Source organism: Spea bombifrons, chromosome 13 (genome assembly GCF_027358695.1).
Source record: "Spea bombifrons isolate aSpeBom1 chromosome 13, aSpeBom1.2.pri, whole genome shotgun sequence".
NCBI lineage: Eukaryota > Metazoa > Chordata > Amphibia > Anura > Pelobatidae > Spea > Spea bombifrons.
The window spans coordinates 3,741,578-3,885,756 of record NC_071099.1 but is presented as its reverse complement, the minus strand read 5'-3'; the positions used below and the strand labels follow the sequence as shown (position 1 = coordinate 3,885,756).

The window sequence follows — 144,179 nt, the reverse complement described above, 5'->3', positions numbered from 1 at the left end:
TATTATTGTATACCTGCAAATACAGGATTTGTATGTCTGATTCTGTTTATTTGATTTATACCTTCAGTGCTGAGATCACAAGTGAATTTCAATTGATCTATACATGCAAAGCTGGGTTTGTGTGTTAATGTGTTGATCTATACCTGCTATCGGCAGCACGGTCTAATATTTCTATATATATATATATATATATCGGCAGCAGGGACTAATATTAATATATATATCGGCAACTGGGGCTAATATTAATATATATGGGCAGCAGGGGCTAATATATATATATCAGCAGCAGGGTCTAATATTAGGCCCTGAAATCATTTAGTGCAAAAGTTAAGGTATTGTGTTGTTTAAAGGATTTCAAGGATTAGTTTTACTAAATTGTGGCTTCAGGCTTCCCATGTTGAATGTACAAGTATTGTATTGGCCAATAACAAAAGTATCATTCCATAGCACATTACTTTTGGCAATATGTATATATATATATATATATATATATATATATATATGTGTGTGTGTGTGTGTTTTTTCAGTGGTATGATTTAATGGTGGAAATTATTAATGCCCCCCCAGTTTGACTGTGGTATCTTGTGTGCCCCCCCTATATATTGTTTCTAGAGTCGCCACTGCTAAAGTACAATGTGTCTGGAAAAAAACACACATAAACTTAGTGCCACAAACTATGACGAAGGTATAATTAATGCATGGACCATTCAAAATTGAATCAAGGGTAAATTGAATCTACTGGCTTCAAAGATGTTCCAAATAGGACATTGGGACAGGATTGCCAGATTTGAAAAAAATGGTTTTAAAATAGCAAAACACTACTTTTACTTATTGCCATATAACTTGAAAAAAAAAAAAAAAAACCTTAAAAACATTGGGTCTTTCTAAACTCAGGACAAATTGTAGAATTTGTAGTAGACAGAGAAATAGGAAATATTTAGCAAGTTTTTTTAATTAGCTTTTGTAGACGAGTAAAAGATTTTTAAATTTGTCACCGTTTTTAGTGATATGATAAAAAAATGGTATCTGAAGAAAGCCCTCCTTGTTCTGAAAAAAAACAATATATAACTAGTGTGGGTACAATAAACGATAGAAAAGAAAATTACAGCGAACACAAGCACTGCAAAAATGTTTAACCCCGTTGGCCTATAGACGTACCGGGACGTCCAAAAAACGCCCACAAAGAAACCCCTATGGACGTCCCGGTATGTCCAGCCCTTCGTGCAGCGTCAGGGACACATCCCCGCCGCTGCACGGGAGACCAGGCTGTCGGCTTTGCCGGCTTTCTGCTGTCCGATCGCCCGTAACAGCTTCCGGCATGAAAGCCGGTAAGCTGTTACCGGTAAACTGCCTGATCGCGCAGTTTCAAACGCGCGATCGGGCATTCCCTTCCGGGTTGCATCACTGCTGAGGCACAGAGACGCTACGATCTCTATGCAGGTCTGTGAGGACCTGCATAGAGATCACAGTGTGATCGGTGCAGGGGGGTCGCAGGGAGGGGAGTGAGAGACCATCTCTCTCACTCCCCCTCCCGTCCTGAAACGGAAAAGCTGAAAAAAAAAGTTAATTCATTTAAAAAATAATATTAAATAAATCATTAAAATAATAATATAAATAATACTGAAAAAAAATATAATGTGAGCTGTGATGTCACTGTGACATCACTGGCATGTTCAGGAGGTCCCTAGAAGGACCTCTTACCATTACTGAAAAAAAAAAATATATAAAAAATACAAAAAAATTAAAATAAAAAAAATAAATAAAATAAAAATAATAAAAAAAATTCTTAAAAAAACCTTACATCCCATTGCCCTAGCATAACATCTAGCCAGTATAACCCTCCTGCCCCCGTTCACAACCCCCAAACCCGTTAAGCCATAGGCATAAAAATCATACAAAATTGTACACCTAATAGTATGCTCCCTGGTGCTGGGAAAGTCTGGAAAATCTATATAAATTAGGTATTTCTGAAATCAGGACACCTGAATTGATAAACTTGGAGGGGATTTTCCATCACTTTACCTAATTTTGTGAGGATTCAGAGGGAAAATGTAAAAAAAAATTAGTTTATTTTTCTAATCTTCGCTAGTTTTTACTAAATTTCTCATTCTAAATTTTCAGCTAATCATCCAACTATGGTATCAAACGAAAGCTCTATCTCTCCTTGAAAAAACAATATATAGTTTACATGGGTACACTATTCACAGGAAAAGAGAATCATCGCTAAACCGACATACCCCAAAAATGGCAAAATTGCTCTGGGCTTTGAGGTACCAAAAACCCCTGGGATTGAAGGGGTTAAACAGCCTCGGACACAAAGGTACAAAAAAAAGCAGCTCAGCCATTAAGGATTTAAACACATATCATAAAAAGTATAACATAACATATACATTGAGTACATAGTTTCCAATATAAACACAATGTATACAAGACATCACCAAAAACAAGGTGTCTCCATAATCAGCCTTGGCCAGCATAATGCCCCTGATTAAGAGTTTCAAAATTGTGTCACAACAGATAAAACTTTAATCCCAAAGTAACAAATCGTATTACAGAAATAAATAAAACAGATTTGGAAACATAATATTTTACGTCATGCTACCTTCTCTGTAACCTACCAGTTGAAGCAACATTTGTACATATTGCTGGCATAACTGGATGACGTTTATGTGTGTTTGCGGATGATAGAAACTTTTCCCTTGACAAAAACAATAAAGTGCGTCATTGTAGATGCCTTAGTATCCAATGGGAAAAGATGCCACTTCACTACAATAGCAATGATTTTGACAGAACTAGATTAATGTTGTGGGTCTCATTATCCCACAGATAAAAGAACTCCTTATATCCAAGCCAGAAATAGATCAATTGTTTCATCTCTAACATTTTGACACCAGGCACATACACATACAAAACTACTTTGTAGTTGCTAAATTATGCTCACATGCACATTCTTTAAAGCAGATTTCAATTTGTTTAGAATAATCCTAGGTAAAGTTGACACACTGTTACCATAGTAACTGAAGCCAGGGTTTCCATGGATTCATTTTTTTTTAAGGATTTATCCTCATTGCTCCCCAAACAAGCTCTTCTAAAACATTAATCTCCAAGAAATATTAGTGAGTTGGCAAATTAAAATCTTTTATCTCGGCTCAATTCAATAACATTGTTTATTAAAAAAAACCCTTCTGATGGACGAGAAGGGTTGTACCCCATTCAGAGAGCAAATGTTTGAATATGACATCAATTTTATTTTCTTTTTGCACCACAAGTTGTCACTCCAATTCTTTTGTTCTTACAACCTTTGCTTTCATAGTAATAAACACAAAAAAAGTGGCAACACATGCCCTATCTCACAGAAATATTGGTTACCTTATACTAATGCTTTTTACCTAGACTGACCATCAAAAGATGTTTTTTTCACATTCAAAGAGAAACTATTTTTTTTTTATAATTGTTTAAAAATATGTGATATATTTGCTGGAGATGCAAAAAAAAGAAAGGCACATCATGCTAAGACACCTGTGTTGTCTGTAAATAGTGTTATTTTGTAAGCAGACCACAGCATGAGCGTGCATTTCTATTTATATTTCAACATAGATTGCATATGACAATTACCATTTGATTATTGTTTTCGTATTCTGAAAAGCAAAAATAATCTATAAAATGTAAAGACTCATTCTCAGCCTTACGAAAAAAAACACGCAACACAGTGCAGCTCACGATCAGGATAACGAGGTTAACTGAAACACCACCTATACCTCAAGTGGAATCAACATATGGAAAAATACTAAAACAATTGTATCAGTCCTCAGTAAACCACAATGACATTTGAAAATAGCAGTTTAGGGAAATAAGAAAAATCTAGAAATATATGTAACAGTATAAAAAGCAATTTTAATAAAATCACAACTGTCAGTCAAAGAAACCACAGGGCCCTTGTGACTAGACTCAGTTGCTTGATTAACACAAAAATAATAGACAGAAAAAAATACCAAAAAATATATAATAAAACATATAATAATTTAACACTCCTGATCAATATTGGTACACGGTTCAGGCTTAATGAGTATAAAGTCCCATATAAGAAAAACCTATACAAAGTTGTATCCAACTAAAAAAGACTTTGTAGCAATTGTCCTGCAACATGAATTTGTATCAACAGTGTTTCAGCACTGAATACTTCAAAACATCATGCTGATAAAATATCTGTAGAAAGATGTCCTCAAACATTCAGTATGGTATGGATGCCTTGGGGTAGGCAGTAAGCACTATGTCTTTATAGAATCACTGGCCGGTGCCTTATTTGGTAAAACAGATGCTCTTTTTCTTAATGGATCATAAAAAGATGGTACACTGTACCGCTCACCATCTGATGTTAGACCGGATTTTTGTCGCTAGCAGATCTTTTCCAGGGCAACGCTCCAACTGGGAGATGTGGCTCTGGATGGAAGGTAGCCTCTCACAAAGGCGAGCACACTGGCAATCACCGGCATCTGATGTAAAACAGTCAGAGGATATCAGTCAGTTGTTAACTGTGTGTAGGACGTTCCGGCCAAAATCGCAAACACAGACCAACTCAGTGATGGTATTCGCTGGGTGTTCGCATGGATTCCACGGTCAATCAGCATACAGGCAAAAAGTGCAAAAAGTGCCTCCCTAACTTCCACAATTGCCGCCGGCTTAGCGGCCAGTATCTGAACAGTGTCCAATATAGTAGTGTGTTTAAACACAAACCAAACGCATTTTGGGGTATAGTAGCTATTAGAGCAGTCCCCTTCCTCAGTAGCTGCAGTATAACATATTTGCACCATGCTGTTGGGAATATTAAGTAATAAGTAATGCATTAAATGTCTCATGGTTTCCTATGTATCTACCTACACTAATATACAGGAAGCTGTCCTTTAACTAGTTGTGCCAGGCTTAGGAGAGCAATTGTGAATAGACGGAAAACTTAGTTATAAACTGTACTTATTCTGGTGGATACTATATGTTCAAAGCAGCTACTTGAGTTTTTTATGTCACCAAATGCAAGCCATGATTTTTACAGATCTGATGATGTAGTTATAATAAAATTTAAGGGGGGGGGGGAGTGGGCAGTGAGTATGGAGTGTCAGGACCCCGCTCCTGGGACCTAAAGGATTTGAGTGTTGACCTGGAGGACCAGAGAAGCAGCACTTCTCCAGGGGTCCCATTGATTTCTGACATTCATTTGCTACTGCAAGCAGCTAATCAGTGGTAAGAATTGTTGGACCACGGAGGAGGGCAACTGCGGTATCATTTTCAAAGAATGCATTTTTAAGTAACCACAGATTACGTTAATACCCATTCGTGTTAATATTATCCCAAGAAATTTCCTTTACATGTTGGTTCTTGGCTATTCCAGGAGATGGCACTGTAATGGTGATACTTTAACAATTGAAACTCATATAATATTACTTCCTGAACGTCTGGATAGATTTAAAAAATATTGTTGCATGATACGTGAGAGTTCCAGAATTTTTCATGTAGTTAGTAATTTTATTATTAAAGTGCTTCTTTATGACAACAAGGGAACATTTTAAAGGGAATACAAAATTCACATATACAATGCTCTAAATATCTAGGTACATTTCCGCTTTAAAGGTTGTCCCATTGCTGTGTATAAAAAAAAAACCCTTGAGGTAAAATTACATAGACATAGGTGACATAGAACATCACTTAAAAATGAAATATAGCACATGTTCACTGACATAGTCCTAAGAACACATAAAAGATGTTTGCTTTTGTAACTAAAAGTTACATACTAATTAGGTTTATCTTCAAACTGACACAAATCCCTGTCTAGGGATGGGATGGGCAAAAGGAAATTGCTCCCTGATCTTATTTAAATATTTTGTTTTAGACCATGCTGAAAGTTTTTCTTCTTCTCTGTGAGTGTTTTATAAATTATTCCACATATAGGTATCTGGGTAGCTTCAACGCGAAGGAATTGTGTCTTAATAAGCAAAAGCACAGATACCCATACCTAGGAACTTTCTTAATAAGCTAACCCTGAGACTCTTTAAATATTAACCGTTTAACCCCTTCAATCTCCCCTGCATTGATCACACTACGATTAGAAAGCAGGGCTCAATCAAAGATCCCAGACATTGACACCTGCCGAAAGGAAATGCCCAATCACGCAATCTGGAATTCCTGTTATAACGTTGTACCAGCAATTGTGCCATTACACAAAGTAAAACCAGCATCACTGCCAATAGGGGAGAATCCAGGCTGTCATTAGGGGGGAAAAAGTCTGGACTTAGTGGTAAGACCTAAGGCACACTTTCTATGGAAGTACCTGTGTTAAGGGTATAGTAACCCAGCCTGCAGATTTTAGTGCCATTGTTAGGGATGGACCAGCCACACTAGTATAAGTATTGCAGGAAAAGTACTAGGAAAGGCGAGCTAAAAGAATATGGGAGGAAGGGTGTTAAGGGTGTAAGTTCATAGATGTCCTTTAAAATGTGGGTCTTTAGGGATTTTACCGAAGGAAGTACCGAAGGAAGGAGGAAAGACAGATAGGCTGGTTAAGGGCAATCCTGAGGACGACAGGGGAAGCCCTTGAGAAGTCTTGCAAGCATAATATGTGCGCTACAAATCAGAGGAGGTGACAGATCATTGGATGAGTGGAGAGACTGGTAAGGAGCGTATTTATAAATCAGTGAGGAGATGTAAGTAGGGGAAACGCTATGAAGAGCTCTGAAAGCAAGAGTCAAGATTTTGAAATGATGATCATGATGAAGAGACAGAGAGGAGAGGTGTTAGTAAGGCGATGGGAGAGGAAGATAAGTCTGGCAGCAGCATTCGTGATGGATTGTAGATGGACGAGACGGGTGTAGCGTTTTGTGTTTTTTCCCCCGAAATCTTTGGGGTTGTGGAGGATGGGCTGCAGCATACATGAAAGGATGTAAGTGGTGCTGCTACGGAAGCCTGGATAAAGCTGCAATGATGTCATCTTTCTGGCTGATAACTGTAGTTGTTTTGCCAACTGTCACACACACACAATAAACCTGTTGGATCTTAAATAAAGTATCATTATTGTGTGGTATAACGGAATCTCAACAACATGTATGAGGAAGACTAGCTAAGACAGAGTTACAATAACCATGGCAGAAGATAACGAGGGCAGGGACAAGAGCCTTACTGGCAGCTTGTGTTAGGACTGATGCCGGCACTCCATCATGGAGAGATGATTGCATCATTGACACTGAGGGAAACTAATGAGGGAATGTTAGCATTAGAGAGAGGTGATTTGAGGAGTTCCGTTTTCGAGAGATTAAGTTTTAGGAAAAGACAGAGGCAAGGCAGTTGTTACACGGTCTAAGGATAGAGTTTAGGAGAGGAAAGGTGTCATCAGCATACAGGTGGTATTGAAAGTCAAAGGATGAGATTAGTTTGCCAAGTGAGGTAGTGTAAAGTGAGAACAAAAGGGGTCCTAGAACTAAACCTTAGGGCAGGGGTGTCCAAGTTTTTTCTGCAGTGGGCCACTTCAGCAGAATTGTATATGTGCAAGGGCCGCACTAATTTTTCACTGTGAGAAAATATAGCCTTTAATAAGGTATGCAGATTAAAATAAAGTAAATTACACAAAACCTTTACTTTTCTTCTCACTGATTTCTGGGCCTAGAAAGTTTTTTTGACTACAAATTGAGGATTCTGGATAAGTAAAAATGTAATAGTTCTATTTATTCTAGGGATGCACCAAAATGAAAATAAGTTACACACCGAAATTATACAAAACATTTTAATAATGTTAATATATATATATATATATATATATATATATATATATATATATATATATATATATATATATAATGATTGTTAACAGCAATCTCAGGCATATCCAGATTCCAGAATGTATTGGTTGGCTGGGCATGATAGGAGTGTGATTGCTGTCAACAATCATTTATAAATTACCGTATTTGCTCGATTATAAGACAAGGTTTTTTCCAGAGCAAATGCTCTGAAAAATAACCCTCGTCTTATAATCAGGGTCGTCTTATAATCAGACCTCAAATAGGTCTGATTATGAGACTAAGATCCAGATCCCCCGCAGCGATGCAGGGGACCTGGATCCTCCTGTGTTAACCCCCCCCAACTTACCGGTGCTTCTGAGTCCCCGGTGCTTAGTCCGGGCTGTGTGTAGAGCTCTACACGATACAATCGCGTAGAGCTCTACACGATACAATCGCGTAGAACTCTACACGCTGCCCGGACTAAGCACCGGGGACTCAGATGCACCGGTAAGTTGGAGGGGGGGCATAACACAGGAGGATGCAGGGGACCTGCATCCTCCTGTGTTATGCCCCCTCCAACTTAACGGTGCTTCTGGGTCCCCAGTGCTTAGTCCGGGCAGCGTGTAGAGCTCTACGCGATTCGCGTGGAGCTCTACATGCTGCCCGGACTAAGCACCTGGGGCTCAGATGCAGGGGACCTGGACCCTCCTGTGTTATGCACCCCCCCCAACTCAGAAGCACCGGTAAGTTTGGAGGAGGGAGGGGGAGTGTTAAATGGGGGGTGTAAGGCATTTCTGGAGGCAGAGTGCTCTGTGAAATGCCTTTTAACCCCTTTAATGCCACTCTGCCTCCTGAAATGCCTTAAACTTCCCTATATGCCACTCTTCCCCATAATATGCCTTTTAACCCTCTAAGTGCCAGAGTGGCATATAGGGTTAAAAGGCATATCATGGGGCACAGTGGCATATAGGGTTAAAAGGCATATCATGGGGCACAGTGGCATTTAGAGGGTTAAAAGGCATATCATGGGGCACAGTGGCATATAGGGGGTATAAGTCACTTCTGGGGGAGATCTGCATAACTGGGGGGCAAGTTGGAAAATAGAAGGAAATAAAACCAAAATATTTTTCTCAAGCATACCTTTTATTAAAAAAATTGTTTAAATGAATTAACATTTACTGGTAAAACTTTTTTCCTATAGGGTCGTCTTATATTCAGGCTTTTTCTTTTTTTCCTAAATTAATATTAAGATTTGGGGGTCGTCTTATAATCAGGGTCGTCTTATAATCGAGCAAACGATTGCTCGATTATAAGGGTACAGGGTACCAATGATTCGATATAAACAAATCAAAGGACACACAAATAAACGATAATGCCAAAAAGTTAAATACCTAAATAAATAATTAATTTCCCAGGGCAGCCAGCAATTATGCATATCACACACAGGGTAAAGGCATAAAAGTGGATTCTCTAAATAATGAATTAAGCAGGGCATGCTAATTTGCTTCGTATGTAGGTAGTAAATCCCATATTGGCTTGGATTTAACCTCTCTAATGTTCATGAATGTATCTCAAGACAATGCAAGCTGTCTCAGGAGAGGAATACCATTTGGAATACTTGAGACAGATAATTTATAGACAGTAGAACAGTTTACATTTAAAGACCAAGCCCTAATTGAAATCTTTCAATAAAAAGGTTATCCCATCCAATGGCTTAAACATGCCTATAAAAATATTACAACAACCCTGCAATGTAAGAGACGTCCTTGTTTTTTTAGTTCTTACAGTAATGTGTGTTTCAATTTTACACACATTTTTTTGGTTGAATTTTATATCCAATATAAATACCATGATGGGGTGAATGTTACTATAGTTAAATATCTTTTCTGTGAATAAGCTTGAAGTAGTGGTTTTATGTTCCCCTTAACCACCTAATAGATTGTAAGCTCGCTGGAACAGGGTCCTCTTCTCCTTCTGTAGCAGTATGTTTTAATGTGTATTATCGTTGTTGTCATTTTAAGTTCTCTTTGTAAAATATTTTCCGTGTCTCATATGATAAAAGCGCTACAAAATCTGCTAGCACTATTTATAGAATGCCAGCTGATCTGTAGTGGTATTACATGTAGGGTGAATATAAAATTAACAATAGCTTTGAACTTGACATACATAAGACATACTGGTGCTGGAGCGGCAGATCGGGTGAATTTGGGTCAATGCTGGCCAGCAGTCCACCAGTCATTTGCCCAGTGTGCCAGATGACTAGCACACACTTACACATGAAAATCCCCTCTAACACCCACTTACACAGCTGTACACATACACAATCCTACTAACGCACACACACACACACACACACACACTACCTCTCATACACACAGTGAGCCATGTGACCCCCACTGCATTCACTCCTCTGCAAGCGGGCTGGTCCAAGTCCCTCTTTGAAGAGATTGGCACAGGTGGGCCTAAATAATTATAGAAGGGAAATTATATATATTTATTCTCAAAGGGGCCCCACCTGGCCTCACCTATAGCTGCCACTGTGGATTGTCACTACTGTTAATTGCACATAAGAACCACCTTCTTACTGTAATAAGGTTTCTGTTCTCAGCTCTATGATCATAAAATCCTTTACTGTAACCAACTTCCCAAATGATTTAAACTTTAAACCACCATTTATGGTATCAGAGCACTGTGTACATAACAACCTCTAATACCATATTACATTAACCAAACTCCTGAGCGGATTACAGCCAAGCCATTTCGTTGTTACCGAATGCCTGAATACATGATCACTTGTAATTCCCCTTTGCTATGACCAAACTTTAGTGGTTTGCAACACGTTACATATTATTGATGTAGCCGCACATCTAAGTGCTTTATAACTTGCCGTGGTTCGTTGCTTTAACTAGAGGGCTATGTAGTTTACTAATTCCTGTAACCAGACCCTATTGCTACGATACCCCTGAATGCACCTGTAGGTTCCTAGCACTACAATTATATGTACTATGTGATGTCATATTTCTATAACCAGATCTGTGATTTGCCATGAAATGTCTTATTATTGAAAACAATTCATGCAATCATGCCATATGAATGTATTTCCCAGGAACACTGCATAACAATTTTTGAAAAGACTAAAATTATATATATGTTTTCATTTAGCTGCATCCATATATCCCAAGATCTGGCCACAGATGCTGCAGTATGATGTGATGGTCATGTCCCTTCTCTCTGTTTCCATGACAACCATTGGGCTTATTTTATGTCGGCACAAATATAAAACCAAGCTGAATCGTTTTACGTAACCGTTTCCATCCTCCCTGCATACCTATTACACTCACTCCAACCCTTTTTTCTCTGCCTCATCCCGTCCGTACCTCTTTTCTGCTTTCAATCATCCTTCTTATTCCTTTATAAAAGCGGATTAAACCCAACAGCATTGAGGTAGGTGGCTGCCAGGCTCATTCTTCTGAAGTTCCCCAGTGTGAGGCATCTAACAGGGGTTGAAGATAAATCTGCATGGGGTAATATATAGGGGCAAGAACGTAATATATGAGTAACATAATATAGTAGATGTAAGAGGGCTACAGCTGAACATGCATTTGGTATAAAGTAGATGTAAGAGGGCTACAGGTGAACATGCATTTGCTATATAGTGTACAGAGGACAGATAAAGGTGAATGTATTTTACATACTACGTGTATAGGAGACATAAACATGCGTAAGTTAGTATAGTATACAGAGGAAGCTAGACATGAGTATGTATGGGATAAAGCACAGCATTTCAAACCTTATTTTGTACAGGATGAATATGGTGATTTGTAAAATGCAGTGTATATGTTAGTGATTTTGGAACGTATATATCCTGTTTATAGGGGATTTATAAAATGTTTTAGAGATGGATTAAAAATTTAAAATACATTTTCTACTGTATTGAATGCAGTGTAATGGGCTGGTAGGGTATAAACATGCAAGGCGTGTAAATCTTTGGTGTAGATAGGGAATATTTTTATTTTCAGAATATGAGTCTTGCCCTGATATACAATCAGCCCTTCATGTATATTTTACTAACTCATATTAATTTTCCTTGTCCTATTTTCCTGTCACACCAGGGCCTGACTTTGCCCTATCAACGGCATCAGCTTTCTTACTCAGTATGTCTAGTTGTGATGGGGACGCCTTGGAGCCACTACTGGGTGCCTTGGAGCTGGAGTGCAAAATTTGTTACAATGGTTTTGACACAAAACAACATCGCCCTAAAGTGCTAGGGTGTGACCATCGCGTGTGTGCCCGTTGCCTCAGGAAGATGGTATCTACCTGGGGCTCAGGTCCCCCAACCACCCTCAGCTGCCCTTTCTGCAGACAGGAGACTTCATTACCTGAAGACCTACAGCTGTTGCCCGATGACAGCTGTCTGCTATCCAAACTCAGCTGTCAAGAGTGGACACGGAGGCGTGGTTGCTCTGTGGCACCCGAAGTGCTCTTAAGTCCTGGAGATCTCTGTCGAGGGGCTAACTCCTCGGAATGCTTGGTTATCACTATCATGGAGGTGTCGGAGGAGCCACCAGGGCCTGGTGAGGACATAACAATACTAGACATTTTGAGTGTGAAGTTCTCATCAAGTCTGGCATGGCTACCAAGTTCCTGTGTCCCTCACCCTTGCTGCCCTTGCAGGCCTGTGCCACGTGTCCTACTGGGATTCCTGTGCCTTGTGTATTTTAGCTCACTGCCCCTTGGTGTCTATCTTCTTATGATCCAGCAACTGCCTCTTGGCATTGTGTTGGTCAGCTTAGTGCCATGTACCCTTGTACTCTGTCTGTTGTGCCAGTGTTTGTGCCATGAGCTAGCAGCAAGTCTATCCGACTAACCAGAACCCTGAATTAATTATGGCTACCAAAATCATGAACAATTTGGGCAAACATTGCACCAAGAACAGGCCTACTAGTTGCACCATAACTTGTGTAATCAAGCATATAAGGTCTCCAGAATATTATTTCAATCCTGTGTTATATACATTATGACGTGGCTTGTGCTCACAGATTTAGGATCTCTTCCCAACAGCCAAATTTAACTAAATCTCAAAAATATAGATTAATGCAAGTGTGTTACTTTTGCTCTAAAATATATATTTTTTCTGTCTGTTAAGATCACACATTCCTATATATGTATAAATATTATATTGCATACAGTTATCTATATATCAATTTTAAATGGTTATGTAAAATGTATACTCAATTATGGCTGCCCTGCATGGCATTTGTCTGAGCATCCCTGAAGAATACACCAACAAAATACAATATATAAGTACGCACGCACACACACACTAACTCATGCAGCCTCCAGGAACCCTAACACAGTTCCCCTAGAGCAGTGGTGTCCAACCTGCAGCCCTCCAGCTGCTGCAGGACTACATCTCCCACAATGCTCTTTCAGCTAAGGGGCAGATTGGACACACCAGCGCTAGAGGGAAAATGCTAAATGTAATAAAAATACTGCATGAAAACTGGGGCTGCCACCGCTTATTTCTTTGGATGGATACAATGACTTTGCTGCCCTTGTACTGACGAAGTGTGGCACCACCTTGTCCTCTAGGGTGTAATATGGAGATTCTGACCTCTCCCTGATCACGTAGGCAGCATACGTGTGGCAAGAACCTTGCAGCCCTTATATCTGGTGGCAATCGTGAATCTACTTTAATAAAACTGATATCAACTGTCCTCGCCAAATTCCCTTGATTCTCTGCTCCCCCTGGTTAAAAAAGTGCCACCCTGTTTCCTAATCTCCACCAAATCTAAATTAAATAAAGGCAGTCTACCTCACATACCCCCAGTAGCTCAGTGAAGAGGTATGACCCGTTTTTTTCTGCTCCAAAGAAACTTTCGAAAACACAGTCTATCCCCCGACAACTATATAGCCTGGAAAATGAAATCACTTACCTTTATTTGTAGGTGACTGATCCTGGAGCTAGGTTTTGTTGTATGGGAGGGTGAAGGATTGGAGATGGAAAAGGTATGGGAGTATGTTCTTGTCACTGAGTCACTGCTTAAGTAGCCAGTCAGGGGCAGCAAAGCGCTCCCATTGAAATAAACGAAAAGAATTAGACCTCACATGCAAGGAAGTCTCTCTACCTCACATACCCTCAAGTAAAGAGGTTTCACAAATATTCGTTCTACTCCAAAGAAAACACTGTCTATCCCCTGACAACCATATAACCTGAATAATTAAAGCACTTACCCTTTTGTAGGTGACTGATTCTAGAGTTAGGTTTTGTTCTATCAGAGGGTGAAGGATTGGAGATGGGTAAATACATTTGGGCCAAGGGAGCTTAAGCATTTCTTGGTCCATGCAGAACAGTGAAGACAAGATGCATCCCTATGGTGCTACCTTTGATGGAGCCAGGACTCTTTATAAAAGTCCTCTGTCCTGAGTATTTTAAAAGGCTAGGAGATCAACCATCATCTAGCACCTATGTGTTTGCCACAGCACAGCAAATAGTGGAACAAGAATGTGGGGTGTACTGGAGATGGTGACCATCACTGTATGAAATTATCCGTGCATCCCAATACATGGGGTGGCGGGCTCACAGGTCTCCAACTCTGTACACTGCATTGATCACATTATGCTGAGGGTAGAAAGATAGAATGTGTCAGCAGATAAGAACCATTCGGAGCATCTAGTGTGCCCAGTATCTGAATACTTTCATTGATCCCTGGCCTTATTCCTATCCCATTCATGCTTAAACCCATTCACTGTATTAACCTCTACCACGTCTGCTTGAACGCCATTCTATAAATCCACTAAGCTCTGAGTAAAGCAATACTTCCTGACATTACTTTTAAACCTTTGCTCCTCTAATTTAAGACTATGTCTTCTTGTTGTGGTAGTATTTCTTCTTTGAACTATACAAGCATTGGTATTATGCAGGGTTTTTTTTAGACCTCCAAGCCTTTTTTAAAAGATTTACCATACAGGCAAAATGTGTCTGCCATAGGCACATGCTTATGGCAGCTGTTCAACAACCACCGCAGTACGGAGGTGGAAGTCTGTGTGACCATCGGTACAAACCTCCTCACAAATGCTACTCTTTTTTGGTTGCTCCAGCTGCTGATGTAGAAGGCTGTACAACACAGGACTCCCACAGACATGGGAGGCTCATTGGAAAGGGATATTTGCCCTGGGCCCCATTAGATATAGAGACAGCCCTGTCTACATTTATATTTGTGTGTGTAGAGCTTCATGAGTGGAACAGCAACAAGGCTGCTGACATGAAATACTTTAAGCAGGCATTGTGAAACTGGTACAATAAGCTGAGGTACAGAAAAAAAGCCATGTGTTACCCTTTCAAGCATTTGGCAGGAAATGTATCAATTTTGTTGACAATAGAAACTGCATACCTTACCAAAAAAAGGTACTTTTTGGCCGCTCAACTTATCAGTGCATGTACAATGTCTAGCTTAGAATAAACTGAAATAGGTTTAGCCGTAAAATGCTTTTGGCAATAATATCTTAACCATGTTGGTGTCTTTGTCCGTAAGGTTTTAAAGCGTAACCTTCTCCCTGTGTCCTCCTATAATAATAGGCAGTATTAAGCAGGAAAATGCCCAAGTGGGACCAAAAGGAGGAGGTCCTTTGCTACCCCTCGAGCCATTTTCCCCATTTTAACTGCACTTTATTCATAACCCACCATCAAGTGGGAGACAAAGTGTCCACGCCAAAACATATGGAAGCTCATGGCGCATGTGATTTTACTTGATGGATGCAATCTAACATCATGCCCAAAAGCAGTTTCCTCCTCCTCTCAAGTATCTCTTTTCATTTTCAGTTTGTTTCCTCTCCCCTCTGCTGTAAATTCCAAATGCTACAGAAAGCATTTCCTCCTACACTTTCCTCCTCTAGTAAGGTTCCTGTCCTTGAGCACTAAGCAATGACGGCCCTTATCTCAGCGTAACTCAGTTATAGCCATTTGAAAGGCATGCATGCATGGCTGTCCACTGAAGAAAGCATTCAAGAATGTATGTGCAATCAGAATTGATGATTGTGCGAAACAGATATAAATATAGGGAAGCACTTTATGTATTCTAATATTATCAACATGTGACTTTCTTTGAATAAAACATGGAGCGTTGCAAATGTTTATATCCACTACTTAAGTCTCAAGCTTCTTCGGTGTAAGCCCACTGTGATCGCCTGTGCATCTCTACAATCTCTACCTTGTAGGTTTAATCCATTTGTAGGAATACCAATTGGGGGAGGTATAATGAATAATCATGTAAAGAAGCTCCTACCACATATCAGAATGGGCATACAGATGAACAATTAGTTTCCAACCCAGTGAAGAATGGGTGATAAACAGATTTTAGGATTATTTATGTACTCCAGAGTTTAATCTTAATGGGATAAAAGGAAGAGCGTTTTAGAAAAGCCACTGCTCTAGTATTGAATATTATTTGACCGACCACTAACCTTAAATGCTGCCTATCACTATTTTTGTTCTTTTGGGTTTAAAGCGACAGTCCGGGCTCTAAGTGTTGTAAATTGAACTGTGATGGTAATTGATGCATGCATTTAATGAGGCAGGAAAATTTGTCTCACCCCCCTCCCCCTCAGCCAGCTTTTGCTGAAGCAGGCAGTCTCTTTAAGCAGAAGTTCAGGGAAAGAAGATGACAAAAAACTGTTGATCCCCATAAAATCAACTCCACCACCACAACTCTGTGTGAAATAAGTTATATAATTTATAGAGTACCAAAATGTATCCAGTCTGCTTGCATTATCTTTAGCATAATGTGTTCTGTCACAGTCTGTCTTCATGTCAACGTTTCTTGCAAAAAGCACTGTAAGGCAGGAAAGGGTGATGACATCATAGGCAAATGAGAACATCGATGGCGAAAGACTCTGTATTGGAAGATCACCTCAGTCGGTCAAAGTGATCACATCATACTCTATCTCCTGCTGTAGAGTGTCCTCTCTCTCTGCTGTGTACACTGTCTGCGTCGCTGCTGCATCTGCCACAGCTGGGGAGGGGACACGTGTTATACACGTTACATGACAAACCAGTTTTATTTTTATTTTTTTTTTACAAATGCATAATTATACATTGTCCTGACCTGTGACAGCGGAGTGTGCAGCAGCTTGAAGCTGTTCCTGTGTGAGGAGCTGCTGAGTAGGTGACATGGGGACAAAGTGAATCTGCAGAAAAAATAAACCAACGCTTAGAACCCTTACCACATCCAATTGTGGCGTTTACCCATAAAGAGTTTTAGTTTAATGGTGCACTGCCAGGAATGCTAGAGAATATAGGATACCTGTGGATCTTGAAGGAATTGGGCTCCTGGCTCATACTGAATGTGGGTAATTTGCCCATCCTGAACCTGTAATACATATAAATTTAATTGAACTAATAAAGAAGAAAAACAAAGTTATTTTACTAACACTAATAAATGCAAAAAGGCTGCACTCAAAGCTAAAAAAACCCAGTACAACGAATTGAGATTTATTCTGTAATAATCGCACTTGTAGAGTATAGAGTGAGTATATATTGTGCTGGTATATGTACTTACGTGATACCTTAGGCAGTTGCACCAATGCCTTTGAGTGCCCTTTTCAACATTGACTTAAATAAAATAATCTTGCTTGGGTTTTCCTAATGGCTGTAAACCTGAATAGTGGATGTACTGTACTGGACATGTTTAAGTTATGTTTTGTTCCTTAAGATGCCATTTAACAAGCAATTGAACGTATATATATACACATACATATAATGTATATATAGTGTTAGAGTCAGTGGGTGTGGGTTAGTGAATGTTGTTGGATAGTGTGTGCATGTATATAATAGTGTGGTGTTAGCATGTGTGTGCATGTTACTGTATGGCATTATCATGAGTGTATATCCGCATGTACTGTTAGAGTGTATGTGTATTTGTGTACGATATTAAACATGCCTGTGCATGAGTGTATGATGTTAGTGTGTAAGCTGTTAACGTTTGTGAGCATATAATAGCATGTGTGTGTATGGTGTTAAGTGCATGGTGTTAGCATGATTAGTTTTGTTAGTAACAGGTGTTAGTATGTGTGTGTACATAAGGTTGAAAAAAAGGCCTAAGTCATCAAGTTCAACCCTTCCACCTACCCTTCCAAAAGAAAGCAAAAAAAACCCCTAATTAAGCTACTTTAACGTTCATTTGACAAGTATGTTTGCTTTCGCACATAGCCACTTTCTAAGTACGTTTGTTATGCCAATATCCCCTTTCTTCTCTGTGGTCTTCTAAAAAGCAAACACTCAACATCAGATAAATTAGATCAATCACAACTTTTTTAGCCATCCTGTTAAGACTAATTACTGTAGGAAACAAACATTTCTACATGTTGGAGTTTGTGGAGGAATCAGAAAAAAGGGAATGCCAAAGCTACCTGAATATGGTGTCCCTCTGGCAGGACGACATACTCCTGTGGAATAAGGTGAGGCACACCTTCTTGGGAGATGATGTATTGCACCTAGAAAAATAAATGGTGATAAATATATGTAGAATAATATGATAATAGTAATGTAAATTGCTGAAAAAAAACATTAAATAAAGAGATTTTTTAAATCTTTTTACCTGGTTATCTGCTGTAACAAGCTGCTGGAGGGTCTGCCCATCGGCTGTTGTGATCTCCTGAATGTATGCAGTATTCTCCTATAAAAGTTACATACAAAACGCAATGGTGTTTTTATGCATCAAAATCACGCATAAGGTAATTAAAGCACATTAGAAAGTCTGAACAATCCTGACCACTATCAGCATTAAAATAAAAATGTTTGTGTTTCTAACCTGGTTGGTTACAGTTTCTTCCTGAGTAAGAAATATGTGCTCCTCTTCCAAAGACGGGGCAGTTGTAAGTTCTGAAAATAGAGAATGACTTGTTGATCCCATGAGGCAAATATGCTTGCCACAATATATGTACATTTTAAAATAATATTTTATTCTCTCATACACATAATACCTTCATTTTCAGGCTGCTGTGCGCTCACTCCGCCATGCAGACGCTGAATGTGGAACTTCAGGTGACCTTTCCTATTAAACCTAAAGTGTTACAAAATAACACATAAAAAGGTGGAAAGAAACATAAAATGTTAAGTGTAATAAAAGAAAAAAGAGAAAAAAAAAACTTCTGGCAGATCTATATACAATAAATTGGGGCAGAAACAAAGAAGGTTAACTGAATGTGAATCTATAACAGCCAGGTTAAAGGGATAGGAAGGTGAAAGAATGAAAATTGGAGTAATAAAGCAAGCTTGTTTACCTTTGTCCACACAAGTGGCAGGAGTGAGGTCTATGGTTGGTGTGTGTCATGGCGTGTCTGCTAAGATCCTTTTTATTCCTAGATGCAAAGCTGCACTGATTGCAGCGGTGAGGACGGAGGTCAGAGTGCAGAGACATGTGATCCTAGAACATGGCATGTTAGACAATAATGAGACCTCACAGTTAGGAATTGATATTAGAGTACAGAATGACAGAAATAAAAATAACTTATTTAGTGTTTGTGGAATTCACAAATGTATACACTTCCCATGGGGTAAATTTAGTTTTTTGGCTAATGAGAAATTAATTGAGCAGTTCCACATGTAGGATCAGGAAACTCCTGTTAATGTCATTCACGTTAGGTTCGTGAATGACAAATAACCCCACTGTACAGCCTAAGCTATACCATGGTGATCTGAGTAAAAGGTATGTATCACAGATTAAATCAACATTTAGGTGCTATACATACACGCTTTCGATACTGGAATTGCATATGACACATTCGTATTTTCCAGTGTACAGGAATATACAGAAATAGTAGGACGTCAATCCTCTACGTTCTAAAGCTTTAAAAATATAATTAACTATTTATCATATGTAAGCCAGCAATGTAAGGAGACCCAAGCTAGTTATATATATTTTTTTTGAGTTTCCCATGACTTCTACTTCAAGCACCCAAAGATTCCAATAAATCTATTCCAAACAAGAACACCACCTGTTCTATATGTACGTACTGCTGTGAATATATATGTATATACAACCTCCATTATGAGGCTGATGGTGTTACTGGTACTAAGTTTGTGCCTCTTGACATCATGTAACTTCTCGAGCCTGGTTAAACTAAAGCGGAGCTAAAATGTAAAACGTGATCTATGACGCAAAACAACAAACTCAAAACATATTTCGGGAATATTTAGAATGCAGAAACGAACAGACGTGACAGGAAACAAGAAAAGATGTGTCACAAATAAAAAGTGATGACAGGGGTGAGGTTATTGCCATACCCGAATTTCAGGCCAAGATGCTGCAACAAAGGTACAGTCGTGGCACTTGAATCCACTCCCTCCCTCCACGTGTGCTCTCTTGTGACTCTCCATTTCTGCCCGACCCCAGAAGGAAGAACCACAAATCTTACAAGAAAACTTCTTAGCCACAGGAGGTGGCGGAGAATGATCTGCTGCAACCTATGTTTAGAAAAAGAATAGAGTGAAAAAGAAAGTATTGAGGGACAGGTAACAATTTAAAGCATACTGCATAACACTGGAAAGCCTTAAAGGCAAGTATGGGGTCTGACCTGGGATTGCTGCGGTTTATGAAGAACCTGAAGTGTATTTTTGTCCTTCACTCGATCGTCCAGTATATGTTGAGGTGACTCTGGAGGGATTTCAGCATCACTGCAGCCAACAACAGAAATGTTTCAGGTTTCCTTGTCAACTTTCCCCTTAAGTTTTCTGACTGCCATCAACTCTCCACCCTTAAGCAATAACGGTTTCATTATCCTATCACTAAACAGCCTCGGCAATGCCATTGACTTCTCCATCCCTATCCAATTAACCAAAAATGTTTTCAACTCCAAATGATACCTGCAAAGTGATGTCTGGATGTTGTCTGTGTTTATTAGACTGTACTCAGCTGTTGTGAATGCGGTGTTAATAGTGATCTGCTGCACATCGGTTTCCTCGTATCCGGTCTCTTGGACCTCTGTCACTTCTCTTTCATCCATATGCAAGGTCAGGACTTGAGCCATATGTGGTTCCTGAGCACTGACCTCTGACCCTTGACCCTCACCACAGGAGCCTGATTTTACCACAGCCACCTGTTTTCAAAATAATCGTAAAAGATGCTCATGTGCAGATTGACCACAAGAAGAAAAATGTGTCAACAGAAGAAAAATCTAAATTAAATCAATATTTGGTGAGATCAACATTACATGGTGTTCTTTGCTTCTGGACACATACCTGTAGGGGGCCGCCCTGTCCATCCCTCTGTGCGCTCATATTTAAAAGCAGGTCAAGAGCTGCGCGGGTTGTGAGGTCTTCTTCTTCACCTAAAATCAGAGTCAACAATAAAATCCTAGATCTGAAACTTTTATCTGGTTCTATGAATTGGAAAACAGAAACCTTCCCAGAACCTTGCCCACTTTACACATCTCTCTCACCTTGCTCATATATAATTGCAGCAGTTTCCAGTGTGTTCTGTGGCTGCGCGTTCCCTGGTTGAGGTCCCTGTTGCAGCATGTGATAGGTAAGCTCCGTATGGGGATTCGGAGCCATTACACCACTCAGTGTCATCGTGGTGGGCTGGGTGAGCGTAGTAGACATAAAATAAAACATGACATTGTCTTGAACACCTTGAGTGTGGGTTTTTCTGTAAAGCCATAGCCCTCCTTAGTAAATGTCTCCAATACATCTGGTTATACATATATTATTTACCTCTGTGTACATACACATTCTCATCTATACCCTTCTTACCTTTTTTTCCTTAATCTTTCTAATTCTTCCATTCCAAGAACGAGTAGTCACTCATCTCAGACTCACAGAAACCATCACCTTCACTGTCGAATTAGTCTTTAGTCTTGAACAGTTACCTGGACTTCCTGGATTGCAGGTGCTGAAGCATCAGGGTTCTCAGGCTGAACGTGCTGCTGCTTTAGCTCCTCAATTTGCTGCAGGGAGAAGAATGGCCGGCGCCGGCAGGGGGTTTCCTCAGGGTTGCGTTGGACCCATTCTTGCAATAGATGTGCATGTCGACACTGCACATGGAGGCGCAGGTTCTTCTTGTGCTTGGTAGTGAAGTGACAATAGTCGCAGGCAAATGGCTTTCCACCTAAAAATATACAAGCCACATGGTTAAATTATTACGGTACAAAAATACAGCTAGTCTCTTCCAGGTAGCATCCAAAGGACACCCATGCTATTTTAATAAACGCAAACCTGAGTGCTTGGTGGCTTCATGGGACAACAAAAAGTCCTGTCGGTAGGTGTGATATTTGCATTGACTGCATTTGAACGGCTTATCATTCATGTGGGTAAGTTGGTGATTCAGAAGCCGTTTCCGATCTTCACAGATATACTCGCAAAACTCACACTTATACCTGTAGGGGCACAGATTACGGGAATCAGTCGATGTCATCAGTCAATACCTGCTCTAGTAGATTTCAACTCCCTAAATTTACCATGCATTTTAAAGGGTCATCCCTAGCAAAATTCTCGTGGGGGGTATTGCTGGCCCTGTATAATGTACAGTTCAATCAGTCAGGTGACTGAATAAATAAAACCAATTTTAACATGCTTTAAAACAGGGCCATGGAACTATTTTTGGAGAAAAGGTCCCAGAGATTGGCTCTTCAGAACGTAAAGGGAAATCCGTGAGATAAGACTCTTTGGTGAATAAATGCAAAAAGGATTGGATGTCTCGTTATATATTGGTACACCATTTTGCCTGCGTATACATGAGTTAGTTAAAGTTGTTTGCTTGGATTTCTGAAGCTGCACAAACATACAGATTGCCGTACCAAATATTACCGGTATTAATAAAAGGTGCACTGATGTGCGAAGATGCATTTTAGCCATTATGTTTAATCACATACTTAATTTTTTTTTATCTACATATGGACTTTATCATTATGGTGCCATGACAAAACTGATAATGGGATACAGTCAAAAAAAAAAAAAAATACAATATTATAGAAGAAAGCTTGCATTAAAATTGCTAATTACATGTGTTAATTTTTATGGGTTTGTTTGAAATGGTAAGTATGATTTTAATTAGCATATATAACAACAGCTATAGTAATTTATGAAGAGGGTACTGATGGAAAGGAATCTCATTCGAAAAGGATCAAGCGCTCCGAGAATAAGCATAATGATTTAATCTGCAAACCAATTATATACGCTGCATGGTATACAAAGTTAATTGTGCAGAAGACATCCTAGAGACACTGGCGAGGGATTTCCTAATCAGCTCTATATTTAGCACGATCACATACAGAAGAGATTGAATTGTCACATATACATTTATGGTAATGACCGTCAGTTTTAGCAATTATATATGCCAGGTTTATTTATCAGGATTTCCTGATTGTAGGGATTCATTCTATTTCATTGCTAGGTGAAATGTTAACCTGAAATTTAGGGAACTCTCATTTTAAATAGTAACCATGCATCCATTACATATTTAAGTTGTCTAAAAACACATACAATAGATTTGGTTAAAACTGGTAGTTATTTACAAAAAAAAGTATATATATATATATATATTATATTTTATGGAATCCCGGATTCTTACTGAGACGCTTATGCTTCCTCCCAGCAGGAGACGTACTCTGAACAACCTGTGTTGTCACATGAAAAGATATAATAGAATATTTACAAAAACGTGAGGGGTGTATTGTGAGATACTGTATATACACATATCCGCATGTAGACATGTTGTTGCGCAGTGTGTGTATTTGAGGTGGTATTAGTTGTACAGAGTGGTTTGTAAGTCTAATATTATTAGGGTTGGTGGTTGTTACCTGCTGTTGTCCACACTTTGTAGGTGAGTAAGGAGGTGCATCTTGAATGTATACCGCTTTTTGAAAGCTTTTCCACACTATCAGGAACAAAAGAAAGCACATTGTAAGTACACATACAATACAATCTTTACAATGCGCATTGAGCTGTGAATGTGTATGTTCATTACCTTGTCACACATGTGGGGTTTCTCAGCACTGTGCGTCTTCAAATGCTGAGTCAATCTCTTCTGCATGTTATAAACACGGTTACACACAGGACAGGGGTAGGAGGTAGGTTTCGTTACCTTGAGGAAGAAAAGAAGATGTTTTGGAAGTGTTTTGGAATTATCAGGTCCTTCTCAGTGCAGTTATTACGTGGGACGGTTGACAACAGAAAAGACAGTATAATATACATTGTGAGTTCAGATGAAAAGGGGTCCTGGGTACACAGAGTGAGCAATGTTAGCAAAAGTTAAGGGAAAGTGTATATAAACAAGGAGTATATGTTTGGTCAGTAAAATAAAAAATGCACTCACCAGGTCGTTGGTTGTCTTTCTAAAAGAAAACAGACAGTAGAAATGATGTCACTACTTAATTAACTGCAGCAATTACAATAGAAACCAACTAAACAAGCTGGAAATCTAATTAAATTCAACTTGATCAGGAATTTCGATGAAGCACAAACACAGCAAAACGCTTCATACATTATAAAATTCAGATACAGAGCTGCACTTAAAAAACAAAAAAAAAGTGTCCCAAAATGTATAAAAAAGGTCAAAATCTACATGCTGAGGCATCAGCTTGCTCAAAGACCAAACGGCTCTTTGCAGAGGTTATGGTAAGGGATGCAAAATCTGGAAATTAAACGCATACTGCATGATGCAATTAGTTGAATACAGAGGTATTTTACTTTTATTGAGTATTTTTACTCTTTATAGGTTATCTTTCATGCAAGCTTTTAAGAACTTTGTTTTTTTCTACGCCACCTCTAAGTAATCCACTCACCGTTCCTGCTTGTGCACAGCTGAATGTCTTATCACATCCTTCTTGTACACACTTGTATAATCACACTGATCACACTTGTGTGGCTTGTTTCCTTTGTGGTTATACATATGTTCCTGGTGGAAATCATTAAAGATAAACAAATAAAAAATGGAGTCTGGCCTAAACCGGATGCACTTTTACTCTGCTCCCTTCGGGTTTCATTTCCTTCTTCATCCCCCACAATTGTCAAGGTGATTCTCTGTTTTAATCCCATTAAAGGCCATTAAATAGTTTTGCTTGATTCACAAAGTTATTTATCCAAGATTTCTATTTTTGTTTACTCGAAAATCTTCATCCCATGCAAGATCATAAATATTAATTTATTAAAACATACAATCGATACAAAGGTATCAAAGACTCACAATACATATTACACGCTTAAAAGGGAAACAAGAGAGTCAAGGTTAGAACTTTAATAGTCGAGTAGAATTAAAAAGCAAACTTTCAAGATAATATTTATATGTTTATATGCCTAAAAAGGCAAATAACAGTTATAGCATATTAACCACTTTTATTACATTTATTACATAGTTAACACATATTTCTTTTCAATAGTGTATGAGAATCTTGTGAATGTACGTGAAAATATATCTGCAACAGTGTTACTTCTGACTGAAGGTATACTTGCACAAAATGTACATAAAAAAAATATCCCCAAAATGTCTGTAAACGACCTGTTTTCCCTGAGCACTTGTCACGTGTAAAATGTGTTCCTCAGATATGTACAAATAGGACCCCTAATAAAACGCTTTAATTATCCCATTCCTCCCATCCGCTCACCTTGAGTGAGGACCATCTCCGACACCGGTAATTACACTGCTGGCATCGGAAGGTCTGAGGATCGTTGCCATCGTGAGAGCCGACGTGGAAGGTAAAATCTTCGTGTGTAAGAAACCGGGAGCCACACACGCGACAGAGGAAGGGCCGGAGCAACTGCTTATTCGGTGATTTATAATACCTATGCATCAAAGACCTGATCAAATGCTATTCTTTTCCAGGGTCAAATGTAACGAACAAAAAAGGCTGACATATTTTTCATTCATTCTGGAAGCAAAAGTACAAGCAAAAACAGAAGGGTTCGGTTTAACCCCTTCAGTCCCAGGGGTATTTGGTACTTCAAAGCCCGCAGCAATTTTGCCATTTTTGCGGTATGTCGATTCAGCAATTATTCTCCTTTCCTATGAATATTGTACCCATGGAAACTATATATTTTTTCAAGGGGAGATAGCGCTTTCTTTTGATACCATAGTTAGATAATTAGCTGAAAATTTAGGATGAGAAATTTAGTAAAAACTAGAGAAAATTAGAAACGAAAACGAAAAAATATATTTTCCCCTCTGAATCCTCACAAAATTAGGTAAAGTGACTGAAAATCCCCTCCAAGTTTATCAATTCAGGTGTCCTGATTTCAGAAATACCTAATTTATATGGAGTTTTTATGATTACGGGGGTAGGAGGGTTATACTGGGTAGATGTTGTGTTAGGGCAATGAGATGAAATAATGAAATAATTTTTTTTATTATTTATCTTTTTTTTTAAATTTTTTTGTATTTTGTTTTTTTAAATTGCACTGTTATCAGCGCAATGGTATGGTTTTCAGGCATTCGCGCAGGAAGCTGTTACAGGAGATCGGGCAGCAGAAAGGGGTGAGTCCAGGCAGCCTGATCTCCCGTGTAGCGGCAGGGATGTGTCCCTGCCGCTACAAGAAGGGCAGGACGTACCGGTACATCCATAGGGGTTTCTTATAATGTGTTTTTTGGATGTACCGGTACGTCCATAGGGGACTGAAGGGGTTAAATAAGGCATGTTTAGGTCCTTATCATGGCACCTGAAATTGGAAATCGTCAAGTCCCCAGTTAATGTGTTAAACTTAACAGAATAATGCAAAACAATGAAAAGCTTATAAGAATCTGTGCTTCTCCGACAAATGCACTACAGTCGTTCTAAGCCGAAATTCCACAGACAAGGAAAAAAGTCCTACCTGCGGCTTTTGTATCTGCGGTATTTCTTCCCACGGAAATGTTTAGGAGGTCGCCCACGGGTTTTATTTAGAGGTTTCTGCTCCTCATGGCTATTACAAGAGGAATCCTTGCTCTCAGTGACAGATGGACTAATGAGATCCTCAACTTTACTGTCACTGACAGGCAGTAAATCAGCGCCTATTTCTGGGCCTGCAAGAAGAACATATTGTTGAAGATGAGTTGAAGATTTCCTTGTCTAAGAAATTCAAACACAAAGTAATTATTCTCACCTTGGATACGCTGAATCTTGCGTGGGCGACCAGGTCGCCTGCGAGGTCTTTCTTTAGCGAGGGTCCCATCAGCAAGTTCCAAGTTATGATCATGATTTGCTTCTTCACCTGGACTATAGTCACTGTCATCTGAAATACATAATTATACCAGGGATCATTTACTAAATTGCTAGTGAACTGACCATTGTGTTTTTACTGTGCTTTCACCCCTTAGGCATCGATGATGTAATATTACAACCCCACAGAACCATCACTTAATGGCAGAGGAAGTAATATTATGTTATTTTACATCAGCAAGTGTAACCTAGGTCATACTTGGTCAGCAATAGCCATCATTGCTGGCTCTGCTCAAACACAGTACTGACAACTTTCTATCAATGCCAGAAAGGATGTTTGGGCACTTTCTTCCTGTGGTGTCCGCACTGATCACTGACACAGAAGAGCGCTCAAAAAAATCTCTGAGAAAAATATAAAAGTATTATATTAACACAAAATTTGTTTTAAATAAAAAGTATACATTTGTATTGTATGCACATGTAATCTCATATCTGGCCCTGGGAATCTTAGGACCAACCCTGTAAACTACAGTATAATCTGCCATTTATCACACAGTGAATTTCACTAAACCAAGCTGTGTTCTTGTGAAGCAAAGCATATCAAATTGACCTCCCTTTGTATTTGTTAACGCGTCACAGAAATGTGTATATTTTTACCATCTGGGTCATCTATTGCACCGGCATCTACAATATCATCTTCCTCCTCCTCGTCCTCTTCCCGTGATCGTGTCACCTTGCACACATTACCCTTTTGCTCATCCTTTGAGTCTGAGAAGCAAACATGAAAGGTTGTGGGACATGGTTTCATTTGTCAGAAATATGCATTCCCCTGTTGTTGAAGACAAACTTATTATCACACTCTATTAGTCAACTTGAACACTCCATTTGATCAAAATATTAGGCTATTTCAACACTGAACGTCTACAGTAATTACAGTTTCACAGGAAACCACAGGAGGTAAGTGTAAGTGTATGTTGCATATTGGCAGTGGCCATCATACCTGGAAACTTGACAGGGCAAGCTAAACAGAGCTCTTCATCATTTGGGAGAGTGGACATAGCTAGCTGGTCACGTAGCTTGGGCAACCCCTAGATAGTTTTCAGTAGCCGGACAAGGGCTTCTCCCCTACCAGGAGAAAAGTGACCATACAAGCAGCCCTTCCCTCTGAGATTTAGGGTCAAACCAAGACCCAGAGACTTTGGTGTATCGGGGGGGGGGGGGGGGTGTCTGCCTGGGCATATGAGAACATGTGTTTTTGGAAATGTTACAATGAGTGTCTGGGTATGTTAGCAAAAGTACGTGTGTATGTTAGTGTGTAAACATGTGTCTTTGGATATGTAAGTGAAAGTGTGTATGTAGATATTTTAGTGTGTGAACATAAGTCTGGTGGTCAACATGTTGGTATGTGAGTTTGTGAACATGTGGCTTTTTTGGGTATGTTAGTATGTGTGTGTGTGGTTGTGTTAGTTTAAGTATTTGGGTGTGTGTATATTAGTGCGTGTGTATGTGTGTTAGTGCCAAGCGTCTAGTTGTGTTGACATGAGTGTCTGGACAAGACAGTTCCAAGATACGGCAGTCAGACATGGATTTTTCCCATGTTCCACCAACATCATGTCTATGCACCAACTACATTTTCTTTACATTTTGTATATTTCTTTGGGAGGGTGGAGAACAATGTTGTGTCTATTCTTAATCAGGACAGGGAGGGGGGAAGTGAGCCATGGGAATTAATTTTGTAACCTTCTGAAAAAAATACACATATCATTGTTTGCATATGGCCTATACAATGGTTGACTTCAGAACATGGTCTTGGTACCTGTCTGGACGTGGCGCTCTCTGACATGGCGTAGTAGTGTCGTTTTGGAGGCACTTTTGTACTGGCACATCTTGCACTTGTATTGCTGCACCACAACGACCTCCATCATTCCTTCCAAAGCATCCATGTCAGACACTGCTTCGGGGCCACAGGAAGAGTCATGTGACAGAGACATCTCCCCTACAGCTACTGGACTCAGAGCAAGTGGGTAGCTTGGGCCAGCTGAAATACAGTGTAATTTTATTTCCACATAGTACCACTAACTTATACATATAAACAAATAATATACAAAACATACATATAAGGGCACACAAGAAATCATTAATTTACTATGTTGAATAACATAGCTGGTAAATCAAGATTCTAGGCAATTAACGGGACAATTACCAAGACAATGGGGCTTTTTCACATTATGAAGGACAAAGACATTTTTTTTTTATTTTATCCACAAAAAACTTCACAAATTAACAATACGAGAAATAACATTACAATGACCTTAAAAACAAACAAACATGACATACAAGGATTCCGTTGGTATCGACTATTCTGTCTATATTTGGTATCGAGTTTCTCTGGACAGGGTTCCATTGAGTAGTAAATTGTCACTAAACATCGAGTTCTCCGTCAGAAAGAAGTTTTAGCCACTTTTCCCAGATTACATACTTTGTACTACTCCATGTTGTTTGAGACAAAATCCCCTTTTCCATTTGACATTGATAAATTAATTGAAATTTTATCTTTGTCCATATAATTAAATCAGAGGATCTCCAATTTCTGGCTATTACGATTTTTATTGCAGTCAATAAATGCAGAAGGAATTGAGTATCTTTAACTGCGAGATTGGGTAAGTTTAAGTGGAGTAATGCTCTTTCTGGGGTCAACTTCCATTGCGGACCGAATTTATTGACTAATCTATTTGAGACTTTTAACCATAGTCTTTTTATTGGCATACAATTCCACCAAATATGCATCATGTCTCCTTTTTCCGCTCCGCATCTCCAACAGTTTGGCAAATTATTGGGAAACATTTTTGTTAATAATGTGGGGACCAAATACCATCTGTTCATAAGCTTATATTGAAGCTCATTTAAGTTTAGGCAGTGTATATACTTGTAAGTTAAGTTTAAAGCTCTATTCCAGTCTTCATAATTTACTTTAATATTTAAGTCTTTCTCCCACTTGGCTATTGCTGAAGAAATATGTTCGTTTTTACAAGCCCTAATCAGTTTTAGCGCTTTTGCTAATAATTTTCTACGGTCGGAGCTTTCCACCAGTTGTTTAAAAAGAATTTGAGCTGCCGGACCCTGGTTCCAATTTAGGGCTTTTGTCAGGAAACTCTTAACTCTTAAGTATCTAAAGCATTCCCCAGTAGATAAGTTAAATTCAGATTGGAGTTCGTTGAAGGACTTTAGAGTATCTCCATCTATCAAGTCCTCAATTAAAGTAATACCACTCTGTATCCAATTAGATAGATTTAAATTTTCATTCATGTTTACTATAATAAGGACTGGAAGGCTAGTTATCAACTTATCTTCAAGTCGAAGTTTGTTTTTCACACAGTGCCAATTTCTTAGTAGATGTCTCAAAACCACGCTAGTCCCCATATCGGCTACTTCTATAGATTGCTTGGAGGAGGTCCAGAACAGAGTCCGCAAATCTCTATATCGAGATCTTCTTGGTAGCTCCCCTCTGTACCATATCTCTTGTACAGCATTAATGAAATCATCAATTTACTATGTTGAATAACATAGCTGGTAAATCAAGATTCTAGGCAATTAACGGGACAATTACCAAGACAATGGGGCTTTTTCACATTATGAAGGGCAAAGACATTTTGAAGGGCAAACACTTTACTTTACTGTCAGCTAAAAGGGCTGAGCTGGCCCTGCATAATGCTTAATTCAATGGGTGAGGATACATGATGTATAGTAAAGGAGCTGAGGATGTATAGACAGCAACAACTTCTGCAGGAAACATGTTAACTGGCAGCTGACGGGTTTATGGATAAAGTGATACCAGGTACAAACGGATTGTGTTGGAAATAAATACAGAAAGAAATCAATGCTACAGTGCAATATTCTACACAATTTCATACTGAGTTCCAGCTTACCATCCTCTGGCTCCTGTAGGATCAGGTACTGAGTAATTCCAGGGTTCCTGCCCTCAGCACTTGTCAATATGCAGCCTGAGGACAAAGGACATCTATCACACAAACATACACAAAATCAAGAAGTAACAATATGCAACAGGTGGTAAGCTATCATAGTTTATATGGAAGGAATTAAACATCATGAAGAGAGGATAAATGCCCATATTTGCTGTATATATAATAGAGCCAGGCACTGGGTTGGGACAGATGCTGGTTTTTCCAGAGATAAAATAATGTGTATCTGCCAAGATTCACCTTGTTTTTGCCTTACCCTGGATCAGTTGAGGGTTGATAGAGCTGTGTATAATCCTGTCTACAGATGAACTGGTGGTATAGGCTGGTCCTGTGGCATCCGAGTGAAGCAGGACAGGTTGTGAAGTCTGAGTGAAAAGTGAATGACACATGGAACACACTCCTGGCACAGAACATGAGACAGATGTACATGAATCTACCTGTGTGTGTGTCATTTGCTCCTGAAAAATGAAAACATAGGATAATAAGCGCCATGAAGAGTAGAAGGTGAAGGTAGAAATTGGTTGGGGTGGCTCTTGGGTATATTCACAAACCATGGAGTTTGTAGAACTGACCATTCCAGTTCCCTAACTTCCCTATGCATTAAAACAACTCGCACCAGTGAGCATCTCCTGCAAGTGAAGAAGAGTTGGCTCTGTATAAAGCAAAGTTAAACCAGTGAGGTGACTTTCCAGAAACTGGCTCAGCCCATCTTACACGCACACACAAAAAAAATCACTGGTATTGGCCCATTACAATGTTTAGTGAAGTCAGGAATTTCATATTTTCAGCTCTTTTACAAACCCCCGGAATAACGAATAGACCCCAAGGGATTGTGAAAGTAAGGTACGTAGGGGTTGAAGAAGTAAGAGCCATAAAATACATACTGTGTTTTCGTTGGGCACTGAAACATCAGTCACCTCAGTGATCTTGTTATCTTGGTTCTCAATGGAGCTATTAGGATCGAGGCTCTGCATTGTGCACACCACTTGTGCTCTGCTCAGATTCTGCTCTATGTCCTGTGTTTCCATGTTCTCTAGGCTTTCTGGAATCCCAGAATCCTGTGGGTCCAAGTTATCCAGACTTTTTGTGGAGGAAGTAGCTTTGGTTTCCATGTAAGAGCTCTGTTCTATGCTGTCTGCACTTTGGCTCGGAGCCACATTGTGGTTATTGGTATCTGGTCTTTGACACAAAGCCTGATGCTGTGTACTTTGGCTAACATGGCCTTGTATGATCACCACCTCATGTGGGTCTATGCTAGCTGCATTTAGTATTGTATATTGTTCCTGGTTACCCTTGTTCTCTGACCTGTGATTTTGTGTGGTATTTTCTGGGATCAATTCAATGCCAGAATCTTGTGTGCCTACGCTATTAGAACTTTGCTCGGTGCTGTACTCTTGGGAATCTAATGTCTCTTGTCTCTGGTCCACAGTGGGCTGCTGGGTGTCCATAACGATTGGATACTGAATTATATTAAGAGCCTGCACACCTATGTTGTCTTGGTGTTGTGTTACGACAACATGTTGTGTGTTTTGGTCATCTGGGCTCAGATTTATGAGTAGATGCTCTGTATTAGTATTTTGTCTCATATCAGTCTCTTCGGCATCCATGTCATTAGTGCCCGGCTTAATGCAAGGTTCACAAATTTTATCCAGGTTCTGGTCCATGCTCAGATCCTGGGTCCCCAACGTTCTCACAGCATCCTCTGGTGTGTTAACGTGTGCATTATGTGGAACATCAACATATATTGATTCAATTGTCTCTTCTTCAACTTTCTCAAAGACAGTCTCTTCCACAACCTGTCCCTGAACATTCATTTTCACAGGACTCGAATTCTACAAGAAAGAAACAAATTAGTGGGACAAAAACGGTGGTGACTTTCTAGTACTGTGCAATAATCATCAGCTCCCGAGAGGCAGGCAAAACATTTCACAAACTTTAAGTCTCAAAGAATTAATTGTCTCTGTATGTTACTACAGGGGCAAAATGATGCCTTAAAAAGCAAAAATGATAAAAGAGGAATGGAAAACCCCTGCGAAGTTCCCAGGAAATAAGGCAGGTGTTGTGTCTGGTTTTCTCTGACACTTATACCATGTGTGCATGAATCACTGCAGAGGAAGTGAGCAGGTCCCAAGAGTGAGTCACAAAAACTGCATACTTCCGTAAAAATACATGTACATACAAGCATTATTTGGTGTGACCAAACATGGAAAACGATAACTAATAAATACTACGCTACGTGTGCATCCTTTTGTGTCTTAGTACAATTATATATATAGATTAAAGAATCTTCCAATCAAGAGCCGCACAGAACATACAGTTTATTATTATTTGGATTTTGTTTCTATTTATTGACCAATCCAGGTTATTTTCTATTGATAATTTAATTGATTCAGTGGTGCTTCCAGGATACCAGGAAATTTCCTGATAAGCCATCGGACCTTGGGCTGTGCCGAGTTGCGGGGTGCAGCACAACCAGGCTCCACGAGGGCTGGTCTGGGTACCCGGCACGTAGACGGCACATGATGCCAGATGAGCAGAACTGGTTGAGGAGATCATGGATTTGAATTATGCACTTTATTAATATGATTTAATACAGTATATATTTGTAATGAATTATTTGTAATATTATATTTGTAATATTATTTTGTTTCATAATTAATTTTGTATTGTGTACCATTTTTGTACAATCACTGCTTAGTCAATGGTTAGTTATTCTCTAATCAGCAGTCTTAAAAGAACAACAAACAGGATGGCTGATGTAATACTTAACTGTACAAATTAAGGTTGTAAGTGATGGTTGATGTTATTTATACCCACCTTCACATCGGTACCAAGCTTATGCGAAAGCACCAGTTGGGCGCAAAATGTGGCAAGCTTCCTAGTCTACGTGTATACTAGCACTGGTTAATCAATAAAATACACTTAACCACATCAGACCGTGCGAGGTTACATAGGCTGAAAAAAGACATGCGTCCATCAAGTTCAGCCTTTCCCATATCGGTTAATTGCTGTTGAGGTCTTTTGCTTTCTGCTGGCACGCTTGGACCCATTTGGAGGGTACCAGGTCCAATCTTCTACGGTTAATCCGAATAGAAGAACAGCTGTGAGATCAATACTTGGCATGCAGCCTGCTGCACTTAATTGCTGATAGCCTGTCACTTCAGACCTCAGCTTCCTCACCACCTAGCACAACACACCAGCGTTTTATGCCAGACGATGGGATTAGAAGTCATATCCTGGCAACTCAACATGCGTACTGCCAGGGAGCACCAATGCAGAGGTCTGAAGTAACAGACCTCATACTCCCAATATAGTATGGAATGAGAGAGGGACAAGAAGAGGAGAAAAGTTAAGAGATGGGAAAAACAGGCAGTAAATGAGGGGTAAAAAGGGGTACAGTAAGGGCATGTGTGTGCCAGGATGTTTGCGTGTATGAGCAAGTGTCAATGTATATGTATGTATGCATGTATGAATATATGAGGCAGCTCTATACTTACACATACAGACACATAAAAATACACACAATCTAACACGTGATACATACATACCTACACACGGCCACTCCAACACCATACACTTGCACATACATACATACACAGCCATTCCAACTCCATAAACATGTCTTCATACATACATTTTAGGATATTTATCCTAAAAAATGTTATAGGCATTTCTGTAAATCCTTAAGTTTCTCATTTGATCCATACACACAATGCGTGATTTGCATGTGTTACTCAGTTGATTTCTGTGTTTTCTTGTGGTTCTTATTTGATCCATACCCGCAATGCAAGGTGTTACTCAGCTTATCTGTTGGTTTACGATTCATAACTACTGAACAGTTTAAACTGAAAGGTTACCTACAGACTACTGTGCGCACGTGAAGCATTAACAAAATTCTGTTTTGAATGATGGAGTCAGTTGCCAATTGGATTTATAGATATGTCAACATGGACATCAGTTGTTGTTACTTATCCTGCCCGGTCCATACGACACGAAGTTCACAAAACTCTGACCCTGTTGAGTAAGAGCTGTTAAATTGTTTTAGTGAATATATCCTTATAAAAAATCCCCAGGATTGAAGATCATTTTGAATCAAGTGAATAAAAAGATACTTTCTTATTTTTGAGTAATGTTAGCTTTGGTAAAGCACTAGTCCTTTTTTATAGTTATTTAAGAGAGTAACCGTTACAATGCAAATGTCATCTTCCAAAATGTTTATATTGGTCACAAACTCAGCAATACATTATTGGTAATATTATTGCAATGTCCGCAATGTATAGGTAAAAAAAGTACATCTAAAATTCTCCCACCCTTTATCATCGGGTATGCCAATATTAAGCTGGCATAGGGATAAAAAAAAATATATATACTCTGCCCAGCCCAGGGCCCAATGGAGTGGGTTCAAAATACAAGGTTTTAGAAGAAAGATTCCACTATTAACAAAGGTCTTGAATTCTATCTCAGAGGGATCCCAATTCCAATCACATTCCCTTTCGGCCAACATTACTTTGCTCCCAAAAGAAGTAAAGGAGCTGACACTGCCTTCAAACTACTGCACAACCTCACTGCTAAATGCAGACAAGGATATTTGTGAAGGTCCCGGGTTTAAAACGGGTGCGGCCTCAACTGAACAGGGTTTTTTCGCAGGTAGGGAGGTCAGAGACAACACAATGAGAGTTCCCAACCTCGTGCACTTGTCCAGTCCATCAGACCATAACCACCTTTTGAAATTTCTATCGGTACTAGGCAGGATTGCCTGCTCTCCCGTTTACTACTTATCTTCACCCTGGAGTCACTTCACAGAGGCGATCAGGGGTAACCCGGCTATATCAGGCTTTCAAAGTCCACAGGGATATAAAATCCTCACATATGTTGACAACTTGCCATTTACTGTTTTATGACCCCTGAGCCCTATGCCAAAAATTCTTGACGAACTACGGGTCCCTCTCAAACTATGATATTATTTGGGACAAAATATGAAGTGTTGAACCTCTCACGCTATCCCCTGGCTTCCACGTTTGGCCAGGATATGAAGGCCAAGGTCTACTGCATTTCTTCTGTTATGTGCGCATCAATGCCATTAAAATTAATCTGTTGCCTAGAACCCTCTTTTTTTAAAAAATTCCTATACATATTAAACATATTTAATACTCTCCCAGATTGTTTTAAAGTTCTTACCTTCCCTAAGCAGAATGGGGACTAACCCTCCTAGACTTACAAAAATACTATTGTGCGTCTCATTTGCCTTAAAGTGGTCTGTCAGTTCGTAGAATATGCTCTTGGTGGAACTGGAACAAGCCCAGCTGTGATCCATTTGGGAAACTGCCTATGGATCCCCCTGGAATCACTGAAGTCGGTGGTTCCCTCGCACCACTCCATTTGGCAGCTGGGGGGGGTCGGGGGACACTTTTCGTCCTACCCCTCCCTAACGTCGCCTTTCACCCAAACCTTCCAGTGGGGATGGAAAGGGGGTCCTACAAATGACCATTTCGGTAAGGTTTTCTCAGGTCTTCACAGGATGGAGAAATTCCCTTATAACAATTGGTTGTCCCAACAATTGGTTCCTGACATTCGGCCAACGGGTTTGGAGAGGTTTGTTAAGGCTCTCCCATGCAGGCACAAGGATGCCTCACCCAGGAACAGAGCCCTTAAAAGGGGTCTGATTCCCATTACTAGGGTACAAGAGATGTGGTACACCACCACCCTCAGGATATACAGGATAGGACCCGCTATGTTGGTGTTGCCATGAATCAGAGGGTTGTTTTATCCCCCTCTGGTAGAAATTGTAAACTTGTGGGGCCATTTTGGGTAGAGGTTCGCAATGTGATCGCATAGGCGGTAAATGTCCTGCCTTCCTTGACTTCCAGTGAGATGCTTCCCCACCGTTCCTGCCTGAAGATGTCCACATACAAACATGCTCTTACAATTCACTTACTTCATGCTGCAAAGTGCGTTGGGTCCACTACTGTCCCCTCCATTAGGCAATGGGTCGATAAGGTTGAGGAGACCAGGGCAATGGAGTAGTTGGTGAAACAGTTAAATACGAGATTTATGAGGCGACCTGACTGCTATAGATCCAGTTCACCATTTCCAGAATATTCAGTGCACTGGTGGGGTCAGGCGCTGCTTAGGATATTACCTTTGGTTCCTTTCCCCTAAAAATCGCACATCGTGTTTTAGTATAACCTCATCTGATATTTTCTGATCACAGTGATCAGTGTATTTTTTTTTCAATGAAGGGAATTGGAGGTGGATTAGAGTGGGGTTAGTCAGGGACTGGATAATACTATCCACCACTTCTTATACATCTGTCAAACATTCTTGCAGAGGCTCATACCCCTGAGAGGAACATATGCATTGATGGATCTCTTGTGGTGATAGAGGTTTTTTTTTTTTTTTTTTTTTTTAAAGTGACAGTCTAGTACCCCATACACCAAAACCAATGATTAACGCATACTAAAGCACAAGTACTTAAACATACATTACGTATCCTCAGTAAGAGTACTTTCTGCAAATGAACGCTCGCCCTTTCTCTGTGACTTATGTTTGTCACCCCATTCCCTCAAGATTGTAAGCTTGCGAGCAGGGTTCTCTCCCCCTAATGTATCGGTTTGTCTTAGTCTGTCAATTCTAGTCTTGTCATACCCCTTGAATATGTGTATTGTATTAACTGCTGCATAAATTGTTGGCTCTATATAAGTAAAAGATCATCATAATGAATGTTGGTGGGGTCTCCCAGTACTCTCGGGTGAGCTAGCTCTGGGGCCGACTGATGGTGGGTATAACACACATGAGCTTTGGCAAGAGGGAAAATCCTTCTGGCTTTTGAAAAGGGGGCACAAGTTCGTTTAAATTGCATTTGATGGCTGGAGTGAACCTAAAAGCACTATATACTCTCCATTTATGCCACTCCATTTTACAAGTTGCACGAAAGTGCCATGGAGTATCTATCAGGGGGAAAAAAACATAATTAAGATCCTTCTGGCTGCTCAAACTTTTTCCTCAAGCAGTAGGACATTTGTCCCAAATAAAAGGTCTCAACCTTTACATTGATGCTTAACAAAACGAATTGAAATGTTTATAGTATATTGACACAAATAAACCAAACATATATACATTCAACCAAAAAAAAAATACATAATATAGGGTCAGGGTTAATATAGGTCAGACGGTAAGCGTAGACTAATGAGACTCTACTTCAGCCATATAAACGTAACGCGGTTTTTTTTATATGCCACTTATTTTCATATCCACGAATATGTATTAAAATATCCTATACCACGACAAAGGGGTAAAGAGACACTTATTCAAAGCCATCCTATTAATACACACACATGTTTCCAAATCCCGGGGTCCTGCACCCGGGCTGCCCTTGAGCCGCCTGCGCTCAGTCGCCATCTTGGTGTTTACTGCAGAAAGCTACGCTAGCTAATTACAGAGGCTTCTCGAAGGCTTGGGAGCATTTGACTATGACTTTCACTTATTCTTACCTCTCTTGCCTTCGTTTCTGTACTGTCAGCGGCGTTATCTTGTAAACTGGAACCGTATAATACTCCGTTCCGGCACTTCCGCGGGCACCAATAGATCACGGTGGCGACTAATTCTATCCGGCTGATGGACAAGTGACGTTTACACCATGTGACTCGAATGGTCATGTGGTGTATAGGGATTACAGGAAGGGTCTGGGCGGGATGATTAAATGGAGAGAACGGGTTATGCGTGTCGGAGTTTCAAACGCTTCACAGAAAGTAGCAATACATGCGTATTTCTTAAAATGTATTGTGCGTTCATGGCGGCTTCCTTTCAAGATGATAATTATATTATGTTTTTAATTATATTTATTTAAGATTTCATTTTGATGCATATTTCTAAGGCCAGGTCAGCATCAAGATATAAATAAAATAAGGGGTACCACTAAGCGCTTAACCATGCAGGTTAATACCATGAACCAACAATCACGCCTTTGTCCAGTAATTGGGCAGAGCTCCTGGAACTGTGGCAAGGCCATTGCAATAAAGAGGTTATCAAGATTTAAGATCACCAAAAGCAGCGTACGTGATGATACTTAAGTGAGAAGACAAGTATGAAATGGTAGCAGGGAAATCTTAATTTAGCCATTCATCCAAATACTAAGTAAGCCAAATCCAGCAATATAAAATAACGCAAAGAGTGTGAGAAACAGTCTGATGTGTTTTGTCACTTAGCAAGTAGTTGTGTTCATGGAAACACTGGGAACGCCAATGTTCCGCCACATAGAAAGTGTTCCTGCCTAGTAATAGTTCTGAAATATGTATTTTTTAGTCAAGAAGGAATATTTCCCATTTTTGAGGCAAAGTTGTTTTTTTCTGGCTCAACAGCGAGTTTGAACTTGGTCATTTCTCAACCTAAATTCTGTTTGAGTTCCAGGTTGGGGAAAGAAATTGTAAATAAAAAGTTGGACACGATAGAGAGTTGAAAAGCTAGAAACAATTGTAGAAACAATCCTTGGTACTTATATGTGGGTTAGGTCCCAAAAATACTGAATTCATGCAGCAGAAAGGAATAAAAACTACCATTGGCAGTCATAACAGACTAAGCCAAGATTCTCTTAGACCAGAGTAGCATAACACATGCCAAGCACAATGTACATTGTGGATGGTGCCAGTCAGTGACGTATACATGCCTAGGCCGATTAGGCTGGTTCAGAGGAGCAGCAGACACAACCCCATCTGGCTTCTAATGGTGTTATGCTGTTAAAAGGGCCAGTTATAAGGGTGACCTCTCCCCATCAGCATAGTTCCACCGTGGAGGTTGTGCTTAGCGTCATTAAGTTTCACAGTGCCGGGATATGACGAAATTAGGTGGTGCTATGATAAACTTTATTTATTACATTGCTTTGCACGGTGCTTTACACTGAATTCTGGAGAAATAGAAACAAGCCAAAAAGAGCCCTAAAATGAATTCAACAAAAATACTTAGAGTTACATTACTGACTACACAACAAACTAGCAGAATATACAGTATACAAAGTTTTCTAATCATTCTAGCCAAGTCTGTTAAGTTTAACTTATACAAACTTTGCTTTGTAAGAAATTCTGTTTTTTTTAATGCAGCTACCTACTATTTTTGGGATTATTAGGATATGGACCTTGCGCACATAAGTAACTGCATCAATTACTTTGTAATAGCCTGCAGGCAAAATTCCAGGGTACCGGTATCTACTGCCTCATCACCCTTAAATTGAGTCAGAGCAAGGCATTGCGTGATCCAGGGTACATCCTTAGAAAATGTGAAAAAAATTATTTAAAAGTCATAGTATGGTTTGTTTGTAGTGGCAGAGCTGAAGACACTACATTGGAAAAATGGAATCACCATTCTGAAATCTTCTTGCATCAGTGGATTGTTTTGTTACACATTTGCTTCACATGCTTCAACTTTAATAACACAATAGACAGATGTTCTCTGCTTCCCTTAAAGTTGCTTGGTCTGGTTGTTTCTTATTATCATATTTGCTCTCTGACAGCCGGTGGAGGTCTGTGCAATGCATGCAGACAACCTCTACTGCTGCCGGGACTTCCTCTGGGGCTTCTATGACTGAGCACCGGCGTGACATGACCTTTCAGTGCTACATCATAGAAGCCCCGCAGCGCTGCAGGGGACCTGGATCCTCCTCTCTGGCAGCTGGGGAACGTCTGGGGATGCATGCAGACAACCTCCGCTTCTGCCCGGCACTTCCGCTGGGGCTTCTATGACGGAGCAACAACGTGACAGGACCTTCCGGTTCTCAGTCATAGAAGTGCCGGGCAGAAGCAGGGTTGTCTACGTGCAGCACGCAGATGGCCACCGGCTGCCCCCGCTAGACACCAGGGAGTCTGGAGCATGGGGGACAAGTCTAGGGATGCATTGGTAAGTCTGGGGGAGGGCAGAGTGGCATATAGGGGGTAAAAGGCATATCTGGGGGGTAGAGTGGCATATAAGGGGGTATTAGGCTTATCTGGGGGACAGAATGGCATATAGGGGGTGTAAGGTATATCTGGGAGGCAGATGTGCATTGCTTGGAGGGCAGTTTGGTAGATAAAATGTCCAATGACAGGCAAGTCATTAAACAATTTTAGAAAGTGATGTAGGATCACTTTCTTCGCTTAAACGGTGTTGCTGTAATGCCTCAAGACAATGACGAGGCGTTCAGCAACACCGAGATCGGCATCAGGGGCCATATCTAGGAGGCGATCAGCGAGGCATTCAGCAACGTCGAACACCCACCTCAGGATGCAAGTCACATCGCAAGATGGTGGCGCGTCCTTGAAAAAAATAACCAAGTTGGGAAAGTTCGCTACAGGGTCTCTCCAGACCCTATTAAGAACTCTGGCTCCCCTTGCATGTTGAATACAGGTACTGCATTCAACCATGCAAGTCGATGGAGCCCAGCTTTCTAATCACAATGTGATTAGTAAAATATTTAAAAAATAATATCTAAAATGATGTCATCAGAGGACCCATGCAGTCCCAGCAAAATGTAAAAAAAAGTCCAATAAGAATAAAATAATTAAAATAAAAAAAGTTTATTATTATGAGCAAGTGCCAAAAATCATGACATGGAAAAAGTTTAAATAAAATTTCAAATACCCAAGGGGTGTCTAATTTAAAAAAAAAATGGTTTGATGGGTAAATTGGAGTGGCTGGGTTCAAAGATAGGGCATGGGCACAGAATGACCAAAATGGAAAAAAAGCGCACTTCCCAAATGTGGCCTTTTAGCCCCCAAACACCAGACAAACCCATGCCTGGGTGGTATCACTGTAATCAAAAATGTTGCTGAACATATATTGGGATGTTGTGTGACAGTGACGTGTACCAAGAGCTGTAAATTCACACCTGAAGTACATTTTATGTGAAAAAAAATAAATACTACCACAAAAGGGATAAAATACCACCATTTAAAATGCCTTGGGGTGTCTAGTTTTCAAAAATATATGGCTTGATGGGGTAAATTGAATTAGCCGGCTTCAAAGATGGTCCACTTAGGACACGGGGGCAGTAGGACCAGATGTTAAAGTTAGAAGTTGAAAAATGTTACCTCCCAAACAACCCGACAAACCCATACATGGGTATTACTGTACTCGGGAGCTAAACGTGAGCACTGCAAAACGTGTTAAAACAGCCTTAATCCCAAAGGGTACAGTAAATAAAATCGAGCAAATACAATAATTTATTGATTTATAATGTACCATGTACAATGGGTAAACAGGACAACAGGTGCATCACATAACAATTAGGATTTACAGAAACAAAGGGTGATGAGGGCCATGCCCTAAGGAGCTTACAATCAAGATATTGCCTACTTTAGAGTAAGGAGTCTGGAATGCAGAATTTCTCCTTGTTTTGGACATGTTCCCCTCAAATGGGAACTACCATGTTTTTACTAGTATCACATTAAACATTCTACATGATACAATACTTTCAGAGAGCTGTGTATTTGTCATATGTACATGTTCTAGCTCTGCTACCTAGCCAATCTACTAGCCAAAACATCTACTCCTTTTCAAACTGTTTTAAAAATCCTAATCACCCAAACACTGATGCTCTGAGTAATGGAAATCCATAGAGGATTTCTATAGAGGAAATCCATAGATAGCCTTTCTTCGTATTACACAAAATTCCTCCGTCTTTGTAGTTGACGAAATTTGTCCAACGTTTTCAAAAATCGCTTTGGTTTGTCCGGTTGCAAAGGAAACGAGAAAATAACACGTGGAAGTGGAATTTGAGACCGATGGATGGAAGAAAGTGGGTCAAAATTAGCTTAGAGTTATAGGGTTAAGGTTAAGGATAGTAATGGACTGGTTAAATGATCTTAATTAAATCAAAACTTTAGAGAGGCTTTTAGAGGCTCACCAAGTCCCACACAGAAGAATCTCACTCTCTAAAATGGTCAGATGCAACACAGCAGTGTTACATAAAGCAGTCACAGTAAAAAGAACGGATCCCCTGCCTGCTCTGCTCTTATATAGGCTTGTTTCATTACTAGTCTGCTTTTTTTTCTTCGAAAGATGCAGCAGCCCTCAGGATGATGTGACAGGAGTGAGATGATAGGACAAAGAAAATCAGCTCACTCAATGTCCTTCCTCTTAGATGGTGAAATTTCCCTCCTCCTAGTGTAGTTAAAATGGACAACGAACTTGTACGACATAAATAAAAAACGAACAATGGATGAAATGGCAATATTTGGCATGTAAGCGCATTCGTCTGAAAATGTACTTTTTTTGTACAAGCAGGACATCATTAGCATTGCCATAAAGAATTGGCATGCTGTGGTGTTTCAGCTGGGAAAGTCATCCACAATATCACAACTACTAACAATGGCAGCCTCCCAGTCCGCAGATAAAAAAGTGCATCCTTTATTTAAGGTTCAAAGAAAAATATTTTTCCATGAGACTCCCCTTCAAATGGGAATCTGTCACATCATCAAACCATACATTTCACAGTTCAGTATAAAAACTAGCATTTGTAATAGAGTTGGCAAGGTAAATTAAACAAGATATAACAATTAGCAATAGTGGTGTCTTTAAACAGAAACTCGCTCCATTTCTATGTATTATCTCAATACGGTGTGGTCCCCTTCAGACACTTTATTACTCACTTTTGACAAAATAGATTTTTCTTGGTGGACCTATCTCAGTTGTTTCATTTAGAGACCTATATTTCATTAACATTCCCAGACAAGAAGTCTTCGGGCTTCCTCCGGTGAAAATTATAGGTATCAGCATCAGCACTTTACCATGGCATGCAGACAAAAACAAGTTCCTAGTCCAAGGGGTTTTTACATCACTGCAGATTCCCATCCTACAAAGACAATTGTCTCTTTACCAGGCTTAGCTTCTTAGGATGATTGATATGGAAAGGTATCCTCAGGTACAGAGTTAATCATCAACAACTATAAGGTGTTTCATAATTCATGCATGAAGGACATTAACCACCTGTCTATTTCATAAACATAAAATTTACATGACCACTGAAATGGAAAAAACCCCAATAGAGACGCTAGAGGAGCTTTGGATAAACTCCAAAAACGTTTAACAATTTGCCATTGTTTAGCCTTGGTGCTTACGTATAGGAATCTGCTTACTTGCTGGTAGCTGACCAATCTGCTTACTTGCTGGTAGCTGACCACTCTTAGGCTATGTCCTTTTTATACAGGAGCTGACCACTAGGGGTCGAAAAGGTCCATTTGCAGTTTATAAAAGAAAACACTACAAACTATTTATTTTTACTCGTAACGCACATGGTCCATCCCTACATAACTTTGTCAAATAGAATGGATATTTTTCTATATTTAGGTGTCCTTCAACAACAGGCTGTTGAATCCATGTTTCTAAGGCATCACCTCAGTGATTGTCATAAGAGATTTGTTTCTTATTGCTTCAGGTGGATCGGCCTATTATATGGTTATTTGCTAACACTATGTAAGTGTATTGGTCTTGTGTCTCTGTGTGCAATATTGTACAACTTTACCTCTTGTGTAATACACCCTCTAGATTGTAAGCTAGTTTGAGCTGTTGTTTCTGTAAGTCAAATTGTTATGTTATATACTACTTGTTGAATCCTGTCTGCCCATTGTACAGCGCTAAGGAATATGATTACACTATATTAAACAATAAATGATAATGTAGCATGCTATAGGCCTTGCGCACCAGATGATGGCAAGACTGTAGCTTGTGAAATGGATGTAGGCTGTAGGGGGTCAGTTAATTAGTAAAGAAAGCACTCACATGCACAGAAGGAGGGATGTTTTAACTTGTAGTTTATTAAAAAGAAACAAAAAAACAGTGGGTGGCTATGTATTGAATTTGATGTTCTTTATATCTTCATTGATAATGGATTTGATTCCTTGCAATATGCCATCCGCCTCCCCTCTTAACAAATTCTGCAGTTTGCAAAAATAGATTTTATTCCTTTCCTATCTATCTATTTATCTATTTATTAAAGAAGAGTCTGGATAGTTTGCATTTGTTGTGGTTTTTTAAATGCTGATATCTTAATTCTTTCCATGCACCAATTCTTCTATGAGCCTTTGCCAAAGTTTGGGGTAGTATTTTTATTTTTTTCACACACATAGTACTTCAGGTATGAATTTACAGCTCCTGGTATATGTCACTACCAAACAGCACCCCAATATGTGTTCAGCAACATCTCCTGAGTACCATGATACCACCCATGCATTGGTTTGTCGGGATTTTAAGACTTCAGATATTTTACTAATCACGTTGTGATTGGTAAGCTGGGCTCCATTGACTTGCATTGTTGAATGCAGAACCTCTCTGGAACTTGTTTATTTTTTAGTAGGCGCTGCCATCTTGCGAGAGGCAACATGTCTCTCACTATGGCACTAGTCGCTTTTTGGTGTCACTGAAAGCCTCGATATCGAGTCATTTCAGTAACACCTTTTAGCTAAGGAAGAGATTGTTGATAGCCTCCTAAGCTCTTTTAAAGCAGGCGGCTGTGGTCATATTGTATATTGTGCACGTTGTTGCTCCAGGGAGCAATCACAAAGGGTCCCTGCAGCAGGTTTTGGTCTTGCTGAATACCTCAATATCGATGCATAACAACAACACCATTTGGGAGAAGAAAGCGATCTTTAATCACTTTGTAAGCTTGTTTAACCCCATGAAGTGCCACATCGATTGCGTAAGAGGATGTATTTCTGTGATGTGCCTGGCACATCAATTGGGTGAAAACATTTTTTTTTTTTTTACATAATGTTTTTTTGACAGTTGTGTATTAGTTATGCATGTGTATTAACTCTCTTATGTTTGGAAAAATAGTAGACAACCACACTGACTCTTTATGAGTCTTGCTTCTGGTTAACTAACTGATAGCTCAATTTTATCATAAACTCCGACTCTTCGGAAATCTATGGAGAAAATGCCTTATTGGATAAGCAGGACTTCATTAGCATTGCCATCAAGAATCAGCTCAATGTGGTGTTTCAGCACAGAAAAACACACAAAATATCTCATGCCTCCAGGTCTGCAGATAAAGGAAGTTTATTGAAATCTAATGAAATAAAACCAGGTTTTCTTCAGTGCTAAACTACATTACCACATGCAACACTGTAGTTAATGCTCAAATGAAAAATATTTTAACAACTGTCCGTATACTAATTAGACTGCCGTGGTTATGAATAAAGAGCAATTCTGATGTGAAGTGCTAAAACCGACTTCCGAATAATCTGACACACTAAGCACACTGCTACCAGCCCCATAGCAATAGTCTCACTGTGCAGGGTGCTATAGCTGGGAAATGGGCACTTAAGGGGGAGAGTATCACGCCGACAAGTAAGATTTGTTTCGCAAGTGTGTATGACTGTGCCTAGGGGCTCCAGAGTTCTGGCAAAAGCAGTGGTAACATTGCATAGTTGGTTATCTTGGTTATGTCTTCTATTGTACTATTTGCCACCATAATTGCTCTTTATGGATAGCCTCCAATGTTTCTTTTCTTAAAATCCATTCTATCCCTATCGTGCCACTGTAATATAAATCAGCTTCCTACTTATTAGTTGGGAAGTAGGCCCAGCCTTATGCAAAGCAACATGGATGCAGAGGTATGCAGTTCCACTTCACCAAATTTCTAAAGGCTTAGAATAAATAAAATAATAATTACTAAATGGAATGCAGTTTAATGCATCTATCCTGCCGCAGGAAAATGGCAAACCGTTGTCAAGAGTCTACTGAGACATGGAAACAGACTGGGCCGAGTAGATGGGCCAAATGGTTCTTTCTTGACGACAAATTCAATGTTTTTATGTATGTGAAATATAAAGTTGTCACTTCCCTTTTTATCCGTCTTCTGTTCAAAGTACTATAAAATAGGATTATGTTTTGCTTCCTTTTATATGCAACCAATAAACAAAAACATATTTCAAAAACTGTAAGAAGCCTATGTTCTTTTTAGAATGTAGGATTTTTTTGAAAAATATTTTTTTTGCATTATTTCTGTCTGCAGCCTCAGTGATGCTGTCACTGCATGCCTCAGTCTTCAACAGTGAAGGGAAAAAAATATATTTTATCCCCTGCTGATTTTGTACTTTTGCTCACTGACAAAGACATGATCAGTCTATAGCTTTAATGGTAGGTTTATTTGAACAGTGAGAGACAGAATAACAACAACAAAATCCAGAATAATGCATTTCAAATAAGTTATACATTGATTTGCATTTAACAGTGAAATAAGTATTTGACCCCTTATCAATCAGCAAGATGTCTGGTTCCCAGGTGTCTTTTATACAGGTAACGAGCTGAGATTATGGGCGCTCTCTTACAGGGAGTGCTCCTAATCTCAGTTTGTTACCTGTATAAAAGACACCTGTCCGCAGAAGCAAGCAAGCATTAAGATTCCAAGCTCTCCACCATGGCCAAGACCAAAGAGCTGTCCGAGGATGTCAGCGACAAGATTTATCTACACAACACTGGAATGGGCTACAAGACCATCACCAAGCAGCTTGTTGAGAAGGTGACAACAGTTGGTGCGATTATTCGCAAATGGAATAAACACAAAATAACTGTCACTCTCCCTCGGTCTGGGACTCCATGCAAGATCTCACCTCGTGGAGCTTCAAAGATCATGAGAACAATGAGGAATCAGCCTAGAACTACACAGGAGGATCTTGTCAATGATCTCAAGGCAGCTGGGACCATAGTCACCAAGAAAACAATTGGTAACACGCTATGCCGTGAAGGACTGAAATCCTGCAACGCCCGCAAGGTCCCACTGCTCAAGAAAGCACATGTACAGGCGCGTCTGAAGTTTGCCAACGAACATCTGAATGATTCAGAGAAGAAAACACATGGCCAACACAACAAAGGAGTGGCTCAAGAAGAAGCACATTAAGGTCCTGGAGTGGACCTTAATCCCATAGAAAATCTGTGAAGGGAACTGAAGGTTCGAGTTGCCAAACGTCAGCCTCGAAACCTTAATGACTTGGAGAGGATCTGCAAAGAGGAGTGGCCACCAAGTACTAAGTCATATTTTGCAAAGGGGTCAAATACTTATTTCAGTAAAACGCAAATCAATTTATAACATATTTCAAATGCGTTATTCTGGATTGTTTTCTTGTTATTGTGTCTATCACCGTTCAAATAAACCTACCATTAACATTATAGACGGATCATGTCTTTGTCAGTGGGCAAACGTACAAAATCAGCAGGAGAACAAATCATTTTTTCCTCCACTGTAGCTGTAAGCAGCTTTGGCTCAAGGATTTTTTTTCACCCCAGATTGTTTGAGGTGATCTATATAAAAGAAAGGAGCTTTCTTTCAGCTTGAAAAGGCAAGCTGCTTTTTCCTAATTTCTTGAAATAGCTTAAAATGAATTCAAACATAAAACACCTACATATAACATATCCATAGAACAACATATATAACCTTATATCTTACAAAACATGTTAATAACATGGAGTAGTTCACTTGTTTGACTGGAGGCAGAGCATATCTTCAAGGAAAATAATAAGGATGCCGTTACTTTTTAGTGCTCACTAAATACAGCATGAAGAAGACCGCATGATGCCAACCAGCCTGTAACATTGTAACTGGACATCAAAGTTAGAATGTAACCTGATAAAGTGGGGTTTAAATAACAGGTCTTAATTTTATCACAGCATATATTAAACGTACCTTGTTTAGGGAATAAACTTAAGCAATGCAACATGCATATGTCAAAGGTGCCCCACTGCAAGTTAAAGGTACTGTCTCCTATTCCGCAAAATGTAACACCATAGGAACTAAAAAGGGCCCCTTACACATCTCTTAGCGGCGTTTATGTGATAAATGCTAAAGATGAAAGAAGAAAATGGCAGATCTGCTACAAAGCACAATTCATATTTGTGTAACAGCATCTTTAACAACATTAGTTCTGCACTGCATCACATAAACTTAAATGTTTAATGGACTACCTAATAGGGGAAGTCACTCTCCTTTATTCATGCAACTTTCTATTGCCAGTAACAAAACCAACCGATAATTACATCATTGTATTGGACAATAGAGAGTTGCATAACATCTCTGAGAATTTTTAGAAAAGCAACACAAAATTGCCTCTCTGTTGCTAACCCCTCATCCCTCAAAGGCAAATAGATAAGCGTGCCATGTGAGTGCTTTGGTTCAGCATTTAACTGTCTTTAATGGGACAGAATGAATACTGCAAGGTCCTGTTTAATGGTGAGCATTGGCCATGAGCTCACATTGCTTTTAGACTATTTTACATAGAACACAGTAGATGCAACTATTCATTAGTTTCTTAAAAAAATGGTTGCCACCTAAACTCGATAAACGTGGTCTTAAAGCGAGGCGACTGGTTTCATAGGAAGGAATTTTAAAGTTGGTATTGTTTTATAACAATGGTTATAACATGGTTTTATAGATTTAAACAAATATTTCAGTTGGTGAACCTATATTTATATTACATATGTATATGTTTAGGTTCTCCTTGACAAAAAGGACACTGAGATCCAATTTAAATCCAGAAGGCTATTGACATTTTGGAGAGAGTTTAGAAGAGGGCTACTAAACTCTTTTGCAGGATAAAGCTTATCAAGAAAAACTAAGGAATCTTAATATATATATAGCTTAGAGGAAAGATGAGCAAGAGAAGATGTGATAGATACGTGTAAATACTTGAGGATATTTCACAAAGTACATGGTACCTGTATTTCAAAGAATGACAAATGTCAGAACAAGAAGTCATAGTCTAAAACTAGATGGTCAGAGGTTTAGATGTAAAATAAGGATGATTTCCATCAGGAGTTGTAGAGGCTAATACAATAACGAAATTTAAACATGCATGTGATAAGCATAAAGCTATGGTCAATCCAAGACAAGATCAAATACCGATAAAGAATTGATTCTTCACAGAAACAATTGACAGCCTAGATGAGCCAAATGGTTGTTATCTGCTGTTAAACTCTATGCTTCTTTAAATAAATAGTGGAAGAAAATCTACAGATCATCAAACTCCTCTCACAGCCCCTAGGTTTGCATGGCTTGATAATTCCCCTAAATACAGGACATGAGTGCCTACTGTCTAATGCTCATGGTTATATTCCTTGGAGGGAAGCTACGTTAAAGCAGTGTATTGCTGTGAGTGATTTCAGTGGTCAAAAACAGTGGCCTGAAGTGCACAAGAACAGGTAGTGAACAAAGACTGCTTACAGGTTGTCTGTCGTAGCCATCAAGATTGTCAGGCAATCCAAGGTTGGGATACCTGTAGTCAAAGAGTCAAAAACAAGTAAGGTACAACAGGGAGTCACACTAATCAGGATACCAGATATTGTGTAGGACACATTGGCTGTCGGGTGTATAAGGGCAATATAGAGCCTGAGGCCTAATATTCAAAATCACAGTCTTCTTAATATTCCTGCCTCAATTGAGTCTGACACAATTTACTGTAATGTCTACTTAAAAACTGGACATTAGTCTCTGGTGCCTCTATAATTTCTGCTATTGTGTCAACTGCCGCCACCAATTGGCACACCAAAGGACTATAAAATGATCCAAAACTTTGTTACCGAAGCAGAGCAGGAAAGTCCAGTCAAATCTACTGCCTCGCTTATCAGCATATATCTGCATATTTTCCCTCACATTCATATATACAGGTACAGTATATATGCACACTCATAATTTATATATATACAGACAACACAAAACAGTGGTACATATACTTGACATTACATGTGACTGGCTCTCTGATTGGGATGGAAATAAATAAGCTTAAGCTTCTCTAAACGGATATAGAATTGTTAATACCAATTGCACACTCACTGGAATTGTTGTCTGGGCCTGTGCAGTCCTCTTATTGTCTCCAGGTTGTGACTGAGCAGAAATGGGGTATTGACTGCAGGGGAGTGGGAGGATTTTGCATGCCCAACGCACATGGAGGAAAGGATCAGGAAGAGTAGAGAAGGAAGCTGAACTGAAAAAAGACCACACTCTGTGCCCTAAAGCTTGTCCACCTCTTCTGCCTGTACATGTGGGTACACACCAGGGCCACCCTTAGGTGTTCATGTGCCCTTTGTGGGCCACTCCCATGGCGCTGACCCATTCTTACCTCCAGAGTCCCTTTGTCCCCTCCTTCGCTGTACCACACGTTTTCCTCCCCATGTAGTTTAGGTATAGCTCACATAAACAACTCAGGGAAACACAGCTGTGCAGTTATAGTTTGACTGAATAAGACATACAAACCTTGTATTTGTGGGCATAGAATAAATAAATAACACATGGAAACATTGCATTGCAGGTATGAAGCAACTGAAATAAATACAAATCCAGCCTTGCAGGAATAAATCAACTGAAAAATCACATGCAAACACAGCAATTTAGATATAGATCAAATAAATAATACATGGAAGCCCTAATTACATGCATAGATCTCAGATCGCACACTCTAAATGCCAGCCATTTGCAACCATATTGCACACATAGGACTTACACACACAGATTGCTTCCACACACTTGCATGTCCTTAGACATACTTGCCCCAACATACCAAAACATCTCCCTTTTCTCATAATTTCACCCCTATCTCATTATCCCTCCCTTTTCTCATTACCCATTTATTGCTTAAGTTACCCCCTATCTCTCCAATTTCTATTTATTTCCTTTTATCTGTATTCTGTTTCTTTATTTCTCCCTTTCTTTCTATCACTTCCCGTTCTCTTTTTCACCCCTCTTATCTATAATCCCCCTTTATCAACATCCCTCAACCCCATCGACCTCAACCCCATCAAACGTTTGGCATGAACTGGAACAGAGATTGCAAGCCAGACCTTCTCGTCCAACAATGGACTAGATTGTAAGCTCGCAAGAGCAGGGCCCTCGTCTCCTTTGCACCAGTTTGTTATTGTATGTGTTTCTAAATTGTTTTACTGACTGTAACTTCTCAGAAGTTCTCTTATTGAGTGGCATCCATACTATCCAGAGACAAGGCAGAACAACAACAAGAACATCAAGAGAAATGTTTAGCACGCGCATTTTTGTCATTCCTTGCTTTTTATTACCTCGCAAATTTATGAAAAGCTTATTTGCCTTGTTTTTAGACGGTAAACATATTTTATCCAGAGCTGAAGGATATAAAATTGTGACAATATAAAGGCTGCTGGTAATATTTTGTAAATGAGTACTGTAGCAGAGATGAAGATGTATTTTACACCAGTAGCAGTTTGGAGCGCTCGGTATTCCTGGTATCATAGGGTTAACAAACCAAATACAGCTTCTTTCGGATGGTTATAATTAAAGCACACTGCAAGAGTTTAAGAGATAGGCTCTGAAGGCATTTGGGGTCTGCTATAGGGGAGAGAGGAGGCAATCAAACTTAAACCATAAGACCGTGAAAAAGGTAGTGTGTGTAAAGTATTTAGCGGAACTTGTTAAAATATTCAAAACTGGGAACTGGATTAGCTGGCCAGTTGATAGATGGAAGTTTTGTCAAGTCGGTCTCCAAACCAGAGTAGGATTTATGTTTTTTGTTTATGTTGTTTTAGATTTTTGAATAAATCTCAATAAAATCCCATCCTAACGGCTATTGTTGTGTTTTAAAGTGAAAACCCTGGCTATTGTGCCATTGTACTTAAAATGTGCATTACTGTGTGGTCACATTTACACAAATAAAAAGTTTTTTGGAAGTCACTACACAACTTTAATAGTTACTGCTTCAAATCTATATTCATTCAAGTCCGGTTTGTATAAGTGGGTATATACGGTACGGTGCCATGACCTGAAGTCGGCTTCCCAGCTCTTCCGCACACTATAATAAAACAAAACTAACCTTGTCTCCATTGGATCATAAAAAGAAATGTAATAAAATATTGATTTAGAACTACATTTTTTTAGGAATCCTTACACAGAGGTCATTATTTTTTAGTTTGGGGTATAACGTGCAACCTCCCCCTAAAAAGGGGAAAAGTGTGTATTATACATGAAATTTTACAGTAACCTTTTAAATTCTGCACCAGTCATGGCATGTTTCCCCATATGTCGGCCCTTTCCTACTGCTTGTTGGTTTAAAGAATATGTTTACATAAGCACAAATGTGTTAATCAAGTGGGTCAATCATGTCCACATACGCTGGTGTTAACCACAGTCATTTCTGAATCACCTTACAAGAGTTAAGAGGATGTGTCTTGCTTTTAGTCAGTAAGCATTTCATCCAGGGCTGAGCGGTTTCAAATTGTGACATTTTGGAGGTTTTTTACCAATCTGTAGGTAAATACCTAAAATGTTTATTATACTTTGGAAAATGATACTGTAGAGTGATGTTTTTATTTCAGTTCCTTTAAGTTTGGGAATTTTAGCTCCGGGGGAAAAAAAATCAAAATTTTTTTGGGAAGTCCTGTCCATGTTTGATGTTTTCTTTTCAGCGTCTTGGCGTATAATAACACGAAATAAAATCCATGCTTAACACGAATAAAAAATCTTTAAGTTGCAAAACCTCTGCATTCGTGGCACAGAATTCACACACACTTGACTTTGCATGCAATGCCCCTCTATAGCTATAAGCTCCTTGACCTCCCCAACTCTGGCCAAATAAAACACCGTTTGCTTTTCACTAAGTTGTGGTGTCTGCCAGGAATCAGCAGAAATTTCTCAACAAAATACGCTTATTTTTTGTAAGATTCCAAGAACAGGAAGGGCTGCTCAGCAAACCAGATTGAGGGTAGGGTGAGAGCATTACAAAGGGGTGGAGGGAGAGAGAGAAAGACAAGTAAAGTGTAGAAATCTATGCTTACGTATGTTTTGACCCTCCTGGTACATGTATAGAAACACTTTGTGTATTTCTGCTGAGACGTCTCTAAGCTTGAACTAGGATGATCTTAAATTAGAGTTACACTGTAACAGTGATTCATTTTTATCGCTTAATATAAACTTCGAAAAGAACAGATTTTCTTTGTTACTGATGTTGTGTCAAATGAGAAATCAGTATAACATTTTCTAAGGCAATTTCGTTCCCATGTATTATTCATAAAGCATGTCACATGTTGGCAAAAGTGGGGTGCAATAAATGAATACACTCCAAAGAGACAAGCAGCACTAAAAATCCGCATCAGCACCAGTGAAGAAGGTATAAATCTCTTTCATTATCAGTGGAAAATACAAAAGGACACAGAGCCCGGAGATGCTTAACGTGTTTTGCACATGAGTGCTTAATCATAAGCTCTCTTTCTGGCGGGAGCGTGTGGATCCGACTCTGTGGTTTTACCATCGGCTTTCTTGGTTGAGTTGGATTTCCCACCTGGTCTGGATAAGCCTGACATGTCCTTGGCACAAAGGATACTGAGATCCATGCATACCCCAATCTAAATCTTGGGAAATAAAAATCCCAAGGTAGAATGTAGTATTGGGGGCACTGAGGATTTAAAGAAAAGCAGGCAATCCAATAAAGTATTTGAAAAAGCAAGCAGGGTGCTGGGTTGTATATCTGGACGTAGTACTAGCAGTAAGAAAGAGGTGTTTATGCCATAGATCTCTGATCACAGACCCCACCTAGAGTATTATGTGCAGTTCCGGAGACCCCATCTCCAGAAGGATATTGACATTTTGGAGAGAGTTCAGAGGAGGGTTACTAAAATGATGAATGGTTTGCAAGAGAAAAAAAATATCACAAAAGAACAAGGGATCTCAATATGTATAGCTTGGAGGAAAGAAAAGAGAGGGGAGATGTGATAGAAACATTTAAGTACTTAATCCCTTCAGTCCCAGGGGGTTTTGGTACCCTATGTCCCAGAGCAATTTTGCCATTTTTATATATATATATTGTCCAGTGGCATCTCCTGATTCTGGAATTACCCCACATGCATACTGTATGTTTTTTTTTATGTTGGTTGGAATGTGCAAGGAAAACATGTATGGAATTGTGCCAATTGAAAACACCTCCCTTTCCCCTTTTGGCTTACCCTAACTGAATGTAAAAAAAAGAAACATATATAAAAGAAATCAAATATTCTACCCTGGTATGTAGACTATGAAGCAATAATCGATGCAGAGCCCTGGCAGAGAGGGGCAGTGGTACCCGGAGTCCTTCCTAATGCCCGTTTTGACTTCAGCTTTTTTGAGGTTTCTGTTTGGCACCAGTGGGGGATTGTGCAAGGAAAATGCACCTCGTTAAGAAGCAGGAGATTTTAGTCTTCTACAATTGGGATGGAATTTGGAATTCTAGGAGGGTGTAGATCATCCCAGTTCCACATTTCTTGTACAGCACATAAATGTTGTACATGGCAACCTGGGTGAGGTTGATGGCCACCCATTTGTACCATGCCTTGGTCTTCCTCAACACCAAGTACAGCTGTAGGAAGTGGTCTAAAAGATCTACCCCCCCATGTTCCTATTGTATTTGATGATGCACCTGTGCATCACATTCTCCCCTCACACTGAGTGGTACCACTCGTTCATTATGAATAGTGGAGATCACAAACATGTCGTTTTTTTTGTCAGTGTACCTGGGGCCAAGATTTCATTATTGCGTAAAGCACTATTAGTGCCGCGCTTCTGCTTTGGGTGAGCCAACTGCTTGGGAAACCCTTTACAGTTTTTTTCTCACAGTGCTACATGCTAGGGTATTGTACAAAAATTTTAAAAATAAGTTAAATAAATCTGGGCTGCTATCAAAATTGTCCACCCAGAAGGAAGGAGACAATATATTCCCTACTGCACTCCCAAAGTTTGTGCAACTTTACACTATACCGTGAGCGCTTGGATGGGATATACTCTACCCTTGTAAAGGACCAGGGACTCATCAATGGCAACGTTTTGTTCTGGGGTCTAAACATCAGAAAATGTAGAGCAAAAATAAATAAAATGAGCTTTAACTTGAACACACTGGGGGTGATCTCTTCCTCAAAGTAAAGGAATCTAAGTAATTTAAAATATCTTGTCCTGGTCATAATATGGGAAAATAGGTGTGGACAAGATGGGGTCTGTGCACCAATAGGAGCATATGGTAGGCTTTTTCATGATGCCCATCATAAAGGTGAATGCCAAAAATGTTTTAATCTCATGGGGGTGAGTGGGGTGTCAGGTCTGCCATAAAGGTTGGTTTTAGAGCTCAAAAAATAATTGGGGAAAAATTATTGAAAAAAGTGTATTGGCTCACTGGCATCAATGTCACATCTGACGCCTGGAGTCACAATAAAGGGGGGATTTCTTGGTCTGACATATTTGGGGGGGGTCCCAGCATTATTGGTAAGGCACAGGTTCTGTATATTAGATACGTGGTTGTCAGAGTGGCTTTGTCAGTCATCTGGCATATTCTAGCCACCCACCAAACTAACCTAACATTAATATACTAATATATATATATTTTAATATTTAACGATCAGGGGCGAGGGAAGCGTTAAAATGTTAGGGTATAGTATATATACCATAAAATAAAAAATGAAAATACAAGCTTTAGTTGAATCTCCCTTCAAGTTTAAAATTGTACTACAATTACAAGTTCATTAAATGTGGGATGTAATTCTTTGAAAATACTTCTGCAAGGTTGTGAGTGGCCTTGGCAAGCTTTTGCTGGTGATTATGAAGGGAAAAATAGAGTTGGGTGCTTAAGCCGGGAAAATTAGGTTTTGCAGTTCTAGGCAAAAATCATTATTTTAAGGAAAATCCCTGATGGTGTAGCGTGGGAAGATGGATTATGTACCTCTGCAAGCACAGATTTCACCAGTCCTTCTACTTGAAAGCATTGGAAATCTACGCCATACTCCTTCGTTCACCATTTGTAGGATCCACATACCTTGGAGCGGGAGATGAAGACACTTCTTTTTGTGGAGCCCCCTACAGCTTGTACCCTAACCAACAGTCAACGATTAAAGATGGACCCAAGTCAAGCCAAGTAGAGACCTTGTTTATACAACATACGTGGTTGAATAGAGGAGTCTGCAGTACTGCCCAAGATGAGCTTGACACTGCTTTGAGTGAAGTGAACTAAGTATACATCTGCTTTGTTGCCAAGAGTTCTTTCTAGAATACAGGGGGCAGCCAGATAACTAAATGAAATGAGTGACAATATGGCCACAGCCCAGTGCAAAATTAAAAATATAATAAAGCTTGATCACCAAAACAATACCCTATTGTCTGAAACACGTGCAGTAAATATTGTGTATCGATTATATTTTTACTAAAACTGAGCTATACATGAACAAAATCTGCATGTGGATGTGACTGTGCAACTATATGTCAAGTTCTGAAATGCCTTAGGCTTTTGTCACATCCTGTGAGGCAATGACCATTCCTGGCATTTTCAGCTGTCACTTGGATCCAGCCTAAATTATATGCAGTTCAGTTGTGCTATGTTGAAGAATTGAGCCTTTTGAGATAGCCTGGGATAGCACAAACCTACAAATACATGCTTTAGTAATGAGGCTTTAGTACTGGATTTTAGCGATATCACATAAGATCACCTAACACATCAAGGCACCCTATGAGAAGTGAGTCCTACCTGAAATACACTGTTACTCATGTGTTTGAGAGACGTAGATAGTTCAAAAGCTTGCAATTTTTAACAATTCAATAAGCCAATAAAGGTATCCTATTTACAAAATTTTCTACTAAGCCATGACAAAATGTCTGGGCTTCCTTACCAAGTATCTGTAATAAGAAAAAAGTAGGCTTTATATACCTCATCCATTTAATTCTAAATATCAAGCTCAAACAAAAAAACCTTTCAACCTAAGTGTCAGTGTACCTTTTTCTAAAAGCTTTAAAATTGGTTGGTGGCTGCTAGGACTGTGCCACATTACCAGCCAGTGCTGATCACATCGCCAACCCTGCTGATCTAGGAAGAGCTGTAAATGATACATTGATACTTTAAAGCTGTTAACCCTCTTGTTGACTTGTTGACATCCAAAGTGTCGCTGATTCACTGGTCACTCCAAATCTTCGGCACTGTCCCATGTAGCTTCTCCACTATCCCGCTTTTTTGGGCAGTGAGGATCATGGGCCGGTTGAGGAGAACCTCTGATCCTGCAGTACAGACCTCCGCTGCAGCTCCTACATAACCACCTTAAATCATTGCAACTGAGCATGGTGCAATAACTCATGGTGCCAAGACAGGAGGTATCTACTATTCTGGACCTCATCTTAACTACCAATACATCTCTCTTTAGGAGAATGCAAGAAACAATGGCACTGGGTGTGCTTGTTAGCCTGCTACCCTAATAAAATGGCTAGGCCTAGAAACCCAGGTTCATACTACTCATAGGAACAACAAGGGGCCAAATGAAACCTAATTCGTGTTCCTTTAGAAAACCATGGCCTCAGTATATTTCTTGGTACTGAAAACTTAAATCTCTGCATGTATTCTATGTTTGTGCAATAAAAGGGATCAATTTAAACAAGACTATGAGGACATATAGCGTAGACAAACCATATGAAACTATCCGTCATACCAATATGATTATCTAGGTAAAGTAGTATAGTGCGGATGTTTTTTACAACTCAAGGGGTGAAATTGACAACAGAACATCATCTGAACCAGACCATGGACAGACACATCATGAAAGTATCAATTACAGAATAAAGTATGATTCCTTAAATTTCCTCACACAATAACACCATCTCTAAATTCCCTGGTATGCAAACAAGAGTCTTGCATGAATAGACAGGAAGTGGTGTAGGTGGCTTTGATATTTTTGCCAAAAAAATCTAGGGCCCTTACAGATGAGGTGCAGTGAACCAGAATGACCCTTTTATCAGCCTGTTTATTCCCAGAACTGCTTTGAGACAATTGTCTGATTACTGGGCCAACAAGGCCGTAGGATATCACCTCCAACAAGGTTTCCGCAGACTTGTATTTATAAGGCAGAAAAGTGTAAATATACTTCTGTAATCTAAATTATTATTAAAAATCTAACACACACGTGTCAATATCATGAGAGATATTTCATGTATATTTTTTTATATATATATGTTTATCCTTTAAAACGCAGACACAAATATTCTGAGTCATGTAGATACTGACATGCTGTAGGCTATACTTAAAATGGTGCTGACTCACGCATGATGGTACATACATAACATGTTGATACATGCCTACACATATATATTGCTATGCCTACACCGAATCTGATGAATCTATACTAATATAGACAAAAACTTTTTCAAGTTTTTTTTCTCTCTTTGTGTAGATTTGCTATAGTTACGTTTAGGTGGAACCTTATAAAAAACTTACGCCTTACTAAGGGAAATATGATCCCCCCCCCCGAAGAAGTTATACTCAGTTTAAGACAAAAATACCAAAAAAAATTAGAAATATGTTTTTAAAAGCCCCGTCTCAATAGTAATCCAAAATATATGGTTGTACATACATATAAATTAGACAATCATCCTATGTAGGTGAAAATGCAGAATAAAATGCAGGGTAGACATACACCAGAAGGTATTACGTTCCATAATACAAACATAGAATCCAACCAAACCATTCGGCCCATCTAGTCCGTCCGAACCATTCGGCCCATCTAGTCTGTCTTATTTTTACTGCTGTAAAAACTCAAAACTCAAATTTGTTATTATTTATTGATTTATATAGCGTCATCAGATTTCACACAAAGGGTAGACAGGACATAACAATTAATATATATATATATATATATATAACATAACAAGATGACATACAGAAACAGGTGAAAATACTTTTCAGCAAGAACATTCTTTTTTACCCTTGGTTCACTAGCGTTTGAGGGCTAGAGCACCTTATCATTCTAGCTGAGGGTATGAGATTATAGGAATAAAGAAAATACTATAGTAATAATGATTTATTTATTTTCATACATACTCCTCGATACCTTCACATTCTGCACACTTCATAGATCCCTGACAGTTTTGCTTGCCCAGTTGTGACAGTCACAGACCAATCTCCGCATTGTGGGATAGTGGGACAAAGCCCCTTAATCGGGACAGTTGTTAGATATGTATTTTAACGTATAAACTCATGGCTTGCTATTTATCAACACATCACTGGAAATTTAGGGTTCTGGATCGCTGAATACATTTTTTCTTTTCCTAGAAAAGAGGACACTTGCAAGGTACGACAGAAAGACTCAAACATTTAGTATGACGCACATAGACAGACAGAAATAGTTCTGTATTCTTGAAAAAACCTGCATTGTTTTGATTCTTCCTCTTGTGGTTTAATCCATTTTTAGAATGTTCAGAGTCATTAATAGGGCCATATGGAAGAAATTTAAGGACAAGGCCATGGTGCTGATGTGTGGAGTCTTCCTTTATGTTGGTGAGACAAAGTGTGTGGTTGTGTGTTGCTGAGTAAGTCTGAATGTGGTTGTGCATTGCTGAATAAGGCTGTGGGGGTTGTGTGTTGTGTGTGCTGAATAAGGGTACAAATAGATGTGTGTTGCTGAATAAGGGTACAAACAGATGAGTGTTGCAGAGTCTAGCAATGCTACTGATGTTTGACATTCATTAAGATCTTTTGACAAAAAGAAAGTTTGCTTCACTGATGTCCTTTTTTCATGTAAATAAGTGTTATATATCAGATACATAGCTTGTTCACGCTCAGAGGTCTCCGCTATCCCCAGGCCTACTAAGCATGCCCAGGCAATCGCCCAGGCTTCATCATGCAACCCAAATGAAACGTCCTAGCACAAAGGGACACTAGTTTGCTAAACAGGCAATCGAGCTGGGGCAGAGCCAAGTATATAATATATATAAATATATATTCCCCTAGGAAAATATTTTTTTAATGCTGTTATCATTGTTTCATCATTGAGCTGGATGAGGACATTGTGGTCCAGCACCCACAAGGGGACTGGGACAGGAGTGCTCAATGATAATGAAGATATCTCCGCTCCTCCTAGAATTCCAAGTAAGGTGGTGACGTGAGGACTGGTTAAAAGGTGTACATTGATGGCACTTGTTTGAAGTTCTGATGACTATGTACTTGAGTTGCAAGCTATTCTTTTCTAGCCTGCGAGCTTTGAAAGCACAGAATGGCACAGAAAACAAGGTGAAGAGCCACATGACTCCTTGAATTGTTGTGAATATTTTTGTTTCTCATCAACATATATTGTACAAGCTAAAATGATCTAATTTAATAATGCTATGATATACTTACAACCAAAGAGCCCCCCTCCACACATAGACCTCTTGGGCATTGTGGATGTTTCATCGCACCTTGTTAGGTTTCATGCTGACTTTTACACATTGGGAAATTTTCTGGGATAGGCACCCAAATCAGCTGCTTGAATCGTCTGGTACTAAGCCTGGCCCTGATTGTACCTTAACCATAATAACCATATGTCCCACAGTTATTATGAAGGTTTTATATTTATATATATATATATATATATATATATATATATATATATATATATATATATATACATAAATGTATATATATCCAACAATTTCTAGGCATGACTGAGATAACAGATTTATAAGATATGGGGCAAGCCAACAACTCCCATCATACCCAGTCAGTATCCTAGAAGATACCATTGTCTTATCTGAGCATTTTGAGATTTCCACATCGGGATTACGCCTTAAAAAATAAAATGAAAAATAGTTTGTTCTTATGGCCATCAACATGCACAATATCAGTTGCCAGTATGAATCAGCATTGTGCATGCGCAGTAGCCTTATGAAAATGCATAAAACCCAAGTTTGGGTAAACAATGGTAAAGTTTAAGTTTAGTATTGGTGAGTTTGCAAACGGCATATTTATTTTGTATGTATATTTTCTGGCAGGATGTGACTTCACACTGTTTACACAACAGTGATGCAATGTCTGTAGTTTTTATTTTTATTCTTCCCCTCTTCCACCTCCCCTCATATTGTGTGACACATTACCGCCCCCCTCCAACATGTGTTTCAATCCTGTGGTCTGAGGCTTGTGTGAATCAGCTACCAAGGTGTATATATAGTAGAGATAAACCCAGAGGATGTAGATAGGAAGTATAGAGGGACATAGGAAGACGTTTTGGTCTTGTCATGAGAATGTTGTTCGTGTTAGTCCTAGTGGGCACCCTGTGTCTTAGGGGTCACTCTGCTCCCACACCCCACAAGACTCCACTCTCCATTATATTTCCAGGTGAAATCCGCAGCAACATGAGTGACCTCCAGCTGGCTGAGGTGAGCTATTCATAGACTCCTTCTGACCTCAACTGCCCTCAACATTCATTTTTTTATGTTTGCCGTTAGCTGTAAAATATTCTCCCTCTGTGACTTTCTGCTCTGCTTCCCATCGTGCCCCAAGTGCTTGCCTTCTACTTACGTCTCGTATTTAACCTTAACTGTATCCATCCCGGAGCAGAGCGCTTCGCAACAGGGAAAAGCTTCGGGGTTGTTAATTTCTGGACAACGCTGTTTTTCCAAGGAATTCTTTCATTTATTTTTCTATATTAATGTCTTCTGCCTCTCCTACCTAGATCTGTTAAAAAATGCTTAACTGTTGTACATTGCAAAATGCTTTCATTTGTTTGAATGTTTCTACTGTGTCATTTTTCTCTCTTACCATAATTGTGTGACCTGCCTCAGCCTGTTCCCAGGTATACATTCCTCTGAGTAACCTAACTCAATCTAATGTTCATCTGTGACCCATGTAATCGAGCGTGGACTTACCCAACACTCTGTAACGTGTGTCTCCGATTCTCCCAGCTGCAGTATAAGCCCCTGGCAAATCTCTTTATTAATGACTTCTGCAAGCCTAATATGCTCAGAGCTTTCCAATGCCCTCACGCTATCTTTTCATGCGTGATTTTTACGTGTTAAATGTGCCTGCCCATCCCTTGAACTGCCAGAGACCCTGAAGGCTGCTTGCTCCCTCTCTCTAACCCATCTTCCATGACCCATTGTGACACATCATCACTTCACTTACAGAAGTACCTCCAGAGGTATGGATACCTGGCCCTGGAGCAAGGTGGTGATAGCCAAGTCTCCTTGCGCAAAGCTCTCAGCCACATGCAGCACAAGCTGGGACTGAAGGAGACAGGAGATCTGGACCAAGAGACCATGGATGCCATCCGGGCTCCTCGCTGCGGTGTGCCTGACATAGGCAAATACAACACATTTGAGGGAGAGCTAAAGTGGGATCACAATGACATAACATACCGGTGAGGATACTTGATTTATGTGTCAATGCACAATATGTTGGTGTCAGTCCTAAAGTTCTGCGACATAAAAGCAAACCCTAACGATACACTTCAGTTACAAATTGCATCTTGTGTCCATTTGGGTGTCAAATCAGGCCTTATAGTCAGGCCCAAACGTTATTGTTAAAGTGTCAATTTGTATGGTAAGCAATTTACTGATACATCATACTAGCCAGGCAAGGGTTCCAAGGTATCCTCATTACATGCAATGCGGCATAAGATAACTCATTTAGCTTTACAGTATCTATTCTTTTATAACTTAGACAACGTCCCATGAACTTAAAAAAACCTCTGCTTAACTTGTATGTTAAATGCTTCCATTTCTCATTCAGCGTCTTGAACTACTCTCCTGATCTGGACCCTGAGGTCATAGACGATGCCTTTGCACGCGCCTTTAGCGTTTGGAGCGCAGTCACGCCGCTTACGTTCACTCGTATATACAACGAAGTGCCCGATATTGATATCCTGTTTGGATCTGACAGTGAGTAGATCAATACTTTTTGCTAAAAATACACAGGCATCACAGAAGGATGTCAGATTTGAACGGTTTCTGCATTTTTAATAATACAATAAATCAATTTGAATGCTAGGCAGTGCAGTGCCACAGCTGCCACAAATTAATTAAACAACAATTATTATTACCAGCATTAGGGTTGTGAGTAAATAGCAATTCTGCTGGTAAAAGTGGAGCAACTACCAGAAAAATTATATCGCTCGCTATGATGATTGCACTTTGCTAATGAATTTATCATTTTTTTTTTACTGAATAATTTACTTTAACTAAATATAATTAAGGTATTAATGTATATGATATATGTGTATGTATAATATATATATATATAATGTAAATGTAAAGCACATATACCTATTAATATATTACCTTGTCGTGCCTGTGTTGAGTCAGCTGGTATAAATACAGAATAATTAATGCAACACTTATTTATTCTGTACCTATAAATATTTATCGAGCACATTGCCAGGGTGCTGGTACCTAGGGGCAGATGGTATGTTTTCATTTTGTTCGTGAATTAGCAGGGTTTACATTAATCATTGAAACCGAATGAGATTGTAAATCTGTACCAGCTAATGTAGTCATTAAAACAAATAGTAAATTCAAATGCAACAGCATTAATAAAAATAATAAAACATACAACACATTTATATTTATTTTGTTGAATAATATATATATATATATATGTATATAATATATAATATATATATGAAATATATTTATGTCCTTAGCCGCAAACTTTATAGAGTAATAGGGATATGGGTATAGCGCATTGTTTTTGTGCACAGGCACACATCTACATAGTTGGAAAGATCAAAGATTTCCCAGTAACTGGTCCATTGAGACTAGGGAGAGCTCTGAAATCACTTGAAGGTTAATTCAGCTGCAGTTATGAGTTGCCAAACTCTGTGAATTTGCTAAACACTGCCACTTTTGACCCCTTTGTGGTTTCACAAGAGTGGCACATATCAGCATTTGCACTAGCAAAATGTGGGTTTTAATGGATTTACCTTATTTCACATGTCTTTATCCTTTTTTAAAACAGATCATGGGGATCCTTACCCTTTTGATGGCAAAGACGGGCTCTTGGCACATGCATATCCACCCGGCGATGGGGTGCAGGGAGATGCTCATTTTGATGATGATGAATTTTGGACACTTGGCACAGGCGTGGGTAAGAATAATGGTCATAATAATTAACAACAATTGTATTGCAGAATAAGAATAAAATCATCTGATTTGGAATTTACAAAGCATCCTCAGATTTTTACAAACATATGCTCCTTTTAAGTGCTATCATTAATGTATTTAGGGTGTTCTCAGTCCTCTCCATGTTTTTGTTGGCCAGCAGAGTTTACGTTCTAATTTTCCATCCCTGGGGCGCTGCAAAATTAAGACTTACAAAACATCAAAAAGGAGTTGGGAATCAACCAGGCTTCCCCTGCTCTAAATTCAGTGTGACCGTGTTAAGCAACAGAGATAATCCCTTTCTATACATAACTGTCATCTGCCTCTCTCACGAGGCACTAAGTAACAATAGTTCCCCAGCGCCATATTCTTTGTAGCCGCTCTTCAGTACGAAATTTCTTTTTAACAATGATTTTCTCAAATTCTGCTGTTCAAGGTCAGACAGTTGACATAATCATCAGCTGCAAAAAAAAAAAGTGGCAAAGCCCCTCTTATGTGTCTATATTGGAGCGCTATATTCACATGGAAGGAGGGTTTCACCTCTCCAATTTTGCTATTCATTGCGAATGTCCAACACCAACATGTTTGTCCAGCTGCAATGGCTCAGCTGACCCCGCATAATGCATAATTTAATGGGTGAGGAGAAATCTTACTGATTTTATCATCCATTATGCAGTGTCGGCAAAGCTGACACAACTCTCCTACTACTCTCCCTTTAGTGAATACAACCCCATATTCAAATGATGAGAAATGAGAGGTCTAATGGTCATAGTCTAAGATGTATTGTGTGAAAATATGTCTTCTCTCACAGCATGGTGGAAAAGTGAAACCCCCCTCTACCAGACATTTAACACATTAAGGGAATTCACATATGTGTGATTAGGCATAAGGTTGTCCTGAAGACATGATCAGGGGCCAAAATGGTTGAGGTGCTAGAGTTACAGAAAAATAGACATCTTAGATGGGCTATTATTATTTATCTGCCTTCATGTTTTTATTCCCTTATTATATGAGTGGGTCTTTACGTGTTTCTGTATATGAAAAGTCTTTGTGTCTTGGACTGTCTGTAAAGCAATAGTCTCTTATTCAATATTTATATGTCTGAGTCATCTCTCGGGTGGAGAGGGATCTGCAAGAGAGTGATTGCTTTTATTATCCTAAAATATCACCATTTCTTAGATCTAGCTATTTATACGGGCATGTAAAGGGACAGAACAGTGTATGTATACCTAGACAACAAATGTTGTACGTAATATTATTTTTAGAACATAAATTTGTAACAGATATGAATGGTTTGGTTTGCTTTTATATTTTGTTATAAAATAAAGTGGATATTCCTAAATTCTCCTTTATGAGGAGTTACTGTCAGAAGTGTTATGTAAAAACGTAAATCTCGATGGCAGATAAGAGCCATTTAGCCCATCTAATCCAAGATAAAAACCATATCCAGCCTTCTGTTTTCATTAATATTAAAATTGGCTCGCTGTATCAGTCTCTACCAATTTTGTTGGAAGGGTGTCCTTGTACCTTTGTATCTACCAGAGGTAAAACTTCTTCACATGATGCCTAGGACCTTCTGCATGTAAAGGAGACATAATAACCACTACACTGTGCAATTTATGTTACCTTGGTGCTTCTGCTATTGTAACTGACTAAAAAGCATGTCTATCCCAGCAACATATCTAGCAGGTGATCGACAAACGCTTGTATACATACGCCCAATCATATAATCATCATATTTTGTTCTAAAGGCACAATCTCTACGTCTCATCACGTTGTCCTCTTCCTTGTTCTTAGTTGTAAAGACAAGCTTTGGAAATGCTGAAGGAGCTCTCTGCCACTTTCCATTCATATTTGAAGGCCAGTCTTACTCCACTTGCACAACCACTGGACGCTCAGATGGGTTACCATGGTGCAGTACCACCGCCAACTATGATAATGACCGCAAATACGGCTTCTGCCCCAGCGAGTGTGAGTATCTGGGATTAGGGATACCTCCACAATAACACCACCTGCTTAGTGACAGCGAGATAACCTTAGCAATGTTAATAAAAACCTAATTATTGGATAACACATTAGCCAAGAATGCTACACAGCATGTACATAAGAATGTGTTGCCATCTGGATACTATTTTTACCTTAAAGAGGTTATAACCATATTCCTACATAAACATTTGGCAACTGCAATAAAGTTTAACCTTAAATAATAAATACAGCATAGAAGTAAAATATTCAAACGCAACCTCAATGAAAGGGCCCAAGTACATTTAGGAGTCCACATATGGCTAAATATTCCTGAAAATCAGTAAAGACAGAAAATAGTTCACCTGCCTTTTTATGACATCTAATCTGTCTGAAATCACCATTTAACCATGTTTTTTATTACTAGTATCAGATTAAAATATGTTTTTGAAAATATTGTGCTGTTTTTTTTTAACCAGTTATAGTTTTTGGATATAATTTATTTGCACTTGATGTAATCTACTAGACAAACATCCTGCCATCCTTTTTGTGATGCCTGTGACGTGCATTAGAGTGGCTCAATCTTAATCACCCATCTTGGAACTCTGACTTGAAAGTCTGTGGAGGAAAGGATTTAATTGTACAATGAAAATTACATTAACAGTGCCATAAAGGATAAGCTCAGTGTGGTGTCAAAGCAGACTGTCAATACTGGCAAACGTCAGGTCTACAGATAAAGAAAGCTTATTAAAGCGCAATGAAATGACAATGCTAACCTACATTACTGTATACAGCGCTTTATTTTATGCACAAAGAGAAAAAAAAACATATTTCCAAGGTACAAGTGAACGATTCTTGTCTAGAAAGAATGCAAAAAGAGATGGAAAGTAGGAGAATGAAACATTCATTCACACAATGAAAATGATCTCATAGATATACTTACAAGTACCCTTTTCTCTTCAGTGCTCTTTACATATGCAGGAAACAGCGATGGAGCACCTTGTGTCTTCCCTTTCGTCTTTGATGGGAAGACATTTAACAGTTGTACCAAGGAAGGGCGTTCAGACGGATATCGCTGGTGTGGTACCACTGCTAATTACGATACAGATGGCAAATATGGTTTCTGCCCCAACAGAGGTAAGTCTTCACACAGACTACCTTGTGACAGGTGTCTCTTGACGTTAAATTTTAAAAGTAATTTAAGTAGTAATTACTCTATTGATATCAAAATAATTAAGAAGTGTCTGTAGCACTAAAATGCTAGGGACTTATGAAAACGAGTACAGCCTGTCAGGACAGGTAGCATTTCATTAACATTTGTTCTTTGCAGATACTGCTGTGATTGGTGGAAACTCCCAGGGAGACCCTTGTGTGTTCCCATTCACATTCCTTGAGAGGACGTATCATGCATGCACAAGCGATGGACGAAATGACAGAAAGTTGTGGTGTGCAACTACCTCTAGCTATGACCAAGACAGGAAATGGGGCTTCTGTCCTGACCAAGGTTTGTATCATTTTGGCTAATCCTCACATTTCAAAATGTTTTTCTGTAAAATAGTAAAAATGAAACCTGTTGATGAATGAACGCACATACATGCATCTCAACCAGCCTTACTTTAAGGGTGTATTAAAGTCTGGCAAAAAAAAAATCTACAATGCCTTTTAGTTGATGTTGGCATATTGGTTCCAGAGAAGATACAGTCTTATGAATTTTGTAATACCCATTGTATAGTGGGTTTTCATGCATGCATATATATATATATATACTCTGTTAGCAGACACAGATACATAATTTTGATGTCACTGGCCTTAAAGTGTCAGGGCCACTTTTCATCCCCAGTCCTGCCCTGGTCACAAGTGCTTCAAGACCACAGAACATACATCTCTAGAAGGAGCCTTGACTGTTTACGTGACTCTTCATCTGTAGATGTTGGCCTACAGAAAGCACCACAAACTTTGTAACTTCTCGTAATATTTTATTAGAGTGTTCAGATTCTTAAAATGCAGCTGCATCTTTGTTGTTAATTATGTGCTGCAATACTCCATATGTCGAAATATCAGTCTGTGATATTGATTGCTCTTCACAGGTTACAGTCTTTTCCTTGTGGCAGCCCATGAGTTCGGTCATGCTCTGGGCTTGGAGCATAGTGATGTCCAAGATGCTTTAATGTATCCTATGTACCGCTATGTTAGCGACTTCCAGCTTCACCCAGATGACGTGGAGGGAATCCAATATTTATATGGTATGCAGGAAAATGCAGTTTGGAAGCTGCTTACTCTATGATCTTTACAGTTTATTTAATATATCTATATTTAATGGTTTTTTAGGTCTTTGTAGTAGAAGGACAGTCAATAGGTTTGTTGTTTATCTGAACAGAAACATGCAATACAAGTTATTTTTATCCTTTATTTTCACAGCCAGTTGGCAGAGGATCATGAGATTGGGGTTAAGATGACAATATGACCATTTTTGGGAAAGGGAAGCCATCACCTTATTTAACATTTAAATGGCCTTCTTTTGGGATACATGATCATTTTCTCAAAACTGTTTTGGCACTTTCATACGATTACAATATTAATTTACTCTACACAAAACGCAAAGAGGAGTATAAAGACTCCTGAGTGCTTCTCTCTGTCATTAAGAAAATGTACCAATCATATTGGGTGTGTGGCCAATGCAATTAATACCACTGGATTTCACAGAGCAAATGATATCATCTGTTTGCCCCTAAGCATAGCATTACAATTTATTTGTTCACTCAGTGAAGTGGGTGTAGGTAAAATAAACTATTTATCTTGATCAACAGGTCCTAATCCTGGCCCACATCCGACAGCTCCGGTGTCTACTAGAAAGCCATCTTCAACAACCCTACCCACCACTACCACTAAAACTACCACATCTAGTACTACTACTCCTACCACTACTACAACTCCTTTGGACCCAACACAAGATGCTTGTAAAGTTAAAGTGTTTGATGCCATTGCAGAACTTCAGGGTGAACTTCACTTCTTCAAGGATGGGTAAGATTAAAAACAATTATGTTCTATAGGGGAGAAGGAATAGAGGAGCAATAATCTATAACAAACAACTCTTTCTGTAAAAATTACACTTTCTTAGAAGTTTGTGTGGATTTCTTTCTCAGATTGTACTGGAAAATGTCTGCCAAGGACAAGAGACCTCCCAAGACTCCACTTCGTATCACTGATACATGGTCCGCTCTGCCCCCAAATATTGACAGTGCGTTTCAAGATCCCACAAGCAAGAAAATCTTCTTTTTTGCTGGTAGGTATATTGCCTTCTAAAATAAACAAATACCTGTTATTTCAATAAATGCATGTATTCATGTAACAGCAACAGAACACCTTGACTAAATCACAGCCTCTAAACAATTTGGGTCCAGACAGTGCAGTACAGAGCACATGGAAACACTTTTCAAGTTGATCTCAATAGATCTTGAAGTGGTAACATTAATTACTATCAACAGCAACAGAAGGAAATGCAAATTATGGCATCAATAAAAAAGAAAACAAACAAATGTTAGTGGTAATCTCGTATACCTATTGAACTGATGACACCTAATTTCATGAATGCCCCTACCAGAACCAATGTAGATTTTGCTTGTTTGATTTTGCTATATTTACAGTAAGTTTTTCTCTTCTTACAGGGCGCAAATTCTGGCAGTATACTGGTAGCAGTGTTTTGGGCCCACGCAGCATTGAGAAGCTGGGTGTGGGGAAAGATGTGGAGGGCATCATAGGCGCTATTCCAAGGAATAATGGGAAGGTGCTGCTGTTTAATGGAGAGAAATTCTGGAGGTAAGTAGCTGAGGGTAATCTGTGGTGGGGAAAAGTGGTGCCCATAGAAGGTTTAGGCATATATATTGATAGCTTGCATGGACTGCTGATAAGTATTTAACCTTTTTCTAGGACAGAAAAAAAGAATAGCTACCAAGGTTGTTTTTTTAGTTTATGCATTACGAGGGCACTAAATGATAAATACTAATAAAAATGGTATATATTTCTAAGGTATTTAATGTTGAATTTGAATATGGAATTTAGTGTCATGATTTTCTGAATGTTTACAGGCTAGATGTAAAAACACAAACTGTGGACAAGGGGTACCCAAGACACACTGATGAAGACTTTTCTGGAGTGCCAACTGACTCCCATGATGTTTTCTTATATCAAGGTACTCCTTTAAATAAGCGCAATCACTGATTAGTGCCTGCGATATAACCATTTGAGCCCTGTTTCAAGAAATGCATCCCTCTCTTCCTACCATTACTGAGTTGGCATTAACATTGTTATATATAACCAAAGGTTCCCCTGTGATTTAGTCCTCAAATTCAACCTTGCTTACATAGTATGTTACCTGAAAGAAATTGCACTGCATTTATTTCCATATTTCTCTTTGGACTGTACTGAGATTCAACCTGTTTTATACCAACAAGCAGTTTTCTAGGTATTGTGGGTCTAAAGGTTCCATGATATTTGACAGGGATTAGACATAAAGATTGGATATTCTGAACATACTTGTGTCTACCTATTTGGCAATTTAACCCTCGGTTTAAATAAAGACTCATGGTCAACACCTAAAAGTTGAATATTGCCAGCATGCAATTCTTGACCACAAAGGATTTTTTTATAGAATGGTTGCTTTATTCCAGATGGCAATCAAAGTGGCTGAATAACCTGTTTAGTAAGATAATTTAATGGAAAGTTAAAGGAAGCATTTGCTACAAAACAAGCAAAGAAGATAGCAGCCATAATTTTGCAGTTTTACACTAGCTATACTCATGTGGAATCTAAGAGTAAAAAATCATATGAGAATGTCCACTGTTTATGTGCTTTATATAATGACACATATTTTGCTTTTTTCAGGTAAATATTATTTCTGCCAAGATCGCTTCTTTTGGCGTATGACATGGCGCAAACAAGTGGAAAAAGTAGGATATGTGAAATATGACCTTCTGCACTGCCCAGAGCAATAGAGGAAGGTCAAGAAGAATGGATGGTGGTGAAGATGGCCATTGGGCGGTAGTGGTTGTAGGACAGTAATCCTAATGTTGTGAAGTAGTGGGGCTCTGTGAATCCCAAATTTTGTCACCCGCACCTAGTGTGTCTTTATTTTTTCTGAGTTTAGGTAAAAATATATATGGATGTGCACTGTAAACATACCATGCCCACACTTGGTACGGTACATATGTGTATGCAAGCAATAAGTCTGCCTGGTGCAGACTATAAGAGAGAATATGAGTGAGGGTGAGATGCTGTGATCATGAAAAATGACTACAGTGTGTGACATTTGCAGAGATTTCTATAATATATTGTTTTCTTTTCTAATAAATATTATTTCTTTTGACCAATACACTGACTCTGCACATTGTGTCTGATACATATAAGTAGCAAATACAAAACAAAAAAGTTTATTTGTCTAAAAAGGTCAAGGAACAGCATGAGGGATTATTGAGAGGGTGCTGGAAGTTGCAACTAAATAAGACGTTGGAGGGAGTTAAATAAGGAGCAGAAGGGATCAAAACTCCATAGTTTGCTAGTGGTTAGATGAACCAAGATGTGAGGGCAATACACTCAACACATCATAAGTAGAAATGGACCCAGTGTGTTTAATGGAACGGCCTCACCAATGATAAAAGTAATTAGTAAGTCTCTACTTTGCTAAACTGAGCTGCAGTGCACCATTCCCACCGCTTTCCATATTTTCCTCCAGTTTTGACTGCTCAAAGCAGCCAATCAGTGGCACGGAAGCTTACATTGGAATCAGTGGCAGATGTTTCCATATAGGCATGCAGGTGGTCTCATTGGAACCCCTAGGAATCTCACATAAGCCTTCACTGGAGGGGAGTACTGGCACATGCATATTACTGAGCGGGATGTGTGTACTGGAAACACAAGGCAAGGGCTTGGGGCAACACTACATACGCATTGTTCTGATGAACCCCCTATACACTTGGATGCAAAAGGTGCATATGGTGGCTGTAGTTCACCTTCATTAACTTTTCATTTCTGCCATCTCAGTAAATTATACTAAAATACAGAGGAATGAATTGAACTTTAGCATTAGACCAGGTGGGTGCCAGATATTAATGTATGTATTTTGATGGTGATGATTAAGACCACAAACGTCACCTTTTTGTTCTTACATATCTGTCAAATTCTGTAATGCAGGAATGCAAACACGGAATCCTCTTATATTATTTAAAAAAAAACATGCTAGTTGATTCCACGGAAAATAATTATATTTGAAAACACAGATGACCATTTGGAGCCTAACTCGTGTCTCGTCTCTATAAGGTTAGGCAGCTCAGATTGTCGATGCAATTACAAGAGCCAAACAGTTCTATGTCACACTAACAAGAAATGTATCGTGGCAGTGGCATGAAATATTTACTGCAGGTATGTTGAGTAAGAATTATAGGTGCTTCTTAATAGAAGATGCTATCTGAGATGTGGTCAGGAAGGGTTGAAGGGACAAGGGAGACTCCATTTCCATGTTGCCCTGCCGTTGCCTGCCCGTCCTTTCTATCTCATTCTGTCAGCTAATAAATAAAATGTAATGCAGCCTCTCTCCCGGTTTCCATGGTAACAGCAGGAGGGGGGAGTTCAGGTTTTATTTCTGCTCCTTTGACCAATTTACCTGAAGATAAAGGAGAACGACTTATGTGCATTTCAGACACCCATTTTGTATAAACGAATAAAGGTGACGTATGTTAAATGCTCACTCTATTGAAGGAATGAAGCAGAGAGGGAAACAGTAAGAAAATAATGACATATTATTGGTACAGTTTGGGGTGCATCCTGTACATTGCTGGGTATGGAACTTACTGTGCATGTATGATGCTGTAGTGAAGTATTGATCAGATAGCGGGATTGCAATATGTAATGTAATAGATTAAAATGCGAATGTCAGAACACGAAGTACGGAGTCTTACAGAGAGTGCACATGCTGCATTGTGCTGGTTACATGGAGAGGGGGATGAAGTGCTTTCTGATCACCTGATGAGGACACACAATGCAGCCTATAGCATACAGTCAGTATACATCTGACGCAAGGTGTATGCAGTATGCCACTCATGTATAAAAGGTGATTCTAATGCAAAGTTGAAAAATTGGTTTCATCTCCGTAGCATCATTCCATAACCAATTTTGAAACCATACACCAGAATTACTTTTAATTCATAACCCTCTTTGTATGCATAGTGATGGTGCAACATCAGCACTTTTTTTATCTTACTGTATTGCAATATTGCACTACACGCACTGACACTTATTATCTCCAATAGAATGGCACATGACATATTTTAACAGACGAATTTAAGTATGGTGATAGCTCTATAAAACACATATTGTTACGCAAGTGACTCTCCTTAATTTTAGTACGAATTTTTATTTCTCTTATATAGTTTCTGTACTACAGTCAGGGCCGGCCTTAGGGGTGTGCGGCCGCACAGGGCGCCATGGCAACAGGGGCGCCTGCCCGGGACTTAAATTAAAACATCGGGGTTTTTTTTTTTTTTTTACTTTATTTAACATCCTCCATCCTCCACACGAAGGATGTTAAATAAAGTTAAAACAAAAAAAAACGGTGATTTAATTTAAGTCCCGGGCAGGGGCGCCGAGCAGTCGCTCATGAAGTTTTCAGCAACTGATCGGCCCCCTCACTCTCCGTCGCGGTGCCGGCGTTTCATGCTGACGCCTCCTGCTCCCACTGCAGGACTCCGGCAACAAGGTAAGTAAGGATAGGGAGAGGGGGGTAGATCGTGAAAAGGGGCAGAGGGGGAAGGCAGTGAGAAGGGGCAGAGGTGGTAGATAGTAAGAAGGGGCAGAGGGGGGAGATTTTTTCCTTTCTTTTTTTTGGAGATGGGGGGCGCCAGAGGAGTAGTCCGCACAGGGCGCCAGAACACTTAAGGCCGGCTCTGACTACAATATTCAGTAGTGGCTTCAGAAGTTACTAATAAAACACCACACATGATTTACACAGGAATTAAAGATTACAGAATATAGATTATTAAATTGTGGAAACATGACTTTCAAAGGTTGGCGAAGGTTCTAAAACAACAGTAAAAAAACATTTTCACCAGTTGGCAAACATGGTCGTTATGGACACAGAGGCAATCAGAAGGTTACAGAGCACAGTACATTACTGATTGACCTCGTTAGCAGCTTATCAATTACCCGCTCAATCAAAGTCCTCTTACAATCTCATATTGTTATGTGAGGTTGAAGTTACCCTAGCAACTTCCAAAACTGATGTTTGAGTTATTGGCCTTTTGGGGTTATTCATGTTCCAGGTCCCCTGAGGTTGGAAAAGGCCATGTATGCAAGTAAACCAATGTAACAGTGGAAAATCTCAAAACATTTCCAAGTATTGACAAACTAGCATATGTGCCATTAAATGACATGCACTTTTTTCTCATGTTTATCTCTTTCTTTCATTCTATTTTGCTTCCCTGTGCTTTCCTCATACAAAACTATGAGGTGGTTCCTCACCCTATGCACCCAACAGGGTGTATGCTGGGCACAGCATACAACATAGTTCCAATCATGGTGCACTTTGCTTTAAGGTCCTCCCAAAATTACCAAAAACATTCACAGTAACAAGGATTTTATGTATAGAAGTTACTTAAAAAAGCAAATCAACGCAATTCATTAGGGAACGAATGCTTAGGTCCCTCACTAATGCTAACTGCAGAGTACATATACACTTACTGGCCAGTTTATTAGGTACACCTGTTCAATTTCTTGTTAACACAAACAGCTAATCAGCCAATCACATGGCAGCAACTCAATGCATTTAGGCATGTAGACGTGACCAAGGCAACTTGCTGAAGTTCAAACTGGGGAAGAAAGGGGGTTTAAGTGACTTTGAATGTGGCATGGTTGTTGGTGCCAGGCGGGCTGGTCTGAGTATTTCAGAAACACACAGAACCATCTCTAGGGTTTACAGAGAATTGTCCGAAAAAGCGGCAGATGTGTGGAGAAAAATGCCTTGTTGATGTCAGAGGAGAACTGGTTTGAGATGACAGAAAGGCAACAGTAACTCACATAACCATTCGTTACAATCAAGGTATGCAGAATACCATCTCTGAATGCACAACACGTCAAACCTTGAAGTAGATGAGCTACAGCAACAGAAGACCACACCAGGTGCCACTGCTGTCAGCTTAGAACAGGAAACTGAGGCTACAATTTGCACAGAAACACCAACATTGGACAATGGAAGACTGGAAGAACGTTGTCTGGTCTGATGAGTCTCGATTCCAACTGCGACATTCAGATTGCAGGGTCAGACTTTGGAGTAAACAACATGAAAGTATGGATCCATCCTGCCTTGTATCAACAGATCAGGATGGTGTTGGTGTTGTAATGGTGTAGGGGACATTTTCTTGGCACACTTTGGGCCCCTTAGTACCAATTGAGCATCGTTTAAACGCGACAGCCTACCTGAGTATTGCTGCTGACCATGTCCATCCCTTTATGACCACAGTGTACCCATCCTCAGATGGCTACTTCCAACAGGATAATGCACCACATCACAAAGCTCCAATCAACTGATTTCTTGAACATGACAATGAGTTCACTGTTACATGTTACGTTTGTGGCCCTTGAGATATTGAACTGGAACTGCCACAAAGATATGACATGCATCCTAAAATTGAAGCGGAAGGACTGACTCTCAAGAGAAAATCATGAGTTTCAAGGGGCAGTTTACCAAATGGTAAAAAAGGAAAGGTTTCACTTTGGTGACTCATTTACTTTTATCTTATTTACATACATGTATATTCTCAAGAACCAATCTCTTCTATAAGCATAACTACTCAGCTCCTGCGCAGACAATCCCAATCCTCATCCCATTCTCACCCCTTGCACCTCCATATGGTGATTTAATCCTTAAACGATCTGCTTTGATATGGAGAAGAAGGGCTCTGGACCTTTGACCTATCAAGGAATGCCTATTACTAGTGTTACAATTAGGTTGTAGGATGTTTAATTTAAATGTCTGAAACTTTTTATTTGAGTTTATTGATTCATCTCCATCAAGATTAATTCTTTATTGACTGTTCTCCACATGTCCAGATGATACTAAGAAAAGATTAAGGGTTGATTAAGATCTAAGACCTACATCAAGAAAAATAGGCAGACTGGATGGGCCAAATGGTTCTTATCTGTGACTATCGTGTACATTGTATGCCGAGCTGGTATTGTACAAAATGCAACTAAAGTAAGCTTATACGATTCATGTACGTGTTGTAATAGTTGTGCATAGTGTGCGTAGCACAAATGAGTGCTGTACAATGAGTGAATGTTACATAGAATAGAGATGAGCAATCTGTGGATGATTTTTCCTGCTCAGACCTTGCAGAGCACAGAGTAATCCTGTCAGATTTACGGATTATCGGGGGCTGGTTGCATTTCTGCCTTGAGATTTATCACAATCTGAAGTGTTTTGTGATCTCCAGCAATGTGAGAGCCATGTGCAAAGTTTCATTGTAAAACCTTTTATCAAGGGTGCTTGCTGCTTTGACACACCGTAGGATAACCATGCAAAATCATCTTATGTTTGGGTATAAGGATTTTTATTGTTTTGGGTTTTTTTTCCGTACTGAGGCTACCATTTGCACAGAAACACCAACATTGGACAATGGAAGACTGGAAGAACGTTGTCTGGTCTGATGAGTCTCGATTCCAACTGCGACATTCAGATTGCAGGGTCAGACTTTGGAGTAAACAACATGAAAGTATGGATCCATCCTGCCTTGTATCAACAGATCAGGATGGTGTTGGTGTTGTAATGGTGTAGGGGACATTTTCTTGGCACACTTTGGGCCCCTTAGTACCAATTGAGCATCGTTTAAACGCGACAGCCTACCTGAGTATTGCTGCTGACCATGTCCATCCCTTTATGACCACAGTGTACCCATCCTCAGATGGCTACTTCCAACAGGATAATGCACCACATCACAAAGCTCCAATCAACTGATTTCTTGAACATGACAATGAGTTCACTGTACTCCAATGACCTCCACAGTCACCAGATCTCAATCCAATAGAGCACCTTTGGGATGTGGTAGAATGAGAGATTTGCATCATGGATGTGCAGCCGACAAATCTGCAGCAACTGCGTGATGCCATCATGTCCATATGGAATGTTTTCAGCATCTTGTAGACAGTACGCCATAAAGAATGAAGGTAGTTCTGAAGGCAAAAGGGGGTACAACCCAGTACTAGCAAGGTGTTCCTAATAAAGTGGCCAGTGAGTATATATAGCTCTACATGTGTGGCAGAGAAAGAGTGATGTACTGCATGTAGCAAGGCCATTGGGGAGATTACCACTCCCTGCAGAAAACAAAGCGCTCTCATGCTGCATGCATCTGTTACTGACCTCCGTCCAGGATATGACATCATAACCTGACACTGCATGCAGTGGAAGAGCTGACGGGGAAGATGCAGACCCAAACTGGAGCAACTGTCAGTATAAGGAAGGGAAAAACTGGACAAAGGCATATTTACCTTCAGTGGCACTCTAAGGCTGATCCAGAACTGTGGCCCCAGAATGTGGAACTTCTGATGTGCGTGGAATCGTAACTTAAAGGAAACTTTTATTGTAGTATATGGAGGCTGTGCCGAATATCGCTGTGTATTGATCAACAGCATGTGAAATGAATATGTGCTCTAGGGGAAATGGCTGCTGTGGCTACCCTTCTCTGCATTCATCACAGATGTTTGCCGGTGTGTTTGTTCTGGCTACTATTCTTATAATTAAAATAGTCATTATGTGGATCCTTTCTTGTAGAAAATGTTTATTCTGGTTAGGCCAACAGCATACCGAGATTGTCTGAGCTAATTCTAATTTGTATAACACACAATTAAAGAACCACAAGTTTGCTTGATGGATCCCACAACAACAAATAAGATATTTAAATTAGATAGCATTATACCAGTACAATTTAGTCCTCTAGGGGCACAATTCTGCAAGAGTTTTAAACCATTTCTCTAATTAACATGTAAGCAAACGATCAATTGATATTTCTAACTAGGTTTTTGGGTATAATCTTGAGAACATGTTACGTTTGTGGCCCTTGAGATATTGAACTGGAACTGCCACAAAGATATGACATGCATCCTAAAATTGAAGCGGAAGGACTGACTCTCAAGAGAAAATCATGAGTTTCAAGGGGCAGTTTACCAAATGGTAAAAAAAGAAAGGTTTCACTTTGGTGACTCATATACTTTTATCTTATTTACATACATGTATATTCTCAAGAACCAATCTCTTCTATAAGCATAGCTACTCAGCTCCTGCGCAGACAATCCCAATCCTCATCCCATTCTCACCCCTTGCACCTCCATATGGTGATTTAATCCTTAAACGATCTGCTTTGATATGGAGAAGAAGGGCTCTGGACCTTTGACCTATCAAGGAATGCCTGTTACTAGTGTGACAATTAGGTTGTAGGATGTTTAATTTAAATGTCTGAAACTTTTTATTTGAGTTTATTGATTCATCTCCATCAAGATTAATTCTTTATTGACTGTTCTCCACATGTCCAGATGATACTAAGAAAAGATTAAGGGTTGATTAAGATCTAAGACCTACATCAAGAAAAATAGGCAGACTAGATGGGCCAAATGGTTCTTATCTGTGACTATCGTGTACATCGTATGCCGAGCTGGTATTGTACAAAATGCAACTAAAGTAAGCTTATACGATTCATGTACGTGTTGTAATAGTTGTGCATAGTGTGCATAGCACAAATGAGTGCTGTACAATGAGTGAATGTTACATAGAATAGAGATGAGCAATCTGTGGATGATTTTTCCTGCTCAGACCTTGCAGAGCACAGAGTAATCCTGTCAGATTTACGGATTATCGGGGGCTGGTTGCATTTCTGCCTTGAGATTTATCACAATCTGAAGTGTTTTGTGATCTCCAGCAATGTGAGAGCCATGTGCAAAGTTTCATTGTAAAACCTTTTATCAAGGGTGCTTGCTGCTTTGACACACCGTAGGATAACCATGCAAAATCATCTTATGTTTGGGTATAAGGATTTTTATTGTTTTGGGGTTTTTTTCCGTACTGACTGGTAATTGTTTTGTTAACTGCGTGACAGATTTCTAGCAATGGCTAGGTCTCTGGTATTCCAGGGGCAATAAGGGCTTTTGTGCTTACTTTGCTATTCCAGTTTTTAGCTTTTATAGATAGATAGATGTGGCAGCCAGGGGTAGGTTCAATGATAAGTTTAAATGGTCATAAGAACAGTGGGGTTGAGCATAGATCTAATGAAACCCTGTCCTTCAGGCTGTTTCAGGGGTAAAGGTAGCACAGGCAGGCTGCTTTAGGAGCAGAGGTGGCACAGGCAGGCTGCTTTAGGGACAGAGGCCGACCACGTAAATGTCTGGCTTAGTATATAGTAATGGGGGTTATGCTGCACTACCGTCAATGTCTGTAGGAAATCTGTAGGTTCGCCGTCAGGAGTTAAAGTGCCATGCGAACAACTTTTTTGGTCGTCAGCAGGGGCCTCCTCTAGCATCAACCAATTGGTTGATTTTATGGCCATATAGCTCGGGCGAACCTACGGATTTTCCTACGGATATTCACCCGAATCGAACACACGAAGACAAACACGAAGAGTTGGCCGGCACCCAAGTCTAATTATTAAGTTTAGTTTCAGAGTGATATGATGTGGGATTTTTCAGTATAGAAATCTCTGGTATTGCAATTGTTAAGTACAGCCTTTTTTTCTTTTTCTGTGTGTAATCTTTTGCCCCCCCTGTCCTAATTGTAAATACTTAAAAAGATGCACTGGTACAGTCAATGGACACTTTGCTGTACCCACTTTGAACCTTAACCATAGTTTCTTGGAATGCTGCCAAAAATACTCATATACAGTATATGCACATAAGGCATCTTCCCTCCTTTATACATGACGCAAACATACTCAAACATTGCGTGCAACATCTCTAATCGTATCTTGCTCCATGCATATACCAAGAAGGATTTCCTAATATGCTATACACACTAAACAAATGTCTTGAAACAATCCACACAGAATGCATCTACACACATTATGCACATGCTTACTCATACATTAATCACAGCATGCATTTCTACCCATCCATACCAAATAATAAAAAATATATTTAAAATAATTTTCCATCTCTCATCAAGAATCAGCAGAACTCTTTGCACACTAATGCCTTTTGGAGAGGGTAGGGTACAAGGGCAGGTAAAAGGGCAAAGGTTGGCCAAGAGGTTTGAAGGAATATTTTTTTGGCATGGAACTTTATTTTACCATTTTAAAGCACCAATTATAATGAAAGTATTCTGTATCACCTCTATCTCTTATTTCCTCTAGAGTATATTCAATATTTTCACATATATTTTTATTTAGACCAGGTACCACTTAAGAAAAAGTTCTTCAAATTCTATACATTATTAATGTGCTTCTGCAGACATGGTATCCAGACACGTGAGTGATGTGTCCTCGATGATCTATATAAACTGAAATTAGTACCGCTCTCTTTATCTACAATAATAACCAACAAGTTGAGGGTTTTGTGTCCTAAATGCATTATTGTGCACTTTAGCAGCATTAAACTTTAAATCCCACAGACTTGGTAATTATTTTAGTTAAAAGAAATCTCATAAAATACACATGCCATGCAGTGTTCTCATTCACTGCCCACATTATACAGTTACCCTGGCATACTATAAACATTGTTATGCTACACTTACATAGATGCCCAAGAGGGTTAAGGCAGTGCTGGAAAATAATGGTGGCCACACAAAATATTGAAACTTTGGGCCCAATTTGGACATTTCCACTTAGGGGTGTACTCACGTTTGTTGCCAAGGTTTAGACATTATTGGCTGTGTGTTGAGTTCTTTTTAAGGGATAGAAGATTTACACTGTTATACGGACTGTACACTACTTTACATTGTAGCAGAGTGTCATTTCTTCAGTGTAAGATATAATAAAATATTTACAAAAATGAGAGGGGTGTACTCACTTTTATGAGATACTGTAAATGCAAGAAGACCACCAGCTAACACTAAGGATTGAATTACGGGGATTAGGAATTATTAAAAATAGAATAATATATGTGGTTCAGCTGTAACAAACTCAATGATATTTGACATTAGCATTTATACATCAGAGCATACATGTGACTGGCTACTGCTACTCCTATAGAATTCAAAGGGAACTCAGCTTCAAATGACTAGGATATGAATTCTACCAAGTACATGCAAGAAACATACTGTGCTTTCAGTAGATGCAGCTAGGAGAGGCGTTAAATGAGACAAAATAACTCCAATAAGTAAAGAGTGCACCAATTTGCATGTGGTACAATGCACTGCAGACCATGAGAAATGGGACAAAATATATTCTACAGAGACTATGCATAATACTTTTACAATCTGTACGATGGGACATTGAACCCTTTTCATGCTCTTAACAAAGGTTCCAGAATTCCACTATGACCATATACCACCCACGGTCATCACAGTCATGCCTTGTCCTGTTTGTCTACTTAGTTCATGCTTCAAGACTTTGCGATACCGTCCAATAAGGACACTCTGGTTTTAAAGGCTGTGGTCAGAGAAGTTTATTGATATTTCGTATGTGTCTTTATGACCTATGGGTTACCTTTTATATAACTGAGTGAGCCATTACATAAACATCTTGTACCCATCAAACATTCCAAACTCCTAGTACTTTGGGGATGTAGTATGCACATGCAATGTTGCTCTTATGCACACAGCAAATGTCATAACCATAATCAAGACATTTGCAGATTGAATTGATGACTTGGACTCCAAATAATTCTATAAAATATTCCAAGCATGTGCTATATAATGTCTTGAGGAAAACAGGTGAATGTTTCTAGCCTACGTATAGCACCCCTGTTTTTGTTGAATCAATGAAATGGGGCAGCTACATAACTAGAAATCAGGAGCAAGCTAGCCTCAAATGCAAAAATTAAAAAAGCCACAGTCTCACTTGGACTGGCACACTGTGCAAAAAAGGAGCCTCTGAGGAGGTAAGGGGGTGAGAGGAGGAAGAAAGTGGGAGCATGAGGGAGTGAGACGGATAGAGAGAATGAGAGAGATGATGAGGTAGTTATAGAGGGAATGAGTATGTATGCATGCATGAAGGTCACAGGGAATGTGAATGTGTTAGCATAAGTGTGTGTGTTGTCTTGAGGTTGTAGGTGTGTCTTTGAGGGAATATGATAATGACTGTTTGAGTGTGTGCGTTATGAGTGTGTGTTAGCAGGAGAATGTATGTGTAAGTATGAGTGTATTGGCATGAGTGTTACAAGCGTGCATATTAGCATGTGTGTATTTGTGTATTTGTGTATTAGCATAAGTGTGTGTGTTAGCATGCGTGTGTATGTGTAAGTGCGTTTTAGCCTAAGTGTGTATATGTGTGTGTATAAGCATGAGTGTTATGTGCAAAGTGTACATGCCAGCATGTGTATGTGTGTATTAGCATGAGTGTGTGTGTGTGTAAATGTGTGTTAGCATTAGTGTGTATGTGTAGGTATGTGTGTATTAGCCTGAGTATGAATGTGCAAGTGTGTATTATCATAAGTGTTATATGTAAGTGTGCATATTAGCTTGTGTGTGTGCTGACATGAGCGTATGTATGTGTGTGTTAGAGGGAGTCTGAGCTTGACTTTTTTATTATTGAGAGTGTGTTAACATGAGTATGTATGTGTAAGCATGTGTGTTAGCATGAGTGTGTATGTGTAAGTGTGTATTAGCATGAGCGTGTATGTGTATTAGGATTAGTGTCTGTGTGTATTAGCATGAGTGTTATGTGTAAGTGTGCATACTGGCACCACTGGTGTGTGGGTTATTATGAGTGTGTGTTAGCATGAGTATGTATGTGGAAGTATGTGTATACATGTGTATTAGCATGGGTGTGTAATTGTGCATGCTGGCATGTGTGTGTATTACCATTAATGCGTGAGTATATGTTAGTGTGAGTGAGTTAGGGCCTGCCCCTGGGCCAAAAAGTGGAAGCCTTCCCCTGTTAGAAATGTAATCTTTACAATAGCATATTTAGAAACCAATCAGTGGAAGCAATAAAAAGCAGATATGAAAAGGATGGTGCAATACTGCAGAATATGATTGTATAAATTAAGAATAACAATAATAATATAAATAGAGGCGCATGACATTATTACTTAATTAAATTAAGTGCATGATGATATGTGTCATCTGAGGATACAAAACTTTGACAGATGAAATAGTCAAAGGGTCATACAGGCCCCTATACAAACTACACCCTATTAACCCCTATTTTGCAATATGCCGTTTTAGTCATTATTCCTTTGCCCTGTGAATAGTACACTTATGTAAACTATATATTGTTTTTTTCTAGGACAGATAGATCTTTCTTTTGATACCAGTTACATGATTATCTGGAAATAAGTAATTTAGTAAAAACTAGTGAAAATAGAAAACAAATCTAATATGTTTCCTTTAAGACAGAAAATACCCTCACAATGTATAAATTTAGGTATCCTAATTTCAGAAATACTTTATTTATATAGAACTTCCATACTTTCCCAACAGAGAACATATAAGGGGTATATGGATTCAAATCTGTCGAATGTTTACATTTGGTATTATAGGATTGCCAAAAAACACCCACAAAATTATATATTATATATAGTCTTAATCTGTCAAATTGGGGTGATCTCTAGAGGCTTTGGGAGTTGTAAAATGGGGAAAAACCAGAGGTGGACAGGGCTCTCAACTGGGTCTGTGCTACAATAGAAGTGTATGGTGGGCTCTCTTACTATGCCCATGATAAGGGTTAATGCCCAAATTTTACAGATCTCATGGGATGTCAGGCCTGGCTTCTGGTCCCTTGGTCAGCTGCCTGATACTGGCCCACATAAATGTTTGTTTGAGCTGCTAGGAGCTAAAAAAAATCAGGGGTGAAAACCAAACTAAAACATTTTTGGTTCACTGGCATCAATGGCACATCTGATGCCAGGAGTCACAATAAAGGAGAGTTTTTAAGTCTGCTATATTTGGGGGCACAGGTTCTGTACATCTGACTTTAGTGGTGGAACCTGACCATCAATATCATCTGATTCAGCCAGGAAGGAGTACGCCTCCTCAGAGCCGGCCTTAGGTGTTCTGGCGCCCTGTGCGGACTACTCCTCTGGCGCCCCCCAATCCCAAAAAAAAGAAAGGAATAAAAACTTGTAACAAAACCCCAATCACTATATACTACGCCAAACACTGATGTGGTGTAGGCCTACCACTTCATTGTCTGGCTTAGTAGTAGGGATGCACCGAAACGAATTCTGGACTGAAACCGAAAGTGCAGCATTTACCTGGCCAAAACCGAATATGACCCCCCCCACACACCATAAAAAAAATCTAACACTTTTATTTAAAGTAAGTAACACACCAAAATAGGACAAAACAATTAAATAACAAAATATATATATATATATATATGTATATATAATTAACAGCAATCACATTCCTATCATGCCCAGGCATACCCAGATTCTAGGATGTACTTGCAGACTTGGCATGATAGGAGTATGATTGCCCTATCTACCCCTTCTCACTCCCTTCTGCCCTATCTACCCCTTCTCACTATCTACCCCCTTTCCCCTGTCTCACTCCCTTCTCCCTATCTACCCCCATCTAACTATCTACCCTTTACCTCTTTGAAGTTCACTTACCTTTCAGGAGTCCTGCGGTGGGGGTGCAAGGCCTCTGCCTCCCAGCTCTGCCACTGTATAGAACAGTATAGAGTGATGGGAGTTATGATGTACTTTTAGAGCATAATTAGATCATGAAAAAGACATTGGAAATGGTATAGCATAACACCCATCACTCTCACACACTTACCAATCCACACATATACCAATCCACACATATACCAATCCACACGCATACCAATCCACACGCATACCAATCCACACGCATACCAATCCACACGCATATCAATCCACACGCATACCAATCCACACGCATACCAATCCACACGTATACCAATCCACATGTATACCAATCCACACGTATACCAATCCACATGTATACCAATCCACACGTATACCAATCCACACACATACCAATCCACGCATACTAATCCACACATATACCAATCCACACATATAACAATCCACACATATACCTATCCGCACAGATACACCAATCCACACACATACCAATCCACACACATACCAATCCACACATACACTAATCCACACATACACCAATCCACACATACACCAATCCACACATACACCAATCCACTCTCACTCTCACTGAATGCTTTCCTACCTTTCCTCTTTTCTCCTTACAGCTCCTTTTCCTTCTCTTCGCTCCTCTTCTTCAGTTTTTTGTCTTCTTCCGGGTCAGAGGGCACGGACAGCGGTGGGCGAGGCTTCAGTGTTGTGCTCCGGGATCTGACAACAAACCCCGGCGCACATCAGCTGTTGCCGCGCGGATCACAAGGGAGCGGTATCGGAGGTCTTTAACAGACCTCCGGCTCCCTTGAGTGATTTTAAGACGGGTTCAAGGGAGATCCTTGAACCGGCCTAAAATCACTCAAGGGAGCCGGAGGTCTGTTAAAGACCTCCGATACCGCTCCCTTGCGAGCCTGCTCCTCCAGCGGCGGACATTACTGTCCGTCTCTGGAGGGGTGCCGGGTGCCCCCCTGATGAGCAGCACCCGGTGCGGACCGCCCCCCCCGCTAGGTACGCTACTGGCGGCAGCGGTACGCTACGGTGGCGGCGGACCCCGCGGCGGCACCCCCTCGAGTGTGGTGCCCTGTGCGGTCGCACACCCCAAAGGCCGGCCCTGCGCCTCCTCAGCACTGAACACACACACTCCATTTTATAAAACCTAATACTAAAACACATTTTTTATCCCTGCCTAACACCTTAAACCCTCTATGCTATCCCCAATTCCCTCTAACCACGAACTAATCTAAACTAGCCCTAACTAATAAAATAATAAAATATATTTTTTAACAGTATATAGTGATCGGGGGGGGGTTAATAAGGGTAAATTGGGCAGTTTTGCATAGGATAGGGTTTTCAACACAGGAGAGGTCTTCTCAACATAAACTATGTGACCAAAAGTCTGTGGACATCCCTCCTAATTATTGAGTTATAATTACTATAAACAGGTGTATGTATAGTTCATGAAATTTCTGCCCTGTTACATCTACCCTGGTCTGCCGTAAGTGCTATTATTGTGAAGTGAAAGCATCTAGGTGTAACAAGAGCTCAACCACAAAACAGTAGACCACACGCACTCACACAGCGGGGCCGCTGGTGAAGTGTGTAGCATGTCAAAATCTGTTTTCTGTAGCATCGCCCACTACAGAGTTCCAAACTAACTCTCGGGAAGTAACATCAGCACAAGCTCTGCGTGTCAGGAGCTTCATGAAATGGGTTTCCATGGCTGATCAGCTGCACACAAGCTGAAGATCACTATGTGCAATGCCAAGCGTCGTCTGGAGTGGCGTAAAGCACCACTAGAGCAGTGGAAAGTGTCATCTGGAGTGATGGATCTCTTCACTAGCTGGAAGTCTGATGGAGGAATCTGGGTTTGCGTCCCTTCGTTCTAGTGAAGGGTAATGTTAATGCTACAACACTCTTTAGACAACTGCACTCTTCTGTGTGGCACCAGTATGAAGAAGGTATTTTCCTGTTTTAGCATGTCTACATGCTAAACACACAATTTGACGAGTTTGGTGTGGGTCAGCTCAAGCAACCTGCACAGTACTCTGACCTCAACCCCTTTGAAAACCATTGAAGGCTGACTGCAGGCCAGGCCTTCTCATCCAACATCAGTGCCTCACCTCACAAATGCTCATTAGGCTGAATGGGCACAAAGTCCCACAGGTACACTCCAAAATCTTGTGGAAAGCCTTCCCAGAAGAGTGGAGGCTGTTATAGCTGCAAAGGTGGGGGAGGGGTTGGCAACTCTATTTTAATGCCCAGGGTTTTGGAATGCGATGTCCAACAAGCTCATGTATGCATGATGGTCAGTTTTCCACATAGTTATGGTCATGTAATGTACTGTTTGTTCCATTACAGGTAAGTACCAAATAGAGTGTTTCATATCAAATATTGTATGGGTGATACAGTTAGTATTTGTATTTCCTACAATAAGGTGGTCACAAGTCATATATGAGGTACTGTTACATTTATGTGTGCCAAGATGTCTCAGCCAAGTCTGAGGGACATTTTGGTTAGATGAAAAGAAACTGGGGGATGCTTATTAACCAATTGTGGTTATCTATTATGTGTTTATTCCTAATAGGTAGTTTTGATTCTCTAGAATCACCTGTATCTAAATGTAAACCACAGAGAACCCTCCTCCCCTCTTTATGCAGTGTCTTCTCTGGATATAGGTTTCTGGAACAGCTTCCTTACTCTGGGGAGGACAAAGATGCCTCCAGAATACAAGATGAAGTGATTCATCCCCTGAGAGAACTGGGGGGATGAGGAAGCCAGAGAAGTAATTTAGAAAAGAAAAGGGTGTGGGTTAGTGGAACCTGTAATATGGTCCTCAAGTATTTTTATGCAATGTATATTTTGTGTATTGCATATATATATATATATATACACATACACTATGTATAATGGTAGGTCTATATTTAAGTCTCTATTTATTAATGGATATAGGCCTATATTATTAGGCTCATACCCCCTATTCTTGCCAAGTTTAACCAATGGAAATACAAAGTGTCAATATGATTCCTTACAGGTCACCTGAAGGAGCTTTTTAATGTTTGCAGAGGCTAATATGTATGCACACAGGTGTAGCTAATATCATTAGGTATCACTGCCGCCAGAAATGTATTAATCCTTTAACCATTCCAGTACCAGTGAGTAGGACACGAGACCCCCATTATATCAAAACCGGTTTAGGGTGTAATGAAAGAGTTTGCTGGATTCCAAAACCAAAAATTGGTGCAAAAAAAATCTGATTATTATACTTAGCGCTTGGCTTCTTCAGGGCTGTATTTTAAAGAGATAGACTTATTGATTTAGCGGTAAAATAACGGTGCAAGCATTAAACAAAATCACCAGCCTTCTGCATTCCTCTCCAAAGGTTAGCTATAGAATCATTTGCTGTCAGTGTCCCATGTCATGAACCCATCTGCCACAGCATGAGTGCACCTTGCCGGTGGATCTTAGTGAATTCCCCTCACACCTCCTCCATTTGCGCCCTTTATTTTTCTACCTGTTACTCTATAGACATATCCATGATCTGACTGTCTCTCTCCCCTTTCCTATCTCAATCTCTTCTCCCTCATCACCCCTTCCTTTCACCCTCCCTCTTTGGCTCTCCCCTCTCCTCCGTCTCTTTTTTCCCTTTATCCTTCTCTACTTTGCTCTCGCTGTCTCCCCCTCCCTCCCTCTCTCTGTCACCCTCCCTCTCATCCAGTATATGGGTCTGTGAGTGTGCGCGCAGAAGGATCTCTGCACTGCAGCCTCCTCCTCCTCCTCTCTCGCACACACATACACACGGAGCGCCGCTGCAGCATTAGGCATCAGTCCCTGGGAAGGAGAGAAAAGGAAGCCGAGTGGTGGAGAGAGGGAGCAACATAGGAGAGAGGATGCTGAATAACCTGACAGAGTGTGAGGAGGGAGAGGGGGGAACCAGCCAAGGTAAGTGGAGGAATCTGACAAGAGGGAGGAAGGGGGCGGAGGGAGCTAATTCTCCGCAGTGCTGCTTCTGAAGTGGGGGGCGGTAGTGACCAGACAAGGGGAATGGGGGGCCCCCTAAGATACGCTCAGCTGAGAGCCCCTTCACCACACAGGAGGTCCACAGTGTCTGATGGAAGTTACATTTAGTGGATGGATTGAGACACCAGCGCAGGGCCTGGACTCCCCACTTCTTCTACCCTGCTTTGCTATCTCTTTTTTTCTCACATTTATGAAACACTATCTTATTAAGTATCCATACAGCACTGGTTGCTATAGCTGACTATTACTATATCTTTTTGCCATCTTTTTTTTACCTATGACCCCTTTACCTCTGCAGATCTAGAGCACCCCCTTGCTTTCTGCTGACACCTAGACTTCTGCAGTAGAACTGCATCTTCTTCTGCTTTCCCACCAAGTACACCTGACCCCTATTTATCTCCAGTGTCCTCTGCTCAATGTCTTATCCACCAGATATCTGTAAAGTACTTGTTTTACAGAATATCTCCATTTCCTAAACCACAGAAAAAAGTACATCTGAACCCACATAATAACACATGGTCATCACACCTGTACCACTGCAAAGCACCATCTCATTGCAAATAGATCCCTCTTGCGCTGCATTGATTTAAGTGTCACTGACCATTATACTTCAATCCATATAGAATTCTCTGACTCTAATTAATGTATTTGCTTCTGTGAATTTCTACATCCTTTTACTGCAATATGTCAGCTGGTCATGTCCCCTTGCTGAGTATTACCGTATTTGCTGACCCCTTTTTTCCCTTCTGTCCATCATTCATTGCTCACCTCTTGCGCCTCTCAAACGTGGGCAAGTAATCTCTCGATGTTTGCAATATAACGTGAGTTTACTTTTCATTTCATGCAACCATGAATTATTTGATTCATTATCACACTCCTATAACCGCAACATCAGTACCTTTCCATACTAATCCAATCATTAACCCATTGTTCACCTCCTATACTCTCTACATTGCATTCTCACTGAATCATTTCTAAAATATTGGTGCATTACCTCTGGAAGTTAAGGTATTTTTATCTGTACACTATGGATCCTCCTTTTCGTCTTCGCTCCAACCCTTTGCATCATCATTGAATTCCTTGTCATATTCTCTGCATTACAAGTGGATTCTCTCTCGCACTGGCTGCATTATTACTGCATCCTTTTTCATACTCAGTGGATTCTCTCCCGTACTCACTGCAACAGATCAACCTCCATGGTTCCCATACTGTGAATTTAATGCCACACAAATGTAATCTTTGCGCATTATGCACATTATTACCTCCATCCCAATTGAGTGATCTTTAGTGTCTAATAGACGTACGCTATTTTTTTTATTTCTCACTAACTCTCCGCAAGTACCATCTATTAAGGATCTCATTAAAATCCCCATCGTTACTAGTAATACAATCCTACAGCTTAATGCACCAATCATGTTGTTAAAAATTTTATGTATTCTCCTCCACTTGACTTCTGATAACCCCTTCTTCTTCACAGTAAATGTCTTTTCTATTCTTATATTATGCAATTCACCTAATATCTAATAATCTACCCTACTTGTCTCGCCTTTCACATTGAAGCGGGGTCTAAAATAGGCTTTAAAAAGTAGATGAGAAAAAAATGTTAGGGACACAAAAGGAAGCAAATATAAGCATCTGGATGTATATTAGCAAAGATGTATAAATTGTTCATGTACTCTGCCATAGTCAGGAGAACCTATATAGTGAGAAAGACATCAGATCGATAAGGATGGCCTTTTTGATATTTGCTGTTTTGGTATGATGAAAAAATAGATAATTAAATTTATGGCAATAATTCAAAACACAATAGTCATGATGCCAATTGGGGTCTTGACAATGATAAATAACCTAATACTTAGCAGGGTTTGCATGATGACATACGTGGATTTTTATATGAGTGGGGGTGGGGACTTAATTATGGTTCTGTTGGTCTATATTTGATGCCAAGCTTTGTGAAGAAAAGCAAGAATGGAATGCCTGAGGAAACTTGTGCTTTTACCATTATTTTTGTTATTATTTTGCTATTACTAATGTTGGAATGATGAGGTGCATTTGATGCAGAGATGGGGGTGGTGGGTCAGATGATGAAGAAGTGGAAGTAGCTGTATGTAAATTAATAATAATAATTAATATTATTACTATTATCATAATGATCGGTACAAAGGGCAATACTGAATAAGAACAATGGTGGGTTTCTCATGCTGGCTTATTGGCTATATTCACAGCAGTCTACAGTAAATGCTATTACATAGCAGTTTAGGGACGTTAGAATAACAGTATCAATGATGCAGAGGTACATGAGAATGAAGTAGTTAATAGTGTTGATAGAGGAGAAAAGATCAGTTAATGTTTGATTGGCTACCCTCAGGTGTACTTTCTTAGGAGGAGCAGTCTTTCTTTGGGACCCAAATCCATCTGCTCCTATTTTCCTGTCAGGGTTTTCTAAGTTTTCAGAATGATTGGCGGGTTTATCATAGTCTAAAAATGAATGAATGAATGTGAATATAACCAACAGAAACTATATTGATAGATTGGATTGTCTAAATAAAATACATTATTATTCATCTAAATGACGTGTATAAATAGGATACAAAACTTGCATACAAGGTCACGTTAAAACCATGCCTCTTACCACACAACAGGTGTTCCTCTTTGGCAATTTAAATTGTTAGGATGTACATGATTGTCCTGGGGAAAAGGGTATTTAAACTGACATGAAGGTCATAATGAAGAACAGTGACAAATTTGGCAACTTTGTTTGGAAACTTTGCCAGGCTGATTGTCGTTTTATTTACATATGATTATATTGATATGTTTAGAATATCTAGAAACAAAATTTCCCACTAAAGTAATGGATAGTCAACGAGAGCTGTGTGGGTGGCATGGCCGCTGTTGTGCATTTGAAGTGTTGAAACTGCCGAATATAAACAAACAGCTACGAATGTGTATGCATTGTTTCATTTTATTTTAATGAATGAAAAAAAGAAGAAGAGTTTTATAGTGGCTAAATGATCAGGATCATGTAACCCTGTGTGCATATTCCATGGGGTAGAGAGTGTATGATTAAACAATTATACCAAACAGGTGCTAATGATCATCAGTTTAATATGTAGGTTGAATCACAACCATTAACAGAAACAGCTCTGTAGGAGGAATACAACTGGGTGAGAAACTAACAACGTGAGGTTGCTGAAGTCAGGTTAATGTCAAAAGTCATACACCATGGCAAGATTGAGAGCAGCGACAACATACAAGGCAGTTATCTCAGCAAGGTCTCTCATAGGCAGAAGTTTCAAGGCAAACAGGGGTTTCCATACTTTCTGTCCATGATCTTTTGAAGAAGCACAGAGAAACGGCAATGTTGAGGACCTCGATTTTGGTCCATTTGTTTTCAGACAATGAATTTAGTTTCCTGCCTTTTGGTTCCGAAACTAAATTAGTTGTCACTCAACCTCATTCAGGCTCTCATGTCCTCTCACACTCTCTCATGCTCACTCTCATTCGTTCTCTGTCACACTCTCATTCACTCTCTCTCATGCTCTGTCAATGTCTCCCTACCTTCTGCTCTTTTTTGATGTTTTGAGTGTTCAGAGTGAAGTTATTACCGTCTATGGCAAGGGTATATCTATCTATAGATTCTCACATACATTATTACATCATTGACCAGAGAGCCCCCCCCTTTATCTATCACAGGGTTAAAACACATATTCCTGTCATTCATGTTTCATGTATATCTAACATGAAAGTATATTTAGAATTAAGAAAGCATGGATTTCTTAGATCCGACGACCACTTCCAGGTCCCTGTCTCGTTTTCTACATCTCCGCTTCTTTTCTTGCCTCTTCATTTGTCTTCTTTCTTTGCTCGCTTCTCTCCAGTACCAGCTCAGTTTTCCAGGCCTCCCATATCTGTTCCGCAAAATGAAGGAGCCTCAGCGCACACCCTCACTCCTGATTGGAGGAAAGGGGGAGAGACTGTCCCTATGGTGCGTGCTGTGGCTTCACCCTTTTGTGGAAGTACTCAAAGAGGAGAATATTGCAGAAGTATTGCCAGAAAAAGAGAGGTGCAGAAACAAGAAGAGGCAAGAGAAGAAGCAGAGCTGCGGAAAACAAGACAGGGAAATGGAAGCGTCGGTGAAGAAGTTAGGGAGATATTGATAGCGTGAGGGAGACTGCATGAGAGTATGAAAGAGAGTGTTAGAGAGAGTTAGTGAGAGTGCCGAAATGCAACAAAACGTTTGAGCTCTTTGCTTCGTTTTTATTTGTTTTGTTGGGGGTCCTCCTCATTTTCATACTATCATGCAAATTAACAAAATTGGCAAATTAAAATTCTTATGAATTGAAGAGTAGAAATGGATAAGAACATGAGAGTTATTAGTTTCACTGGCTCTGCCACAGAGACATATTTCACTTTTTAGAAGGTCAACATTTAAACAAAATACCTGCAAAACATTTATACCGATAGCAGGTAATTTTCTACCATGCCAGGCAGCTGGTCTCACAATAGAACAGCATGCTGCCTCTCACATTTGTTTACTGCACAGTTACCATAGTAGCAAGCAAACATATTAGTCTGCCATAGACCAATCAATACTTTTATACAGCGATCAGTATCCTTTTATTTTTTATTTGCTGTTAAAGAAGCTACCAATCAGTCTGTGGCCAATCAGTAAGAGGGAGGCGATTAAATTTAAATATAAGGCTCTCCTCTTTAATGGAAGTCTTGTGTATAAGCATGCAAGGCTAACAATGGCAGTGGAGAAAATGGCCGCCGGTCAAAAGACAGCATCCTCCACTGCACTACAGGAAAGGACTTTGTGGTAGGTGGTTGGCACACTGGCATACTTTCAAAGCATGTTCTAAAATACTTAATTTGTTTCATAATTTGCTCTTCCAATTTAGTAAATTAAATGGATTTCATAGAAATTATGGGTAACATTGAATTAATTTCAGGATAATTAGAGATTTTTTGCATTGGGATTTTAGGTAATGTGTATCAGCGTTTAGCATACTCGTAGCACTCATTGTATTTTGCGTTTTAGAAATTGGGGGTTATTTTTGCAACATTTTAATTTTCATCTCACTGTGACCTCACTTCTGCTGATGTCATTAACTACCCTTAGGCTTATTTGACCATATTTTTATTTTTATTTAAAAGTAGCAAGCCTACTTAGAGGAGCCATTTTAGGGTAAATCAATGTTTATTAAGGTTTTTCAGTTTTGTGGGAAGAGGCAGGGGGAAGGGTACAGAAAATCAAAAAAATCAACGGGGGGGGGAATGAGCAGGTACAATTGACACTGTGCAGTGTACAGATATCACGTCGACAGAACATGAGTACAAAGGAAAATGGTCACAACATTTAAATATAGCAGAAAAACGGTACGGCAGGAACAGGGCGCTCCAGAGCAATAGGACACATGGTTACAAATACTCCTTCTCCGCAAAGACAGAGCACGTGAAAAAGGGAGTGCGTAGACACTCCGGCATTCGTTACCCATAGGGGGGAGCCTAGGCGTTGCGCCTACGCGCCAGAAGGAGCAGGGGCGCTGGCACCAGAGAGCAGGGGGCAACCAAGCGCGCCGAGGCAGACATCTAAACCAGGCAGGCGGGTGCTACTGATGCGGAGACTGCATGCCATGTATGCACGGTGCGGGGATGCTTTAGGGTTGGATGACGGGGGAGCGAGGCAAGAAAACGTCGACATCCCCCGTGCAACCTCGAGTGAGCTCAGCGCGATAACACGCACGGACACCCCCAGCACATAGCCTTGGGGGCATAGCCCTGGACTTGTAGGGAAGGAGGGCAGCAAGGATGCGAGAGGGAAGGGAAGAAGGGAAAAGCGGAAACAGAGAGGACAAAAAAAAAAAAAATAAGGGGGGGGCTCGGTAGGGGGCAAAGTGACCACGTTTCGGATGGAGTAGAGGAGCCATTTTAATGTTTTCTCTGAATGTATAATCACATAAAACATTTTAGGAACTTTTCCAGTTTCCATGGCAACAATAAGTGCCTCTTTTTATGTCACGTGACAAGTATGCCCAGCAAAAAAATATATATTAATGAGGCAACATTTGACATGGTTAATGGTTTTATTCTGGAAAATGGCTGGACACTGAGTAGTATTACATATGGTGCTAACGCTACAATTAGTTGCAATAGTGTTAATTTATGCAGAGTATATGGAGCGTATCATATCATGAGAATATCATATGATGAGGTTTAAAATGTTTCACTCATGTTGCGTTATTCCTTCTACTAGATTAGGCTTGATGGAGAAATGCATCCATTAATAAGTGGAGTGGCACCTGTACATACCCACAAACCCAAAGTCAGGGGCAGGCTGGCCCGGGGGCAGGACCAGCACTTTGGGCAGAATTTTTGGGAGGTGGGAATGCAGCAGCTCCTCCCTCAGTGGTAAATAAATGGAACAGCCTCCCATCAAATGGGGTAGAGGCTAATACAGTGAGGGAAATTAAACATGTACGGGATATGCTAGGGCTATTGTTAATCTAAGACGAGACTAAGGACTTATTAATGTTGTTTCATTCGCAAAATGGGCAGACTAGATGGCCAGTCAAATTCTATGGTTTTATGTTTGTTTCCCTCCTTGATGTTCTCCTCAGAAAGTTTGATGGGTAGGAGTGTGCCATAGTGTTCTACAGCCGCAGCAACAAAGTTGTTGACAACAAAATCACAATAATCTATATTGTAAACAACAGAAAAGGTGTTAATGCATTAAAACATGCAAATAAATTATATTATTCTTCCTCACGGTTCCTTACTCAGTGACCTAAATATCAGTAAGTCAAAAAGATATATAAATGTCTCGTTAAAGCCCTGCCACCTAGCCACGTCTCTAACTACATGCCCTAAAACAAAAGTGTCCCTCTTTGGTCATTTCAAATATTAGGAAGTATGCCTTCTGCTTTTGTGAATATTTCTGTCAAAGGTTAAGATTCAGCTGAAAGAGAAAGTGACATCAATAGAAACACTCTGGCTTTCTGCATGCTGTACTTTTCCTTTTGTTCACCTTCTGTTAATCTGGGAAATAGTAAAAATAGAGCTGAAAAAGAAGTTTTAAATGTCAATTCTGCCTGCTTTATTTTCCCTCTGGAGATTTTGAAGCTACATGTATTTTACGCTTCCATAAGTGTAAGCCAAAAACATAACAGATGAACTATAGAAAAAAATGAAATACCAGTTGACTGATGTCAAAAACAGTCCTTGCAGATGATATATTGTTTATTATATGTGATTTCCGTAAACACAATACATTCATTTTCAAGGGTTATCCATATTTTTTTGATAGTTGTTTTAAAATATTGCAAACATGATATTCATACAAGGCACCCCGGGGTGGATCACTTTTTTTACAAATAAAATTACCTACAAGAAGCATTTCTTGAACAAATAAACCAGTGCATGGGTCAAGCATACAGGGGTTGTCTACTGAAGAGGAGATTATATGATTGGAATATATTTTATATAAAGTATTGAATGGTCTTATATGATGCCAACTATGGGATTTTCAATGAAAGGTAGTAATGTAATCTGACAATGATTATGAGTGGAAATTGAAGACTATTATATGAGCATTAATACTGATGACTCAAGGTCATGAAGACCATGGTCTGTGTTTTTCCAATGATGATGTTGACAAGGAGTGTAAAAGGTAGATTTTGAGGTATTCAGATCAACATTGGGTACTGTATAACAGCCGACAAATGGAAGTGAATATGAAATGAGATTGTTTGAGCTGATAAAAATGTTTGGTATTTTTTATAGTGAAAAGGCGTATTAAGAATTCAACACACATAGAATATTGATGAAGAGAGAAATGTAATTGGCTTTTTAAAGTCATGGAGGATTTGGTTTCAACCATCTCAGAAAATGTAAAAATGGCTACCATGGATGATTTGTTGCTTATATTGTAATATATTCAATAATGAGTAGAATTTGTAACAAGGCTAAGGTAGTTAGTAGATCTGCAGAGCTAAAACATCAGCAAAGTAGGTATAAATGTGTTTTAGAGCTACAGGAGAAACCATTTTGGAGCAAATGTGTAGGGCAGGGGCGTCCAACCTGCGGCCCTCCAGCTGCTGCAGGACTACATCTCCCATAATGCTCTATCAGCTAAGGACCTGGCAGAGGAGTATGGGAGATGTAGTCCTGCAGCAGCTGGAGGGCAGCAGGTTGGACGCCCCTGGTGTAGGGAATATATTGCAGGACTCTAATGATCAGATCCTTCCAAAGGACCATGAAAACCTGGCTAGCACTGAAGTGCAGACAGCACTAGGAATGAGAACACAAGTGAAAAAACATGGAAACTGAACAGGCTGCTGGAGTCATCTGGTGCAGAAAAAGGAGGGGTTATAGGGATGGTTGGCTAAGAGTACTAAATTTTGATGTGATGAAACACAGTATCCATGTTATAATAAACAATATACCGTATTTACTCTATTATAAGACAAGGTCTTTTCAGAGCAAATGCTCTGAAAACTACCCCTCATTTTATATTCAAGGTCGTCTTATAATCAGACCTCAAATAGAGGTCTGGCTACAAGACAAAGAACCAGATCCCCCACAGCGCTGCAGGAGACATAGATCCTCTTCTCTGGCAGCCGGTGAACAGACAACCTCCGCTGATACCCGACACTTCCGCCAGGGCTTCTATGATGGAGCACCGACGTGATCTTCAGATGCTCAGTCATAGAAACCCCGGCAGAAGTACCTGCCAGCAGCAGCGGTGGTTGTCTCACCGCATCGCACAGACGTCCACCGGCTGCCCCCGCTAGACACCAGGGAGTCTGGAGACGAGTCGGGATGAATCGGTAAGTGGGGGGGGTATTAAAAATATAATTAATAGAGGGGAACCTGAGAAAATATTGTATGTGTTTATGAATGATGGAGAAACTACAGTCATAAGGAGGAGCTATGTAGTAATTATTAAAGTTTTATGTTGATAATAGGTGGAACGGCACTGCTATTATATATTGAGACTATTCAGTCTCAAGTTTGATGTGTTTGATTACCCGTCTGAATCCTGGAGCTATATAAGTATGACACCCCTCCTTTTGATTAGGTAGAAGACAAGCTGTATGTTAAATATGATTGAGTCATAAGAGTTTGTATGGTGATAAGAAATTGTATTGTCCATCTGTATGATGCCAATTAGGGACTGCATTGTTGTGTTATGAAGTCTTCTGTAGAAATCATGTTTCACAGGGAATCACAGGGAAAGGGCTGAAGGTATCAATAAGGATGTTGAAAGAAAGAAATAGTTGATGAACATGGTAAGATGAAAGAGAAACCACAAACCTTATAATAATGTGGAACTGCATAAGACAGCAGAACACTTTATGATGGTGTTGGTGGTGTAGAAAAGATACTGAATGTGAGTATAATCTTGATGGATGCTGTATAATGAACATACCAACATATACAATTAAGTGTTAACCATAATTGTGGCACAGTGTATATTTGTGACAACGAGAGTCAGTATAATAATAATGATAATAATTACAGCAAGGAATTGTGTGTTGTTAGAGCAGACCACATAGTGTTTAAAAAAAGTATGATAAAGCAATATATTGGAGAGAATTGGTGGTGGTGCTGGGCTTTCATGAGGAAGACCCCCCTGATGATGATGAAGACTTCCATAGTGATACCTATAAGAAGCATTTGATCCATATCATATGGAGACCCATACGTTTACTGTGTTCCTTCCTCCAAACTCCAGACCTTCATTAGATGAAGCCCAGCGACGGGTGAAACATAGCACAAATTTGAGGATTTCCATGGGGATTTACCTTTTACCTAGTCTTCGGGAAGATATCTGATTTTAACGTAAGATTTAATGCCAATGCTTCTTTTTTTCTTCTTAAATGTCAAAATATGGAGTTTGGAGCAAGGAACACAGTAACCTTAGGGGTCTGCAGTTGATGTTGATCAAATGAGCGGTATACCATTCAAAATGGGTGGCCCCTGCCTACGTCATTCTGAGTGTTATTATTACCACTTCTGTATTGCACTAGATATATATATATATATATATATATATATATCTTCTGTAATTTGTACACTTTTTCATGTTTTACTTGGAGTATCTTTTCGGTTTTGAATATGAAGGTGTCATTCATTTTCTTTCTGTTATATATTGTGTCTTTGGTTGGTTGAGACACCAGAGGGGATTGCAGCTATTTTTACTGTTATAAAAGCATGAAAAGGGCTCTGGTTTTGTATGTAGTTGTTGGTTAATTGAGTGTTAAGGCCAGAGATTCCGCGGCTGCAGTCCTTTCTACTGAGATCTGGGATATGATTATGTGTCCTAGCGTTTCATCTACTAAGTACACGTAAAGCCTGGAAACCAGAGGAATATGCAGGCTGTGCCAAGGATGCATTGTCCTCCGTAGTGTGGACTGGTTGAGGGGAAGGGAGCCTATTTTCCCACCGGGGTTATCTGCCCCAGGTTTGATGGGGGCTAGGAGACAAAATGCCTCTGTGTCAGGCAGCCCAAATCTGAAAGGATGGTGTTTAAGAAGTGCAGGCATTTCTGAAGTGGTTGGAGAATGTTATTAGAGAAGTGGTCTAATGTGTTTGGGGAGTATGTGCTCACAAATGCAGGCATTTTCTCTAAAAATCTTGAGTTATGTTTGCTACAGATAACGATTTACTTGGCCATTTGTTTTAAGGTTACTGAAGTGTATGTGCTTAGAGATGCTCTGGGTTTATATGAAGTGTTTTAGTTTGCACTTAAAGACACAAGTGTTTGTTCTAGGGCATTTCAGGACACACATTTTAAAGATTTACCTAATTCTTAAGAACTTGGGAAAACGTGTTTAAAGATACTGATATTTTTTTTTTCTGGGTTTGGGGTATGTGTGGTTTCAGACAAAGAATACCTGGAATGTGTTTTAATATGGTGGGTATCTATTTGAGACTATTCACTCTAAAGCCATATTTCTTAACATGTAGTATGTGAACCCATTGGTTGAGGACCTTCAGATACAGTATGTATTAGGGGTTCTATACATATTTTTCATTTTAAAAGTTTGTTTGTAGAACTTCACCAGTGAAATAAGTCATTAGTTTTTGATTGATAAACCATTGAGACACACTGCCTTCTTTTGGCTCTCTGTGCTTAAAGGTGACACTAAAATGTTAGATATAGCTAGCTATTCCAAAGTAATTGACACATACACTAAATGACCTAGGGAGGGGTATTAGAAATGCACACGTCCAGCAATTCTGTTACTAGATGTGCTTGACCGTTAAGGCCGGATATTGTCTTTTATATTGAATTGTTTTGTATTTTATATACTGCAGAAACCTCTGGGGTCCTCAGAGCTTATGTGACTTTATGCCTTTTTCCGAGTTAACCCAATAAAGGCTATATTCATCCACTAAAGAGTGACTTCTTGCTGTATACCACCTTAGAGAGCATTTCTGGAAGACGTGTGAGTGGTAATTAATTCTTTTCGTATACAGGAGATGGAAATCCCAAGGAAAGTTCCCCATTTATTAACAGCTCAGAAGTTGATACAGGGAAGAACATGGCATTGTTTGAGGTAATTCTTCCACACATTTTTTCCCACAACACCTCCTCAGTCTTTTCCTCTTTTATTAACTCACACTTTCCAATATTCCATTCCCTGTTCATAGGAGGAAATGGACACCAGTCCAATGGTATCTTCGCTCCTCAGTGGATTGGCCAATTACACAAACCTGACACAGGGAGTGAAGGAGCATGAGGAGGCTGAGAACAATGAAGGGGCCAAAAAGAAACCAGTACAGGTCAGTAAATACTGGTCACTCTATATGTTGATTGGTCCACATTAATGTATTAATCTATGTGTAATTATAATGGATCTGTTTCTTCTTATTTCTTAATTCACAGGCTCCAAGGATGGGAACCTTTATGGGTGTTTACCTCCCTTGTCTACAAAACATCTTTGGAGTGATCCTCTTCCTTCGTCTCACTTGGGTGGTGGGAGTCGGTGGTATTATGGAGTCATTCCTTATGGTCTTGCTATGCTGCTCATGTGTGAGTACAGGCCCAGATAAATAACAGGATAATGATACAGATGGAAATCCTTGGGATATTAATAAGAGTCCTTGTGCAAACCAAGTTGCAAAAAAATTAAATTAGGAGGAAACCTAGATCCATGGATGTAACCAAGGTTCTGGGGAGAGTTCACAATACTTTAGACAATGGTGCTTCCTGCAGATAATAACCTAAGAATTAGCAGAATTGTGCGGGTGTTCCATAAGCACAAAAATAGTTTGGGTTTATATTAATTACCACACCATAAAGTTGCTCGTGTGTATAAGTAAAAGTTACACGAAATAGTGAATAAAACTCCACCCTAGTGTCTGCGCACAGAAATAGGTATACTTTCCTTGGATACACAGTTCTCAATTTTCCAATATACAGTATCTTCCAATAGTTGGGATCATAAGAAACAAACAAAGAGAAAAGAAAAAGGAATAGTGTGGTATTGTTAATTTATATAACACATATGTAAGTTTGATATAGACGGACTCTTGCCTTTAGGTAGAGGCAACTTGTTGCCTTCATATAAGGTGGTGCTCCCTTGTGGTGCAGTGTTGTTACTGAATTCATTGCTCAGATATGAAGAGGGTTTGGCACTCTTTCAGTTGAGAAATTTTTGCTACAGATAGCAATTTACCTTAACTGGATGAGTGCCAAACCCTCTTCATATCTGGGGAAGAAGGAAGAAAGTAGCATTAACAAATTAGTGATTCCGTTCACAGGACACATAGTCAAGCAACAAAATCCTCAACTTTATATACACGTTTAGCAAACATAAATAATAATTAGGTCAATCAATTAAGCTAAAGTAGCTATAAAAACGTGTCCAGATCTCCTTGATATGAATTGAAATTCATAGAAAATATAACCTCTAGATACACATATTTATCTAACATCTGTTTTGCATGCATATGTGAGTAGTAATTAAATAATTGTACATTTTATAATGTAATGTAAACATGTAATTTAATAACAACATACATTATAATAATAAAAAATGTCTCTGAATAAGCAATGAGAAGCGACATTAATGCCCTTACTAACACAGGCATATTTTTAGTTTGTAATAATAATTAAATGTGAATTCACCCTTTCAATGATAAACCATTGAGACACACTGCCTTCTTTTGGCTCTCTGTGCTTAAAGGTGACACTAAAATGTCAAAGTAATTGACACATACACTAAATGACCTAGGGAGGGTTATTAGAAATGCACATGTCCAGCAATTCTTACTAGATGCACACCATTTCAGTGCCGGTACATTTTAAGTTTCGTCTAACTAATTAAATTGTTAATTCATGAATGTTAAATTTAGAGTTATCTACATGTTTGCGGAGTGTTAGATTTACTGTTTAACAGTGTGTTACCATAGTTTGCAATGTAGCATTTTTAGCAGTCGTAATCTAGATTTTATGCTTCAGGATTTAATTTTGGATGGGTCATTGAACTCCAAACAGTATGTTATTGACCTCCGTTAAAACCAATTAAGGTTTAGACGGGTCATTGAATCAGGCATTAGGCAAAAACATGCCTAGGCAACCTTATAAGCTGGGCAATAATTCGAGTTAAAAGAATTATCAAGAATTGCAAGTCACCTGCTGTAATAACAACGTTAGAATTGACTTCTTATTAAAGGTACAGTAGCTAAAAAGAGGAAAAAAAGACAATGTATAGGGCATGATAACTGTGAGAATCAACAGATTATAAGAGGAAATAGACAGAAGATAGCATTCTATAATATGCACAGAAGGCTTGTTTATTCCATATCTTGGTGACCAGACTGTGAAATCTATTGTTTTTCTCAACTATTTGCTGTTTCTTCTTCTCCACTGCTCATTTTTTAAAACTCTTTCCCAAGCATTTCTTCATCTCCTCACTGTTCCCCGCTGTTCTTCTGTCTCTCCATCATTAATTGGTACAAAGAAGACTAGTGCACACTCAAAATTATCATAAATTACATTTAACATTCCCCCCATTTCTGTCTGATAAACAGTTGTTCGTTTAGGCACACAATACAAGGCATAACCAGCAAATATGAAACAGAATAATATATATACTTTCAATCTGTATTCTACTACAGCATGTTCAGAAGTAATTTCAACCAGAGGATTTGTAGGCTACTCATCCTTTTGTTGGACCTCACCTGCTTATAATTCTTAACATGTTGGATGTGCTCTCCTACAATTTATAATATCCATCATCATATATCCATCATAAACCGGGATACTTACTCACCCTGATATTCTCTGTGTTCTAAGCTAGACTCTGATTCTATCCTTTCTGGTTTGTGAAATGTGAGAAGCCAAACCAGCAAATCATCTGTTCAGACCACTCTACCTTGACATGCATTTCCATGGTTTAGCATGGTTAGTTCTGTAAGACACAAACATGAAGCAGTTCTATGATGCATTGCACTTTACCCATGGCCTTTCTATAGAGTAAGCATCATCTAGCACTCCAATACTCCAATAGGTGAAACGAAAGATGCTCACTCCTATCCTTAGTACTATATGTGTCTTGTGTTTTTGTGTGCCGTGTTTCACATGTGATATAAATCTAGCATGCATTGTATTCATTCTACAATATATAACACTTGATTTCTAAATGTAATAGTGGACGTCGGTTGTGGCAACGCTTGTGATAAATGCCCTCAGTTGTCTTCATTTCTGCGAGGAAAGCTTGGTGATATCTTCTGCCTTAAGGTCTAGTGCAGATTGAATATAGTTTAACATAGTTGTTGTGTGCATAAAAGTAGATTTGTGGCCATTGTATCAAATTATTAGGCTTCATTTAAAAATGTATTTCCCCTTCTTCACTTGGAAAATATATTTGCAGAATCAGTTTAGAACACTTTAAATATACGGTATTTAATCATTAAGGATACGACATGTGATACAAAATCAGGTTTTGATATATTGTTGCCATACAAACAGAAGGAAAAAACTTTCCTTCTTTTTTTCATGTGATTTCAATTAGATTGATAAGGCTTATTTGCTTACCATGCTTTTGTCAACTTTAATGGGGACACTCAAAAAAATAAAAAATGTCAATGTTTAGACAGGTATGTGATATGGTTAAGTAGGGCAATTCCACCTACTCCTCCTTACCTAATTATTCCATCCCATTAATCTATATATCTCTCCTATTGTTACGTTGCTGTTTGCTGTTGATTGGTTCAAGCAGTCTTTGTAAGGCTGTGGGGACCATATCATTTAAACTAAATATTACCAAAACAATGACACTGAGTGACAAAAAAACACCAGCCATATTTAGTTTTAATAAATGCATTTAGTTCCAGCCAAAACGGTTTTGGCACCAGTGCCCCTTTATGTGACAGAGGGGTATATTTACTAAACCAGGAGCTTGCACTTTGGAACATTGCTACTGATTTTAATACATGCTTACCACGGGTAAGGCATCTCAACTCACTTACATACTCACAGTTTAGTGAATAAATCCTAGACATTTTAGAGCACTAACTTATTAGGCAGCGTATGACATTTTGCAACAAGAAACTTTTATGACAATTGTTTGCAAAAATGCTATTTGATATTTTATGTGTGCTTGTCTAGTGTCACTTCCACAGGATGGGTCTGATCTCCTACCCTCTGAATATTTCACCTACAATACTTATATCCCTAATACCTTTTCCCTGTGGTGCGTTCACTAAGATTTAGGACGAGGGTTGCAATTTTAACTCACAGATGTCATTATGCATCATAAAGGGACAACTGTGGGAAGTTTATCCTGCAAAAGGTCTGAGCTGACACCTCATAGTACATAATTTAATCAGAAAGGTGAATTATGTCATTGATTTAACTTTGCATTTTATAGAGCCAACCAAGCTCTTTTAAGCAGGAAAAGCTCAATAGGGTTAGCCGTTCGTAATAAACAGTACAGGGGGGTGTGGATGTTCAGCTGTTCTACAAGCTCCCACTTTAGCTAATAAACTTCTCTGACCTCATATGTTGTCCCAGTTGGTCACTGTTTTTTTAAATTGTGTGTCAGGTGAATATATCACAAACACTGCCTTGCATTAAATGAAGTTTACTGTTGCATAACCCAATTGCATCTTTTATATCTTGCACTAACTCTTTTATTGTATCTACTAAGATTATTTTTTATTTCGTGAAATTGCATATATGATGTATGATCTGAATCCAATATCACTGCAAATGATGTATGTTATCATCCTTGTGTTTCTGGCACCACATCATCTGTGACTGTCATGATATCACAACATCACATCCATTGAGGGTTGTGGGGTGTTCATAAATACATGACCCATACTATAGGAAGATGCCCTTACAGAGCTAGCTTTAAGTCCCGCTGGCAGCTAAATTTCTGGTAATATCCAGCCACCAGCTGGGAGTCAGGTATTACATTATCATCATGCAGGATTCTGTACTAAGTCTATCCACACAGGTCCTTAAGTGGCGTTGGTGACATCACGGCCGTGGATATACTACCATAATATTATCTACAACAATCATTGTAATATTTAGGCTTCAAATCTCTTTATGTACTTTGTGTAAAAGTTTTTTTTTAACATTTATTTATATACCCCTGGCAGTCTAAGCAGGTGTTCACAAGTTGCATAGCGTTTAACAACTTAATTTATGAGAAATAAAACAAGGTAGTTTATGTATTAAAATGATGCTGGTACTGAATTTGAAAAAGTATATTATCATCCTAGCAAACAATAGAATGGTGATAAGGCCACTTTTCATACCAGAATCACTTTTTTTTATATACATCAGAGATCGCTACTGCCCTAGAAGGACTGTCAGGTAGCAGTAGCCATGTGGCATCTGTGTTCTTGCTATAAAAGTTGTAGACTTTTTTTTGGAAGAGATTCCTTTTTGAAATTTAAATACTAAAGCAGGAGTTGGCAATACAGTTTGCAAGAGAGCTGTTTTTCAACTCACTCACTGCATTATATATTATGAAAGTGCAACCACTGACATATCTTGGCTGGGTGCTGGCCTACGCCTGACCCAGGGCAGTGTCCTAGACCCCCCCCACCAATCTTACCTCAAATTCTCTTATCCCAGTGCATTTGATTTAAAAGACGAGCGGTGTAAGTTCACTAGCCTGTGCCCGCTAGGCACACTGCTCCATAGTGTATATGAGCCAGTTACAAGAGAGATCTTGCCATTGAGAGATGGCCAATGGGATGATCTGCCTCAGGTTGTGCGACATCCTAAAAGGCTTAGGGCACTGGGTCCAACTCTAGTGAACTTCTACTGGATGTTTTTGGCAGGACTTGGACTTCTTGAGCTTTCTTCTTCCATTTTAATTTATCATTTCAACTGACTAAACTTCCTCGAAATACAAGATGAAAGCTGAAGATTATGTGGAAGTGTTCCAAAAATATAGGTTTTGTACATCACCTAATATTATGAAATAATTTTTGGACTTCAAAAGTATGCACAGATTTGTTTTGTATCTCATGATTAGGACAGAAAATTTGTATTTTAGAATCAAATTTCTAGTCAAAGTAAATTTATCACCTAGCCAAATTGTTTACGTTGATACTAGGGATATTAGTAAGAAATATTTAAGGCTGCAGATATAATATACTAAAACTTGACTAAAATGTAACTGCTAGACGGTAATGTCTGGGAGTTTAGACTATGTCCCCCCTTTCCAGTTTCGTTTGACACATTTAAGTTCATGATTTTATTAAACAAATATGTTTTCTAATTACACGTTGAGGAAATGTAGCTACTGTTCCATAACACAGACCATGTATGATATCCACTTGTTCTGTCTCACTGTGTCCGGATACATCTTCCCAAAGTGTGTGATATTATGGTGACTGTCTGTCTAATTTAGCATCTTCTGATTGCCCATTTCATTTGAAATCATACCTTGTGACCGTTCACTGCATCTGAATTCATATCCTCTGGTTGTGCGCTTCATCTGATATCGCATTGTTTGAGCGTGCACTGGATTTGATATCATCACTTCTAAGGAAGTTCCACTTCTCAGAAGACATTGAGTGTACACTTCATATAATCTCCAAACTGAGTGTGAACTGCATCTCATTGAGCGTCTGGGTGTCCACTGCACCTCTAGTAACATTGTCTGATTGTGCCCTGCATTTTCATATAATGTTAACCGAGTACGCACAGCATCTTATATTACATCCCCTTAGTGCGCACTGCATTTGAAATCATTTGCTCCTATTTTGCACTGCACCAAAAATAATCCCTCCACATTGCACTGCGTCTGACATCTTCACCCTACCACGCACTGTACCTGAGACAAATTCTTTCATGGTGCACTGCTTCTGATCCTCCCATGATGCATTGCGTCTCATGTCTCCCCCTCTATGATGCACTGCTCCTGTCATCATCTCCCTCCCATGATACATTGGGTACAGGCTCATGGCACCTCCCTGTGTTTGCTCTGCAGACCATGCTGACTGCTATCTCAATGAGCGCCATCGCTACCAATGGAGTTGTGCCAGGTAGGGGGAATTTCAGATGAAAAACCAAATGGAGATTCAATGCATGGGAGGAAAGGGGAGGGGGGTACACATTAACAGAACTGCTGGATGCAGAAGCAGTGTGTTGTTGGGTGGGGGTTTGCCAGAGACTTTAAACCAAATGCAGACGCTGTGCAAGGTGGTTAACTATGCATTGGTCTGACACGGGTTTAATGTACAAGCGAGGGGTATTGTATTTTATGGATTATGTTCTAATATGATGGCGGTTGTACAGGATCCAGGTGTACTAGTTAATATAAGGTGATGCACCTTGGAAATCTTTGCACCTGTTATGGTAGCATGCTGTTCGATCATGTACGTTACAATGTATATTTATGAGAAGTGTGAGCATATTTGCCCCCTAGGCCACACATTGGTCTTGCTACCTCATCATATAGTTGATAGAGAATATATGCAACAACACAACATCATTTACCTAATATAGATCAATATATGCTTCGTTCCTATAAAGGTATCTGGTGGCACAAGACAAAAAATACCTAAGGATAACTGTTTGCCCCAACCATCAACCAACATCTAAAAATCGGAATGTGTTTATAGTCTGTTCCCCCTAGTTATAAGTACTACACAGTAGTGAGTTGGGTAATTAATTGATGAAATCGCATACTGCCCTTAGCACATGACGCAAAGCAATGTGTGGCATCTAATGTATTTGGTGAAATAATACATGGGTTTAGGGCTTTTAGGGTGCGGTGCATTGTTAAACAGTGCATTGGTATGAGGTACAGTGCATTGTTAAAGGTGTGTTGTTGATCAGACACAGTTTGGTTTGCGTCGAGTTCCCCTGAGACATCTATCTCTCTGTAGCTGGTGGTTCGTATTACATGATCTCTCGCTCTCTTGGCCCGGAGTTTGGAGGAGCTGTTGGTCTCTGCTTTTACCTGGGAACCACATTTGCGGGAGCCATGTATATCCTGGGGACCATTGAGATTCTGCTGGTAAGTACCGACTAAACTTCATTTACATGCACATTTACACGCTACAATATTCTGCCGCTCACCTAGTTTTACATTTTGCGTTCAGAAAACACTTTCTAAACACTTAATCTGGAAGTGGGAGTAACAGCTTTTATTAAAAAATAATCCATTGTGACCATCTAACAATTCTAACAAATTAAAATATAATGCAACAAAATCAGGTGCAATGTATTAACTTTTGTGTTGATTAACTAGAGTCTTTTAATTCACAATATCCACCTTTCTTCTACTAGACCTATCTCTTCCCTGGCATGGCTATTTTTAAGGCGCAAGAAGCTAGCGAGGAGCCTGCAGCACTACTTAATAACATGCGTGTATACGGCACCTGTGTACTTACCTTGATGGCCGTTGTGGTTTTTGTGGGTGTGAAGTACGTCAATAAATTTGCTCTGGTTTTCCTTGGCTGTGTGATCCTGTCCATCTTCTCAATCTATGCCGGGGTCATCAAGTCAGCCTTTGACCCTCCAGACTTTCCGTAAGTTCCTTCATCTGCACACATTTTTTTTTCCTTCATAGTTATATCAACTATGCTATTTAAAGAAAATGCAGCAAAGGAAACTTTGTACAATTTCTAGCAGAATATGTGCTAAATACGTAATGAAAATTGGGTTATTTAAATAGTACTACATTTTAAAAAGCAGAAAATATATTTTCTCTTATATTGCAATCATTAGTGTTCATTTGTGCCATTCTATTTCAAACATTTCAGGTTCTTTTAACGTTTTACACAATATGGTTACAAAATCGATTCAATGTAACAGATTACTTGTAGAACACAGTGCAACATTTAAATCTGTGAGGTACTTCATTTGGCAAAAAATGGGTTATGTTTTATATGTGATTTTATTTATTTATTTTTACAAATCTAAATGGTATTTTGTTTTATAGAATCCTGGTGTACCTTGGCACATCAAAAAACAGTGCTAAAAAGACAATTAGAGAAAAATGGGTGTAGGATAAAGAGGAGAGTAGATGAGTATGAACTCATTGATAGCTCCATCTAAAGGGGTCCTTATTTGTGTTAAAGATAGCAAGTCAGGCAAGCCTGTTTGATATTTATGTACTTAGTGTTGTGTTATCTCAACATAATATATGTGGGAAACACGGCAGGAAACTGTGACAGTGATATCTCTTGGCTCTACCTGGTAAACAGATAAATTAATTGTGGTTAGACTCATGATTTGCAGTAAATGATTCTACTTGTGTTATCAATGGGGTGGCTTTCGTACAGAATCAGCAAGTGCATCCGTTGTACTAATGGTTGCGGGAATGACAACTGACACTGAATGATTTGACAACCTGGAACTGTTCTTATAAGAGTTTCCATAATTGACTATGCACAGAAGTTTGGTGCACAACTTTCCGTGTAGATACTGTCTTTCCTGCCTAAGGGAATTATGCAATACCTTGGAGGGGATCAGACTGCCGTAGAGAGCCGTAACACATAATCATAATGTTGTGCATCGCTGTTTCAAGACTTATCCTGAAATCCTGGTATTTCAGGCCTTTTGACAACTGGAGTACATCACCCATGTTCTAATCTATAAAAAGAATGTAAAGCAGATTAGGGTTTTTTCTCATATTAAGGTGCAGCATGAGACAACTTCATATAACCAGAAAGAATACATTTTAATCCTATAGGATAAGGTCCTGTAAGGATTAATTTTTGCATAGGAACCAAAGCATGATACATTAGATTTCATTCCAGTGACAGAAACCTTCAACTCATGTGAGTTTACCCTATTACAAATAGATTTAAGGGATTTAGACAGGGTACCAATATCTGCTGTTATCCATTTAAACAGAATGTGATGATATCATAGTTGAGTGGCATCAAGACATCACATCATGCTCCATCCATGTTATCTAGTGGTGTTTATTCATGCTCAGTGAGCAAAACTTTGGCCTTTCAGAACAGCATTAGTCAGAACCGCATTTGCCAATTACTTTCTTGCTTAAAAAAACTTTTCAATGTGTTGATATATGGCATTTTCACTACCACACAAAGCTCTGTTTATATACTTGTTGTAATCGATTAACAATGTACCTCTGGGAGGATTATAATAGAGGTTAAAATGTTATTTGGGGTGGGGGGATATGATTGGAGTTGCGATAATATGATTCAACAGGCAAACGGATTGAAGAGTACCCCAAGCCAGTCCTTCTCTTGCCTTCCTTACTGAGAAGGGAGAGACTTTGCAGGGAGCTGAAGTCCCAACCCTTTAAGTGTAGCGAGCCATCATGCCCGAGTAGTGTTGGCTAAACCCTACCACTGGGGGAGAATGTTCTGGGAGATGGGTAGCAGCCATTGGTGAAGAAAGCTGTGTCTATTATGTGGGCAATAAACATTTTGGAGTGGATTTTTTCTTACTTTATGATTTCTTTAAGAAACTGGAAGACATTGTTAACCTTACCTTATTTCACACAAGACATGGACTCAGCCCCTTCTTTGTTTTAGTTTCGAGGGTCAGGGAAGACTCTTTTTATGGAGGTAATATTTAAATATAATTTATTGACAGATTATACAGGAATATTAAAGTATTCTCTAATGCACACTGTAAATTTGAAGTCACCAACGAGTTCTGTAATGATATGGAAGACTGCAAGTGGCTAAATTTTACTGTATGCGTTTTGTATTGTATGATTTGTACCTTATAATACACAAGTGACCTCATTTAAATCTCAAATCAATCCAAAACAGATTAATAAGTGGCTTTATTGGGATTGGTCCATTTGGTCCATAAAGCATTAATGTTTTACTGTAATCCTGCTCTATACAGCAGTCTGGGTAGATTTAATCCCTAATTCTGTAAATGTATGAGTTTAAAACTAATAAACACAGAGTGTTTTTGAAAATCTGCCTGTTCATTGCTAGCAAGAATTACATAACACAAAAGAATGAATCATCGGAACTAAACAGCAGTCAACCATTAGTCTACATTCATCACCTTGAGAAATGTCTAGGTGGTGAATGTAGAGCATACAGTTAATCTATATAAATTGTGCAAATAGAATTTCAAGTATATGTAGGTAAAAAGAAAGAAGCATTTGTTTTGTTGGCTCAATTTCTTATTTATGATACTTTATGATTAGGATCTATTTATGATTACTTCAGTAAGTATAAGCAAATTAATTTGCATATGGTTTCACATTAGAAATCTTGAATTGAGTGTCACTGCAGATTAATTTTCAAACCATTGAAATAACTACTGTAAAATTGTGTTATTATAGTCTGATTTTGACATTGTAATTTTAATATTACTTTGGTTAAAAAAAAACATGTTACCAAATAGAAAGGTTATAAGAAATAAGTCATAGTTCTGTTACTTTAACTGTCCCTAAATAATTAAAACATAATGCATATTATAAATAGTCTATATAGTCTCAGCCTGGCAGCCATCTTTTTTTTGAGCAAACCTTGGAAGATGATTATGAATTCTTGTATAACTGGAATGAGTCATTTTCAAACACAACAAGAAAGAATAGCTAGTTTATTCCCGCCGTATGATCAAAGCAACCACAGCCATAGCCCACTATAAAGGCAACATGTCTGTTTTACTGATTATATTGAAGTATCTTTTTATGTTATCTAGTTCTGTCAGAAGACTGTGACTGCTTTTATTATATGCCGGTGGCAGGAGACGTACATCAAAAATGCTGGAGGCAGAAGATGCTAATTAATCCTAACTTTTTTTTTTGTTAAAATGAAATACAGCAATATATGACATTTTTGTATTATTTAAATTTTTTGTAAAGAACTAACAAAGTATGCAGCACTGTACCGTCTAAGGTTTACTGTAACAAAGTGCAATACATTTTTATACAAATCATAGAGTTGAGAATGGAGAATGCCCCCTGTGACTATAGACTCTTGTGTGAATAGTAATACTCGCTTAGCAAGACTGCAGATGGAATGAAGGTCCTACAGTCCCAGTGATAGGTCCAGGTGGGTACAGTTATTGAAGAGTTCTCCATTTTTCTGCCTGGTGGAATTTCTTGCCTTGTAAAGGCCAATGGCCTTTCTCTTCGTTCTTCTCCTTCTTCGTCTAAACACAATCATTTTCACTAGCATGTTTGACAGTGGATGCTTGTTGGTCGAGTGCTACCTCTGTGGCTAAATGCACTAGAAGTATATGGACGCAGTTCTGGTGGCTCCTGGCATATTTGGTTGATATGCTGAACTCATGGTGTTAACCCATTAACGACAATCCCGGTACATGTACGGGGTTGCCGTGCAACGTGTTAACGACAATGCCCGTACATGTACGGGCTGCCGTTAAATAGCTGCATCGCCGCGATCGCGGCGTTTTCGCCGCGAACGGCGGCTTTGCAGCATCCACGGAAGCCTCATAAGTGAGGCTGACCGTGGATTCAGGGAGGGCAGCCCTTGGCAGCCCTCCCCGGAAGAAAAATGGCCGCCACCGCACCGATCATCAAAGATCGTGGCGGCGCCCAGCTAAAACTGCTTAGGAAGCGATCGGAATCGCTTCCTAAGCATAAACTGTGTTGCTGACATGTCTCAGTATCGAGGCATGTCAGCAACACTACCCCCCTACCCCGATCGCCTTGTGATTGCTCCGAGGAGCAACCACAAGTGCCATCCTGTGAATGACGTTGTCGTCATTCACAGGATGGCATTAACAATAGATCTGAGTTCACAGAGGGTCTATCCAGACCCTCTTGAGAACTCTCGAGCTCCTCCCGCAGGTTGAATGCAGGTACTGCATCCAACCATGCAAGGTCAATGGAGCCCAGCTCACTAATGAGAGTGACTAGTAATAAAAAAAAAAATAAAAAAAATTGGTCAAAAATGTTTTAAAAAAATTAAATAAATATGGTAACATGTAAAAATCCCCACTGTCACCAAAATAAAAAAAAAGTTTTTAATAAGCAAGTCCTAAAATTCTTTATCTTTACAAAAATTCCAGCATGGAAAGAGTTAAAATATTGGCATTACAAATGCCCATAGGGTGTCTAGTATTAAAAAATATATGATTTGATGGGGTAAATTGAATTGGCCGGGTCCAAAGATGTCCCAAATATGGAACATGGGGCAGATGTCTAAATGGCAAAAAAATACACACCTCACAAAGGCGGCATTTTACCTCCCAAATAACCCTACAAACCCATGCATGGGGGGTATCACTGCGCTCAGGAGATGTTACTGAACACATATTGGGGTGTTGTTTGACACGGACATACACCAGGAGCGATACATTTATACCTGAAGTACAACATGTGTAAAAAAAAAACACAAAAAAAAATTACTACCATAAAGTTTCACAAAGGGTGGTGGTAAAATTAGTGCATGGAAAGGGTTAAAATACCAGCATTTCAGATACCTTGGGGTGTCTAGTTTTTAAAAATATATGATTTGATGGGGTAAATTGCATTGGCCGGCTTCAAAGATACCCAAAATGGCACATGGGGGGAAGAATTACCAGATTTGGAAAAAAAGGTTTTGAAATGGCAAAACGCTACCTGTACTTATTGCCCCATAACGTGCAGAAAAAAGCAAAAAAACATAAAAACATTGAGTATTTCTAAACTCAGGACAAATAGTTGAATCTATTTAGCAGGTTTTTTCATTAGTTTTTGCAGATGAGTAAAAGTTTTCTGTTTAAAAAGTGAGAAAAAGTAATTTTTTAACAAAAAATCCCCATATTTTATCATTTTTTTTATAGTAAATTAGATGATATGATAAAATGAATTGTATCTAAAGAAAGCCCTGTTTGTCCTGGAAAAAACAATATATAATATGTGTGGGAGCATGAAATGAGAAAGAAGAAAATCACAGCTAAACAGTAACACTGAAAAACGTTAAAAGAGCCATTGTCCCGCAATATACTACGAGTAAAAACCCCTATTGTCCTTAAGGGGTTAAGAGGGTAATGTAAAATGCAGACTGGATAGCAGAGCTCCTGAGTCTGCAAAAAAATGAAGGCTTAATGATAACCACTTAACTGTTTACATGAGTGACTTATAGTTGTTTCTCTGTGACTTAGAGATGTGTTCCAATAGTGATAAATATGTATTACATTAAATATTACATTATGAAATTTAACCAAATATTATTTATAATCCATTGCAACTACTACCATGTTTTAATGAAGACCAATACTGTAAGATCTATTGGGCAGGGACCTCCTTTCCTAATATATTCATACATTTTGAAAACATTTCTGTAGAACACTTATTACATAACTTCACTTATTGTATTACATAACTTCACTTGTACATCCCCTCTTATTTTACTGTAAACTGCAAAGAGCTTAGTGAATCTTTTAATGCTCAATATACAGGGGAGGACTGGCAACTTCAGGTCCGTGGCCATGAAAAGCCAAGTAGCCCCCCCCCGACTCACTAAATTGCTTACCTTGCAGGTAGCCTGGGCATATCATCAGGGCAGCTTACACATGGTGGGATGACATAATATTACATGACCCCACTGAGCCCTGCCTCTCCAAGTGGCCTGGTCCAAAATGGACATGTTTGGAAAATTAGGATTTCCCCCTCCACTACTGGCTAGTCTGCCTTTGTCTATAAAAAAAACCACACATAAATACATACCTATTAGTAATAGTAATATATTATCTGTATGAATTGTTACATTGTAACTCATACAAAATGTTTCTGTTCAATTTATCATTGAAGCTAAATTAAAGGAACTGTATACAGCACGTGATCTTACCTTTGCCTTCGTTTTATCAGATCAGCTAACAAGATAACGTTTTACTAATCCCTTAACTAGAGGCTGTCCAGGGTTTTTGTACTGTCCTCATATTGCTACTGCATGTAATCATTAATTTAACAGCATCTCATCCTACAGATTCTGCTAATTGGCGCAGGGTATTTTGCGGCCCTTCACATTTTAATGGTAGACAACACGTTTTTGCAGTGGTCATTTGCAAACAGGGCTTAATTTGTCAAAATGATTTGTAATATACTTAGAACATCATATTAAGTGGCATTTAAATAGTTATCTCTATATAAATAAATAAACTTTTAAAATTGAAATTAGAGGGTAAAATTATTTTAAAATATAAAATAGTTAAGTTACTTCAAATGATCTACATAGCATTGGAGTGCGTAACACAGGAAATAAATATATTTTTTTAAAAAAATAATAAATTCTAATTTTTGTTTCCGGAGTTGGCATCTTAACACTATACGATGCTGCAAAAGTCATTGTTTTTGGATGATGGTGCATTCTTGCGTGAGAAAATATCCTATTCTGCTTTTTAAAAAACATTATATTAAACACTACAACCATTAGGATCGCTTTATTGAGTCCGTTTCAATTTCTGTTTCTTATGGATTTTATATCGTTGACATTCTATATAATTCCATTACCACATTTGAAAATGACTTCCTATTACACCAATCCTACTCAGGTTCCTATACTGTTAAAGAAGGACTGTTCTGAAAGCCAGAGGAAGGCCGAAAAGCCAATTATAACTTAATGGTGTAAAGCCCCTCACAGTCCCAAAATAATCATGCCACTTTGTAAGCTTCATCAGATCTTCCAATTGCTCTAATCAAGGTGCAAGGCTCAGCAGCTGTTCCACAGGACACTTTCCTTTACATTGAATGTAGGGACAACGTCATAAGGGAGAAATTGTAAGACAGTCTGAAGAAGTTGGTTTCAAACATGCAATGGAATTGTGCTCACAAATGTCAGGGCAAATAGCAAGTTCCAGTCCACATCTGGTAAAAGCAGTAGATTAAAGGTGATCCACCGCCATGCTTGAAAGAACAATTCCATGAGACTATAAGTGTTTGTTTTATCATACTTAACTATTGGGTCCTAAAACTGCTTTTTGCACATATTCCGAATTTAGGATTTATTTTTCTCCTAATATTGCATTTAAATGTGTGTCTTTAAGAAAAATACAGTAATATACCTCACTTTAAATCCTGAAACATATCCGTACTGTCAGTGAGAGTTATTTACCTAGAGTGATTGTGTCTTTGGTTTCTATCGATGCCATTTATTGCACCACAATCACATTTGGTGCATAGAGGCAAATGTGCTATGTCTTAAAGTTAAAGAGCCATCTTTTAGTCTCTCTCCCTTTTTTTTCTCTTTTAAGAGAATAGATATAGCTGTGTTGGTTAAAAAACAATCCTTTAGTAGAAGGTGATAATTTTTATTAACCTTTGCAGTTCTGAAGGCTTATGTGACATACTTTTCTATGTTGAGTGTAACCTACTACTAAATACACTTTTTTATAAAAAATGGGCAATCCTCTTGTCCCAAAATCTTTGTTTTTATTGCACATTAGAGTATGTACAATTTGCATATTTGAAAGGTGAGCAGCACCCACTTTTAAGTATGCAAGTTGAACTCCAATTGATGTTTATGGGAACTCATTTCACATCGATGACAGACGAGCTGACATGCGCTAAAGCACATGTAGGCAGACAAGGCAAGGGCAACGTATATAAATACTTTAGTAGTCGTTTTAATCTTGTCCTCAAGACCATTATTTCTATTTATCAACTTGTTTCCCCTACTCTTACATCTTTGTTTCTTCTCACTTCTCTAATTCCAGCGTTTGCATCCTTGGGAACCGTACTCTGTCTCAGAAAGGTTTTGATATCTGTGCTAAATTTATTGACAATGGCAATGAGACAGTTACAACGAAACTGTGGGCTCTCTTTTGTTCCTCACCATTTTTAAATGCCACGTGTGACGCATACTTCTCACTGAACAATGTGACTGAGATTCAGGGCATCCCTGGAGCTGCAAGTGGACTAATTCAAGGTGAGATGTGTGTGTGGTTTGCATGAAGTTAAAACGAGACTGTAAAGAGAGGGGGCATATTGAGCAATGTGTATGGAAACAAACGATTCCAGCATAGGGGAGGAAGAATATGTATTAAAAGAAGAATTTAAAATATCATCATTACATTTACTTAGTCTTTTATTATGTAATGTCTAGTCTAGGAGACTGTCAAAAGATGTAATCCAGCAGGTATTCATTTCAGAGTGTCACTGAAAGTGAATGCATGCATACTTTGATCTCCCTGCAGTCCTTGCTAGTTGTAATCACGTAGCATTCTGTAATCTACATGTTCACGGACAACTATTATGTCTATGATTTATTAATATCCAGTTATCATTTTAACAAGGACAATAGAGAGAGGAACATGAGAAGCATGATTTAATAAACAGTAGAAAGAAAAATACATGAATCAGAATCTTAAAAAAAGCCATTAAACTATAAAAATGGAGTAGGGCTGCAACTAACGATTTTTTTCATAATCGATTAGTTTTTCAACATTCTTTTTATTAGAATTTTAAATGCATTTCTTGTTTTTATTTCACAACTGCCCCCCCCCAGTTATACACATCTGAGCCCAGGCTTGCCACACTGCCTCCCAGATATGCCTTATATATCCTATATGCCTTATACCCCCCTATATGCCATAGTGCCCTCTGATATGCCTTATACCCATCTGGTATGTCACTGTGCCCTCTGATATGCCCAAGACATGCCACTCTGCCCCCCAAATATGCCTTATACCCCCTATATGTCACTGTGCCCCCTCGATATTCCTTATAACCCCCTATATGCCACTGCCCCCTGATATGCCTTATAACCCCAGATATTCCACTCTGCCCCCCCGACTTACCCCCATGCTCCAGACTCCTTGGTGTCTAGTGGGGGCAGCCGGTGAACATTTGTGCATAGACAACCTCTGCTGCTGGCTGGCACTTTCGCTGGACCTTCTATGAGTGAGCACCGGAAGGTCATGTGACGCTGGTGCTCCATCATAGAAGCCCCAGTGGATGTACCGGTAGTAGTGGAGGTTGTCTGCGCACAGACGCCCACTGACTGCCAGAGAGGAGGATCCAGGTCCCCTGCAGCGCTGCTGCGGATCCTCCTCTCTGGCAGCCGGCGAATGTTGCCCAATGCACGCAGACAACCTCTGCTGCTGCTGGCCGGTACTTCCGCCTGGGCTTCTATAGTGGAGCACCGGAAGGTCATGTGATGCCGGTGCTCCATCATAGAAGCCCCGGCAGAAGTGCCGGCAGCAGTGGAGGTTGTGTGCGCGCATTGCACAGATGCCCAGAGAGGAGGATCCAGGTCCCCTGCAGCGCTGCGGGGGATCTGGATCTTGGTGGGGTATTTTTCAGGGCATTTATATTCAATAAAATCATCTTATATTCAATAAAATCGATAACGAAATCAATTGGCAACGATTTTCATGATCGATTATTATGGATTTTATCGATTAGTTGTTGCAGCCCTAGTATGGAGAGTATTTTCATCTTATTATTTTGTTAATGGTGTCTATTTTTTTAATGCAACCATTTTCTTCTTTAGATAATCTTTGGTCCACTTACTTGCCAAAGGGAGTGATAGTGGAAAAGGAAGGGTTACATTCAGTAGCCTCTGGCGATGCTATTAACCTTGACCAGCCATATGTCTTCAGCGACATGACCACATACTTTACCCTTCTGGTGGGGATTTATTTCCCATCTGTCACAGGTAAATATTGAAAATTCATATTCATGGTGTAAAGGGAGAGTAAAGCATGTTGGGACCTTGCCAGCTGATAAATTTATATTATGCTATTTAAAATGCCATTCGTTTTTACATTTGTTTCCCTGTCTGCGAAACACCCTGTAAAGCTGGTAGGCTTAAATTTAAGAAGGTTAAATATGTATTTCACCACCATTTTTTGCAAGTTTTATGTGTGATTAGGTGCTATAGTCCCTTTTAAACGTGTGAGCTAACATAGTGTTGTTGGTCATATTGGTGATTGATAGACCTTTTCGACATACAGCTTTACAAAAATCTTCATTGATGACTGTGCTAAACGGTCAATAATGGTTACATTGATGAATGAGTGCTGAATGGAATCAGCATTGGGATCACATATTTAGCTCCAAATGTGTCTTCTATTCACAGAAAAACTCTTCAATTGTCTAATAGTTGTGATCTATACAATATTATCATTCTGCTTGTATGATTTGTCCCAGGGTCAGTAGTTCAAAGTGTTTGTATTACAACTCTCATTTCTCCACAAAAAGGATAAGAGTCAACAACACTGCATCCCAGCAGTGCTCTACTCAGATTTTAGACGGTGGCATTTGCATAAAATGGCTGTTATCGAACTGTACAAGCCCAGTGATAATTCTCGGTGGGGTCATGCTAGGTTGATAACCCAGTTTCTTTTAAGGGCGATTTGCCAATGGTATCAGTGTGAAGAACATCTTATTCCTTGCTTGCAAATCAGCTGGGGATGTATGTATGCGTTTCCCAGCATTCATCAGATCTTGTTGTGCACATGAGACATCAGTGAGCTTGTGGGGATCTTAAGCCTGCCAATTGTTGAGTTACATGGCAAAAGCCAGGTGACCTAGTACCACTTGTTATAAATGCTATCTGTTCTAGAAATGTATTATGTTGGAGGGGGTCAAACTGATATGTGGTTCTATGGAGTCTTGTTTACAAACCCACAAGCAAAATAACATTTGTTTCCGCTGGAAAGAACTCTCTTTATCACCGTTTAGTGATCCAAAAGTATAAAATGCGATTGTGTGTAAATGACAGCTTTGTTGTGATTATAACATTTATTTGAAATAAGTGTACAATCTGCCTTTATTTCTTAGTATATTTTGTATTCATTATTTGACTTTTTTTAAGGGGTTTTGGGAAGATTCTCCAGTGAGTTGTGTTTATGACACAAAGTCAAGGTGTTACAATCTGTCTTCATTGGGGCATGCTACTGTTTATGATTCAGATCTGCTCTACCTGTCCCATGTTTGACAAGATTGGGAATAGAAGGATGTAATTTGAGTGTAAGAATATTCAACCTGTCATTATTTTAATCAATTTTCACAGTTTAAGTTAATTGAGCTATAATGAGAGCCCATGTTATCACTTCTGGATAGCGAATTAATAAGGGAATACGTTCAAAGCAAGCGCTAAGAAAAGGTAGAGGGAGAAAAAAAAATCATGTGCAAATGTTTGAGAGGTGAAAAGCATTCTACCCCTGTGTTATTCAAGAGACTGAACAATTACTCTATAGAATAATAGCAACTCGTTGCTTTATGATTCAGCTCCATAGAAAGCTTTTCTCACCTCCTGATTCTAATAGCAGTATGTGGGAACTGGGTGGGAGAGAAAGATAACAAGTATGATTGAATCATGGTTTCTGTCAGGGTAGGGTCTAGCAGACAGCAATGCATAGAACTCTATCTATACTGCGACTGATTTTATTATTTTGGTATGACGCACCACATCAGAAATATTGCATTTATATAAGGCTAGTTCTTTGTTTTATTCCGTAATGGTACTATGTTTTGTTTCTCGTATCTTCATTATTTTTCTCTTGCCCAGGAATCATGGCTGGTTCTAACCGGTCTGGAGATCTCAGAGATGCTCAGAAGTCCATCCCTATTGGCACTATAATGGCCATTGCCACCACATCCTTTGTGTGTATCCTTAAAAATAAATCTGCACAAACCCAGTTTCCTTTTTCCATTGTAGACGATTACCAATCCATAATAAAGGCCATTGATCCACCACTACATCTATCATATGTTGCCATCCAAACATCCAATCCTTCCATACAACTATTCCATTGAGAAACCCCGAATTACCTCACTATGAGATATCTGTAGCAGTTTTGACTTTTGTGACTTGAAATACCATATCATTCATTCTATGACCAGGTCTATAACATAAAAATGGGTCAGTGGCATTCTCCTTTACAAATGAGCAGATATTACTTCTGTTATTCTTTTTGGCGCTTGCATTGAGGGTGTGGTCTTACGTGACAAGTAAGTGATTCTATATATATATATATATATATATATTTATTGTAAACTTTCATTAAAACAGTGCTGTATAATATTGTCATGTGCTCATAGTTTAAAATTAGAAAAAGCACAAATAATATAAAGTAATATAAAATGTATGCACAAAAAAACGCTTTGTTGTACACAAAATTTAAATTCTGACAATTCTACTGCAATGATAATATGAAAATATATTTAATAACTACATCAACACTCACAATGTAGGCTGTGGGCTTCTATCAGAGGAGAATTGCACTAAAGGCTGGTGAATCATTGAATTGTCTGTTAGGCTGTAGCTTCCTTTCTGATCAGTTACTACAGACATGCCACTACATGTGTACAGTTTGTACATTTCTTTGTATTTTGTGTTGTTGTTTTGTACTGTACTGGGTGCTGTCTGTGCTTATTGTCTGTAATCCTAATGTCTTCTCTTACAGGTTTGGCGAGGCTGTAAATGGAAATCTTGTGGTAGGCACCCTTGCATGGCCATCTCCCTGGGTCATCGTGATTGGTTCTTTTTTCTCCACCTGTGGTGCCGGGTTGCAGAGCTTAACAGGAGCTCCGCGACTACTGCAAGCAATATCACGTGATGGAATTGTGCCTTTTCTTAGAGTAAGTAAACAAATTCCACACATGAAATCAGTAATTCGATACAAGTAATTTTTCCTTTTAAATTAAACTTTAGTGCTACTTTCTGTTTCAGCAAGTTTTTTTAAAGTTACAATACTGAGGCCTTCATCTATTAACTTGGTCCTATTATACTGCCATGTGGTAAACAATAGATGGTCCTAGTATTAATCACTATTAACATCTATAGGCAAGGGCCATATTAACATCTATAGGGAAGGGCCCTTCATTATCATACCTGGGAATTCTCTGGGGTCTCCACACAAAGCACTGCTCTTGCTCTGGGCAGGGGAGGGACATTTAGTCATGCCCACTTCACACCCATTTCCCCTCAGGGGTAGACACCAACATTGCTAATGGTGGACATTAACAATGGTTAGTGGTGGCTAATTTAATGATGTTCTATGGGCCTTCACAAACCTTGCCACGGACACTGGAGTCCTTGTATAGACAATATATCTATCCCTGTTTCCCCTAGCACCCCCTGCCCCCCACTCAGCTAATCGCGACCCTTACAGAGCTAGCCCTGCCTTATGTGTTGGGAAGTTTCCATTTATGTCCATTAGCATAAGCAATAATTTGTAAATGTGCAAGATCAGGGCCTTCATCCTCTTCTGTACCAGTAGGTCTTAGCATGTGTTAATGGTACTGTCAATTTTAATGGTATTGTTAATACTAACACTAGTTTTGTCTACAGCTCACTCCTTTTGCCATTATTATGATCCCTGGGCATGATAGTACCTGGGGCTGTCCAGTACCAGGCAGAATTGTGTTGTGAATATCTATGGATGATTAAAAAAAAGACCAGGAAATGTAGTAATTCTACTGAGCATCTAATGGCAATAGTAATTTACTGTATGTGTGTGTATAGATGTAACAGTGTTGCCGTAGGGTCCCAGCTGACCTGGATCAGCCCCTGGTGTTATACAACATTACTGTATACAACTATGCATTTATTTGTCATGAAGGGGTTAAAATAAGAATAATTTTAACGACAATTGAAATGTATATTTTGCTCTAAGAAGAGCTGCATGGGGATTCTATTTTCTTTGAGCATTGAATGTAACAATACAACCCACTTTCCTTTTTATACAACCAGGTATTTGGTCATGGAAAAGCAAATGGTGAGCCAACTTGGGCTTTGCTGCTAACAGCCTGCATCTGTGAGATTGGTATCCTCATTGCATCGCTGGATGAAGTGGCCCCAATTCTTTCCATGTATGTATATAATTTTGTTTTTGTTTCAACTGGTTTTTAGATCTTCTATACTTGAGTTTCTCTCTTGGCTTCTTCTTTCCTTTGATTCCTTGGCTGCTATCTCTTTTCTTCTTGATCCTGTCTCTGCAGGTTTTTTTTGATGTGTTACCTGTTTGTTAACTTGGCGTGTGCAGTGCAAACTTTGCTTAGGACTCCCAATTGGAGGCCTCGCTTCAAATATTACCACTGGTGAGTCAGAGCTTGGGAGGTTGTCCAAGGCCCCTTTGTCATGGATCTCCAATTTACCTTCTGGGGTAGTCAATATACATTAATCTTCTTGTGCATTTGCTGGATTGCTGTTTGAGGTGTTCCATCTTCATGTCTTGTGATCATTATTTTGTGCACATGTGTAACAGTCATTGTAATGGTAATTTGGTATAGCTTATTGATTGGTTTTCTCACTTTATTCCAGGGCACTTTCATTCCTTGGCATGAGTCTCTGCCTGTCACTCATGTTTATCTGTTCCTGGTACTATGCGCTTGTAGCCATGCTAGTAGCTTGCCTTATCTACAAATACATTGAATACAGAGGGTAAGTGCTGCACTATTACTGCAAAGCCAAAGTGTTGAAATATATCTTCATGGGTATTGTAGCATAAGTAGCAAAAAAGTCTTACAAAAGTCTCATGTTTTTTCCAGGGCAGAGAAAGAGTGGGGTGATGGAATCCGGGGTCTATCTCTCAGCGCTGCCCGATATGCACTACTACGGTTGGAAGAGGGACCCCCACATACCAAAAACTGGAGGTAAAAGCCAGGGAGTGTTTTAAATTGCAAATAGAAAACCTAACTTTTATTAGAAATAACTAAAATCACAGAGGATATAGAAAAATACACATTCTCCTATATACCTTTTAATGCGGTGCAGATGTCGACCAGTGAGGGCCTAGGCAGCACGGAAGGTAAATACTGTACGTTACTGCCTATGAGCCTAGTATAAGGCTTAAGTATAAGTATAAGGCTTTAACTCCTTAAAAATCATCCATTGCTGGAGTCTGCCTAAGTTTAAAGAATACCTTGTGGGGAGATCATGCCATAAAAAACCCCCAAAAACTAGTGAAGCAATCTCGTCTTGGAAATAATTTTAGGGTTGATCTACTCCTGGTTCATTTTATTTCAATTTTATTTTATTCTGTATTCTCAGGGATTTTAGGTATTTATAATACATTTTTATAAATAAGTTTTGTAGTTGCAATTTTGGACTGTCTTCCATTTTTTTAAGTTCCACAGTTGCCTGTTCTCTAGATACTACTTACTCGATCTCAGTATAACACAAAAGAATCCAACCACACTATTCACAAATAACATAATGTTATAAATATTGTGGCATGTATAAGGGTCACATCCTCAAAAGGGGGGCAACTCCTATAAACTTTGTACACTGAGCAAGAAAAGAGTTCTACAAAAGCCCTTATATAAAATATATTATTTTATTATTGTACAAAAAATTAGTAAAAAACATATATAAAGTATTTCATTATATAGACAACAGAGATTTAAAGAAGAAAATCAGAGCACATGGAGGAAATATGGCTGTATGTTGTATAAAGTGTCTCAAGTGCATATAAATCAACATAAGAATCATAAAGTGCTAAGTCATTTGGATATAATTGAATATTACTCTATATAGAGTGCATCTATCAAATATATGACCATCAAAAAGTGCATAATTAATAATACTCACTATGGAGTGCACCTCTTCACTTGATAAATATATAAAGCACTAACGACATCAATGCAAAGTCTACAGTTCAATACAATGATATAAATACTGTTCTAAGAGCGATATGCTCCTTACCCATATTGTCCACCACTTCCCCATAATACATTTTTATAAATAAGTTTTGTAGTTGCAATTTTGGACTGTCTTCCATTTTTTTAAGTTCCACAGTTGCCTGTTCTCTAGATACTACTTACTCGATCTCAGTGTATTATTTACATGTAACAACAAAACAATAGTGTAACTACAATCTGAAAGGTTTCAGGTTGGCTAGGGAGACTCACTACTGTTCTAAGTGCTGTATTAAATAAATATGACAATGAAAGTTGGGCTGTTTTGATGGGGACTCAGTAGAATATATATATATATGTATTCTGTATTTTGGAGGGGTGGATATGACTATATAAACTTATATTGGATACTTGCTGCATTCTAGGCCCCAGTTGCTCGTTCTGGTCAGAGTGGATCAAGATCAAAATGTTGTTCATCCGCAGTTACTCTCCCTGACTTCTCAATTAAAGGCAGGGAAAGGTTTAACAATTGCGGGTTCAGTACTGGAAGGGACCTACCTGGATAATCATCCCCAGTCCCAGCGTGCAGAAGAGGTGAGTACATTAACATAATATATGGGGGCCATGGGCAAAAATATCAAAATCATTCAAGTTCCACATTCCCATAATCTTTGTTATTTATTTAACAATGTTATTGGGACATTTTATTTACGTAAGAAGTCTTTATTGCACACCATAGCTAGATGCATTTAACATCAACAAAGCATCATGTTTCTGAAATAAACCAAACTAACTACAGAGGAAAACTGTTTCACCCATACCTCGTGTTTGTCTTTTGTGCTTCACTGTCCCTCAATCTAGTCACTCCGTCGAATCATGGAAGCAGAGAAAGTAAAAGGCTTCTGCCAGGTGGTCATCTCTTCCAATATCAGGGATGGGATTTCCCATTTAATTCAGTCTAGTGGACTCGGAGGTCTGCAACATAACACGGTTCTAGTTGGCTGGCCAAGGAATTGGAGACAGAAGGAAGATCACCAAACCTGGAGAAACTTCATTGGTATGATTCACGGCTCTTTCTGTCCCAAATATGGGCTTATACTTTATTCCTATTTATATAATAAAAAAATAGTTCATCTGCATTCCTCAGTGGCATCTCTGTTATCTTTATTTACTCAATACAGAACTGGTACGGGAGACAACTGCTGCTCACCTGGCTCTTATTGTTGCCAAGAATGTTGCAATGTTCCCTGCAAACCAAGAGAGGTTTTCTGAAGGCAACATTGATGTTTGGTGGGTGGTACATGATGGAGGCATGCTGATGCTTTTGCCATTCCTCTTGCGTCATCACAAGGTAATTGAAAATGAGTAGATCCCTGGGTCTTCCCATAGAAAGCTTACTAAAAACAAACAAGTGAATATTAACATATGCTTTCAGAGATTCAGTAAAAAAAAAGACATTGCATTGTATCTATATGTATGAAATAAATATATTTTAAATGGTTAACCCTAGCTTAAGTACTGCTAATCTTGGAAAATTGCCTTGGTTTTTTTTTCTTCAAAATATCAAAATTATTTTCACAATTATGCCAGAATTTTACAAAAGCAGCTTTTACTTTAAAAGCAGTAAATAACTCAATTTTCAATAGAGAGTATTATAGAGAATATTAACTAGAACCCTTGTGTTATGTGGTCTGAAAATTGGTATCCTTTAGTACATCTCTTACTGCTCTATTAGCATCCTGCCTTTCCTGATTAGCTCAGAAGTACAACGACGGCATCATCATATATATATAGAGCAGGTCAACTGCAAAAAGTAAAGTGCATCACAGAAGATACACCTTATATCCTAAAAAATAATTGGATGGGAAATAACCAAAATTATTTTTCAAAAGTGTGTCATCAGTGATACTTGACGTAAGTAGTCTAAACTAAAACACGGAAGCGCAACACAGGACTTTAATGGTGTAGTATTTAATATATACGAAGTACTCCCCCCCCAGTGTCCCAAAGGGCTACTTACAGGAAGCCTGAATGTAAAATAAAAGGAGAAATCCTCGAAGCCGGCGTGTGAATGTAATCCCTCAGTCTGTATCAACACATCAGTTACCATAAATAACACAGTATGAGAAGATGATAAACATATAAACATTGGAAGTAATATTGATGCTATGAATTATTTCCTCCCACTGAAGAACAGCTAAATTACCATGCTGAGATGGTGTGGGAAATGATGATATTTAGACTATATTTTGGGATAGGGTGGAATTTTACCCCCTACCAGCTGGCACTTTCTCCTCTTAAGCTTATTTGTGCTGCCACGTTCAGCACCCTTCTTTTTTTTTTTTTTTCAAGTTTATTCTTCATATTCAAAATTACATAAATACCAACTCAAAAACATATACTAAAATCCAAAAATCTACAAGGGTTCAGTACCAGCACCCTTCTTCTTTATCTTTTGGTATACATGTCTACATTATATATATGCCTCCAACGTCTTCTGTTATATCTGTTCCCTTATTTCTTGTTATATCCCATTATTTCTCCACCGTTAGTGCCTTCGTTCCTCCTAATTTAATACTCCATTTCTCCTCTTAACATATTTTATTTCCTCCCTACCCTCATTCTTGTTATACAACTACCTGCTGTCTCTCTGCTACTGTGCCTTGGTTTGATTGCTTTTTCATCAGCTGCTTCCATTTCCTATCCCTCTCTTCTCCTTTGACCATTATGAGTCCGTGTTATCTACTATAGTTAAAAATAACAAGCATGTACCAAGGTAATCAGGAACAGATAAGTACAAATAACAACAGGAGTCAGTGCACATTCACGCTCTCTAAAAATCAATGTTCATTATTAACCGTAGTGGGCTAGCTTCTCATACTTTGCGGGCAAATTATGGAACTAAAATGGGATGCTGTCATGTGAAACTAAGCCAGCTTATATTATAGAAGATTTAGTTCTAAGGAATGAGCAGCTATTTTACATTTTGTTTGAATCTCCAGTAATAAGTAGCCTATTATCTTTTCTTCCTTCTCTGTTCTCTCTAATGCTAAAGTCTAAATGCAGTGTGGCAGTTATAGTACCTCTACATTTACAAAGCCACTTTAAAGCTAATTTATTATTGCATTCAGTATATGATGTTATACGATGTTGTTCGCCATATACACCATATAGACAAAAGTATTGGGACACCTGGCCGTTACACCAACTTTGATGACATTGCATATTAAATAGGTAGACATATGCAGTTGCCCCCCCTTTGCAGCTATAACAAATCTTCCGGGACGGCTTTCCACAAGATTTTGCAGAGTTTCTGTGGGAATTGCTGTCCGTTCATCCAGTAGAGTATTTGTGAGGTCAGGCACTGATGCTGGATGAGAAGGTCAGGCTCGCAATCTCTGTTCCAGTTTGTCCCAAAGGTGTTCGATGGGATTGAGGTCAGGGCTCTGTGCGGCCAGTCAAGCTCTTCCACACCAAACTTATCCAACCGTGTCTTTATGGACCTAGCTGTATGTACTGGGGCGCAGTCATGCTGGAATAGACAAAGCATAGCATTGTCCAAAATGTCCTTTTCAGCATACCAAGACAAATGTGAAATGTGCAAAGTTTTCAATGCACCTTAATATATCCTAAATGTAATCTATTTGTTATATAATTATTTACATTTTTAGTTTACTTTCTTTGACAAAAAATCTAGAGAGGTCGCTTAAACATCCTGGGCACAACATTTCAAGGCCTAAAATTACCCTATGTGCTGTTGACATGAAACTTTGCACCGCACACAGGTCTGGAAAAGATGCACAATGAGGATTTTTACAGTAGCTCAAATGGATGACAACAGTATCCAGATGAAGAAAGATCTGACCACGTTCCTGTATCATTTAAGAATTACTGCTGAAATAGAAGTGGTGGAAATGGTGAGTCAACTTCAAGTTCTTTAGGATCACAGGTTGGCACAGAATGACACATGGCTCCTGCCATTGTTGGCCCTTTATAAGGAATAATAATTTAAGGGAGTTGAAACCACAACTCTCCTGCAAAGATTTCTACCGACAATATTTAAATCCAAATTTGGTTTGCAGTTTTGTGTATTGGGTGTCTCCATACAAGTTAAGTCACTCAGGTTCTTTATATGGCCTAATTGCAGTCAAATACTGTTGGTCTAATATTGGACTGAGGGCAGCATAACTGGCTAATGTAATGTAATATTTTTAATACAGTGGGAGAATGTATTGTGGAAAACTATAACAATAACAATAATCAGTTACAAGAAAAGATCAAATCGTGTCTCAGAAGAAGTCATACCTGCCCATGGACATTCAGTCCATTAGCAGAGGCTAACAGTAGTCTTGGTTAGAACGGAACAGACATATGCCCCCATGGATGACGCCCTAACTATTGTACATAGTTTGGGTAGTCCAATCTGTGTTGAAAAACCTGTGTTCTTTTTGAGGTGTCTTAAGGAAAGGCAAAAAAAGAATCACATTCTAACATTTAGAAAATTGCTGGCAAATACCATCCATTACTGGAAATGTTAACAGCCGGGAAAGGTAAATTAATTAGAGTTAAGCATGGTCGATGTTCAGGAGTTCTAAATTACTTGGGATTGTGCTTTATGTTATTAATGTTTGACTTTCCAAATCCCATTTGCTGGTTACAGATACAACTCTTATTACGTCTGCTTGATATTGCTGCACAAACCATAAATTGGTGTGAAAAACATAGTGTATTCATCAAAGCGGGAGTTTGTTGTAGAGTTGCAGCTACACCTTTATTATGTGTCATTAATGGACAATACTTTTGAGCTTTTCCTGGTACTCCAACTTTTAATCCCACTAAAGAGGTTGGCCAGTCATTATACATAATAAAGATGATGTGTTGATATCATAACTCTCCTGCAAACTCCTGCTGCAGTGAATAAACTCCAATATGTTGTTTTATATTTTAGAAACAGCCACTTTGGCAAATATTTTGTTCCACTAGTATTATATGTTTATCCAACGACACACATAAACAATAAATGACTGTATATAGAAGCTAATGCAGTGCAAAATTGATAAAATGTTCTGTTTTTAGCATGACAGTGATATCTCAGCTTACACCTATGAGAAGACTCTGGTCATGGAACAGAGATCCCAAATCCTGAAGCAGATGCACCTTACTAAAACTGAACGCGAGAGGGAGGTAAATGAATAAATAAAAATGAGAGTGGCATAAATAAAACCAGGGTAGGTACTATGAATAGCAAAGTAAAAATGGATAACATTGGTAACAGTGGCACCGGACATTAATACCATATGGAGAACTTACTTGTGGTCAGGAATGGCCTTAATTCTGAGGAGGCCCTGGGTACCTCTTATTGTTGGGCCTCATACATACTATACATTTTATGCATTAGGGCAGATAATACACATTGATGTAATATCATAAAGCCTTGTTGTTTTATAGGGAGCACTCGCCCTAACTCATCATAAGAAGAAACTATGGCTGCATTTGACACATCACGTGCATGTATAAATATTTTATACAGTATATTTGTGTGTCTGTATACCAGTTATATTTTTTTCTGATCATACAATGTATTTGTTGTTTTTAAAAAAATAAATGGGTCAGCTGTATGCACGATAATGTTTGGATAGGAGGATAGAGATGTAAGGTGGTGCAGAGTTGTTGAGGGCTCTATAGGTCAGGGTCAGAAGTTTAAATTTGATTCTGGAGGGTATGGGGAGCCAATGAAGTAACTGGCATAGTGGGGCAGCGGATGGGGTACGGCCCTACTTGCGGTTTAATCGCAATCACTATGCAGACATACTTTCATGTTATACAGATACAAAGCATCACAGATGAGTCCCGTGGATCAATCAGACGTAAGAACCCATCTAATTCTCGGCTGCACCTGAGCGTGCCAGAGGAGCAGGTAGGAGAATGTGAAGAAAAGGCAGAAGAAGAGGTAATTCCAACACCTTCATGATCCACAGCAATCTGTTCTCATTTTTATATAAGTACATGTGTTTTGTTTTCTTTACTTCCCTAATCACCTCATCCTATATCTTCAGGTACAGCTAATACATGATAAAAATGCAACAGAGTTTTCAGTTAGGGAGTCTCTTGGAGACTCTCCAGCAGAGGAGCCAGAGACGACTCAAGAAAAAGTACACCTAACCTGGACAAAGGACAAATTTACAGCCGACAAAAACAAAAGCAAAAGTCCCAGTACTCCAGAAGCGATAAAAGATTTCTTCAATATGAAACCGTATGTATAGGAAACCGTAATACATTTCTTAAAATTCTTAAGATGTATAATTCATTATGTCATAGATAGATGGGAGTTTTGTGGATGTTCCAATCTCTTTTCAAAATTACTCTTTATTAGACTCCATGGGCATATTAAAAGAGAAGTAAATAATGTCTGATGTTTTTCTTTTTTTAAATAACAGCTATGTCATTTAATATGCACTTGATTTTTCTAAAAGTTCTTGTGGCTATGCAGTACATGCATCGCACTATGCAAACATGCATCCTGGGAACTGGAGGGCTCACTGCCAATTCCTAATGGATGAGGTCATCAGGTTCCAGTGACAGAAAGGGCACAAAACTATGTAAACCTCTCACAAGGCATGAAGGAGATGTACATTTTTTTTATTATTTTCTTTACTAATAACTCCAGGTTATTGGTTTGAATGTGTGTATATATATATAATGATTATTGTTGACCTTATTTGCATGCGCCCACCCAGAATCCCTTGTGGTTGTGGCAGCACCATAAGATTTCTGAGGGAAAAACAAGCCTTCTGGCTTGTCTGGTGTCTGTAGATGAGTGTTTAATAATACTTCTACTACCCTCTTATATATAAATATATATATAAAATTCACAATAAGCAGGCACTCTAGGGACTTGTACTCGTACGTAGATATTAGATCATTTATTCAGGTTAACAGAACTAGATCTTAATAAAGGTCCATTAGCCAGACCGAAACCTCTGATGAACTGAATAAATTGTCTAATGATAGTGTGCTTTTTAGAGATTATTATTTGTTGGCTGCGCTGCCAGAGGGGTTATGAGCTTTTGTTTTTGAATCAAGACTGAGTGATATATTATTTAGACAGTTTTCAAGTATGTCCTTGAATATATTTATTTTAAGAAAGTATTTAAAACAATTGTTAACGTGAAGTGTTACACATATTGCTTAGAATTTTTGTTGATTTTATATAATAAATTGTGAGGAGTAATATGGACATTTTATTTTCAATAACTTCAGAAATGTAAGACAGATGTGAATGCTATACATTGTTTGTATATGAGTATTTAGAAGGGCTCTCTTTGATGACCACTTGTGGATCAGTGGTTCTTCTTATTATATTTTATTGTTTTATATAGCGCCATCAAATTCCGTAGCGCTGTACAATGGGTGGACAGGACATAACAAGTAGTATGTAACATAATTTGACTTACAGAGACAACAGGTGAGGAGGGCCCTGCTCAAACGAGCTTACAGTCTAGAGGGATTTAGGGTGTATTACACAAAAGGTAAAAGGTAAAAGTGCCGTTGTTAGGGATGGACCAGCCACACTAGTAAAATTTTTGCAGGGGAGGGACTGGGGAAGGTGAGCTAAAGGAGTATGGGAGGGCGTTAGTGTGCTATTTTGTAAGCATCCTTAAAGAAGTGGGTCTTGAGGGATTTTTTGAAGAAATAAATGCAGGGGGAGAGACAGACCGGGGAGGGCATTCCAGAGGATAGGGACAGCCCTTAAGAAATCTTGTAAGCGGGCATGAGAGCTAGAAATCAAAGGAGAGGATAGAAGGAGATCGTTGGATGAGCGGAGAGACCGGTGAGGAGTGTATTAAGAGATGAGAGAGAGGAGATGTAGGCAAGGGAACTGCTATGAATGGTTTTGAAAGTAAGAGTCAGAGGAGAGAGGTGTTAGTGAAGTGATGGGAGAGGAAGATAATTCTGGCAGCAACATCCATGGTGGATTGTAGAGGGGTGAGACGGTTGAGAGTGAGATCAGCTAAGACGGAATTACAATAATCAAGGCGGGAGATAATAAGGGTTGCTGTGTTAGGAAGAGACAGATGTGGGCAATGTTTTTAAGATGGAGACAGCAGTTTTTAGAGACAGACTGGATGTGGGGGTGAACAAAAGGTCGGAGTCAAGGGTGACACCAAGACAGCGGGCATGAGGAGACGGGGAGATGATGGCACCATTAACACTGAGGGAAACTGATGGGGAATCTTGGCGTTGGAGGGAGGATGAGAAGTTGGGTTTTGGAGAGATTGAGTTTGAGGAAACGTGCAGACATCCAGGTAGAGACAGAAGCGAGACAGTTACACGATATAAGACAGAAGGAGAGAGATCAGGAGAGGATAGATAGATTTGGGTGTAATCAGCATACAGGTGTTATTGAAAGCCAAAGGATGAGATTAGTTTGCCAAGTGTGGAAGTGTAAAGAGAGAACAGAAGGGATCCTAGGACTGAGCCTTGGGGTACCCCGACTGAGAGAGGGAGGGGAGGGGAAGTGTTACTGGAGACAGAGACACTGAAGGTACGATCAGAGAGGTAGGAAGTGAACCAGGAGAGAACAGTGTCACGGAGACCAAAAGCATGAAGACTTTGAAGGAGAAGAGGGTGGTCCACAGTGTCAAAAGCAGCAGAAAGGTCCAGTAAGGTTAGCAGTATGGAGTAGTGGCCCTTGGATTTTGCAGTGAGTAGGTCATTTGTAACTTTAGTAAGGGCGGTCTCAGTAGAATGTTGAGGGCGAAAACCAGGTTGAAGAGGGTCAACTAGGGAGTTGGAATCAGGAAACTTAGTTAATTGGGTATAAACAATTCTTTCAAGAAGCATAGAGGTGAGAGGAAGTAGAGAGATGGGATAATGCAAGAGAGGTAAGAGCAAATACTCCTATTCCAAACTATTAGCCTTGTAATACCCTTGACTTGTTTTTGAAGTGCACATAGCACCCCAAGGTCTCCTCTAACCTAAACATATAAAGCAGGGCTGCTAGCAACCTCAGGGGTCATTGACAGACCATGTTTTCCTTGCAGTATATTATCAGGCACTGCTTTGGAGCATGCAGCGTGAAGTTAATTGATTGATTGCCTGTTAATTAGAGAATAATAGTCTGGCAGAACAGCAGCCTCAGGGACAGCTTTGAACTAGAAAAGCAAAGTTAAATTAAACAGTACATTCAGTTCATAATTTGGATAGTAGATTCAATTTCTTATAGTTTATAATGAGGGAAAGCTGAGGAAACTCTATAAAGATAGCAAACAGTAGAAATACAAAAAAATATACTATGTCTCCTAAACCAGAAAGCCAGATATCCCTGGCATTGTGTATTGTGTACATTTGCATTCAAATTAACTATAGTATCTACTATCACCTGCCCCCTGTAACAATCAATTGGCTTAGAGCTCACTATCATTACTCTCTCTTATGAAAGATGTCACAACCTCCACCTCTTAATACCAACTTCTTTGTTTCAACAGATTGTAATCTTGCGAGCAGGGCTCTCTTCACCTAATGTATCGGTTTGTCTTAGTCTGTGAACTCTAGTCTGGTCTTGTCATACCCCTTGAATATATATATATATATGCGTAAATTGTTGACGCTATATAAATAAAAGATAATATTAACAGTTATTAAGAAGTAAATCTACTGGTTATAATTTCGGACCAGATTATGTATATTCACATCATTACTTTATAGATCTCAGGTTCTTGTTTCCTGTCCAGCTTGGACCTGTGACTGATGAGTTATGAGCCACTGATTGAGGGTATTATTTAATATACAGAGATAATTAGCAATGCAGCACAAAGGGAAAACTCATCCCTTCTTGGAGATGTATCTGGGCTGGTTATACCCTTCATAATGCAAAGTTAATTATTCATCTTACTTAAAATTGTTTTTAGTGAATAAACTACATACATTTTTAATAAAACGCTAAAACTGACTGCAATAACAGAAAAAAAACCATATATTATTTTCCGAATAATTGTAATTTTCTGCAGGAACTTGTATGGTTGCTCATTCTGCTTTCCCTGGATAAGTATAGCTTAGACGTAACGTAGTTTGCAATTGAAGTACACATCGTTTTTACCAATTATACTGTATCATGATGCACAATGTCAAGAAAACCTAACGTAGTGGTCAGCTTAAAGCAACACAGATACATGATGGAATGTATTTTTAAATCAATTTATCATTTTAAATTTATGTTTGAAACAAAATGCTGATGAAGAAAAGCTAGTTTTAAGGCATGTGCTTCCTAACCTCATTTTTGTTTTTCTTTTCTTGCATCATGAAGTGAGTGGGAGAACTTGTAAGTCTTTGTCTTACTGGTATACTCTGGGAAAGGGTGGGATCATGTGATATGCTGTTGACATTTCAAGAGAAGTTAAATATGATATATATTAAACCATGAGTTAAAAGTTATGATAATAAAAAATCCAGCCACAGGAGGACGATTCAGTTCTGTGCCCCTGAACAGTTGCTGTATGGTTTGTGAAAAGGCAAGGTGGTACATTTACAATATTTTTCATTGTTATCGCTTAGAGCCCCTATAGTTGCGTAATTACAATTTAGGATTCCACTTTCTACCTTAATATGATGTTCTCTGTATTTGCAAGTTCACTGTATGCCACATTATGATCCATTTTGGTTAGTTTGGTTTCGTAAAGGCATGCAAGTCCAAGGCTTAAATTACATTGGTCAAGGAATGTTGTGGAAGGCATGTTTTTAAATGGAAATTGGATAGAAGCACTGGTCTTGAAATGGACCAAAAACGATTCCGACACATTTTTAGTTTAATTTTTAGTCCATTTTTTTCGGACAATGACGTTCGTTGATTTGGTTGAAATTCTGACGGCTTTTCCCATCCAAGGTAGAAGGAAAACTATACACTCACTGAATAAATCCCTAAACAAGAAGAGGGGCTCACAGTGCCCAAACTAATTAATTGCACATTCTTGTGTTAAAATTACAATATATATAATATACAATATTATAATAATCCTGCTGTGAGTACAGTTTCAGTGAATTGGTAGGGGCCAATGCTTGATCTATCTTCCCTGTTCCTACTCATATTGTCGATTGAGGTGCATGTCTCCCAACGCCTTCGCCACCATTACATGAGATCTTTGGCACTGAATTAAACACCTAGATCTTTCAAAGGGATTTAACCACAAGTATTGCTCATTTTTTGTTCTGCAGAGAGAATATGTATTCAGCTTTTTTATTATGCTTCTTCATGAATAATAAAGTAGTTTTCATGAGTCTTGATAATCTATATTTATAACATTTGTTATGGTAGGAAATGTAACCCAAGATTTTACTGATTCACATTAAAAAAATAATGTATTTTTTTCTGCATTTAAGCATTTTGGGTTTTTCTAATTTAATGTTTTTGTTCGTTGGGACCTGTTATGGTCATTTGTGTTAGGATTGAAGTTGCGTTAGAATGTTTTTCCTGTCTTACTTTTATATTTTTTTTCTGTTTAAATCCATAAAGAAATTATACATTATTCTAATTCATATTCCAACCCTATGTTGAAGAAGGTCACAAGACCCCCCCTCAACACATAAACTTTAATGAAGACTATTTTATATATGATATGTGAGCTCTGAAAAACATACAAGGATATTAAAATAAAGGCACCCTTTCACAACCTCAGTTCTGTTCTATGAGGTGCGGATTGCCAGATGTACAGCCAGTTCACTGCAGCTGGGCTCCATAGAAATCTTCCTAGATGAACTATCTGTTTCTTACTGCTCCACATTTTTGATTCCTCTTTATTATTTGCTCATGACAGTTTTATGTCAAATTATTACATTTTATTAAAATATATTATGCACGTGTAAGACTTGCTAAGGCAAATTCCATGGATCTAGTGTGGCAAACACAACTTCTTTCCGGCCCTCACTGATATCGCTATCTATGCATTGTACGTAAAGCGGTTAATTAAATAGATGTTTCTGATTTTGTTAAATGTTCAACTGCTCTTTTTTAACTTCTCAGAAACCAGTCAAACGTTCGTAGGATGCACACAGCTGTGAAACTGAATGAGGTCATCGTCAAAAAGTCTCGTGATGCAAAATTGGTTCTTCTAAATATGCCTGGACCACCTCGAAATCGGAAGGGTGATGAGAATTGTATCCTTTTCAGAGCTATAATAATAGATGGATATGTGTTAGCTTGTGCTTCTCTTCTTATATGTGCACTTTTCTTGTCCGTGTCCAGTGCTGTTTTTTACGCTTCAGAAAGCAATTTTCATTTGAGTATGTTGGTAATTGAAATAGTATAATTTTGATATGGCTGGCTGGTTTGAAATAACAATATTGATTTAATAGCAAGTGTGTGCAATGTATGAAGCCCGCTGCACTATATTGGGTATCATGGATTTGTGTTGTCAGCCAGAGGTAAATTATTTACCCATATTTTGTTTGAATGGGCACTCTAGCAATCATACTTTAATGCATATGAGTGCCTATTGTTCCCTATAAAAGACATCCACTTAATAGGGCACATATTCAAGAAAAGAAAAAACAGTTACCGTATATTCCGGCGTATAAAACGACTTTTTAACCCCAAAAAATCTTCTTAAAAGTGGGGGGTCGTCTTATACGCCGGGTACTTACCAAGCCGGAGGTTCCCACGAAGCCACCAATCTCTCTAATCACTACGCGCCGGCTATTGATGCCGAGCGCAGGGATGCCGTCATGTCCCGGCGCCCGGCATCAATTGCCGGCGCGTAGTGATGAGGGAGCAGGGAAGCCCGAGGTCTGGCACTTGAGACCTCGGCTTCCCTGCTCTCTAATCACTAGGCGCCGGCTATTGATGCCGAGCGCAGGGATGACGTCATGTCCCGGCGCTCGGCATCAATTGCCGGCGCGTAGTGATTAGAGAGCAGGGAAGCCGAGGTCTGAAGTGCCAGACCTCGGGCTCCCACAACTGGATGGAAGAAAGAAGACAGAAGATAAGGTAAGAGATGGGGAGAAAGGGAGAGGGGAGGGAAAGGGGGGAGAAATATATATATATATATATATATATATATATATATATATATATACACACACACACACACTGGTGTGTGTGTATATATATATATATATATATATATATATATATATATATATACTGGTGTGTGTGTGTATATATATATATATATATATATACATACGTGTGTGTGTGTGTGTATATATATATATATATACATATACATATACATGTGTGTGTAAAGGCAGGGGTGTGTGGTGAGGGCAGTGTATAAATGTGTATGTATGGACAGGCATATGTGTAGATATATATATAGATATATATATTATATATGTGTGTGTGTGTAAGGGCAGTGCATGTATGTATATGTCAGCAAATCAACCAGCAAATCACCGGTAAGATACATCGCTTGCCGTGATTGGCTGGTTGTTGTACGCTGGGTAGAGGGGTAGTCTTATACGGCGAGTATAGTCCAAACTCTATATTTGGACTGTAAAAGTTGGGGGTCGTCTTATACGCCCAGTCGTCTTATACGCCGGAATATACGGTATATAGTGTAGTATAATATTTTATTTACATTCACAAGGGATGACTTGTAAAGGTTCTTCAATAAATACCTGTAGACCCTGATACGGTGAACTGAGGGCAATATGTCCGTGCTTGCGGTGATGTCATCGACCCAATCATCCAATCGGAGGAGAGGACATTACCACAAGCGTCGTCTTTTTGCCCTCACGTGCACTCATCACAGGCAAGTGAATAAGTATACCAGTCCTGAATATTCATTATTTGTTGGTCAGGTTGAATGGGCCGTGTGTTGCGTATGGAGTGTTGATGCTTCTGTTTCCATTCCTTAGCTAACACTGTGTACAGATATGGAATTTTTAGAAGTACTCACAGAGCACTTGGATCGGGTCATGTTAGTTCGTGGTGGAGGGCGTGAGGTTATCACCATCTACTCCTGAAGAGCAAAAACTGGATGAAGTTTTTGTTGCACTCAGCAGGAGCCTTCAACCTCTCTCCTCACATCCTACAGGCATCCAGGAAATTTTTCAGAGAGAGTTGGGAGGCATGTGATTAGTGCTCATAAACTTCACTTGCTTCCACCATTTCCCTTACAATGCCCTTACATGTGAACTGCAGCACCAGATCTTCCATTCCAGCACAAGTGCAACTGTTCCTCATGTCTTCATCAGAGAGATGCTGATGAAGTTTACATACATAAAGTCTACATACGTTTCTTAAACTGAGCCGCACTGCTTAAGATGCTACCAATACTGGCCCCTTTGTGCATCCTGTGATCCACTGTTACACCAATCTCTCCCTGACACAGACTTGGAGAATACTTAGGTTGTACTGGCAGAAATCAGGGTAATGGTTTGGGTTTTTTCTTTACATCCTTACCCATTGATGAGAAAGACCAGCTTCATCATTTCAGGCACTGGTATGACAAGTTAAGGGAGAGAGGGGTGTATTCACCAGCATGCTTATCGTTAAAATTGTTCCTCTCTCTATGCTCTTTTCTTGAGTGCCACAATCTTCTCCTCGGCTTCAGTATGTTTCTCCTGACAGTACTTGTGGAAACAGCTAAGTGAGCATAAATGTTTACTCTATCCGGACTGCATATAAAATAATGGAAGAACAAAAGCTAGAAGATGCTGAAAAGCGCTTTGGGGGAAAAAAGAAGAAAAATGCAGCGTATGGAACTGTGATAAGGACCTGTAAAAAAAAAAAAGGAATCAAATTAAGCAAGACCTGTTCGTCTCTTAAGAATATGTCTGATGCCGAGGAGTATGTTGCAATAATAATCTGATGCAAAAGTAAAAAAACAAAAAAAAAAACACATAAAAAGGGAAAACTAATTAGGAACTCGAGTCTGCCTTTAATACATCCCTTTGTTTCCTAGGCTGCCCTCTGATCAGGAGCTGTGCCAGCAGAATGATACACAGTGAGGACACCAACTTTGTAAATGGGCCATTGGGCCCCTGTTTTGTGTTGTTTATTTAAATAGAGCATCAGTGGCAGGGAACCACACTGCACCCGCCAGAGACTATGAGCTGCTGCCATTCTCTCACTCTTGTCTCAATGCATGATCTAGGATAGAGACAACTTATGTACCAATCACCTCATGCTGTACCTCAGTCACCCTTGTTTTTGCAGTGGTTTTGTGCTTATTTTTTCTACATTAACTTATTTGCCCATAACACGTCTAGCAAATCTAGAAGTAGCAGTGATCGGATTGATAGCTGTTTAGTTAAAGGTGTGTGTGATAAAATTATCTGTGACATTGTTTACTGGAGAATTATTAAAACTGAATACAATTGGTATCGTGCATGTATGTTTGGACCTCACCTATTTCCCCTTTAGATGTTTGAAAGAGATAGAGTGCCACTTCTACAGAAACTGGTCCTCCAGCCAAGGAGCACTACAGGATGAATTCAGTAGCAGTAACCCAGTAGCTTTCTAAATAGTAGATTAAAAAAAAAAACAGTCTATTAGGCCTATGGTTGTAGGTGGGGGGCAGCAGCAAACTTGGGGCAGATCAACTTATTAAGCTATCAGGCTCTCCAGCAAACTACTGCTAGTCCCAAACAGGTCTATTTACACTGCCGGTACTGTCACAGAGGCATATTGTATATGGCACCAAGTGTTCTACTTAGGCAGAGCGCTGAGATATACGGTAATATCATGTCATGGGACATAGTAGAGAAGTAGGACCTGGAAAGTGGCAAGGGAGCTGTCCCCATTCAGGTCTAGAGCAGGACCCAGCAAGTTGTTGCCCCCCCCCCCAGCCATTTCAATGCTGTATCACTAGCATAACTTAACGTAAATGCCATAAAATAAACCACTAAAATATTATATCCTCATGTTAACTAAACATGCATCCTTAAAATAGTGGAGGACTATTTTGAAATTAGTGTATTACACACAGGACTTAAGTGGTGGCTCCTACAGCAGTACTGGAGTTAACTTTAAAAAAATATATATACTGAACCAATGGTGTATTTTTGTGTTTTGCTGTTGTGTTGAAAGTTCTTTTTTTCTTAGTAGTCCATTTGCAGTGTATGGAATGAGTAATTCACCAGTCCCGCATGCTTGTGATAATCGCAAATTCTCAGTGAAGCTACTGTGTAAAGAAAGCATGCTGTGATTCATGTAATCATGCACTTCACCATCTACAGGGGATGAGGCAGGGGTGCATGACACCATCAGGGACAGCCAGTGTGTTCAGGTGGCCTGGCTGGTTGAGATTTGCATGTGAACAACAAAGTGTCCCCTTGGTTTTTGTTAATTGTTCCTTGAAGTGCCTCTTAAAGAGTGAAAAACTGGCTCTCTCCTTGCTCGTATAGTGTAGATGATAAACAAAACCCTACAATGCAGGCAACATTAATACAACATTTATACCACCGCTCCTTGTATCAGGCTGTTTATGCAAAGATCTGGTATAAAATACATTTGGTATTATAGCCTGTGTTAGAATGGTATATATAGTTAACGATTTACACACTTAGTGCAGGTTTTTGGGACAGCTTTAAGTGTCTATTAAACACACTTACTACAATACTGCCTACATAGCCAACAGATAACGTTTGGAAAAAGGAATAAAGATGTGTGCGCTGCTTAAAATATATACAAATATTTAGGACTAATAAGCAGGTACACTGAGTGTTGTTTATTATTAGTGGAGCACTTGGGATGCTAGAACTTGCTTATGCACATGCTAAGTCTCTGTATTTGTGGTTAAGGTTGGAACGCACACATTCTTGCTTCTATGCAGACATATCAGGGACCTTTAAAAAGAAAAAATATTTTAGTAACCATTTTATCACCTTTGAAAGTAAGTAGGACAAGGAGGAGTGGGCTTTCCTCGACCATTAGCGCCAACTAGAGTCGACAATGGGAAGAGCAGTATTTCTGCTCCAAAACCTTCCAGTACGTCTATGCTGCTAATGAGCATGCCATGTGTCACTTTTTTCTTTTCAGGGGAGGGGCTAGGAACTTGATTATTAATATGGCAGCTTAGTTTGGGAAGATGGTGACCTAAACAGTGAATTTAGAGTTCCAAGTTGCACTACAAGAGTCAGAACTGTCTCTGGCTAACAGCTGACTTTCCATAAAAGAAGGATTCCCAAAAGCTTCAAGTTTCCTACTGAACTCACGTTTGTGCCATTTGTGCAATATATACATATATTTATATTATATATATATAATTACAGATGTTATGTAAATTCCCACACCCAACTCCAAACCAGAAAACCCTATAGCACTATATGTTTTATGTACTACCCAGTGACTTATTGTGTAGTATTTATTTAGGCCTCTAGCTACTGATATGCTTTAATCTTTTGTTCATAAAAAAAAAAAAAAGTATAGATAGGTTTACCCCATGTACAGATTACCGTTATAAACCAAATGAAACACTGCTATATCCGGCTGCTTTTTGTTTGTGTAACTCTTCTGTACTGAAATAGTTTCATGTTTTGTGCAGTTATCTCATGTGTAGTTTTTACTGTGGTTGATTGCTACCTACCTTACTCATTATATAGCTTTAATGTGCAGATTTTATTTGTTTTGAGACTCCTGTCAGCACAAAATGCAATAAAATTAAGTTTATTACACCCTTTCACTGTTGTGTTAGGTTCTGACTCGGGGAAGCACATTTTATAGCCATATTACAATATTAGAGAATCGGTAAAATATGGGTGTCAACAAACAGGCAAATGCCACAATGCTGTCCTGGTTCAAATGATAAAGTTGCTGTTCCACTGTAGTACATTACGTGGATTTAGCAGATGGTCTTTTCTTCTGTTACCTGAAGGCTTACTTTTACAACTTAAGGAGCTTTTACAATTCCTATAGCAAAACTTAAAGTTTCTGAAGTCATATCGCACGCTAATTTAGCATCTGACAAAAAATTACCAAGGAGCTATAAAAACAAGCATTCCTGACCACAGTATCGGTGAAACAAATCTCTGGTACGCCTCTCTCTTGTAGTCCCGCAAGGCTGCCTTCGCGTTGCTCCCTCATGGGACACGCATCCCAGTGCAAGTCCTCTACTGTAGAGAACATTGGAGTACAGCGAACTAATTATCATGTTCAAGAAACCAGTTTAAGATGATGTGAGCTTTGTGACATGGTGCATTATCCTGCTAGTCGTAGCCATCAGAAGATGGGTCATAAAGAGATGGACATGGTCGGCAACAATACTCAGGTAGGTTGTTGCGTTTAAACGATGCTCAATTGGTACTAAGGGGCCCAAAAAGTACACCACCACCTGTCTGATACAAGGCAGGATGGATCCATGCTTTCATGTTGTTTACGCCAAAATCTGAGCCTGCCATCTGAATGTCGCAGTTGGAATCGAGACTCATCAGACCACGCAACGTTCTTCCGGTCTTCCATTGTCCAATTCTGGTGAGCCTATGCGAATTGAAGCCTGTTTCCTGTTCGTAGCGGACAGGAGTGGCACCTAGCCTAGTCTTCTGCTGCTGTGCCCCATCTGCTAAAAGGTTCGACATGTTGCGCCTTCAGAGATGGTATTCTGCATGCCTTGGTTGTAACGAGCGGTTGGATTTAAGTTGTCGTTGCCTTTCTATCACCTTGAAACAGTCTTCCCCTTCTCCTCTGAGGTCTGACATCAACAAGGCATTTTCGTCCACACAATTACTACTCACTGCATATTTTCTCCTTTTTCAGTTTCTGAAATAGTGACCAGACCAGCCATCTGGCACCAACAACCATGCCACTTTCAAAGTCACTTAAATCCCTTTCTTCCCCATTTTGATGCTCAGTTTGAACTTCAGCAAG

At 39.2% G+C, this 144,179-nt stretch overlaps 4 protein-coding genes across 5 annotated transcripts; 3 read left to right on the top strand and 1 right to left on the bottom strand.

The window, feature by feature from the left end:
- Positions 1-11,073: 11,073 nt before the first annotated feature.
- Positions 11,074-13,000, top strand: LOC128471787 (E3 ubiquitin-protein ligase RNF182-like). The gene is made up of 2 exons (XM_053453763.1): positions 11,074-11,204; positions 11,873-13,000. The coding sequence occupies exon 2, from the start codon at positions 11,917-11,919 to the stop codon at positions 12,625-12,627; it is 711 nt and encodes a 236-aa protein (XP_053309738.1). The 5' UTR covers positions 11,074-11,204; positions 11,873-11,916; the 3' UTR covers positions 12,628-13,000.
- Positions 13,001-16,476: 3,476 nt separating this feature from the next.
- ZNF335 (zinc finger protein 335) lies at positions 16,477-38,520 on the bottom strand. Its single transcript, XM_053453776.1, has 28 exons — positions 38,356-38,520; positions 31,750-32,697; positions 31,122-31,323; positions 30,812-30,886; positions 28,702-28,923; positions 27,543-27,653; positions 26,830-26,958; positions 26,560-26,749; positions 25,359-25,536; positions 24,540-24,652; positions 24,071-24,089; positions 23,723-23,839; positions 23,556-23,632; positions 21,973-22,133; positions 21,627-21,865; positions 21,198-21,339; positions 20,998-21,086; positions 20,623-20,855; positions 20,334-20,433; positions 20,044-20,223; positions 19,041-19,183; positions 18,741-18,820; positions 18,569-18,639; positions 18,356-18,433; positions 18,168-18,251; positions 17,063-17,128; positions 16,865-16,946; positions 16,477-16,771 (listed from the first exon to the last, which is right to left on the bottom strand). Exons 1-28 carry the CDS (start codon positions 38,518-38,520, stop codon positions 16,671-16,673), a joined length of 4,395 nt encoding a protein of 1,464 aa, XP_053309751.1. The 3' UTR covers positions 16,477-16,670.
- A 23,264-nt stretch (positions 38,521-61,784) lies between these two features.
- MMP9 (matrix metallopeptidase 9) lies at positions 61,785-72,009 on the top strand. Its single transcript, XM_053453760.1, has 13 exons — positions 61,785-61,961; positions 62,709-62,941; positions 63,313-63,461; positions 64,537-64,665; positions 66,477-66,650; positions 67,605-67,778; positions 67,972-68,145; positions 68,729-68,884; positions 69,449-69,662; positions 69,785-69,924; positions 70,307-70,457; positions 70,727-70,830; positions 71,523-72,009. Exons 1-13 carry the CDS (start codon positions 61,821-61,823, stop codon positions 71,630-71,632), a joined length of 2,049 nt encoding a protein of 682 aa, XP_053309735.1. The 5' UTR covers positions 61,785-61,820; the 3' UTR covers positions 71,633-72,009.
- A 17,092-nt stretch (positions 72,010-89,101) lies between these two features.
- Positions 89,102-140,045, top strand: SLC12A5 (solute carrier family 12 member 5). Of its 2 annotated transcripts, XM_053453757.1 has the most exons (26): positions 89,102-89,330; positions 100,893-100,972; positions 101,067-101,198; positions 101,302-101,448; positions 107,879-107,933; positions 108,780-108,910; positions 109,183-109,424; positions 117,505-117,716; positions 119,283-119,447; positions 121,305-121,403; positions 121,690-121,747; positions 122,203-122,377; positions 123,492-123,610; positions 123,740-123,838; positions 124,062-124,181; positions 124,289-124,393; positions 125,803-125,971; positions 126,239-126,434; positions 126,559-126,728; positions 129,163-129,294; positions 130,454-130,561; positions 131,205-131,327; positions 131,434-131,630; positions 135,684-135,698; positions 137,394-137,527; positions 139,245-140,045. In XM_053453757.1, exons 1-26 carry the CDS (start codon positions 89,279-89,281, stop codon positions 139,334-139,336), a joined length of 3,327 nt encoding a protein of 1,108 aa, XP_053309732.1. In that variant the 5' UTR covers positions 89,102-89,278; the 3' UTR covers positions 139,337-140,045. The 2 variants fall into 2 exon arrangements, with proteins under 2 accessions (XP_053309732.1, XP_053309733.1); XM_053453758.1 differs by lacking the exon at positions 135,684-135,698.
- Positions 140,046-144,179: the final 4,134 nt, after the last annotated feature.

What these genes read in the sequence shown, in the direction of transcription:
- LOC128471787 (XM_053453763.1), top strand. Translation starts at nt 11,917, where the DNA reads ATGTCTAGTTGTGATGGGGACGCCTTGGAGCCACTACTGGGTGCCTTG.
- MMP9 (XM_053453760.1), top strand. Translation starts at nt 61,821, where the DNA reads ATGAGAATGTTGTTCGTGTTAGTCCTAGTGGGCACCCTGTGTCTTAGG. An exon ending in CGGCTTCTGCCCCAGCGAGT is followed by an intron (nt 66,651 to 67,604) that starts GTGAGTATCTGG and finishes TTTTCTCTTCAG; the next exon opens with TGCTCTTTACATATGCAGGA. An exon ending in GGGAATCCAATATTTATATG is followed by an intron (nt 68,885 to 69,448) that starts GTATGCAGGAAA and finishes CTTGATCAACAG; the next exon opens with GTCCTAATCCTGGCCCACAT.
- ZNF335 (XM_053453776.1), bottom strand. Translation starts at nt 38,520, where the DNA reads ATGACCATTCGAGTCACATGGTGTAAACGTCACTTGTCCATCAGCCGG. An exon ending in CGCAGATACAAAAGCCGCAG is followed by an intron (nt 25,537 to 26,559) that starts GTAGGACTTTTT and finishes TTTGATGCATAG; the next exon opens with GTATTATAAATCACCGAATA. An exon ending in ATAAACCGCAGCAATCCCAG is followed by an intron (nt 20,224 to 20,333) that starts GTCAGACCCCAT and finishes TTCTAAACATAG; the next exon opens with GTTGCAGCAGATCATTCTCC.
- SLC12A5 (XM_053453757.1), top strand. Translation starts at nt 89,279, where the DNA reads ATGCTGAATAACCTGACAGAGTGTGAGGAGGGAGAGGGGGGAACCAGC. An exon ending in AGAGGGGGGAACCAGCCAAG is followed by an intron (nt 89,331 to 100,892) that starts GTAAGTGGAGGA and finishes TTTCGTATACAG; the next exon opens with GAGATGGAAATCCCAAGGAA. An exon ending in AAATAGAAGTGGTGGAAATG is followed by an intron (nt 129,295 to 130,453) that starts GTGAGTCAACTT and finishes TTCTGTTTTTAG; the next exon opens with CATGACAGTGATATCTCAGC.